Source organism: Myxine glutinosa, chromosome 5 (genome assembly GCF_964187855.1).
Source record: "Myxine glutinosa chromosome 5, kmMyxGlut1.1, whole genome shotgun sequence".
NCBI classification, from domain to species: Eukaryota; Metazoa; Chordata; class Myxini; order Myxiniformes; family Myxinidae; genus Myxine; species Myxine glutinosa.
Genome location: NC_136265.1, coordinates 8508210 through 8638315, shown reverse-complemented (window position 1 = coordinate 8638315; position 130106 = coordinate 8508210). Strand labels below are relative to the sequence as shown.

Sequence of the window (130106 nt, the reverse complement as noted above, 5' to 3'; positions counted from 1 at the left end):
TGTGTGTGTGTGTGTGTGTGTGTGTGTGTATATGTGTGTGGGTGTATATGTGTGTATATGTGTACGTGTGTGTGTGTGTGTGTGTGTGTATATGTGTGTGGGTGTGTGTGTGTGTGTGTGTGTGTGTGTGTGTGTGTGTGTGTGTGTGTGTGTGTGTGTGTGCATATATATGTGTGTGTGTGTGTGTGCGTGCATATATGTGTGTGTGTGTATATATATATTTGTCTGTGTGTGTGTGTATGTGTATATATGTGTGTGTGTATGTGTATATGTGTGTATTTGTATTATTTAATTATTTACCAAGAAGACAATATCTTTTTTTTTCTTCATTTTGCTTATAAAACTCAATAAGACATACTCGATATAATAGTACATTATTTCCAAAAACCCTATTTGTAATCATATTACCCTCAGTCATAAAATGATTTTGCCATGACAATATGTGATCTACCATTGCCTCGACTAAGAATTTTACTTTTCTCGAGCAAACGAACTTGGGGCACCACCTTATGGACCACTTGTTTGTGGCCGAGCACCACCATGGACCCCAATGTTTTGGGGCATGACCCCTTTGTTGGGAGGGGCCAAGGGCCTTGCTCACGGACCACGGTAACGTGGCACCTATGCCCAACAGGTGGACCACAATAGTCGGCCCCTGTTGGCCATAAATAACAAAACAAACACATATACATATACGTAACACATATACGCACAGCACATATACGTAACTCATAGATTTGGATTACTAAAGTAAAGTTAGGGTGTCTGAAGTGAAGGATCTCAGAAACTGTTTATTCAAATGAACTGGCTTTTGTCAGATCTTGTTGAAAATAATGTTCAAATGATGTGTACCAAATTCCAAGTCAATCCACGTATTCCTTTTTGAGTAAGGCTCAAATGAATTCTTGAAAATTTTCAGCTAAAATACTCCCATGGACATGTACAAATGAAATGGCATAGAAACTCACTGCTGATGAAACGCATGACGTGAGTGCACGTGTCTGTGCATGTACTGTACAAATTTCAATAGATGAGACTGGCCCATGGGCTTACCTAATTCGAGCAGAATCAAATTTGGAACGTTCTTAAATACTAAAGTCCTGAAGGGCAAGTTTATAGCCCCAGATCCTCACTGAGATATCGCATCAAACATGGCTTTTTCTGTTTTTCGTAATGACTGGACTAAAAAGATAACAAGAACAGATACATTCAAAGTACACCGCCCCATGCCAAATAATTAAATATCCTACAGCGCGGCATTGCCGGGGCGCCTCCGGCGCCCGGCAATACCGCAGTGCAGCTCATTGAGGCTGCATTGGGAGGGAGAGGTGTACACTAATTGATTGATTAATTATATAATTAAAATCAATAAAAGATTATCACAAAATATTTTCATAATCAATTGGCTAATCGCATAACTAAACCACTAGTGCTTCATCCGAAGATGTATCTTTTAGAAATTTAATTAAATAAGTCATTTATAAAAAATTAAATAATTAATTGATTACTCAATAAATAATTAATCGATTAATCAATAAATAATTAATAGATGAAATGATTAATCAATAAATCAAAAATATCCTTGATAGCCACATCACTTGGTCACTCATGTCCAAATATTAGCTTCCCAGCTCAAAAGGTGCCTGAGATATTGGCCAAATGAGAAAGAAAATAAATAAATGATTAATAATGAAAATAAATAAATAACAATCATTAAAAAATTAAATTATTAATCAATTTGGTCAGAGAACACATAAACTACCACTATTTCATCAGAATCTGTAACTTTAAAAAAAAAAAAAGTTTTTGTCATTAATCGAATAATTAAATAATTAATCGATTAATTGATTAATTAATAAATCAAAAATATCCTTTGCAGCCAAATCACCTGGTCATTGGCATGTCCAAATGTCAGCTTCCTAACTCAAAAGGTGCCTGAGTTAATGGTCAGAAGAGAAAGGAAATTTGATTAATTAAATAAGTACTTAATTAATCGCTAATAATTAAATAACTCCTCAATTTATTGATTAATCAAAAAAAAAAATACCGTTTTTGAGAAAGGACTTGCTCACTACTGTGCCGAAATTTCAGCTTCCTAGCTCAAAGGATGGCTGAGATATCGCCCGGACAAACAAGAAAGAAAACAAGAAAGAAAACAAGTACACATACATTCAAAGTACACCGCCCCATGCCAAATAATTAAATATGCTGCAGCGCGGCATTGCCGGGGCGCCTCCGGCGCCCGGCAATACCGCAGTGCAGCTCATTAAGGCTGCATTGGGAGGGAGAGGTGTACACTAATTGATTGATTAATTGTATAATTAAAATCAATAAAAGATTATCACAAAATATTTTCATAATCAATTGGCTAATCGCATAACTAAACCACTAGTGCTTCATCCGAAGATGTATCTTTTAGAAATTTAATTAAATAAGTCATTTATAAAAAATTAAATAATTAATTGATTACTCAATAAATAATTAATCGATTAATCAATAAATAATTAATAGATGAAATGATTAATCAATAAATCAAAAATATCCTTGATAGCCACATCACTTGGTCACTTATGTCCAAATATTAGCTTCCCAGCTCAAAAGGTGCCTGAGATATTGGCCAAATGAGAAAGAAAATAAATAAATGATTAATAATGAAAATAAATAAATAATAATCATAAAAAAATTAAATTGGTAATCAATTTGGTCAGAGAACACATAAACTACCACTATTTCATCAGAATCTGTAACTTAAAAAAAAAAATTTTTTGGGTCATTAATCGAATAATTAAATAATTAATCGATTAATTGATTAATTAATAAATCAAAAATATCCTTTGCAGCCAAATCACCTGGTCATTGGCATGTCCAAATATCAGCTTCCTAACTCAAAAGGTGCCTGAGTTAATAATGGTCAGAAGAGAAATGAAATTTAATTAATTAAATAAGTACTTAATTAAACGCTAATAATTAAATAACTCCTCAATTAATTGATTATTCAAAAAACAAAAAATACCGTATTTGACAAAGGACTTGCTCACGACTGTGCCGAAATTTCAGCTTCCTAGCTCAAAGGATGGCTGAGATATCGTCCGGACAACCAAGAAAGAAAACAAACAAGTACACATACATTCAAAGTACACCGCCCCATGCCAAATAATTAAATATGCTGCAGCGCGGCATTGCCGGGGCGCCTCCGGCGCCCGGCAATACCGCAGTGCAGCTCATTGAGGCTGCATTGGGAGGGAGAGGTGTACACTAATTGATTGATTAATTGTATAATTAAAATCAATAAAAGACAAGTACACATACATTCAAAGTACACCGCCCCATGCCAAATAATTAAATATGCTGCAGCGCGGCATTGCCGGGGCGCCTCTGGCGCCCGGCAATACCGCAGTGCAGCTCATTGAGGCTGCATTGGGAGGGAGAGGTGTACACTAATTGATTGATTAATTGTATAATTAAAATCAATAAAAGATTATCACAAAATATTTTCATAATCAATTGGCTAATCGCATAACTAAACCACTAGTGCTTCATCCGAAGATGTATCTTTTAGAAATTTAATTAAATAAGTCATTTATAAAAAATTAAATAATTAATTGATTACTCAATAAATAATTAATCGATTAATCAATAAATAATTAATAGATGAAATGATTAATCAATAAATCAAAAATATCCTTGATAGCCACATCACTTGGTCACTCATGTCCAAATATTAGCTTCCCAGCTCAAAAGGTGCCTGAGATATTGGCCAAATGAGAAAGAAAATAAATAAATGATTAATAATGAAAATAAATAAATAATAATCATAAAAAAATTAAATTATTAATCAATTTGGTCAGAGAACACATAAACTACCACTATTTCATCAGAATCTGTAACTTTAAAAAAAAAAATTTTTTTGTCATTAATCGAATAATTAAATAATTAATCGATTAATTGATTAATTAATAAATCAAAAATATCCTTTGCAGCCAAATCACCTGGTCATTGGCATGTCCAAATATCAGCTTCCTAACTCAAAAGGTGCCTGAGTTAATAATGGTCAGAAGAGAAATGAAATTTAATTAATTAAATAAGTACTTAATTAAACGCTAATAATTAAATAACTCCTCAATTAATTGATTATTCAAAAAACAAAAAATACCGTATTTGACAAAGGACTTGCTCACTACTGTGCCGAAATTTCAGCTTCCTAGCTCAAAGGATGGCTGAGATATCGCCCGGACAACCAAGAAAACAAGAAAGAAAACAAACAAGAAAACAAACAAGAAACCAGAGTGAAAACTGAGTACTCTCTTTCAGCGTGCGTCACTGCCGAGCCCCCTTCGGTGCCCGGCAATGACGATTTGCAATGCCTGGAGGTGGCATAGGAAAGGAGCGGTGTACAATTATCACAAAATATTTTCTTAATCAATTGGCTAATAGCATACCTAAAGCACTAGTGCTTCATCCGAAGATGTATCTTTTAGAAATTTAATTAAATAAGTCATTTATAAAAAATTAAATAATTAATTGATTACTCAATAAATAATTAATCGATTAATCAATAAATACTTAATAGATGAAATGATTAATCAATAAATCAAAAATATCCTTGATAGCCACATCACTTGGTCACTCATGTCCAAATATTAGCTTCCCAGCTCAAAAGGTGCCTGAGATATTGGCCAAATGAGAAAGAAAATAAATAAATGATTAATAATGAAAATAAATAAATAATAATCATAAAAAAATTAAATTATTAATCAATTTGGTCAGAGAACACATAAACTACCACTATTTCATCAGAATCTGTAACTTAAAAAAAAAAATTTTTTTTGTCATTAATCGAATAATTAAATAATTAATCGATTAATTGATTAATTAATAAATCAAAAATATCCTTTGCAGCCAAATCACCTGGTCATTGGCATGTCCAAATATCAGCTTCCTAACTCAAAAGGTGCCTGAGTTAATGGTCAGAAGAGAAATGAAATTTAATTAATTAAATAAGTACTTAATTAAACGCTAATAATTAAATAACTCCTCAATTAATTGATTATTCAAAAAACAAAAAATACCGTATTTGACAAAGGACTTGCTCACGACTGTGCCGAAATTTCAGCTTCCTAGCTCAAAGGATGGCTGAGATATCGTCCGGACAACCAAGAAAGAAAACAAACAAGTACAAATACATTCAAAGTACACCGCCCCATGCCAAATAATTAAATATGCTGCAGCGCGGCATTGCCGGGGCGCCTCTGGCGCCCGGCAATACCGCAGTGCAGCTCATTGAGGCTGCATTGGGAGGGAGAGGTGTACACTAATTGATTGATTAATTGTATAATTAAAATCAATAAAAGATTATCACAAAATATTTTCATAATCAATTGGCTAATCACATAACTAAACCACTAGTGCTTCATCCAAAGATGTATCTTTTAGAAATTTAATTAAATAAGTCATTTATAAAAAATTAAATAATTAATTGATAACTCAATAAATAATTAATCGATTAATCAATAAATAATTAATAGATGAAATGATTAATCAATAAATCAAAAATGTCCTTGATAGCCACATCACTTGGTCACTCATGTCCAAATATTAGCTTCCCAGCTCAAAAGGTGCCTGAGATATTGGCCAAATGAGAAAGAAAATAAATAAATGATTAATAATGAAAATAAATAAATAATAATCATAAAAAAATTAAATTATTAATCAATTTGGTCAGAGAACACATAAACTACCACTATTTCATCAGAATCTGTAACTTTAAAAAAAAAAAATTTTTTGTCATTAATCGAATAATTAAATAATTAATCGATTAATTGATTAATTAATAAATCAAAAATATCCTTTGCAGCCAAATCACCTGGTCATTGGCATGTCCAAATATCAGCTTCCTAACTCAAAAGGTGCCTGAGTTAATAATGGTCAGAAGAGAAATGAAATTTAATTAATTAAATAAGTACTTAATTAAACGCTAATAATTAAATAACTCCTCAATTAATTGATTATTCAAAAAACAAAAAATACCGTATTTGACAAAGGACTTGCTCACTACTGTGCCGAAATTTCAGCTTCCTAGCTCAAAGGATGGCTGAGATATCGTCCGGACAACCAAGAAAGAAAACAAACAAGTACACATACATTCAAAGTACACCGCCCCATGCCAAATAATTAAATATGCTGCAGCGCGGCATTGCCGGGGCGCCTCCGGCGCCCGGCAATACCGCAGTGCAGCTCATTGAGGCTGCATTGGGAGGGAGAGGTGTACACTAATTGATTGATTAATTGTATAATTAAAATCAATAAAAGATTATCACAAAATATTTTCATAATCAATTGGCTAATCGCATAACTAAACCAGTAGTGCTTCATCCGAAGATGTATCTTTTAGAAATTTAATTAAATAAGTCATTTATAAAAAATTAAATAATTAATTGATTACTCAATAAATAATTAATCGATTAATCAATAAATACTTAATAGATGAAATGATTAATCAATAAATCAAAAATATCCTTGATAGCCACATCACTTGGTCACTCATGTCCAAATATTAGCTTCCCAGCTCAAAAGGTGCCTGAGATATTGGCCAAATGAGAAAGAAAATAAATAAATGATTAATAATGAAAATAAATAAATAATAATCATAAAAAAATTAAATTATTAATCAATTTGGTCAGAGAACACATAAACTACCACTATTTCATCAGAATCTGTAACTTAAAAAAAAAAATTTTTTTTGTCATTAATCGAATAATTAAATAATTAATCGATTAATTGATTAATTAATAAATCAAAAATATCCTTTGCAGCCAAATCACCTGGTCATTGGCATGTCCAAATATCAGCTTCCTAACTCAAAAGGTGCCTGAGTTAATAATGGTCAGAAGATAAATGAAATTTAATTAATTAAATAAGTACTTAATTAAACGCTAATAATTAAATAACTCCTCAATTAATTGATTATTCAAAAAACAAAAAATACCGTATTTGACAAAGGACTTGCTCACTATTGTGCCGAAATTTCAGCTTCCTAGCTCAAAGGATGGCTGAGATATCGTCCGGACAACCAAGAAAACAAGAAAACAAACAAACAAACAAGAAAGAAAACAAGAAACCAGAGTGAAAACTGAGTACTCTCTTTCAGCGTGCGTCACTGCCGAGCCCCCTTCGGTGCCCGGCAATGACGATTTGCAATGCCTGGAGGTGGCATAGGAAAGGAGCGGTGTACAACAAACAACCAGAGTGAAAACTGAGTACTCTCTTTCAGCGTGCGTCACTGCCGAGCCCCCTTTGGTGCCCGGCAATGACGATTTGCAATGCCTGGAGATGGCATAGGAAAGGAGCGGTGTACAACAAACAAGAAACCAGAGTGACAACTGAGTACTCTCTTTCAGCGTGCGTCACTGCCGAGCCCCCTTTGGTGCCCGGCAATGACGATTTGCAATGCCTGGAGATGGCATAGGAAAGGAGCGGTGTACAACAAGAAAGAAAACAAGAAAGAAAACAAGAAAGAAAACAAGAAACCAGAGTGAAAACTGAGTACTCCCTTTCAGCGTGCGTCACTGCCGAGCCCCCTTCGGTGCCCGGCAATGACGATTTGCAATGCCTGGAGATGGCATAGGAAAGGAGCGGTGTACAAAAAGCCCCTAGCACCAAAAGGCCAATTCCCTATTCAAACTGACAACTGGATCACATTGTAAAATAAAGTTGAATATTGCTTATGTATTAAAAACTGTGTCCACTTTTGTGCCTCAGTCTAGGGCACAAACAGCCGACAGATTTGGCGAACCTTCCCACACCCTACTAAAGTCTTACTCTTATTAATTCTGAACGGTCAGACAATTTTCAATTTACAAAACAACTGACAAAAGTTTTACATTTTGAACATGCGTAACGGTAAGACGTCCTTACCTCAGAATGTCCAGCCACCAAATTATTATTTGCAAATACTTATTTCAATATTATGAAATCCCCACTAGAACTGTCTTGTTGCTAATGCACTTGTTCCATGATTGAATAATATTTTTTGTCCATGACATGTCATGAAATGACAGAAAATAATCAAGGTTTCATCAACATGCTGGTATGACAACAATTAAGTACAAATTAATTTGTCGACAGACATCGAGAATTATTTCCTTATAATTATTTATATTTTTATTCAAATTGCTTTTGTCTTTGTAACTTTTGCAGCCGAGGCTGACTTACATTACCAATTACAACTAAGTTGAAAACCTGCCAAAAAAAAATGTAAATCTAAGCAGAGTCACTTCACTGGCGGTGCGGCAAGCGCTCGCACCGCGCGCTGGCGAGTGAAACAAAATGGCGTCAATGCGGAAGTTGTCGCTACTCTTTTTATGTAGGTACTCCAGGGTGGAGGGGGTAGGGTGGAGGGGGAAGGGAAGGGGGGGTGGAGGGGGAAGGGAAGGGGGGACGGAGGGGGAAGGGAAGGGGGGACGGAGGGGGGAGGGGGAAGGGGGAGGGAAGGGGATGGCCAGTCAACAATGACGTTGCAGTTCTCATGGTCGGAGAGCAGCACAACAATCGGACATAGTCCTGCATATTCGCAACAGCACGAAGCGGATTTTGGAGACTCACCGATCCTGTGACGTCCTCCAGTACCGGCGTTGCCGGGCGGGGGAAGGGAGACCCGTACATTCCCAACCCGTACATTCACCCTCTCGACTCAAGCTCACTCGGACAAAAGCCTCGCACAAATTACACCGTGAAGGCCCAATGGTCATGTCTATGCCACAAATCACGGGCGCACTGAATTGAAAATATATAGAACGCTCATACTCCGTGAAAAGTGAAGCCGCCGTGTCGCCATCTTGGTCAGCACGACTCGACCAACTCGCTTCGTGGATCTCGTTTTGTGCGGCAATAAACTGCTCCAATCGGTTACGGAAGGGTTGTGGAAAGACGTTTCACAGCTGTTTCAAAGACATTTAATTCATATCGCACAAAATCGATACAAAACACGATCGCATAAAAGGTGAAAAAACGTGTGACGTGTGACGGGATGGAACATCACGTGATCGCTCTGAGCGAATCAGTCTGGCGGCGGTAATGGAACATCACGTGATCGCTCTGAGCGAATCAGCGAGCTGCTCTGGAACCGGCTGAGATTAGCGGGTACTTCGCTGAAATGCGCTGAGGTAAATATGAATAAAAAATATGGATCGTCAAATATTTTGAGTTCGGCCATGTTCGTCCCAGGCTCAATGGCCATGTCTATGTCAAATATCAAGCACGTAAGCCTCTCCGTTTAGGAGTCTATCGGTAACATTACACACACACACACACACACACACACACACACACAAACTGTGTTTTATATATATAGATTAAATTTGTTTTCTGTTTTCGCTTTTGGTGGTCACTGGAGTGAAAATTTGCGGGATATCGAGTTGTTAGGGTTTGCAACAATTTTATGAACACTCGACTACAACAAATTTGTTGAAATCCAATAAATTTTGACCAATTTACAACCTTTAAGAGAATTGTAGTTACTCCTGCCGTTTGCCCGTGCTTGTTTGGATTCTTCGCTAACCCAAAGCGAACACCTTGACTCGTTACTCCCGCCGTTTACCCGTGATTATATTCGTATATTCACTCATACCTTAAGAGAGTCATCGATGCACTTTTGCTTCAAGCGTCCTCACGGATTTGTTTTCAATTCAATTTGATTTCTGTTTTCGGTTTTGGTGCTCGCTGGAGTGAAAATTTGCCAGAAGTTGAAAAAATGTTATGAACACTCGACTACAACAAATTTGTGAAAATCTGATGAATTTTGACTAACTTACAACCTTTAATGACTTAATAATAATCATAATCGGTTTATTTCAAAAAGACTTTTTTTTTTCTTTCTTTTTTTTTGTATACAGAGTCGAGGCTCGTGAAAGAGCTAACATTTATCAAACAAACAAATCAAACAAACAAGCAAACAAAGTATATAAAAAGGGGAGCGGTCGACAAGATGGGGAGAGAAGGGGAGGAAGCACACAAACACAACATTTGAGAGCAGGGACATCGGGAGATGTGTGGGAGGGAGAGGGCCTGGGGGGAGGCAGGATAGGTATAAAACGCAAGGACAACAAGGACTTCCAGGAAAGAAGTCGGCACCTCAAAAAAGTGGATTTGGGGTGAAATTAGCGGGGGTAGAAAAGATCAAGGTTTTGGATTGGGGAAGATAAGAGATGGTGGTGAACAGCCGTTTTAAAGACCTGGAGGGAGGAGTGGGATTGAAGAGAGTGAGGGAGTTTGTTCCAGAGGCGGGAGAAAAGAGGATTGAAGGAGTGAAGGTGAGCAGAGAGTCTTGATTTTGGCAGTTTAACCATAAGAGGGTTGCAGGCAGATCTTGTGCGACCTGTAGGAATATTTGGGGGACAGAGCCCAGAGAGAGCTGGGGGAGCAAGGCCGGAGAGGAGTCGGTAGAAAACGGAAAGACCACCAACCTGCCTGCGGTGAGTAAGTGAAAGGCCCTCGGAGATAGCGTCATCGCGGGAGATTCCAATGATTCTGAACGCTTTGGTTTCAACAGCGTGAAGACGAGCTAGGTGTGAGGCAGGAGCACCAGCCCAGAGGGGAGAGTAGTATTCCATTGAGCTGCGGATGAAAGCCTTGTATGTGGTGAGGAGCTCAAGGGTGCCAAGGAAGGACTTCGCACGACGGAGGATGCCCAGTCGGCGACTGGCTTTGGAGGCCAGCTTGGAAATGTGGTTTTCCCAGGAAAGATCATGGCAGATAGTGAGACCCAAAAGCTTGAGTGACAGAACTTCTTGGAGAGGATTATTCAGAAAGTAGATGGGAGGGTTGTCCAGTCGGTCTTTTCGGAGAGACATCCTAAGAGTGTGAGATTTGTCAGGATTGAAGGACATGTTCCACTTGTTTGCCCAGTCTGTGATTTTGTCCAGGTCTGCAGAGAGTGAGGAGGCTGCAGACTGCCGATCTGAGGGATGAGGAATGGAGCGACAGAGAGTAGAGTCATCAGCAAAAAGATAGAGAGGATTTTCCATAGAGTCGGAGAGATCATTAATGAAGAGCAGAAAAAGCACAGGGCCCAGAACACTGCCTTGGGGAACTCCAGCCTGAACAGGAAGAGGAGATGAGAGAAACCCATTCAGGGCCACACGTTGACTACGACCAGAGTGGAAATCCGCCATCCATGCGTGGAGATTTCCATGGATACCAAAGGAGGAGATTTTGGTGAGCAGAGCTGGGTGCCAGACCGTATCGAAGGCACGTGATATGTCGAGGTAGACGGCTCTAATTTCCTGTTTGGCATTGAGGACATCCACCTCCATTGAGGACCTTTTGCAGCCATAGGCTGAATTGCAGTCAATTTGCAAATGTTACAAGAATAAATAAATACAAAATAAAACCGCCTCAAACATAAAATACAGAATAAATGGGATAAAATTGATGTCAAACCAAGAAAAAAAATCACAGATATATAGCAAACACAATCGATGTCAAACTCATATTGAACACAAGGACCTCATCCAACTCTTATTCAAAATGGAGGTGAAAAAAGGGATGGGGAGGCACTTGTAGTGAATGGTTCGACATCTAATAGTAGATAACATGTCAAAGTTCTTTAAGTTATTGTTTCTCGGCGAGAGACCCAATCGCTGTGTATGTTTGATTATATGAGTAAATTACCAAAATGTAGGGAGAGATGTTCGAAAGGGTCAAATTGCTGCTGCAGAAGACGAGTTTGTCCAGTGTCACAATAAGTTTGACAAATGGTCATGAAATCAACATAACTTCAGTATAACCGGAAACCAAGTCATTTATCATGGCTGAGGAAGCACCCGTAACACTTTTTGTGCCTTGAGGGACCCCAGCATTGGTTGTTTCCCGTGTGAAAACTTCCGTTGTCCAGTACAGCCTGACTCTGACTTCTATTAGATTAAAAAACTACGTTTTTAGGTATTCAAATGAACGTGAGGTATTCAGGTGAGGGATCCAGGTGAGGGATTCAGGTGAGTGATTCAGGAGCCGCATCATTATCTCATTTTGTCATTGTTATCGTGATGGCTCCAAATGTTCTTCAGGATCTCCCAGACTCATTTTAACTCAGATTCGATTTCTGTTTCATCATTCACTATCATAGATCGATAAAGGCCCTGGTAAAACAAATTTGACTACAGTAGAGCAGTATTAAGTACCAGCTTGCTGGGATGAATGATCCCGGTGTGTACCCTGGTTTAGAATAGGTACACCGTATCCCTGCGCATCGTAACAGGTGATTAAGGTTTGGCGTCAGGAAGGGCATCCGGCCATAAAAACATTGCCTCGAACAGGGAACCATGATTGTCATGGGGCCCGCAAGGCTAACCCCCGCTCTAGCGGGGAAAAATGGCCTTAAAACGATCATTCATTCATAGCGATATGTGGTGAGGCTTTGCACTCCCCTCCTCCTTCTCCCCCATCCCCCTCTGTCTCTCTCTCTCTAACTCCTCCCCACTCTACTTCCCCTCCCTCTCTCTCCCTCCCCCCTCGCACCACTCCTCCCTCCCAGAATGTAAATTAGAGCAACATGTGGTGAGGCTTAGCCTCCCACCATCCCCCTCCCCTCCCTCTCTCTCTCCTCTCTCTCCTCCACCTTCCCATCTCCTCCTCCCCTCTCTCTCTCCTCTCTCTCCTCCACCTTCCCATCTCATCCTCCACTCTCTCTCTCTCCTCTCTCTCCTCCACCTTCCCATCTCCTCCTCTCCTCTCTCTCTCTCTCTCTCTCTCTCTCTCCTCCCTCTTCTCCACCTTCCCATCTCCCCCCTCTCTCTCTCTCTCTCTGCTCTCTCTCCTCCACCTTCCCCTCTCTCTCTCCTCTCTCTCCTCTCTCTCCTCCACCTTCCCATCTCCCCCCTCCCCTCTCTCTCCTCTCTCTCCTCCACCTTCCCATCTCCTCCACCCCTCTCTCTCTCTCTCCTCTCTTCCACCTTCCCATCTCCTCCTCCCCTCTCTCGCTCCTCTCTCTCCTCCATCTTCCCTGCTTTCTCTCTCCCCCCCCTCTCTCTCTCCTCCACCTTCCCATCTCCCCCTCCCCTCTCTCTCCTCCACCTTCCCATCTCCCCCCTCCCCCTCTCTCTCTCTCCTCCACCTTCCCATCTCCTCCTCCTCTCTCTCGCTCCTCTCTCTCCTCCACCTTCCCTGCTTTCTCTCTCCCCCCCTCCCCCCTCCCCTCTCTCTCTCCTCCACCTTCCCATCTCCCCCTCCCCTCTCTCTCTACTCTCTCTCCTCCACCTTCCCATCTCTCTCTCCTGCACTCCTTTCCTTTCCCTGCCTCCTCCCTTTCCCCTCCTCCCTCCCATCTTCTCTCTCCCCTCCTCTCTCGCCCCCTCCTATGTATCCCCCTCCCCTTCCCTCCCATTGCCTCTCTCCCCCCTTCTCTTAATATTCCCGTCAACTGCGTTACCCGGCAATGCCAGGTACCTTTGCTAGTAAATAATATATTGTTGCGGATATGGGATTTGGCCTCCATCCATATCCGCTTGTAAATATTCCCCTATTTCCCCAATACTCCCCAACTATCCCCAATCCCCCATTCCCTAGTCCCATTGTCTGTAAACAACACTCTGTAGCCCCGACCTTCCCCTTTTTCCCCCATTAAATGTCGTGCCCAGGTTCACCGCATCTCACGTAGACAACTATAGGACATCTTGCTAGTTATTCTTAGTCTATGTCAGTTAAGGACTCGTTTCCATTAATTCTGACTCTTCGTTGCACCAGAATGTGATTGTATGGCACCATTAGTAAGTTTAGGACCTCCCAATACCTCCCCGCATCTCTTCCTCATGGAACAACAACACCAACAACAACAACAGCGGCGGCGGCGCGGGGAGTGTGCGTCCTCACTCCGGCTTGGTTAGCCGCCATTGACCATGTGCTCCGACGGGGTTACCACGCAGGGGCTCACTGTCAGCTCCTCGTCAAGGGCGGAGCCCGGTAACCCCCCCGCACCCAATAAGAAGCGGCGGACCGATTCCATCTGGGGCGGAGCTAACGAGCCGAGGGCGTGTCACTCCCCGCTGGACATGCGCAGGAAGACGGAGGTGACGTCAGATGCGCCTCAGCTTGGAGAGAAACGGACGCACCTCCAGCGCGACGATACCTCCCCGCCTCTCTGGACCGGACCGGGTCGATTCTGCCCCTGAGCCAAGGTGCACCTTGAGCTATCGACTGCCTGCCCTTCCTTGCCATCAATCCCTGTGTGAGTCAGTCTTGTCCCGTTTGTCTGTGGTCTGTCAGGGCTAAGATAAGACCGTGTCTAAGTGCCCATCTTTCTGTGCTTTACCTCTGTGCCGTGTAATCTAACCGTTCTGCATAACCAATATTATATCCTCCTCCGGAGGTCTTGAGAACTGTACCCCTGGTGTCGTGTCATTTAACCCAGCCGTTGTGTCCTTTCCTTCATTGATTTAGCATAGCGCGATTCGGCCAACGTTCGAGTGTAATCGGGTAACTTGTGCGAACACGGCGGCCATTCCGCTCGGTCAAGCAACATCTAAGTCGTGTCCGTAACAATTGGTGTCGAGGAGTGAGATCGGTCCCGGAGCGCGTTTCACGCGCTCGAAATTATAACGGCGAAATTTGATTGTGTTTTACAAAAATAAAAACCCGAATTTTGAAAGTCGCGCTATGGCAGATCAAGACGGCTGGGTTCCGGTAGAGGAGAGTGAGGCAGGTTCGATCCAGGACCAAATAGAGGGACAAGAGGAGAGCGAAGCAGTGAGGGTAGCAGGGTCGCAAAATGGCGTCCTTGCGCACGAGGTTGCGGGCGCGCAAAATGGCGCCTCGCACATAGCTACGGCGGCCGCACCCGCTGCACAAGTGGGAGGGATGGCCCAAATGCAGGCCCTCATGGAGCAATTTATGGCGCAAATGCAGGCGTCCCTCAAACTGCAGAGTGAGCAATTGGGGGTAATGGGAAACCAAATGGGGTAATGGGGAACCGGATGGATGCTCAGGGTGAGCGATTGGAGGGCCAAATGGGGGTAATGGGGAACCGGATGGAGGCTCAGAGTGAGCAAATGGGGGTAATGAGGGACGAAGCGAGGGGTACCGGTGAGGGGTTAGACAATAATTTTAAGGGATTAGACAAGAAATTTGGGAAGTTAGACGACAAATTTGAGGGGTTAGACAACGGGATAAAAGAGGTGAAAAATGGGTTAATGGGGGTAGAAAACAGAATGGCCGCTCAAGAGAATCAAATGGAAGGGATGCAAAAAGGGTTAGAGGGGTTAGAAAACAGTATGGAAGGCAAATTGAGGGACATGAGGGACCAAGCGGAAAGGGAAGTTAAACAAATGGGGCAGCAGATAGAGGGGGTCAGAATGGGGGTAGAAACTAAATTGGATGCTCACAGGGAGGAAATGGAGCAGATGAGGGTGGCATCTGGGCAGGAGATGCAAGTGATGGGAGAAGAGATCAGAAGAGGTGTGAGTGAGGAGGTCGGAGGAGTGCGCGAGGAGGTGAGGCACTGTAAGGAGCGCATGGAGAAGGAGGTGAGAAAGGGGACTGTAAAGTTACAAGGGGGCATAGAGGACCTGACGCAGGAGGTGGAGCAGCTGACGGTGGGACAGACGGAGTTAGTGGAGCAGGTACAAAGGAACACTGCGGTACTAGGAGGGTTAAAAGCGACACAGAAAGAACTAAAAGACGACTTGATAGCGACGAAGAGGCAATGTCAGATGGTACGTGAGGGACTGACAACGAGGTTGGACGAGGTGACAGAGGTAATGGAGACGAAGGACCGGCAGGTGAGGACGCACATGGAAACGGTCAAGGTAGCCTTGGAGGACGAGCTTGAGGAGACGTACCAGGGAATAAAAGAGGTGAAGCAGAAATTAGAAGAAGTGGAAGAAGGGGTGAGCGAAATTAAGAAGCGACGGAGAGGGGATAAGAAAGAGATAAAAGAGGAGATAAAAGAATTGGTCCGAAGTCTGTGTTCGGATCGTGATGATGTGCTCATTAACCGGATGAGGGATTCGCAGGTGATGGAGGAGAAGCGAAGAGGAAGAGGACCCGGTGTAAGTGGTGACCAATATGGTCGTGCGTATGATGCGCCAGGTGATTTAAGGAGCTTGGGGGTCGAGATGGACCCGGGTGTTCGTGAGAGGCCGTTGGTGAAGTGTGCGACAGGTCTGGTGTGCAAAAAAGGAGGTGTGCGAGAAAGTCCGACTCTGGGGTGTGTGAGGAAAAAGTGCGTGCCAAGGAGTGAGGGTGCTGGCGAGAGTGAGTCGGTCGTAGCGCGTGTGCGAGGGAGCACATGGAAGCGCGTAGTGAGGAGTGTTACAGAGGATGTAACGGGAGAGGGTGTGCGAGAAAGATGTGTGACGGACAGGTGCATGGGGAAAGAGTGCGCTGTCAAAGGCAAGGAAGAATGCACGCCTGTGGTGAGTGTTACAGAGGGTGTGACGGGAGAGTGTGCGCAAGAGTGTGCGCGAGAAAGGTGTGTAACGGACAGGTGCATGAGGAAAGAGTGCGCTGTCGGGAGTAAGGGTGAGTGCGCTGTCAAGAGTGGAGGTGAGAGTAGTAAGAGTGACACGGAGCGTGAGTTGGTTGTGACAGGTGAGAAAGGATGCACACCTGGAATGGTAGAGCGTGAGTGGGAATGCACGCTGGAATTGGTAGTGAGGCACGTGGTTGGGTGTGCAAATGAGAGCACACCTGTGATTGTCACAGAGGAGGTGACCGAGGAGGGGGTGCGAAGAGGTGTGTTGGTGAGGTGTGCGAGCGACGAATGTGTGCCAAGGTGTTCGGTGGTCAGGTGTGTGACCAAGTCGGTGAGCGGAATGAGTGTACCGAGGTGTGTAAGAAAAGGTACGACGAGGAGCATGGAAACGGCTGCATGTATGAGCAAGAAAGGGGTGGCGTATGCATGTAAGCGTGCAGGTGAATCATCGACGGTAACCGGGTTAGAGGTTAGAACGACTTATAGCCGAATCGGGCCCTCGGTGCGTGCCGGGCTTCGCGTGCCGCGAGGACCAGCGGGGATCCGAGCCACGGCGGGTTCGAAAGGACCGCCGTGCGCGATCCACGCTGGGCCTCGCGTGGAACGGCCGCGTCCGGGCTCCACTAGGCGGAGCGGGCAGCCCGATAGGAAGGGTCGTCATGGCGACCACCTTCTATTGAGACGTGCCGGCAGGTCGAGATCGGGACATTGGATGGCTCCACGCCAAGGTGGTGCGTGGGGTCTCGGGCCGGGTAAGCCCCCGTCCCAGCCCCGAGTGCGGGACGTATCCAGCCGCTGGCACAAAACAACCCGCGTTCATTGCTCGGCTGTACGAAGCCGGGCTGTAGACGTGAATTGGCGCACCGAGAGGCATTAGTAAGTCGACTGTAATGACGAGGATAGTGTTTTGGCCCCAAAATTAGAGAAAAACAAAATTTGATGATTGGCAAAGGATTGGCAGTAATGATTGGCAGATGATGGGTAGTGATTGGCAAATTTTTGATTTGTTGAAATTTGATGTGCCAAATTGGTAGTGGGAGATGCCCGATGTGGTGGGATGGCAAATCCACCATCCCTCACAGAAGTGGGGCAAATGCGCAATAGTTTATGGGGTGTATGGCAGTGAAAACTAGCCCGGGTGGGTTAGGTTATATTGATAGGGATCTAGTGAAGATGACATTAGGTGACGTTAAGGTTAGATAGTGACTGATACCTGTAGTGGGGACGCAGGTAGATTAGAGTGGATGATAATGACGAGGGAGCGCAATAGTTTAAAGGGACGACTGGGAAGCGCAAGTTTCAGAGGGGAGTAGTTAGATGAGATGATGCTGTGTGAGAACTGGACAGGTGTGTGGAGCAGTGTATGAGTAGTGAGTGTTGTGGATCAGCGCGAATGCGCTTGGGGAGAGAAGGGTGCAGGTGGCACCAGGTGTGAGAGCACAGGTGTGCAAGTACAGGTGTGTGGAATACATGGAGTATTGGAGTAAGTGGTACGGAGTGGTGTGCATGGTGCGAAGGTGTGGATGGGGGAAGAGTGGACCCCTTTCACGAGTACCCGGGGCGGGTAGTGTAAGTGTTAGGTAGAGGGTATAGGTAAATTGTGGTTGGATATTGGCATTTGTGGTGCGGTTGCAGAATGGTATTGTGGATGGGTGCATTAGTGTTGTGGAAATGGCTGGGCGTGTAGCCTGTTAGTGTGTGTAGTTGGTTTGGGCACTCCACCACTGTGAGGATGTCGGCCAGGTGAGGCCGCAGGTGGGCTCTGGGAGCCGTTAGTGTCAGTGGGTGCCTGAGGATCCCGGGTGTGGATCGGGCAGCCCGTGCCAGAGAGGGCACTGAGGGGGTGAGAGTGCGAGAGGGCCTTCCCCAGTTAGTTAGGTTAGGGTGAGGAGCAGGTAAGCTCGGGTGGCAACTACGGTGGTGGAGGTGTGCAGGTGGGTAGACCTGCTGGGAGAGCTACACGTCGCAGCCCAGAAATTGTGCGAGGGCACCGAGTGATGAATCGGGGGAGTGAGACCCCAAATTGAGAAGCACCACAGTTTGGTCAATGGGAATTGGTTTTTAGAACCCATAGTGTAAGTGGGCCAATGGTTTGGCAGGGAAAGACCCCGGGTAATGTAAAGTTGTTAAAGTCATTTAGGAAATAGTTAGGATTGATGAACCTGTCGCACCATACGCAGCCACTTACCTGAGGTGATGATGATGACTCCACACCTGTGTTCCTTTGTTCTGTGTTGCAGGAAATAAGAATTGCTGGTTGGATTGGTGAGACGCATCACGACGTGGATGAGACATTGGGGTGATTCCATCTCTCCCTCCTTAAGAGGGACTGATGATGAATTGGTGATGGCAAATTTTGATGTTGAATTGGAGATGGCAAATTTTGATGTTGAGTTGGAAATGGCAAATTTGATTGGTTAGGAGGGAGAGAAGACGAATTTGGTTTATGGGAGGAACGGGGAAGACAGTAGGGACGGTTGTTGATTTGTAAAGTAGATGTTTATGGGTAGTGTTGTGTTTTGTGGATACAGTAAGGGGTAAGGGAGGGGCCATGTAGGTTACCTGGTGGGGGGGGGGGGGCGTACGGTAGGAACGTACCTGTCTCACCTGGTTCCCATGTGCCCCCAGTGTGCATTACCTTATATTGCATGCACTTTTGCGCCCTTACCACCTTACTCACTTGTCTTCTTCTTTTGTCTCCCACCTCCGAGGATCTGGCTTTGGGGCAGAGAGAGAGGAGAGAGAGGTGCTGGCTCCGCAGTTGTGGGCCTGCACTTTCGCTGCTTGCTGCCTGGATCGATACACCATATGGACCGCAATCTTTGTGGCCGCCCACCATGGACCGCAGTCTTTGGCGGCCAAGCACCACCCGTTGATGGACCTATGGGTCAACGTGGCACCTATGCCATACAGGTGAACCACTTTTAGTTGGCCCCCTGATGGCCACAATACAGAAATGGACGCGGTTGGCGCCTTTCTTTATTTCTAGGGAAGCCAGAACACCAAGTGGGCTCCAAGGCAAGACCAGCGGCAGAACATCGGCCGGCTGCGACACCACCGGTGATTATCGAACACTTTATTGGTGCACCGGATGGTGCTGACTGTACATGATGGGGTGGTGCTTTTGGTGCTTGGATGGGGTGCTCTGCACATTATTAAAGGCCGTAGGGCCACAGAGCACTCGTGGGTTGGTGTATCGATGCTGGCATGCGTGCTCTCTCTCTATGCATAACATCTGCATGTGTTCCTCCAAAAACAGGTCCTGGATCGTAGTGTAAATATCAGTGTAGTCTTGTGTAAATAATGCTCCCTACCGGCTGTATGTTTAGTGTGAGGATTCTTTCCGCGATTCGGTTATCCTGTGGGTGTGTTTCTGTGAGGAGAAGGGTGCAACGTCGCAGGGGGACATATTTACTCATTTGTGAACATTTGTAAAACTGTCGCACTCAGGGTTGAGTTAATAGTAGAGGGAACTACATCTGAGTGCCACACTAAAGTAGGTAAAAATTTATCGGGTCGGGTCGCCCCGAGGTAGAGAAGGGTGCAATGTTGCGGATAGGGGATTTGGCCTCCATCCATATCCGCTTGTAAATATTCCCCTATTTCCCCAATACTCCCCAACTATCCCCAATCCCCCATTCCCTAGTCCCATTGTCTGTAAACAACACTCTGTAGCCCCGACCTTCCCCTTTTTCCCCCATTAAATGTCGTGCCCAGGTTCACCGCATCTCACGTAGACAACTATAGGACATCTTGCTAGTTATTCTTAGTCTATGTCAGTTAAGGACTCGTTTCCATTAATTCTGACTCTTCGTTGCACCAGAATGTGATTGTATGGCACCATTAGTAAGTTTAGGACCTCCCAATACCTCCCCGCATCTCTTCCTCATGGAACAACAACACCAACAACAACAACAGCGGCGGCGGCACGGGGAGTGTGCGTCCTCACTCCGGCTTGGTTAGCCGCCATTGACCATGTGCTCCGACGGGGTTACCACGCAGGGGCTCACTGTCAGCTCCTCGTCAAGGGTGGAGCCCGGTAACCCCCCCGCACCCAATAAGAAGCGGCGGACTGATTCCATCTGGGGCGGAGCTAACGAGCCGAGGGCGTGTCACTCCCCGCTGGACATGCGCAGGAAGACGGAGGTGACGTCAGATGCGCCTCAGCTTGGAGAGAAACGGACGCCACCTCCAGCGCGACGATACCTCCCCGCCTCTCTGGACCGGACCGGGTCGATTCTGCCCCTGAGCCAAGGTGCACCTTGAGCTATCGACTGCCTGCCCTTCCTTGCCATCAATCCCTGTGTGAGTCAGTCTTGTCCCGTTTGTCTGTGGTCTGTCGGGGCTAAGATAAGACCGTGTCTAAGTGCCCATCTTTCTGTGCTTTACCTCTGTGCCGTGTAATCTAACCGTTCTGCATAACCAATATTATATCCTCCTCCGGAGGTCTTGAGAACTGTACCCCTGGTGTCGTGTCATTTAACCCAGCCGTTGTGTCCTTTCCTTCATTGATTTAGCATAGCGCGATTCGGCCAACGTTCGAGTGTAATCGGGTAACTTGTGCGAACACGGCGGCCATTCCGCTCGGTCAAGCAACATCTAAGTCGTGTCCGTAACAATATACAGCATTTGGATAACAAGTGAGTTGGATGAAAATAGACGATTTATGAGTCCTTGACCTTTCACCCTTTGACATATTGACTTCAAAAAGAATCGGCAGCTACCTTGTGGCTCCCTCTACAGGTAACAATGTATCATGGACATGGTGGAGGTGCATGTAACAATTCATCATGGTGGTGGTGCAGGTAACAATATATCATGGACATGGTGGAGGTACATGTAACAATTCATCATGGTGGTGGTGCAGGTAACAATGTACCATGGACATGGTGGAGGTGCATGTAACAATTCATCATGGTGGTGGTGCAGGTAACAATATATCATGGACCTGGTGGAGGTACATGTAACAATTAATCATGGTGGTGGTGCAGGTAACAATATATCATGGACATGGTGGAGGTGCATGTAACAATATATCATGGTGGTGGCGCAGGTAACAATATGTCATGGTGGTGGCACAGGTAACAATACATAATGGTGGTGGCGCAGGTATGCATCATCTGCAGTGAAAATAACATGGAGTCACGGTCTTGATGGAAACCGCCCACGCGACATTCCTCATCGCTATGACGTCATGGCAGGTTTTAGCTCCCTGTCGGGCCGGTCTGGCAGGATCACGGCCGATTACACCCGAATAATTTGCAGGGTGGGGCCAACACTCAAAGGTGCTTTTGGGGACAGGTGACTTGCGAGGGCTCATCAGGGCTCCATCACCTAATCGGTTACCTGTACAAGGCCTGTGCTCTCTTTTCTTGCCTCTCCAATACTGCATGCTTACCTTTTAGGAAATGATCTTAAATGAGGTGTCTTCTGAAAGATCATAACGAGGAATCCCACATATCCTTGCATATCACAGGCTCATACAGGTACACTCACAGGTATTCAGATGTTCTCACGCAAAATGCTCCAAACAGGATGTTTAAAAGGTGATGTGAATCTTTGCATATCTTCACAAATCATCATGCATCCCAAAACAGATCATCATGAATCCCGAAAGATCCTCATGGATCCGGACAGATCATCCTGGACCCGGACAGATCATCCTGGATCCTAACAGATCATCATGGATCCTAACAGATCATTATGGATCCCGACAGATCATTATGGATCCCGACAGATCATAATGGATCCCGACAGATCATCATGGATCCTAACAGATCATCATGGATCCTAACAGATCATCATGGATCCTAACAGAACATCCTGGATCCCGACAGATCATCATGGATCCTAACAGATCATCATGGATCCTAACAGATCATCATGGATCCTAACAGATCATCATGGATCCTAACAGATCATCATGGATCCTAACAGAACATCCTGGATCCCGACAGATCATCATGGATCCTAACAGAACATCCTGGATCCCGACAGATCATCATGGACCCTAACATATTGTCGTGTGACTGCTCTCAGTTAAGACCGAGAGTAAGCCAAGGATGGAAAGGAGCGTTAATGAAGGCGTTCAGTTCAATTGATGTTGGATGATACGCGAGGAGGAAGAAGAATACCGACTTACCTGGACGGCCTTGATGATGGCTTCACCCTTCAAAAAATAACAAACGAACCGGATTTTATGTACAAAAAATAAACACAGCTTTATTGCCGGAACCCGAGAACAATGAATGCGAAGGTAACTAATTCTAAAACCCCATAATGAGCGCTCCTACACCAGATGTAGCAAACCGACAAGGGAATATATAATAATACAAGCGTTACGCCTAGGTCCCCCGTCGGGGAAGTGATGTGAGTTGACAAAGTGGAAGACGCAGAAAACATGCTATGATATGATATTTCGCTCTCAAGGTTCAGACATACATGGAGGCGGCCATCTTGGATTTTTGACGTGGTGACCCAATTTTCAATAGCGTTCTTCCTTATGCCTAGATACACCCACACACCAGATTAGAAGTTGGTACTTCGCTTATTTTTCAAGATATTCCGCTCACAAGGTTCAGATATATATATGGTGGCGGCCATCTTGGATTTTGACGTGGCGACCCAATTTTCAATAGCGTTCTTCCTTATGCCGAGATACACCCACACACCAATTAGAAGTTGGTACTTCACTTATTTTTCAAGATATTCCACTCACAAGGTTCAGACAGACATAGCGGCGGCCATCTTGGATTTTGACGTGGCGACCCAATTTTCAACAGCGTTCTTCCTTGTGCCGAGATACACCCACACACCAGATTAGAAGTTGGTACTTCGCTTCTTTTTCGAGATATTTCGCTCACAATTTTCAGACATATATATGGTGGCGGCCATCTTGGATTTTGACGTGGAGACCCAATGTTCAATCGCGTTCTTCCTTATGCCGAGATACACCCACCCACCAAATTAGAAGTTTGTACTTTGCTTATTTTTCAAGATATTCATCTCACAAGGTTCAGACATACATGGCGGCGGCCATCTTGGATTTTGACGTGGCGACCTAATTTTCAATAGCGTTCTTCCTTATGCCTAGATACACCCACACACCAGATTAGAAGTTGGTACTGTAGTGAAATCGTATTCGTACTGTTCCCGGGGTGATGCTCGCTGCTCGTTGACACCGCTAGGGGCGTGACTATAAGACCCGCTGCTGCGGACGGTGCTCCGAGACTTCTCCTGTGACACGTTACATCTGGTAGACTCGCTAACGGTACGCCAGCATAGAATATCCAGCTTGCTTGCATTGAATGTTATGAATGGTCCCATGTGATGCCACATCGTATACTTATTGCATTTCCTGCATTACAGGATGATGTCATGATCTAAATGGAATTAAACCACAAGTTGGACTAAAGTTGTGTGGACCTGATTGGTTTTCCACAACACTTAATTCCATTTATATCTACCGACATGGCTGGCAACAAGACGCTGGCGGTTGCCGTATTCTGCGCCGACCCGCAAGCCCCGGATGGTGGCTTGCAACTGAAGCACTGGCTCAGAACATTGGAGAATCATTTCGAGGAGCCTGAGACCGCGCCGACGGCTGCCGCGAAGCTAGCAACGCTTCATTCAAAAATCGACTACAAGGTGTACAATTCCATCGCTCAATTCGCGACGTATGACCTCTCGATCGCGGAGCTCAAACGGCTGTACATAAAGGAAAAAAGCCCGGTGTATGCACGATATTTGCTGCTAACGCGACGTCAGCAACCCAACGAGGCGATGGACCACTATGCCCAGGAGCTCCGGCAGCTCTTGCTGGACAGCATCAAGGAGCCACGGACTCCCGCGCAGTCTCAGGATGATCTTCTTTTAGATGCCTTCATTGCAGGGGTCTCCTCCCAGGAACTAAGGCTCAAGCTCCTAGAGAAGACCGACCTGACCTTCGCTACGGCACTCGAGCAAGGGAAAGTATACACCGAAGCGCGGATGCAATCGAACACCTATGATCGCACGCGCCTCTTGGCGGGCACTACACTACACGCCCGGCCGGAGAGTGCTACCGCCGAGGACGCGGATCTGCTCGCGGAACTCCGGGATGCTCCGGAGGAAGACCCAGTCCTGACGGCTGCCGCTACGGCCAGACCCAAGGCCTTACGCGGGGCCGCATGCTTTTTCTGTGGGGGGCCACGCCATGCCCGGCCCGTGTGTCCGGCACGAGACGCTATATGCCATTTGTGCTCGCAAAAGGGACATTACGCGAAAGTGTGCAGGAAAACGGCACGCGGCTCGCGGCTCATTGAATCGCGCGGTCGCGGCGACCTTGAATGGGCTCATTGCGGAGCCTGCGAGCCGAGCCCGAAACCCGGCGCCTTACCCGTCTTCGAAGGGGAGGGCCCCTCTCTGCGGGGCCCTGGGCGCTCAGACGTCCTTGGCGGGCGTCACCGGACAGCCACCACAGTCTCATCCTCAATCGGGCACGAAGTACGTGTCCTTGGCTTTGAAGCCTCGCCAAGCCCCAGCGGAACGTTCTCCTCGTGTCGTCCACGAGCTAACGGTGACCCTCACCCCGGAAAAGGCGATTTCGAATACTACGGAGGCCTTTTCCTGCCAAAAGTGTCAAAAGGCGTTTTCAAATACTACGGAGGCCTTTTCCCGTCAGAATTGTCAGATTTTGAATCGCGAAACACCGGAATGCTTGGGAAAGCCCTCTGATGGCATTAATGGATTCCCCATGTACAACGCATACTCCGGCCACGACCGCAAAACTGCTGCTGGCATAGGATCCACCCGCGAGGCTTGTCCGACCCATTCGGGGGGTTCAGTCCCACTCCCAGCAGCCTCGTCTGGCCTGGCTCAAGCCCTTATTCCCCTCATGGTCGAAGGCCATTGTGTTCGGGCCTTGGTGGATACAGGGTCTACGGATAGTTTTATCGACCAGCGACTTGTGCTCAGGCATGGATGGCGGATCTGGAGGTCTACGAGACGGATCTTCATGGCTTCCCAGGGGCTTCGACTCAGCACGAAGGGGGAATGCCGATTGAAACTCGTGCTAAAGGGACGGGTTTTTCCTGATGTTCACCTTATGGTTTTACCCGCTTTATGTGCTGATATTCTGTTAGGACACGATTTTCTTAAGCTGCATGGACGTCTGGTAATGGAGTTTGGTGGGCCTGACATGCTTGTTGTGGGGGCGGACGACGCGCTTGCGGTGTGCGCCCTAGCGCAAATGGACATCCAGCCGCTTTCGCTGTTCCCCAATCTAACCTCCGACTGCACCCCTGTCGCGGTGAAATCACGGCGCTACTCTCGCGCAGACATGCAATTCATTGCGGACGAAACGGCTCAGCTCTTGAAAGACGGCATCATAGAACCTAGCAGGTCGCCGTGGCGCGCCCAGGTCTTGGTGGTGCGCAGCGAGGCCCACCACAGACGCATGGTAATCGACTATTCCCAAACGATTAACCGCTTTACACAGCTGGATGCCTACCCCCTTCCGGGGATGGACGCGCTGGTGCAACAGGTGTCCCAGTATTCGGTCTATAGCACTCTCGATCTCCGTAGTGCATACCACCAGATCCCTATCTCTTGGGCGGATCGTATCTATACCGCTTTTGAGTCGGGGCAGCGGTTGTACCAATTTACGCGATTGCCTTTTGGGGTAACGAACGGGGTCGCTTGTTTCCAGAGGGCCATGGATGACCTCATTGCGTGGGAGCACTTAACCGATGTTTTTGTCTACCTCGATAATCTTACGGTTTGTGGATATGACCAAGGGCACCATGATGCTAATCTGAAGCGCTTCCTTGAGGTCGCGCAGAGGTATCACTTAACTATGAACGAGGATAAGTGCCAATACTCCCTACGCACGATAGATCTTCTGGGGTACACCGTGACCCATGGCTCTGTCGCTCCGGATAAGGAGCGTCTGCGACCTTTGCTCGACATGGCCCCTCCCTGTGATCGGACGTCCCTGAAGCGCGACCTCGGGCTATTCGCCCATTACTCCAAATGGGTGCAAAATTTCTCCGCGAAACTTCGCCCCCTCATGGCCTGCGACACCTTCCCACTGAGTCCGGCCGCATTGGCGGCCTTTGAAGGCCTTAAGGCCGACATCGCCCGAGCCGCCGTGGCAACAATCGACGAGAGCGGCTCTTTCGTCCTCGAAAGTGACGCCTCGGATCAGGCCATCGCGGCGACCCTCTCCCATGGGGGGCGTCCCGTGGCTTTCTTTTCACGGACTCTTACCACCGCTGAGCGGCGACACTCGTCCGTCGAAAAGGAAGCGTATGCGATCGTCGAGTCTATTCGGCGATGGCGCCCGTACTTACTCGGGCGGTGCTTCCAAATCATCACGGACCAGCAAAGCGTTGCGTTCATGTACGACACCTTACACGCCCAGCGCATTAAGAATGAGAAAATCACTCGCTGGCGTATCGAACTCGCCGACTTCTGTTACACCATCAAATATCGCCCGGGGAAGGATAACCGGGCTGCCGATGCCTTATCACGACCGGCTACATGCGCGGGTATCACCTCTTTGGAGGGCCTACGGGTGCTGCATGCCACTGCGGGCCATCCCGGCGTAACGCGTTTCGCTCATTTTGTGCGGCGTGGCAATCTCCCATACTCGATTGACGATATCCGCCGTATCTGTCGCGACTGCGCTATCTGCGCGGAAATCAAACCGCGTTTCTATAACCCTCCCATGGGGACTCTGGTTAAGGCTACGCGACCGTGGGAACGCTTGGCGATGGATTTCAAGGGCCCATTGCCAGTGTCGAGCGGCTCTCGCTATCTGCTCACTATCGTCGATGAGTACTCGCGATTCCCCTTTGCTTATACGTGCGTGGACATGACTGCTGCCACGGTGATGCGATGCTTACAGAACTTGTTCTCAATGTTCGGGTACCCGGCCTATGTCCATACCGACCGGGGTGTGGTCTTCTTGTCTCAGGAGGTGCGCGGCTATCTGCTCCAAAATAACATTGCTTCTAGTTACACCACGCCGTACAGACCCCAGGCTAATGAGCAGATCGAACGCTTCAACGGGATTATCTGGAGGGCCGTCATGCTCAACCTCCGGACCCTCGGCCGGGGCCTCGATAAATGGGCTTGGTCGCTACCTGCGGCGTTGAACTCGATCAGGGCTCTCCTGTGTACGGCAACCAACCAAACTCCCCACGAGCGACTTTTCCACCACCCCAGGAGCACGGGGTGTATATGGTCTTTGCCCAGTTGGCTCGCTGGGCCCGGGCCGGCCTACCTTAAACGGGCGGTTCGCGCGAGCAAGTACGACCCCCCTAGTGGACAAAGTGCAGATTCTCCAGGCTAATCCTGAGCATGCTCGTGTGATGACGACTGATGGCCATGAGACTACTGTCTCCGTCCGTCACCTTGCCCCTTGCGGGGTCGCCGACCTGAGTCGGGAATCGGACGGACCGACCGAACCCATCTATGAGACTATGGCCTCTCCCGACGCTCCCATCGCCGAAAGTCTACCGACTCTCCCCTCGCCGGGTCTACCTGGGCCCGACGACTTGGAGTTACCCCCTTCGTCACCCGACCCTGATGGCGCCTCCGACGCCGGGGACACAGGGATACGTGATGCCGTACCCGGGGAATTTCGGACGCGTGCTGGCAGAGAAATTCGCCGCCCGGCCCGATACGGTTGGGTCGACTGATGTTCCGCACCCTGTTCGTGCTGACGCTCGCTCGCTTCTAGCCGCACCGCCGTATATTTCTGACGGGGGGGAGAATGTAGTGAAATCGTATTCGTACTGAACCCGGGGTGATGCTCGCTGCTCGTTGACACCGCTAGGGGCGTGACTATAAGACCCGCTGCTGCGGACGGTGCTCCGAGACTTCTCCTGTGACACGTTACATCTGGTAGACTTGCTAACGGTATGCCAGCATAGAATATCCAGCTTGCTTGCATTGAATGTTATGAATGGTCCCATGTGATGCCACATCGTATACTTATTGCATTTCCTGCATTACAGGATGATGTCATGATCTAAATGGAATTAAACCACAAGTTGGACTAAAGTTGTGTGGACCTGATTGGTTTTCCACAACAGGTACTTCGCTTATTTTTCAAGATATTCATCTCACAAGGTTCAGACATACATGGCATCAGACATACATGGCGGCGGCCATCTTGGATTTTGACGTGGGTTGCACCCACATACCAAATTCGAATGCGGTCCTTCGCTTACGCACGCACGCACGCATGCACGCCCGCACGCAAACACGCACGCCCGCACGCACACATGCACGCACGGACACCCGGAAGGAGGGGAAAGCCATAGTCCCCCTTTCGCTACGCTGTGCGATGGGGGGACAAATAAAGGGGGTCTTGCATGTGTGGTGCGGACTTATCTCCAGTCGGCTGAGGTGTGCCAGGGATTGTCAGGCCCCAAGCGCAGTCCGGACGCGGCACCGGTGTTACTGGGAGGAAGGCCGACAGGTCGTTGGTGCGAACTAGGCCTCGACGCGCCCTTGCTCGCTCGCTGCTCGGCCAGCGCATGCTGCCGCGGCAAGCCTTGCATCCCCGTGCGATCGCTCGCGATGTCCGGAACCAAAGGAGAGAGGGTCGATGGCGGAGGAAGGTGTAAGGGGCAGCAGGAGAAGAAGGGAATAAAGTCCAAAGTGAGAAGAGGTCCGTCGCAAGAAGGCAGTCCAAAATGAGAGAACAAAATGGCGGCTAGTCAGTCCTTTTATCGCTCATCGCGTGACGTCACCGGCACTTTTCACCAATCAGCGCGTCGCTTCTTGCTCACCCCTCACGTCTTCCAATCCGAGGGAAGATTCTTGCCCCTCCCCTGGCCAATCACCAGTCCCTCCTTACTCTGCCAATCGGCGACCTTCGTCGTGCCTCGTGTCTTCCTTCCACCAATCAGTGGCCAGCTTCCTGCCCCTACTTTAACCAATCACGAGCTTCATCCTGCCTCGTCTCCCTATTTGTGGTGTCTTGTCCAATGGTGTGATCTCCCCATCAAACCCTTCGACCAATCTTTCACGAAGTGGGCGTGGCCTCAGCATGCCTGAGCAATGTGTGTCTGCCAAGTCGGGGCTGTCAGCCCAAGTGCATCATCTGAGTTCCGATTAGCTTTATTGTTATTGTGGGGGAGGGGGGGGGGCATCATCATGGCTCCGCAAAGATCATGGATCCTAACAGATCCTCACGGATCCCGACAGATCATCATGGATCCCAACAGATCATCATGGATCCTAACAGGTCACGGATCCTAACAGATCATCATGGATCCCAACAGATCATCATGCATCCTGACAGATCATCATGGATCCTGACAGATCATCATGGATCCCGACAGATCATCCTGGATCCCGACAGATCATCATGGATCCTGACAGATCCTCATGGATTCCAACAGATCATCATGGATCCTAACAGATCATCATGGATCCCAACAGATCATTCTGCATCCCAACAGATCATCATGGATCCCGACAGATCCTCTTGGATCCCAACAGATAATCATGCACCCTGACAGATCATCATAGATCCCGACAGATCCTCTTGGATCCCAACAGATAATCATGCATCCTGACAGATCATCATCATCCCGACAGATCCTCTTGGATCCCAACAGATCCTCATGGAATCCAACAGATCATCATGGACCCCGACAGATCATCCTGGATCCCGACAGATCATCATGGATCCTGACAGATCCTCATGGATTCCAACAGATCATCATGGATCCTAACAGATCATCATGGATCCCAACAGATCATTCTGCATCCCAACAGATCATCATGGATCCCGACAGATCCTCTTGGATCCCAACAGATAATCATGCACCCTGACAGATCATCATAGATCCCGACAGATCCTCTTGGATCCCAACAGATAATCATGCATCCTGACAGATCATCATCATCCCGACAGATCCTCTTGGATCCCAACAGATCCTCATGGAATCCAACAGATCATCATGGACCCTAACAGATCATCCTGGATCCCAACAGATCATTCTGGATCGCAACAGATCATCATGGATCCCAACAGATCATTCTGGATCCCAACAGATCATTCTGGATCCCAACAGATCATTTTGCGATCTTGCGTGGTTGACCTTGAGGGAATTTTTGGCCCATGTCTTTCACGAACTGGCTGTCCAGGATTGATGTTCGACTGAATGTGAGTTGGGCAAAAATTTGACTTGATTTGATTCATGGTGCCGGAGATAGCTCGCCTAATCTTGGCGAAGGACACCGTTGGATTTCTAACGTGCATCGGAGGGAGGGCGCACACACCGGTGAATCCACCTGCCTGCGAAACACCAGGATGGGAGTTTACAGCTGGGTCGGGATTCGAACCCACGCTAGACCGTAGAGACCAGTGTGCGGACCATGTCGTGATGACATTAGCTGCTCCATTGTTGCTGTTTGTCGTGGAACCGACGCCGCGCTGGTGACGCGTGTCACGTGACGTGGGAAGAATGAGGTGTGACTTTGATCATGGAGGGAGGCGACATTGAGAAGGGGGTGGGGACAGGAATTCACAATTTGATTCTCAGTCATTCACCCTGTTTGGTCACACTCTTTGCTTTACACCTCATTTGGCACTTTGTTGCTTTACCCCTCACCTTGCCTCACCTGTCGCTCCTCCACCTCTGAGCTCACTTTCATTGCGTGAGCTTTGAGGGGATTCCCAGCTAACCAGGTGAGCCTTCCTGTCTTTGTGCATGTCAATTGTGTTATTTTTATAGTGACGTTTATATCTGTTTAGTTTTCACCTTTGGACAGTCGTTGTATTTGCCCACCTGTGTAAGGTTCGAATGTCGACAAACATTCTCAAAGTTGTTCGACCAATTACTTACCTACATTAGCAGGTTGTTGATCTGCTTACATCAATAATAATAAAAGGGTTTGTGTTTGTATGTATATATATAAATATATGTGTGTGCCAGTGTGTGTGTGTGTGTGTGTCTGTGTGTATGTGTATGTGTGTATGTGTATGTGTATGTGTGTGTGTGCCAGTGTGTGTGTATGTGTGTGTGTGCGCTGTGCGCGCATGTCTGTGTGTCCGTGTGTGTGTGTGTCTGTGTGTATGTGTATGTGTGTATGTGTATGTGTGTGTGTGTCAGTGTGTATGTGTATGTGTGTGTGCGCATGTCTGTGTGTCCGTGTATGTGTGTGTGTGTGTGTGTGTGTGTGTGTGTGTGTGTGTGTGTGTGTGTGTGTGTGTGTGTGTGTGTGCGCGCGCATGTCTGTACGTCAGTGTGTGTGTGCCAGTGTGTGTACAAGTGTGTGTGTGCCAGTGTGTGTACAAGTGTGTGTGTGTGTGTTCCAGTGTGTGTGTGTGTGTGTGTGCACATGTTTGTACGTCAGTGTGTGTGTGTGTGTGTGTGTGCCAGTGTGTGTGTGTGTGTGTGTGTGTGTGTGTGTGTGTGCGCATGTCTGTACGTCAGTGTGTGTGTGTGTGTGTGTGTGTGCCAGTGTGTGTACAAGTGTGTGTGTGTGTGTGTGTGTGTGTGTGTGTGTGTGTGTGTGTGTGTGCCAGTGTGTGTACAAGTGTGTGTGTGTGTGTCAGTGTGTGTACGTGTGTGTGTGTGTGTGTGTGCGCATGTCTGTACGTCAGTGTGTGTGTGTGTGTGTGTGTGTGTGTGTGTGCCAGTGTGTGTACAAGTGTGTGTGTGTGTGTGTACGTGTGTGTGTGTGTGTGTGTCAGTGTGTGTACGTGTGTGTGTGTGTGTCAGTGTGTGTACATGTCTGTGTGTGTGTGTGTGTGTGTGTGTGTGTCAGTGTGTGTACAAGTGTGTGTACGTGTGTGTGTGTGTCAGTGTGTGTGTGTGCCAGTGTGTGTACAAGTGTGTGTGTGTGTACGTGTGTGTGTGTGTCAGTGTGTGTACGTGTGTGTGTGTGTCAGTGTGTGTACATGTCTGTGTGTGTATATGTGGGTGTGTGTGTATGTGTGTATGTGTCCTCCATAACTACAAAACCATGAAACCGAGTGGCCCCATATTTGCATGCACACTTATCTGGAATGAAAACTGGATATTTGGATGTGTTAAAACATCCTTGTTGAAGATGACAGGATGCTCATACCAAAAAAAAAAACAAGCCTTACCAAAATGGCGGTGCACCATCTTGGTCAGCCCGCTGTGACATCGCTGGATTCTTAAGCCATCATTTTGTTTTGGCCTAATGTAATACCTCATGTAATGTGCCTCGGCTTGGAAACAATATCTACTCTCACGGACTAAGTAAAGCATGTAATCGAAATCTGGATTTGGATGCGATGATCGGATCCCATACACTTAATAAGTATCGAAATCTGGAATGAAATCTGAAAAATTTACCAACAGTGATTCTTTTAAAGAGGTGTATTTATGTAAGCAAGGCTGTTCTCTTCATTCACACCTCCAAAAGGATACGCACAGTGTTTTTTCAAGTTCAAAATGCTTCAACGTTTTTCCCATTTGTCACAATTTCATTATCCTGATTATAAACAAGCAGGATATGGGGAAACAGCGTGAACAAAGAAATAGCCCTTCTTCTTCTTCTTCTTCAAAGTATGATGGAGAAACTCGGCTACTCGTGGCATTCCCAAAACATCAACATTAAAAAACAACATAAATTTTATAGTTCCCTGCAATTTTGGCAACATACACCACCTAGATCCTCTTCAAACTCATCAATAAATGTATTATTCAAACTCGGAAAATATTACAGAGCAGGTCTGCTTCTGAAAATTCTTCTTCTTCAAAATTCTGAAAGCATCAAAGAGAAACTCGCCACTAATAATTTTTCCTCTTCAATCTCGGCAAAGCATTACAAAGAAACTCAACTGCAGATTAGCTAAAAGCTCCTTCGTTCGTCGCTCTTATGTCTGGGCGCCTCACGGCTCTGGAAACACCATAAAACTTAAAAAGAAGATGAAGAAGATCCCTCCTTCTCCATATTCAGCGAAGCGACAGGTGGAATTTGCCGGCGACAGGCGGTATTTTGAGAGAGACCTGCGGTGCCGGCCCCATGGTGTTCACACACGTTGGATTAACAATGGTGCCTGAGGAGCACAGACCAGGGGTATGTTCTCCCTCACCCCTCAACTCCTGCTCCCTCATGCTCTCCCCTCACCATACTCTTCCCCTCCTCCCCTCCACTCTCTCTCACTCCCCCACCTCTGTCTCTCCACACCTCCCTTGTCTCCCCCCACTTCTCTCTGTCTCCCCACCCCTCTCTCTGTCTCCCCATCCCTCTCTCTGTCTCCCCACCCATCTCTCTGTCTCCCCACCCCTCTCTCTGTCCCTCCCCCAGTCCCCCACCCTTCTCTGTCCCGACCCCACCCTTCTCTGTCTCTCCCCCACCCTTCTCTGTCCCTCCCCCACCCTTCTCTGTCTCTCCCCCACCCTTCTCTGTCTCTCCCCCACCCTTCTCTGACTATCCCCCACCCTTCTCTGACTCTCCCCACCCCTTCTCTGTCCCTCCCCCACCCTTCTCTCTACCTACCCCACCCTTCTCTCTACCTACCCCACCCTTCTCTGTCCCGACCCCACCCTTCTCTGACTCTCCCCCACTCTTCTCTGTCTCTCCCCCACTCTTCTCTGTCTCTCCCCCACCCTTCTCTGTCCCTCCCCCACCCTTCTCTGTCCCTCCCCCACCCTTCTCTGTCCCTCCCCCACCCTTCTCTGTCCCTCCCCCACCCTTCTCTGTCCCTGTCCCACCCTTCTCTCTCCCTACCCCACCCTTCTCTGTCCCTCCCCCACCCTTCTCTGTCCCTCCCCCACCCTTCTCTCTCCCTACCCCACCCTTCTCTGTCTCTCCCCCCACCCTTCTCTGTCCCTCCCCCACCCTTCTCCAACTCTTCCCCTCTATCCCCCACACGTCTCTGTCTCCCCACCCCTCTTTCTCCCCCCACCCTCCGCCCACTTCTATCTCCCCTCCCCCTTCTCTACCCCCCCCCCCCACCCCACCATCTCTCTTTCCCTCACTCCCACTCCACTCCTCGCACCACCCTTCTCTCCTGGAGTGTACAGTATAGCGACATGTGCAAAGGCGTCACTCTCCCTCCTACTTTCTTCCTTCCTCCCATATCTCTCCCACTCTCCAACTCTCCAACTCTTCTCCCCACCCACCGTTCAACCCAAATCCTCAACTCCCCCTAAGCACATGTCCTCAATGCCTCCCCCCCTCCCCCTCCACCCAATAAACACTACCCCATCAACCCAAAGTCTTCACCTCTCCCTACCCCCAACCCCAATTTCTCAAACCCTCCAACCCCAATTTCTCAAACCCTCCCACCCAACCCAGGTCTTCAAATGTCCCCTCCCCACCCAAACCAAAGTCCTCAACCCGACCCAACCCAAGTCCTCAACTCCTCCCTACCCATAAGTCCTCACCTCCCCTTCACACAAACCCAAGTCCTCAACACTCCACCTGACCTCCAAGCCCCAATTCCTCAACACTTCCTGCCATCCCAAAGCCCATCTCCTCAACACTCTACCCTCCCCCCCCCCCACCCCAATCTTGAAATCCCCTCCCCCCCCCCCCACCCCAATCTTGAAATCCCCTCCCCATACAACCCCATGCACTCAACCCTCCCCCTCCCACCCAAACCAAATCCTCCACGCCCCACCCCCACCACAAAACTCAAGTCCTAAACTCCCCCTATTCCCAAGTACTCAAACACGCCCCACACCCGTATTCCCTCCAAGCTTTCCCACCCCTTCCCCCAACCCTCCATGGTGCAACCCAAATCCTCAATATATACTGTATATTGTATATATGACCACAAACTAGTCAATTCTGTCAACGTATAATTACCTTTCGGTCAATTTACTTCAATGAGAAACCACAACAGTCTTAACAGACAGTAACTATCATGCAGACTTTGACATTGGATGGCGGGAGGGGGGGGGGGGTGCACGACTTGAAGAAAAAAGGGGGAGCTGTGGACCTAGGGTTGCGAGGAGTATGGAGGTTGAGGACTTAGGGCTGATGGGGGTGGGAGGGTTGAGGGTTTGAAGAAGAAAATAGTTGAGGACTTGAAGTGCCATTTTACATTACATGGAATGTCCACGGGTCCCTGCCATTATTAGTCCCCTCCGGTGTACACCGGAGGGGACTACAGGTTTGCACGCCGTCCCTCCGTCCGTCAGTCCGTCAGTCCGTCAGTCCGTCAGTCCGTCACGCAAAGAACAGCTTTCGTTACTTTTTTTCTAAACGCTTAATGCTAATGATTTCAAACTTGGCACATGGTTTCCTCATGATAAGTTACAGGTCAAGTTCGACCTTCACGACGTTTCGATCATTTTTGACAAAGTTATGGCACTTTGAACTTTGGGAATTCTGATAATTCTGATGATCCTTAACTCGGTGCCATTTTAAGTTTTAATTTCCTTTAAAAACCATTTTCTCTGCAATAATAGGACCGATTGAGATAAAATTTTCACCATATGATGGACTCGGTCTGTAGAATATTTTAATGGTAATTATGACGTCACAGGTCTCGTGGTTCGGTCGCCATATTGTTTTTCGTGAAAACACGAAAACCCCTTTTTCTCTGCAACGGCTGAACAGATCGAGGCCAAACTTTGTAGGCAAAATCGCATACCCATGACGAACAAAAAAGTCAGCGAGCATGACGTCATGCGTCACATGGTTTCAGAGTTATGACGTTTTTAAGCATGAACCTTTAAAACCGAGCCCCTCCCTCATTTTTGATCCAATCGAGGGGAAACTTCACAGGTCTGTTCAGCATGTCAGTCTACTAAAATGTCCTTTAGGAATTTGCGATAGGGCACGTGGTTTGGCAGATATCGTTAATTAAACGAAAATATTTTTTTAAATGGATATCTCTTGAATCGCTAGTACCTCAGAACGTGAGTTGGAGCGACCTTGCGGGCTTATCAACGAGGCGAGGCATGACACGTGTGTCTCAGCTTACCTCAGATCAGGTTTGAAAACCAGCATCAACCGTGCATAAATGTGCATATTCGATCATTTTTGACAAAGTTATGGCACTTTGAACTTTGGTAGGGGACATGTATTGCAGCGCAATACTCAGAATGCTTGTTCTATCAAAGGACATTCCTAGTAAACTCCATAAATCCTCACCTAACACCAAGAATAACACCTAGCTCGTCTTCACGCTGTTGATACCAAAGCTTTCAGAATCAATGGAATCTCCTGCGATGAAGCTATCTCCGAGGGCCTTTCACTCACTCACCGCAGGCAGGTTGGTGGTCTTTCCGTCTTCTACCGACTCCTCTCCGGCCTTGCTCCCCCAGCCCTCTCTGGGCTCTGTCCCCCAAATATTCCTACAGGTCGCACAAGATCTGCCTGCAACCCTCTTATGGTTAAACTGCCGAAATCTCGGCTCTCTGCTCACCTTCACTCTTTCATTCCCCTTTTCTCCCGCCTCTGGAACAAACTCCCCCACTCCCTTCAATCCCTCTCCTCCCTCCAGGTCTTTAAAACAGCTGTTCACCACCATCTCTTATCTTCCCCCATCCAAAACCTTGATATTTTCTACCCCAGATCCACTTTTTTGAATTACCAACTTGTTTCCTGGAAGTCCTAGAAGTGTTTATTTGCTTTATACCGTGTACTCCTCCCCCAGCCCTCCCCTTCCACAGATCTACCAGCGTCCATGTTCTCTACTGTTGTTGTGCTTGTGTGCTTCCCTCTCTCTCCCCCTCTTAACTCCCGCTCCCTTCATTGTATGTTTTATGTGTCTGTGCATGTTTTCATGTTCAATGTGTTACCTCTTGCACGAGCCTCGATTCTGTATCCAAAAAAAAAAAAAAGTATTCTAAAAATTCCTTTACAACATTTTGGTGGAACCGGTTTATCTACTAAAGTGTGTTTTTTTTTTTTCTATATTGTAGAAGGCTCCAGGCACAGACTATGTCGTCCTCATCGAGGCAGGGCCAAATAAAAGAGCTGCATTGATAGAAAAGTAAAGAAGGAGTAATAGTCTAAGAGCTTTTGAGAAAGCAGAGAATGTGCTGTTTGAAAAGGGGAAGATCATAAGTGTTTGGAAAGACATGGGAAGGTAAAGAGTTCCAGAGTTTGGCAGTGGAGGGGAAGAAACAAACATCATAACGGCCCACCCTCGAGTTGCCAATGGCCACACAGTAATCATGAGATGTGAAGGGCTTGTCGAGTATTCCGTGGTCTCGCTAATGGCGGAGGTATACAGGCAGAAAGTTATTGGGAGCAGAAACCGAAGTAATATCTGTAGAAAAGAGAAAGAGCCAACTTTGTGCTGGAATTCGAGAGGGTCAAGTTTTGAGGTCAGATTGGGAGAGTTGACAAGTCGGATTATTTTGGATTCAATTCTGTCCAATAAGTTTGTGGAGCTAGAACCTCCCCAGATGTGAGAGCAGTTCTCTATACGAGGACGAATCAATCCTTTATATACGTAGTTGAAGCAACTGTTGAGAGAAGAAGAATCTTCGACATCTGAACAGGACTCCTAGTTTCTTCGAGGCAGATTTAGCTATTTGTGTAATGTGTGGATTCCTGGATAGATTTGAAGTTAAGGTAATACCTAGTAGGTTTATTGTATCACATGGTGTAATTGTGGAACTTTCAAAGGAGATTGGAGAGATGAGAGGAGTTTTGGAGAGAGATATGGGAAGAAATTGAGTTTTAGAAGCTTTAAACTTAACCTGGTTACATTTGCCCCACTGGGAAATCTTGTGCAAATCCGAATTTAAAGAGGTGGCTGTGATCAAATGAGATGTAGATCGATTGAGAGAAGATGGAGCAGATGGGGAAAACATGGAGGAATGCAACGTTGAGTCATCAGAATATGAGTGCATTTGGTTATTTGTAGAAGAAAGAAGGTCATTGATAAAAAGAAGGAAGAGTGTTGGAGACAGGACAGAACCCTGAGGGACACCGCTGTTGATAGGGAAGGAGGGAGAAGACATTCAAAGACTTTGGAAATAGTAGAAGTCAGAGCAATAGGACGGTAGTTGGAAGGGTTTGAACGATCACCCTTCTTTAAAATAGGCTGCACTAAGGCATGTTTCCAGGAAAGAGGAAAAGTTTGGGTTTTTAAACAAAAACGAAACAAACGAGTGTGTGTGTGTGTGTGTGTGTGTGTGTGTGTGTGTGTGTGTGTGTGTGTGTGTGTGTGTGTGTGTGTGTGTGTGTGTGTGTGTGTGGTGTGTGTGTATAGATACATACACACATACACGGCTGGTCAATCATCTGTCCATGTACCTTTGAATACATGATATTTCAAAAACCGCTGAATATGTCGCTTTCATATTGCAGATATCTATTCCTTGTGACATCACCTCAACCTGTTTAGATCACGGCTGTCATTGGCTGAATTATGTTGCCATGGCAACCACCTCGGTACCTTGGCTTGTGTATGTAATATTTCAAAACACGCTGAATATTTCGCTTTCATATTACACAGATCTATTCCTCATACCACCCAAAAGTTGGGGGGCTGGGGAAGTGGGGTGAAGGGGGGGGGGGGGGGAGTATCAGATCCTTTTTCTATCCTTATCTTTCCATCATGATAAGCACTAGAATTGGATGCACCCTCAAAGTGGTACGGAGTTTAAAGGGTCGCAACCCCTCCAGTAAAACAATTTCATGTAACGAGCAAATTCTTGCGTTTTCGGGTTGTCCGTCCGTGCATGCATTTGTTTGTTTGGGCGAAGGAGATTTTCGTTACCATGATAACTTGTGAACCACAGAAATAATTTTGGCCAAACCTGATACAGTATAAGTAAGTACAACGATGCAAAGATGAACTGGTTAAATTTTGGGTTCAAAAGGTCAAATATGTGACCTTTAAAAATAACAGATACTTCAAAAACTTTGAACTTTTCTACTTTGATCTTTCTTTGAACTTTTCTACCCCCGTTAATTCACCCCAGATCCACTTTTCTGAAATTCCGACTTCTTTCCTGGAAGTCCTAGCTGTGTCCATGTGTTTTTACCTCTCCTACCCCCACCCCTCCCCCTTCCCGTGCCTCCTCCCCCCAAGCCCTCTCCCTCCCACAGATCTCCCGATGTCCCTGCTCTCAAATGTTGCACTCGTGTGCTTCCCCCTCTCTCCCCATCTTGTCTCCCGCTCCCTTTATTTTGTCTGATGTGTCCGTTTTTTTTTTTGTCGTTGATGTTAGCTCTTACACGAGCCTCGATCTTGTATACAAAAAAAACCAATTATATATTTTCCCCAAGTCCCGACCTTCACCATCCCTTCTTGCAGACGGAATCACCGCTCGAGGATTGACCCAACAACCAAAATGCCCTCGGAAGCGAGCAGCACCATTTCTCCGATCGACTTTTACAAGGAATTGTTACCAGGTATGTAAAATTGGACTTAAGATGGTTGTGCCATGAGGCCTCGTTTCTGAGAAAAAGACGGGTCTCACTTGATAATGGTCTGCACAATAACGGCCAACACTGTACCCACGCTGCAGCATGGCTCTGGATCATAATAGCATGCGGCGTGGTCTTCCTGCTCGTGCTGCTACTCATCTGCTGCTACTGCTGTTGCCGGCGTCAGCGCCGTCAGAATATGAAGGCCGTGAAGATGAAGCAACCCAAGGCGAAACGGCCCGTCAAAAAGCAGGTGATGAACGGAGCTCGCGCTCACCGATATAATTCATCGAAAGACGGACACTTTTACATAGGTAGACATTAATTTGGAGCCATTTTATTTTACGTGGGCAGACAAAATTTTTATGTACACTTCAGAATTCATGTGGAGATATAGAGGTGCAACATTTTTCGGTTTTTCCAAGATGGCGCCTGTACCACAGTACCTATGACGTCATGATTATCATTAAAATATTCTACAGGAGGAGACGCTCATATGGTGAAAATTTCGTGCCCATCAGACCAGCAGTTGCTGAGAAAAAAAATTCACAATGATCGGATAAGTGTTGTACTTGTCGAATTATGACATCATAATTAAGGCACCATGACATCATCATTAACATATCTTATTCCCCAAGGGGAGTGCTTGACAATGAACCATGTTTCAATTTTTTCCATTGAGTGGTTTGGGAGATATAGAGGTGTAACGTTTTTCCAAGACAGCGTCCATTCCACGTGACCTATGACGTCATAATTATGAATAAAAATATTCTACAGGCAGAGGCGCTCCTATGGTAAAATTTCGTGTCCATCGGACCAACAGTTGCCAAGAAAATGAATTTTTTAAATGCAGACACGGCATACGGCACACGGCACACGTACGCAACCTAATGCTTAACCCCGCTTTTCGCTTTGCGAGCGCAGGGCAATAAAGATGAGTGAGCTAGTTCCAGTGGCAGCGATGCAAGCCCAAGCCATGACACTACCTCCACATGCTTCACAGTTGAGGTAGTGTGCTTTGAATCAAATGCAGTTCCTTCCTTTCTCCGTACTTTCCATTGCTTTGGTAATGGTTTATCTTGGTCTCATCTGTCCATATAAACTTTGTTGCAGAACTCTCCTGGATCATGTCTGTACTTCATGGAAAATTCTAATCTGGCCTTTCTATTTTTGGTACTGATTAGAGGTTTGCATCTTGCGGTGTAGCCTTTGTAATTCTGCTGTCAAAGTTTTCTGTGGATAGTAAATTGTGATACTTTCACCTTGCACTCTGATGGTTGTTAGTGATGTCACTGGCAGTTGGTTTAGGGTTTTTCTTCACAGCTCTGGTGATTTTTCTGTCATCACCTGCAGTTGTTTCCCTTGGCCGACCTGGCCGTTGTCTATTGCTAAGTACACGAGAGTGGTTTATTTCTCTTTCAAGATATTCCAAATTGTTGTATTTTCTGTGCCCAATTTTTGTGCTGTGATTCTCATTGAATTCTTCTGTTCCTTCAGCTTCCAAATTGCTTGTTTTTCTTTCATAGACACTTCTCTGGTCTTCATGTTGGTTGATGCCTACTAGTTCCAAAGACCAAGTCCAAAAGCAAAAGCAAGACGAGACATTCACAGCTCTTTGAATTATAATGTGAATAATAAATGCAACAAGGAACACCTGAACAACAAGAAACACCTGTCAGTCATTTGTTCCAATACTTATGCTTACCTAAAATGGAGGGACTGGACATATTAAGAAGTGCTATTGTCTGAAAACAACTTCTCCGTTTTTATCTGCAAACAGTTGTCCGATCCATGCGAAACTTTAAACACAGGAGGGACTCCCCATGAAGAATATTATAATGCTAATTCTAACGTCGTAGGTCACATGGTATGGCAGCCATATTGCATTGACATTTTTTTTCTGAAACCACTCAACAAAGAAAATTGAAACTTGGCAAATGTCATAAACTCCCCATGAGGTATATAGGGAGACAACAATGGCGTCATTGGTGAAGTGTATTCCAGCCATAATGGTTTCAATTGAAATCCTTATCCAAAAATCTGAAACTTCATATTTCTGATCTATGACCCAATGTGAGCGAATAATTAAATTCATGACGTTCATAACCCATGCCAAGAAACGATGTGATATACATAATAGGGTGCATGGACGATACGGGTCATGGGCCATAATGGCAGTGGGCCATATTAGTAGCGTGTTCAGTTAATGATGGAATTTTTTTCTCAGAATGAATGCGTCAGGTGAGACTATGTGCTCTACGAGTGCTGTTCAAGTCACATTTAAAACTATATCATGTATGCATCACACAGTCAATTAGAACGACAATTGGTAGGGCACACACTTCCGCCAGGCTGAACAATTTACATTTTGTACCCCACTGATAGGCCGGATCCGGATTCGGACCTTAACCAAAATCTAATCAGCTTGTTCTTGTCACCTAACCAACTCGTCCACGTAGTTTTTTCATAACTCGTCCACAACTTTTTGAGATATCCTGCTCACAAACAGACAGACAGATGTAAGGGATTTCATTCGAATCTCAGGTTAATGGGGGGCAATATGACCCATTTGGCTCCCTGGCTGACTGTCTGGTTTTGGGAAGCTGTTGACAAAATCTTTGTTTGACATTGCATCAACATTCTTTCCTCATGAGCAGCTCCCCGCCTGCCCTTGCCTTTCTCTGAAGCCTAGTTTGGGAAACTGGAGAAATGTTTTGAGTTCCTTGTCCTCTGAAGAAAAATATATGAAGCAGAATACAAATTGTGATTCTTTGAGATGTTGTTGGTTGCTGGCTGTGTGAGGACCAAAAGGTGCTACCAGCTTCTGGGCCCATATCTATTTCCCATGCATGTTATCCTTATCCCTCAAGAAACCCCTTGTACGGTGTCCGAGTTCAGGGGCGGATCCAGGGGGGGTGCAAGGGGTGCGCACCCCCCCCCCTTCGATCTAGGATGAGGGTGCAGGCAGTGCGAATCTGCTGAACTGTTGGACCAGGGAAGAACACAAGGAACTGCAGAAACTTCCAAGAACGCACGAAATGCCGTTTCTGACGATCAATTTTTTAAAATTCCCTGGGGAAGGACCCCCAGACCCTCCCTTTATTCCCTCCCTCCCCCCAGCGCTATAGTTTCATGCACCCCCCCCCCCCCCCCATCTTGAAATTCCTGGATCCGCCCCTGGAGTTGAGGTGCTTATTCCAGAACTGGAAGGGGTTAGGGAATCCACGACACAGACAGGGGCGAAACGTAACCTGTGTCCACCTTCGGTGGTGGAGGTGGCTACTGGGAGACTCCATACGTTGTGGTCATCACATGGTAAAGTTTTTGCACTACGTCATGCAATGCTTGATTCAGCTTTAACAACTCTACCGCGGCTTTTGGTTGTGGGGCATGTTAATAGAACTGAAGATTGGACTTGTGCACCTGTTGCCAAAGGCACCATTCTCTCATTTATTGAATTATGTCCAGGTGCATCTCCTTGTTGGGAATTATTGACATCTGATGCTGCAGTGTTGTGTTGCAATTGTACTGTATTTCCCATTTCTTTCCTGGTTTTGCCGGTGTTGCGCTGCAGAAAGTTCAACCCGACATTGACGACCTGGAAGGAGGACATGAAAAAAAGAAGAAGAAATATGTGGGGAAACTGCATTACTCAATGTCTCACTCGAACAACAAGGTATGTCTACACCATACTCTGTCTCATTCAATCAGGCGCACCTGGGTGTACATTAATCTGTCGTTTTCTATTTTCATTGAATAGACACCTACTCTTAATCACCTTTTCATGTAACATTACCTGTGCAGCCCCTGAGTCAAAGGTCAAAGTATAACACAGCGAATTGTATTAGATTTCCATCCTCGCCCTAGGCCGAAGCCTAACTCAAGCCTAACTCTGTGCAGCTGGAGGTGATCGTGCTGAAAGGTGAGGACTTGGCGAGCAACGATTTTGGTGGCTCTTCCGATCCTTACGTCAAGGTGATGCTGCTTCCCAATACCAAGCAGAAGTTCGAGACCAAGGTGTACCGCAAGTCTCGCAGTCCACAGTTCAATGAAACCTTCTACTTTGAGGTGCGGTCTGTACATGCACAAACACACCTGTGTAGGATAAGGTGCATACAAAGTGCCCTCTTTTTAACCTCATTAACTTGTTTACACCTGATAGTACGGATGTAGAAATGTTAACCTGATTAAAGGCCGACGCCTGACCTGGGCGCAACAGGTAGCCATTCTGTGTGCGGTGGACAGTTGAGAGCACATTGGAGTTCATCACTGACTCGGTTCTGTGACCGGGTAATCGAACTTTAGGAATGGTGTTCCGTTCTGTATGGTCACCATTGGGCCCTTGCCACTCCTCGCCGTGGTCTTTGAGTTGATTGACAAATGAACGTCCACAAAGCTTCGGTTGGACACATTGATTTGGACAAACACTTGTGCGTGGACGTCAGCGGAGATTTCGTGTGGATCGGTTCAACCACAGCTGCATACTTCCTATTTTGAACACTACCTTCACCCATTCCCACAGAACCCTAGGTGCAGTTGCTTTGCTGTCTTTCCAATACGTTGTCAAGTAGAGTGTGGAGACCTGAGATGTTCTGGTCGTGCCTCACTCGTCGTGCATCCACATGGGAGCTAACAATCTCTCCTAAATGCTGTATTGAAGCGCAATGCTGCGTGCGCTAATGCTTACGCAAGGAGCAAGCGGACAACGCGTTTCATAAAAGAGTCTTTATTGAAAGTACTCAAACTGCAGCACTGAGCTGCTCCGGGCTGCGTGCCCCGTGTATATCTTGAGGCCACGCCTCTCTCTCGGGCGTGGCCCCCGCCCACTTGGTGCACGGAATGATGTCACCACGCCAGTGGGCTTTCGTGTCCGCCACACGCGCCCCCCCAGAATTCCCGCGCACCTGGAGGGCCAGTTTGCGGGGCAAACGGATGACCCGGCCGAAGCGCCCCCTGGCGATCGGCGGCGTCCGGGGTGCAGGGATGCCAGGTGGGATGCCTCGGGCTGCCCCTGGGATGGGTGCAGGACCGGGGGGTGGCGGGGCTGGGCGGTGCCGGGGGTCCGCCCGCAGGGGGGCGGCCCCGACGCGGGGGTCGGGCCACTGGCGGTGGATGGTCCACGTCGAGGTGGGCCGGCTTGAGGCGGTCTACAGAAACGCGGTCAGGAGTACCGTCGATGTCCAGGGTGAAGTGCTTCGCCCCGGTCTCCAGCACGCGGAAAGGCCCGTCGTACGGGGGCCGCAGTGGTGTCCGGTGGGCATCGTGGCGGACGAAGACGTACTCCGCCGTGCGAAGCTCCGGGGCAACGTGCGTCGGTGGGTGCCTGTGGCATGCCGTTGGCACCGGGGCGAACCTCTGGGCGGTCTCTTGCAGAGCGGAGCGCTGCTGTGCCGCGGACCGTGGAGTCGGGGAGGAACTCGCCCGGCACCCGCAGCGGTTGCCCGAAGACCAACTCCGCCGCGGATGCGCGCAGGTCCTCCTTGGGCGCCGTCCGGAGGCCCAGCAGGACCCAGGGGAGCCTGTCGACCCAGCCGCCGTCGCGGAGGGTGGCCCGGAGCGCGGCCTTCAATGAGCGGTGAAATCGCTCACACAGGCCGTTAGCCTGGGGGTGGTAGGCCGTGGTTCGGTGCAGCCAGACCCCGAGCCCCTGCGCGACCGCCCCCCAGAGCTCCGAGGTGAACTGGGGGCCGCGGTCGGACAAGATGTCTGAGGGGGCGCCGAACCGGGCGACCCAGGTGGCGATGAAAGCCTGCGCGACGTCCGCCGCCGTCGTCGACGCCAAGGGCACGGCCTCCGGCCACCGGGTGGTGCGGTCCACCATGGTGAGGACGTGGGTGAAACCATGCGAGGGAGGCAGAGGTCCCACCAGGTCCACGTGGACGTGGTCAAACCGGCGTTCCGACACCGTAAACGGGGCCAACGGGGCCTGGGTGTGCCGGTGCACCTTGGCGCGCTGGCACGCGAGGCACGTCCTGGCCCAGCCGCGGACGGCCTTCCGGAGGCCATGCCAGACAAACTTGTCGGCGATCAACCTTTGGGAGGCCCTTGCGCCCGGGTGGGACAGGCCGTGGATGGCGTCAAACACCTGGCGCTGCCAGCCCGCGGGCACGATGGGGCGAGGCTGCCCGAGGGAGACGTCGCACAAGAGGGCTGCGCCCGCGCCGTCGAACGGCACCTCGGTGACGCGGAGGCCCATGACGGCGGTCCGCAAGGCCTGGACGTCGGGGTCAGCGGCCTGGTCCGCTGCCATCCGGGCATAGTCGATGCCGAGGTGGACTGCGTGGGCGACGGCCCGGGAAAGGCAATCCGCCACCGGGTTGTCCTTCCCCGCGACGTGCCGGATGTCCGTCGTGTACTCGGACACGGCCGAGAGGTGACGCTGCTGCCGGGCCGACCACGGCTCGGTGACCTTGCCCATCGCGGCTTGTGGTCGACGAAGGCAGTGAACGCACGGCCCTCGAGCAGATGGCGGAAGTGCCTGACCGCCAAGTGAAGCCTGAGCAACTCGCGGTCGAAGGTACTGTAACGGTGTTCGGGCGGGCGAAGCTGCCGGCTGAAGAACGCCAGCGGTTGCCAAGCTCCACGCACCCATTGCTCGTGCACCGCGCCCACCGCGTAGTCCGAGGCGTCGGTGGTGAGGGCGATCGGTGCATCGGGCGCCGGGTGCGCGAGCATGGTGGCATTAGCCAAGGCGAGCTTCGCGCCCGTGAACGCCGTGTCCATCTGCTCGGTCCAGGTAATGTCGCCTTTGCCCGGCTTACCTCGGAGAGCTTCGTGCAGGGGGCGCAGGAGCTGGGCGATACGGGGCAGGAACCGATGGTAAAAGTTCACCATGCCCAGGAACTCCTGCAGCCCTCTGATCGTGCGGGGGCGCGGAAACCCCTTCACCGCCTCCACCTTGGCCGGCAGGGGGACGGCTCCGTGCCTGGTGACACGGTGCCCCAGAAAATCGATTACGGTGACGCCGAACCGGCACTTTGCGGGGTTCACAATCAGGCCATGCTGGCCCAGGCGTTCGAAGAGCGTGCGGCAGTGGCGTAGGTGCTCTTCGTGGGACGAGCTGGCGATGAGGATATCGTCCAGGTAGATGTAGACAAAATCCAAGTCGCACAGGACGCTGTCCATCAGTCGCTGGAACGCCTGAGCCGCATTCTTCAGACCGAAGGGCATCCGCAGGAACTCGAAGAGTCCGAATGGCGTGATGACCGCCGTCTTCGGGACGTCCTCCGGCCTGACGGGGACCTGATGGTAGCCGCGTATGAGGTCCACCTTCGAGAAGAAGGACATGCCCGCCAAACGGGCGGAAAAGTCCTGAATGTGGGGGACGGGGTAGCGGTCGGGAGTGGTGGCGTCATTGAGACGGCGATAGTCCCCGCACGGTCGCCATCCCCCGCCGGGCTTCGGCACGATGTGCAGCGGCAACGCCCAAGCACTCTCCGAGCGCCGAACGATGCCGAGTCGCTCCAGGGTAGCGAACGCCGCTTTTGCCACCGCCAGCTTCGTCGGCTCGAGGCGGCGTGCCCGGGCGTAGACCGGTGGCCCGACGGTGGGGATGTGATGGGCCACCCCGTGCTTGACGGCCCCCGCCGAGAAGGTGGGCCGCGTGAGGGCCGGGAAGCCGGCGAGGAGGCGGGTGAATTCGTCCGCTGCCGGAAGCGTACAGATCAACGTGGCCGGAACCGAACCGTTCGGCAAGCCGCTTGGCAAGCCGCTCGGCGAGCCGCTCGTTGAGCTGCTCGACGAGCTGGGCAGCGCAAAAGCGAGCGAGCTGAACGTCTCGGCCTGGACAAGACGTCTGCGCTTTACGTCGACCAGGAGCCCATTAGCGCACAGGAAGTCCGCGCCAAGCAGTGCCATGGGCACGTCGGCGGTGACGAACGTCCATCGGAAAACCTGCCCTCCGAACCGCAGAGAGAGGCAGCGTTTTCCGTACGTACGGATGGGCGTCCCGTTCGCGGCAAGCAGCGCGGGGCCCCCGCCCGCAGCGTGCTTGTCTGACGTACCAGCGGGAACGACACTCACCTGCGCTCCCGTGTCGCACAGGTAACGGCGCCCGGATAAGGTGTCCGTTATGAACAGCAGGCTACTCGAACGGCCGGTGCTCATCGCCACTATTGAGCGCTGGCCCGGGCGTTTCCCGACCTGTTGAAGGAGCATGGTGGATGACACTGCCGAGCCTCGTGGCCGAACTTGGCGTGGAACCAGCACCAGGTGGTGGAGCTGGAGGAGTGCGGCTGGCTCCGCCAGGCCGGTGGAGTTGGCGGTTTTCCCCGCGGTGGCGGTTTTCGCCGCGGCGTTGGGCGGGGCGTGGCGGCGGTCACGAGGTGCGTATCAGCATGCTGCGTATGCTGTGTAAGCTGATGCTGTGGATCAGCATCATCAGCAGCATCAGCCTCGAGGTCCGTGACGGCCGCACCGACTCTCGTCCGCGTATCCGAAGCCGCGAAGTACCTGTCTGCCTCGGCTGCCAATGCTCGGGGTTCCGTTAGCACGGTCCCGGCCAACGCGAGGCGAACCTGCGCTGGAAGTTGGCGACGGAAAAGCGCCCGGAATAGAGAACCGGGGGCTTCGTCACCCAACAATGACAGCATATGGTCCATTCGGACCGACGGGCGCGTGTCGCCGAGCTCGGGGAGATCCAGGAGGCGGTCGGCCCGTGCGTCGTCCGTGAGGCCGAACGTGGCTAGGAGTAGCCGCTTGAGTGCCTCGTACTTGTGGCCGTCCGGTGGGTGGCGAAGGACGGACACAACTCGAGCGGCCGTGCCGGGCCCGAGGGAGGCGACGACGTGGCAGTAGCGCGTGTCGTCGCCGGTGAGGCACCGAAGCTGAAATTGGGCTTCGGCTTGGACGAACCAGACTTCGGCCTGGGCCTCCCAAAATTTGGGAAGTTTAATCGACATTGCGTTGTTGTTTGCCATTGCAATGGCGTCGTGTTCGGAAGGATCGCTACGGCAGATCCAACGTCAAGGTCACCATATGAAGCGCGATGCTGTGCGCACTAATGCTTACGCAAGGAGCAAGCGGACAACGCGGTTCATAAAAGAGTCTTTATTGAAAGTACTCAAACTGCAGCACTGAGCTGCTCCGGGCTGCGCGCCCCGTGTATATCTTGAGGCCACGCCTCTCTCTCGGGCGTGGCCGCCGCCCACTTGGTGCGCGGAATGATGTCACCACGCCAGTGGGCTTTCGTGTCCGCCACAGTATGATCTTTGGTCACTCGTCATTGATTGGCCGAAAGGAAAAGCAAACATTCTGGCCACCATTCACTAAACTGCAGCACAGCATTAACTTCCGGATGAAGGCCATTGGCACCGAAAGGGCCTAGGCAGCAGAGTAATCTCCATTTATCTTCAAATAAATCAGAATGTCAAGGAGTTAGATTTACATTTACATGACAATTTACACAACATCTCACCCCTACATACTGAGTTAGAATATGTATTGTCTTTCCCCTAAATATCTCCTCTCTTGCCTCATTGTACAACTACAACCACGACTAATCTGGATGACCAGCTAAGGGCAGAGCAACCCTCTTGGGGAGGAAAGGGGTTGACCCTGTTGCACTTCATGAGCTTCAGTCAGGGGGATTGCGAGATTAAGGCAGAATTTTTGTAATTAGTATTTGTACAGGATGCCAGAGATAGCTTGCCTACTCTTTGCGAAGGACACCCTGGGATCTTCAACGTCCAACAACGGATGGTAGCAGATGGGAAGACTGTTTAACGTCCATCCGAGGGACGGCACACACACACTGATGATTCACCATACCTATGAAACACCAGGATGACAGTTTATAGCTGGGACGGGATTCAAACCCGATAACAGTTTATAGCTGGGTCGGGATTCAAACCCGATAACAGTTTACAGCTGGGTCGGGATTCAAACCCGATAACAGTGTATAGCTGGGTCGGGATTCAAGCCCGATAACAGTGTATAGCTGGGTCGGGATTCAAACCCGATAACAGTTTATAGCTGGGACGGGATTCAAACCCGATAACAGTTTACAGCTGGGTCGGGATTCAAGCCCGATAACAGTGTATAGCTGGGTCGGGATTCAAACCCGATAACAGTTTATAGCTGGGTCGGGATTCAAACCCGATAACAGTTTACAGCTGGGTCGGGATTCAAGCCCGATAACAGTGTATAGCTGGGTCGGGATTCAAACCCGATAACAGTTTATAGCTGGGACGGGATTCAAACCCGATAACAGTTTACAGCTGGGTCGGGATTCAAACCCGATAACAGTTTACAGCTGGGTCGGGATTCAAACCCGATAACAGTTTATAGCTGGGACGGGATTCAAACCCGATAATAGTTTATAGCTGGGTCGGGATTCAAACCCGATAATAGTTTATAGCTGGGTCGGGATTTAAACCCGATAATAGTTTATAGCTGGGTCGGGATTCAACCCCTATAATAGTTTATAGCTGGGTCGGGATTTAAACCCGATAATAGTTTATAGCTGGGTCGGGATTTAAACCCGATAATAGTTTATAGCTGGGTCTGGATTTAAACCCGATAATAGTTTATAGCTGGGTCGGGATTTAAACCCGATAATAGTTTATAGCTGGGTCGGGATTCAAACCCGATAATAGTTTATAGCTGGGTTGGAATTTAAACCCGATAATAGTTTATAGCTGGGTCGGGATTTAAACCCGATAATAGTTTATAGCTGGGTCGGGATTCAAACCCGATAATAGTTTATACCTGGGTCGGGATTCAAACCCGATAATAGTTTATAGCTGGGTCGGGATTCAAACCCGATAATAGTTTATAGCTGGGTCGGGATTCAACCCCAACAACAGTTTATAACTGCTTCGTGATTCAAACCCAATAACAGTTTATAACCGGGTCGGGATATAAACCCGATAACAGTTTATAGCTGGGTCGGGATTCAAACCCGACAACAGTTTATAGCTGGGTCGGGATTCAAACCCGACAACAGTTTATAGCTGGGTCGGGATTTAAACCCGATAACAGTTTATAGCTGGGTCGGGATTCAACCCCGATAACAGTTTATAGCTGGGTCGGGATTTAAACCCGATAACAGTTTATAGCTGGGTCGGGATTCAAACCCGATAACAGTTCATAGCTGGGTCGGGATTCAAACCCGATAACAGTTTATGGCTGGGTCGGGATTTAAACCCGATAACAGTTTATAGCTGGGTCGGGATTCAAACCCGATAACAGTTTATAGCTGGGACGGGATTCAAACCCGATAACAGTTTATAGCTGGGTCGGGATTCAAACCCGATAACAGTTTACAGCTGGGTCGCGATTCAAGCCCGATAACAGTGTATAGCTGGGTCGCGATTCAAACCCGATAACAGTTTATAGCTGGGCGGGATTCAAACCCGATAACAGTTTATAGCTGGGCGGGATTCAAACCCGATAACAGTTTACAGCTGGGTCGGGATTCAAGCCCGATAACAGTGTATAGCTGGGTCGGGATTCAAACCCGATAACAGTTTATAGCTGGGTCGGGATTCAAACCCAATAACAGTTTACAGCTGGGTCGGGATTCAAGCCCGATAACAGTGTATAGCTGGGTCGGGATTCAAACCCGATAACAGTTTATAGCTGGGACGGGATTCAAACCCGATAACAGTTTACAGCTGGGTCGGGATTCAAGCCCGATAACAGTGTATAGCTGGGTCGGGATTCAAACCCGATAACAGTTTATAGCTGGGACGGGATTCAAACCCGATAACAGTTTACAGCTGGGTCGGGATTCAAACCCGATAACAGTTTACAGCTGGGTCGGGATTCAAACCCGATAATAGTTTATAGCTGGGTCGGGATTCAAACCCGATAATAGTTTATAGCTGGGTCGGGATTTAAACCCGATAATAGTTTATAGCTGGGTCGGGATTCAACCCCGATAATAGTTTATAGCTGGGTCGGGATTTAAACCCGATAATAGTTTATAGCTGGGTCGGGATTTAAACCCGATAATAGTTTATAGCTGGGTCGGGATTTAAACCCGATAATAGTTTATAACTGGGTCGGGATTTAAACCCGATAATAGTTTATAGCTGGGTCGGGATTCAAACCCGATAATAGTTTATAGCTGGGTTGGGATTTAAACCCGATAATAGTTTATAGCTGGGTCGGGATTTAAACCCGATAATAGTTTATAGCTGGGTCGGGATTCAAACCCGATAATAGTTTATAGCTGGGTCGGGATTCAAACCCGATAATAGTTTATAGCTGGGTCGGGATTCAAACCCGATAATAGTTTATAGCTGGGTCGGGATTCAACCCCAACAACAGTTTATAACTGCTTCGTGATTCAAACCCAATAACAGTTTATAACCGGGTCGGGATATAAACCCGATAACAGTTTATAACTGGGTCGGGATTCAAACCCGATAACAGTTTATAACTGGGTGAGGATTCAAACCCGATAACAGTTTATAGCTGGGTCGGGATTCAAACCCGACAACAGTTTATAGCTGGGTCGGGATTTAAACCCGATAGCAGTTTATAGCTGGGTCGGGATTCAACCCCGATAGCAGTTTATAGCTGGGTCGGGATTCAACCCCGATAACAGTTTATAGCTGGGTCGGGATTTAAACCCGATAACAGTTTATAGCTGGGTCGGGATTCAAACCCGATAACAGTTTATAGCTGGGTCAGGATTCAAACCCGATAACAGTTTATGGCTGGGTCGGGATTTAAACCTGATAACAGTTTATAGCTGGGTCGGGATTCAAACCCGATAACAGTTTATAGCTGGGTCGGGATTCAAACCCGATAACAGTTTATAGCTGGGTTGGGATTCAATCCCAATAACAGTTTATAACTGGGTCAGGATTCAAACCCGATAATAGTTTATAGCTGGGTCGGGATTCAAACCCGATAACAGTTTATAGCTGGGCCGGGATTCAAACCCGTAACAGTTTATAGCTGGGTCGGGATTCAAGCCCGATAACAGTTGATAGCTGGGTCGAGATTCAAACCCGATAACAGTTTATAGCTGGGTCGGGATTCAAACCCGATAACAGTTTATAGCTGGGTCGGGATTCAAACCCGATAACAGTTTATAGCTGGGTCGGGATTCAAACCCGATAACAGTTTATAGCTGAGTCGGGATTCAAGCCCGATAACAGTTTATAGCTGGGTCGGGATTCAAACCCGATAACAGTTTATAGCTGGGTCGGGATTCAAACCCGATAACAGTTTATAGCTGGGTCGGGATTCAAACCCGATAACAGTTTATAGCTGGGTCGGGATTCAAACCCGATAACAGTTTATAGCTGGGTCGGGATTCAAACCCGATAACAGTTTATAGCTGGGTCGGGATTCAAACCCGATAACAGTTTATAGCTGAGTCGGGATTCAAACCCGATAACAGTTTATAGCTGAGTCGGGATTCAAGCCCGATAACAGTTTATAGCTGGGTCGGGATTCAAACCCGATAACAGTTTATAGCTGGGTCGGGATTCAAACCCGATAACAGTTTATAGCTGGGTCGGGATTCAAACGCGATAACAGTTCATAGCTGGGCTGGGATTCAAACCCGATAACAGTTTATAGCTGGGACGGGATTCAAACCCGATAACAGTTTATAACTGGGTCGGCATTCAAAGCCGATAACAGTTTATAGCTGGGTCGTGATTCAAACCCGATAACAGTTTATAGCTGGGTCGGGATTCAAACCCGACAACAGTTTATAGCTGTGTCGGGATTCAAACCCGATAACAGTTTATAGCTGGGTCGGGATTCAAAGCCGATTACAGTTTATAACTGGGTCGGGATTCAACCCCAATAACAGTTTATAGCTGGGTCGGGATTCAAACCCGATAGCAGTTCATAGCTGGGACGGGATTCAAACCCGATAACAGTTTATAGTTGGGTCGGGATTCAAACCCGATAACAGTTTATCGCTGGGACGGGATTCAAACCCGATAACAGTTTATAACTGGGTCGGGATTCAAACCCGATAACAGTTTATAGCTGGGTTGGGATTCAATCCCAATAACAGTTTATAACTGGGTCAGGATTCAAACCCGATAATAGTTTATAGCTGGGTCGGGATTCAAACCCGATAACAGTTTATAGCTGGGTCGGGATTCAAACCCGATAACAGTTTATAGCTGGGCCGGGATTCAAACCCGTAACAGTTTATAGCTGGGTCGGGATTCAAGCCCGATAACAGTTGATAGCTGGGTCGGGATTCAAACCCGATAACAGTTTATAGCTGGGTCGGGATTCAAACCCGATAACAGTTTATAGCTGGGTCGGGATTCAAGCCCGATAACAGTTTATAGCTGGGTCGGGATTCAAACCCGATAACAGTTTATAGCTGGGCCGGGATTCAAACCCGATAACAGTTTATAGCTGGGTCGGGATTCAAACCCGATAACAGTTTATAGCTGGGTCGGGATTCAAACCCGATAACAGTTTATAGCTGGGTCGGGATTCAAACCCGATAACAGTTTATAGCTGAGTCGGGATTCAAGCCCGATAACAGTTTATAGCTGGGTCGGGATTCAAACCCGATAACAGTTTATAGCTGGGTCGGGATTCAAACCCGATAACAGTTTATAGCTGGGTCGGGATTCAAACCCGATAACAGTTTATAGCTGGGTCGGGATTCAAACCCGATAACAGTTTATAGCTGGGTCGGGATTCAAACCCGATAATAGTTTATAGCTGGGTCGGGATTCAAACCCGATAACAGTTTATAGCTGAGTCGGGATTCAAACCCGATAACAGTTTATAGCTGAGTCGGGATTCAAGCCCGATAACAGTTTATAGCTGGGTCGGGATTCAAACCCGATAACAGTTTATAGCTGGGTCGGGATTCAAACCCGATAACAGTTTATAGCTGGGTCGGGATTCAAACCCGATAACAGTTTATAGCTGGGCCGGGATTCAAACCCGATAACAGTTTATAGCTGGGTCGGGATTCAAACCCGATAACAGTTTATAGCTGGGTCGGGATTCAAACCCGATAACAGTTTATAACTGGGTCGGGATTCAAACCCGATAACAGTTTATAACTGGGTCGGGATTCAAATCTGATAACAGTTTATAACTGGGTCGGGATTCAAACCCCATAACAGTTTATAGCTGCGTCGGGATTCAAATCCGATAATAGTTTATTAGCTGCGTCGGGATTCAAACCCTATAACAGTTTATAGCTGGGTCGGGATTCAAGCCCGATAACAGTTTATAGCTGGGTCGGGATTCAAACCCGATAACAGTTTATAGCTGGGTCGGGATTCAAGCCCGATAACAGTGTATAGCTGGATCGGGATTCAAACCCTATAACAGTTTATAGCTGGGTCGGGATTCAAACCCTATAACAGTGTATAGCTGGGTCGGGATTCAAACCCTATAACAGTGTATAGCTGGGTCGGGATTCAAACCCGATAACAGTTTATAGCTGCGTCGGGATTCAAACTCGATAACAGTTTATAGCTGGGCCGGGATTCAAACCCTATAACAGTTTATAGCTGGGTCGGGATTCAAGCCCTATAACAGTTTATAGCTGGGTCGGGATTCAAGCCCGATAACAGTTTATAGCTGGGTCGGGATTCAAACCCGATAACAGTTTATAGCTGGGTCGGGATTCAAACCCTATAACAGTTTATAGCTGGGTCGGGATTCAAGCCCGATAACAGTTTATAGCTGGGTCGGGATTCAAACCCGATAACAGTTTATAGCTGGGTCGGGATTCAAGCCCGATAACAGTGTATAGCTGGGTCGGGATTCAAACCCTATAACAGTTTATAGCTGGGTCGGGATTCAAACCCTATAACAGTGTATAGCTGGGTCGGGATTCAAACCCGATAACAGTTTATAGCTGCATCGGGATTCAAACCCGATAACAGTTTATAGCTGCGTCGGGATTCAAACTCGATAACAGTTTATAGCTGCGTCGGGATTCAAACCCTATAACAGTTTATAGCTGGGTCGGGATTCAAACCCGGGCAGTAACAAATGCAGTTCTTTCGTCCCTCCACTTTCATTCTGCTGCCATTACGTTTTGATTCCCCTTCCTTGTGTTTTTATTTTGTACTAAGTGCAAGTACCCAGCATTGCCCAGGGAAATTGAATGAAATATGTATTTAAATATTTCCTGCATGACAATCAAAAACTAGAAAGCATTTGACTCTGCGAAGCCCGTCCATGTCCGTTTTTTATTTATTCAGACGCCTTCTTCTTCTTCCGTTAGCCCAAAATTACCAAAACAGTGAAAAAAAAAAAATACAAAATGAAAATTGACGATTTTACTCAACCTTGACCTAAAAACAATCAGCTTATAACTTTTGATTCGTGTATCAATTCTTTGACACGATATGAAAATTCTTAAAATTCCAGGTCAATCGGGTGAAAATTGGAAATTTTATGTGACGCTGACCTTTAGCCTTTTGACAATATTATTAATTTGTCTTCTCCATATTCGCATAATAAAGCTTTGTTGAAAATTTGATGGCAAAACTCAAATGGTAAATTTATTTTTCAGGTCAATTGGAAGAAAATGATTTTATGTGATGCTGACCTTTAACCTTTTGACAATATTATTAATTTTTCTTCTCCATATTTTCATGACAAAGATTTGTTGAAAATTTGATGACAATAATCCAATTCAAAGGTCAAAAGATCAGGTTGCATAAAATTACCAATTTTCATCTGATTGAACTGAAATTTTAAGAATTCGCATATTGGGTCACTGGATTGGTTCACTAATCAAAAGCTCGAGCCAATTTTTTTTCTAGATCAAAAGCTCAAAGGTCATGGCTGCATAAAATCCTCAATTTTTATTTTGCATTTATTTTTAGCTGTATTCATAATGTTTAGCATACGGAAAAAGAAGATGCGGACAAGCTTTGCATTTTCAGATGCTTTCTAGTTAAATTTATGTTGTTGACAACAAATCACTACAACTTCAACATATGATCTTCACAATACGTATAACTCGAACGCTACAAGGAAAAACCCAGACAGTGTATGAGCAACATACTCACTCGAGGCCTGAACACAGAGGTGTTATAAATATACCTGTGTAAGCAATGTTTTTAATGCCAGACACACATGTAAGTGCTATAGATAATAATTTACTTTGTGCTGTTGACAACAAATCACGACAACCTCAACATACGATCTTCACAATACGTATTACTCGATCGCTACCAGGAAAAACCCAGACAGTGTATGAGTAACCTACTCACTTGAGGCCTGAACACAGAGGTGTTATAAATAAACCTGTGTAAGCAATGTTTTTAATGCCAGACACGCATGTAAGCGCTATAGATAATAATTTAATTTGTGTTGTTGACAACAAATCACGACAACCTCAACATACGATCTTCACAATACGTATTACTCGATCGCTACCAGGGGTAAAAACACAGGCAGTGTATAAACACAAGATGCGATCAAGGCCTGGAGGCCAATTTTCTGGTTTTATCGGGGGTAAATTATTTTATCCGAATATAGGCCTCAACCTTCCTCTGGATGAAAGAGGAGGCCATGTAAAGTTTGGTTGCATTGGTTTCTGCGGAGTCGACATGCACAAACAAACCAACACATACACTTTCTTCTTTATATATTAGGCATTGTCTCGTGGTCGTGGCTTATAATACCAAGGTGCTTCCCAACTTGTTGGACATGGTTTGCATTGATCTTGTATCGATCATTGAGTCAATGTCAATGACTAATGAGGTTGACAATGCCTTTACACCATAGAATACCACAGGTGTCCTTTTTTCCACTACTCCCCAAAACCAGGATACACGTGAGACTAACTATACCATACTTATGTGAGGCTAGCCACACCACCCAGGTACGTGTACCTTTGTTGGCTAATCCTCATCTCATCCAGGTAAGCGCTGAAGAGCTGCCGGAGCGCACGCTCTTGCTTTCCCTCTATGACTTCAACCGATTCTCCAAGCACGAGTTGGTTGGCGAGGTTCGAGTACCGTTTGCCGAACTTGACTTCACCAACATGATTGAGGAATGTCGTTCTCTGCAACCTGCAGCCAACGAAGAGGTGAAAGTTTCCACCTATATTTTGACCTCCCAACCACCTATATTTTGACCTCCCAAACAAGAATGCTAACTCTTTACCTTGAGGGCTGGATGACTCACCAGACAACCTCACATAGTGATGATCGAGTCCTTACATACCTGTATAGTCACGTCCCCATGTCACCACCCCTCCCACCCTCCAACACCATGACTCCCCCTCCCCTTGTCGTCACTAGCCTGAGTTCCTTGGAGAGATCTGCTTCTCACTGCGTTATGTACCCAATACCAGCAAACTCTACGTTCTTGTCCTGGAGGCGAAAGAGCTAAAGGCCTGTGATGAGCAAGAGCTTTCAGGTAACAACAACAATAACTGTTTAACTCCGTCACAACTGTGTCTGTCTGTCTGTTTGCCTGTGAACAGTGTACCTGAAAAAGTTGTGGACGGATTATGAGAAAACGAGGTGGACAGGACGGGTGTGTACCAAGGATGAATTTAATACATTTTGGTGAAGATCCACAACAGGATCCGGATCAGATTAATTTTTTTAAAGTAATTCTTCACCATTGAGTGATGGGGATAAAAAAATATATTTAGCATGATATTAAAAAAATTGTGGACGAGTTGGGACAAAACTTGCTGGGTGAGTTGGTGTTACGGATTCGTAACTTCCGTTATTGTGGTTTTCACCCACTTGATGTAGTTCTGATGTTAGGTACTATTATTATCTTCAAAAGGTTTATTATTCAGGAACGATTATCTAAAGTTAAAAAGGCTAACTTTAAATGATACAGGAAACCGACCCGGAAGAGAGGAAGAGGAAGAAGCGGCACGAGCAAAGTCGGAGAGGAAGGCGTGACGTCAGCGCTCCGTAACGAGCAAGGTCTACCGACAGTGGCGAGGGAATTTTGATTTCCTTGAAGGGACATCCGGCGACAGGAATTATCGCTGGAGGGGAAAATCTGCGTAGTCTGATTCGGGCGCTGAGATTTCGACGAATCCGCGCCTGGTCGCATCGGCTCAAGTAAGGGCCGTCGGCCATTGTGAACCCCGCGCTTCGGACACCCACAGAGGTTTTGCCTCGTGTCATCTTCACCCCAACATCCAACCGTTTGTCGGGGATGTGTGTGTGCGACCGCTTTGTCTCCAATTACGTTGCGGTTCGCTGAGTGAGCGGTGAAGGTGCTCCTCTGAAGGGCGCCGTTGTACAGTTTCGGCGGGGCGATCCCCATTCTCAACTGTACGCGTTCGGATATCGACTGGAGAGCGAGATTCGGGCTTCGACCGGATTTCGTTCTATCGACCGCTGGAGTGAATCACATTCGCCTTGGGAAAAGTTATAGAGACATTGAGGAGTGTCCTCTCACTCGCGGGCCGCGCAGTGAGTTACCTGACTTCATATAAGATATGAAGATAAAACCCTGGTGTTGGGCTAGCGGCTAGGGTGCCAGCTTAGGATCCTAGGATCCTGGGTTCGAATCCCGGTCGATCGCTGAATTAACGCCAGGGGGGTTGACTCAGCCTGTCATCCTTCCGAGGTCGGCAAATTGAGTACCAGTTCACTGGTAATTCCCTGCTTGTCGTAAAAAGGCGACAAAAAGGGTTGGCGTCAGGAAGGGCATCCGGCCGTAAAACATTGCTTCAAAAAAAGGGGACCAAAAAAAAAAAAAACAACAACCACGGTCCCCGAAAAGGCCAACCCCCGCTTTGCGGGGAAAAAATGGACTCTAAACGGTGGTTTATATAAGATATATATATATATATAGTGCACTCTTAATGGCCATCTGTTATACCGTTATTCCTGTGTGTGATTTCTAATACAATTTTGTTCATTTATAATCATTGGTGTGGTTTCACTATTGATTTTCAACACAGGGTAATATATCTTTCTGCCGGGGCTCCTCTCGGTGTTCGGATGTTACCGAGACCAGGAGATTGTAGAGGACTCCGTAACAGTTGGCTAGGTGACAAGAACAAACCAATTCGACAAGAACAAACAAAACATAAACGGTTCAGCCTGGCGGAGGTATGCTCTCTACAAGCCTGGAGCCTGGAGGTATGCTCGCTACCGAGTGCCATTCAAATTAATATTTTCAAAATGGAAAACTTTTCAAGTACCGGTATAATGTTTGGTCGGGTGGGTTATTCTGTCTTTGTCTGCAAGTAAGAGATCCCGCGAGGTCACGGTTTTTCAAAGCTGTCCACGCTCTCACGCTTTCGAGGTTAAGTAATTATTCACAATTGTGTTTTTGTCGAAACTGTATTTATCTTTCGGTGTGTGTACCTATAGTGTGTCCCTAGGAGGATTCTCGGTGTTTATCTTTCATACCTGTATAAAAAATCATCGGTTAATTTGTGTCACGTCTTTTGAGGCCTTGTATCATGTCCTACCTTGAGGCTTTGTTTTTCTCTCAGCGGTCCGTCGATTGTGCTGGAATTACTTTTGTTCTCTCAGTTTTTCCCAATCTTTTCACCCCATACGTCCTTGTTTAAAATCTCAACAAAAAAAAAACAAAAAAAAAACATTTCCTTCTCTGTTCTTATTCGTTTATTCGTTGCTCTTATTCGTTGGTTCGTTCTTCGACCACTTGTTTCACCCTTATTTCCCCAGATAGTTTTCACTGTTAAATTTTGAAAATGTTTAAACTTTCCGCTGAAGTACTGTATTCTGTCGTATGTTATAACACCTTTTTATTCTTCTTCTTTAAAAGGGTGCTTTCGACTTGCTCACCAAATCTATTCATTCCAAAAAAAAATTCCATCTCGTACAGTTCCTTCTTTCATACATGCCCTAAACTCTCCTGCACTCCATCCTCCTCCAGCGTCCTTAAACGTATCTCTGACTCGAAGGTCACAAGAAACTCATTTTGCAATAAATGTTCCGTTTCCCATTAATCGTACACTTTCTAAAATCCAAACTCACCCCTCCCCTCCAAATCTTCCCCATCACCCCTCCCCTCCTAAACTTCCCCATCACACCTCCCCTCAAAATCTTCCCCATCACCCATCTCTTTCAAGTCTTCCCCCTTGCCCCTCCCCTCCTAAACTCCCCCCACACCCCTCCCCTCCTAGACTACCCCTCACCCCTCCCCTCCTAGACTCCCTCCTCATCCCTCCCCTCCAAATCTCCCCCATCTCCCATCCCTTTCAAATCCCCCCCTTGTCCCTTCCCTCCTAAACTCCCCCCAAACCCCTCCCCCCCTAAACTCCTCCCTCACCCATCCCCTTCAAATCTCCCCACCCTCATTTCTTCTCCATTTCCCCCCTCTCGCCCCTCCTCCTCAAAGCGTCCTCCCCACTTCTTCCCCCTTCCAACTCTCACCTCCATCTCCCCCAACCTTCTGCCTTGCTCTTCCCCCTCCTCAAATAACACCTCACTGTGCCTCACCCAATCACCATCAAACCTTTTATCCGCCCCATCCTTCCCTTTCTCCGAGCTATTCTGAAAAGTCTGACACACCTTCAACAGCTCTCCCGACCTCTTCCTCCTCTTCCACATCTTACGCTAGCCCTCCCCCCCCCCCCCCCCCGTTCTGTATCCGATGCTCCCCCTTCCTCTTCATTAACGGTATGGACCTCAAACATCCGGGGCCTTCGCTCAAACCTGACTGATCTCTCCATACAGGTTGCTTCTGACAAACCAGACGTGATCTGCTCAACAGAAACTTTCCTCATTCATGATGTCTCTGATTCCTTAGTATCTCTCTCGGGTTACTCCCTCCTCCGGTATAATAGACCTGAGCCTCATCCTGGAGGTGGGGTTGCTATCTTTATCAAAAACTCTCTTCCTCACTCGCCCTGCACTGCCCTCTCTCTACCTCACACCCAGGAATACCTCTGGCTTCGGCTTCCCCTACGCTCCCACCTTTTGTTCATATGTGTGTTGTACCGTCCACCAAACAGTGATGACTCCATCTACATCTCAACAACAACAACAACAACATGCATTTTAAGGCCATTTTCCCTGCTGAGCGGGGGTTAGCCTTGCGGTCCCCATGACTATCTTCTCAATTTTGCCCTATTTTCTGCATCTCCCCTTGTTAACCCCCTTGCCCGCATTTCTTCTTCCACCATCTTTAGCCAAGTCTTTCTCGGTCTTCCCCGTCCTCCACTTCCTTCCACATTCATTTCCATCACTCTTCACAACCAGTCATTTTCATCCTTCCTCAACACATGACCAAACCATCTCAACCTGTTTCTCTTCACAGCATCAATCACAGGCTCTATTCCAATCATCTTTCGCAATTCATCATTTGTCTTCCACTCTCTCAACGATACTCCACACATCCACCGAACCATTTGCATTTCCACCCTTTCCAGCCTTCGTTGCTGCTCTACGTTCATTACCCATGTCTCGCTCCCATAAATCATAACACTTCTCACACATGCAGCATACACCTTTCCCTTCAGCTTCAACGACACTCCCCTCCTCATCAGCATGCCACTCAGTTCCCGAAACTTCTTCCATGCACATCTCACTCCAGCAACCGTTGCCGAGTCTGATCCACCTTCTCCATTCAACACGTCTCAGAGGAAGCAAAATGTTTTTACACCTTCCAGCTCCACGCCGTCTCCAAGATCCAACTCAACATTTCCTCCATCTGCAGCTCCCTCTGTGCACACCATACATTTAAATGTAGCTGCCACACTGGTTAATGACCCTCTCAGACCACTACATTTTTGATGAACCCACTCAGCGCACATTGTACATTGAACATTGAATGGAGTTCACTCCGACACCCTTCCTGCACACAGCACACGGCCACTTCCCAGTTCTTTCCAACTCACCACATGCTTTACCACTTGCCATCACCTTCGTCTTTCCGATATTCACCTTCAGACCTTTTGTCTCCATACATTCCTTCCACTTGTTCATCTTTTCCTTCAGTCCATCCATACTTTCCGCAATCAACACCAGATCATCTCCATACAACAACTCCCACGGTAAACCCTCCTTTACATTCTGAGCCAGCACCTCCATCACAGCTACAAATAGCAGTGGACTTATTACCGCCCCTGATGCACACCCACCTTCACCTCAAACTCACCACTGTTCCCGTCCTTCGTCCTTACAGCTGTGCGCGCTCTTTTGTACATTGCCATCACTACTCTGATCAACCATTCCTCCACTCCTAACTTCCACAATGCCCATGTCACTACTTCACGTGGAACCCTATCGAATGCTTTCTCCAGATCAACAAACCCAAGAAACAACTTCTTCCTCTTCTCCATGTACTTCTCCTGCAACTGCCTGACAATAAAAAGCGCATCTGTCGTTCCTCTTCCTGGCATAAATCCAAACTGCATTTCGTCGATCTTCACTTTCTTCCTTATCCTCCTCTCCAACACCCTTTCCAATACCTTCATTCCATGCTCCAATAGGTTTATCGCTCGATACGAGCCACACTCTAGAGGGTCACCTTTCCCCTTGTATAGAGGGATGAGGGTACTCAGTTCCCAATCCACTGGAATGCGGCCTTCTTTCACCACCAGATTGCAGATGTGTCATTCTCTTCACACCCCAACTTCCTGCTGCTTTCAACATATCTCCCACAACTCCCGTCGGCCCTCCCGCGTTTCTACTCTTCATTGCTTTTATCGCTTCCTCAACTTCCTTCTCAGTTATCTTCTCTGCCGGTCCTAAAACTGGGTTACTCTCCATGTTGCCAACCCATTCATTCTCTGCATTCAACAGCATTTCCATATATCTCTTCCATCTTCCTTTAATTCTATCTGGGTCCACAACGATTTGTCCCACTTTATCCTTCAAGCAACTCACCTCCATCACATCACATCTCTCTTTCGTTATCTGATTTACAATCCTGAATACCGCTCTCTGACCCTCTTCCAAATCCAAGCGTTCTCCAAAAAATTTCCTTCATGCCTCCTGTGCCTTTGCTACCTCTTTCTTTGCAGCCTTCTTGGCTGACTTATAACTTTCATGCTCTGCTTTTTCTGCCCCCGTACCCTTTGCCTTCTGCCACTCCTTGAACTTCTTCCTCTTCTCGTCAATCCTCTTTCCAACTTCATCATCCCACCACCATGTTTCCGATTGCCTAGGTGGTCCTTTTGTCCATCCACATACCTCACCAACGGCTCCCAACAGACTATCTTTCATTGACATCCAACCACTTTCAAGCTCAACATCTCGCTACATCTTACATCATCAACTACATCTCGCTGTCTGACAATATGGACCAACTTCTATCTACTCATCCCAACTCTCTCTTCCTCATATGTGGTGATTTCAATTGTCACCATGCTCGTTGGCTGGGTGTGGGTACCTCTCTCACCAGCCATGGCTCCTCAGCAAAGGACTTCTGCGACTCACTGGGACTGACACAATCTCTCAATTTCCCGACCCGGATCTCAATCACTGGAGCATCTTCTCTTCTGGACTTGGTTATGACTAACTTCCCTGAAAATATCTGCTGCTCTTCTTCTGCTCCAATCGGCTCATCTGATCATGTGCTTGTTAAAGTGGACATCTCTCTGACCATTCTCAGAGAGCCTCCTCACTCTTTAGCGTCGACGAGTCTGGCATTTCACTCAGGCCAACTGGCACAGTCTTCAAGAAGCCATCAATCATCTGGACTGGTCTCCCATCTCTACCGCCTCTGACATCAACTCATCTTGGGAATTCTTTCCAAAGTAAATTGCTCTCTCTCATGCGCAGATTTATCCCATCTCGTCTTCAGTTGTCATACCCTTCCTCCCGTCCATGGTACACGGAATCTTGTGGTGAGGCTGTTGCCCAGAACCAACTTGCCTTCGTCTCCTGGAAAGCAAATCCAACGGAAGGAAATCTCATTTCCTTTCACAAAGCCCGAAACAAGTTTGTGTCCACCCTCAGGAGAGCCAGGAAGCAATATCTCTCCGTTCTCAAGACCGAACTCTCTTATCTGTCTCCCTCTTCCAAATTCTGGTGGCATCTGGTCAAATCTGTTTCTGGTGTTTGTTCCCCCTCCATCCCCTCCCTTACCTCAAACAGCGACGCAGCTGACTCAACACGTGAAAAAGCTGAATGCCTCAACTCTGTGTTTGCCTCTACATCTTGTGTCCCAAACCTATCCCACTCTGTACCCACCATACCCAGTCGTACCCAGCTGCTCCTGGACTCTGTGCCCTTTCCTCCTGACAAGGTGGAAAAGTTTCTGTCAACCCTCGACTCTGATTCTGCAACAGGACCTGGCGGCATCAGCCCACGGATCCTAAAATCCTGTTCTTCTGCTCTTTCACTCCCTCTCTCTGTTCTCTTCACCCTCACTTTTGCTCAAGGTCATCTGCCATCTGCTTGGAAATCAGCCAACATCACCGCTTTACACAAAAAGGTGCAAAAACAGATCATAGCAACTACAGACCAATCAGCCTTCTCCCAATTATCAGCAAAGTCATGGAATCCATCATTGCTTCGGATATGAAATCTTTCCTCTTTTCCAATGGCTTGAACACTGATCATCAATTTGGTTTCAGACCAGGTCACTCTACTCTGGACATGCTGCTTCTGCTGTCTCAACAATGGATGGAGGTCCTCAATGCCAAACAGGAAATTAGAGCTGTCTCCCTTGACATATCACATGCCTTCGATACGGTCTGGCACCCCGCTATGCTCACCAAACTCTCCTCTTTTGGTATCCATGGAAATCTCCACACATGGCTGGCGGACTTCCTCTCTTGTCGTAGTCATTGTGTGGCCCTGAATGGGTTTCTCTCATCTCCTCTTCCTGTTCAGGCTGGAGTTCCCCAAGGCAGTGTTCTGGGCCTTGTGCTTTTTCTGGTCTTCATCAATGATCTCTCTGACTCTCTTGAAAATCCTCTCTATCTCTTTGCTGATGACTCCACTCTCTGCCGCTCCATTCCTCATCCCTCAGATCGGCAGTCTGCAGCCTCCTCACTCTCTGCAGACCTGGACAAAATCACAGACTGGGCAAACAAGTGGACCATGTCTTTCAATCCTGACAAATCTCACACTCTTATGATGCCTCTCCGAAAAGACCGACTGGACAACCCTCCCATCCACTTTCTGAATAATCCTCTCCAAGAAGTTCTGTCAATCAAGCTTTTGGGTCTCACTATCTGCCATGACCTTTCCTGGGAAAACCACATTTCAAATCTGGCCTCCAAAGCCAGTCGCCGTCTGGGCATCCTCCGTCGTGCGAAGTCCTTCTTTGGCACACCTGAGCTCCTCACCACATACAAGGCTTTCATCCGCAGCTGAATGGAATACTGCTCTCCCCTCTGGGCTGGTGCTCCTGCCTCACACCTAGCTCGTCTTCACGCTGTTGAAACCAAAGCGTTCGGAATCATTGGAATCTCCCGCGATGAAGCTATCTCCGAGGGCCTTTCACTTACTCACCGCAGGCAGGTTGGTGGTCTTCCTTGCTCCCCCAGCTCTTTCTGGCCTCTGTCCCCCAAATATTCCTACAGGTTGCACAAGATCTGCCTGCAACCCTCTTATGGTTAAACTGCCAAAATCAAGACTCTCTGCTCACCTTCACTCCTTCATTCCTCTTTTCTCCCGCCTCTGGAACAAACTCCCTCACTCTCTTCAATCCCACTCCTCCCTCCAGGTCTTCTGTTCACCACCATCTCTTATCTTCCCCCATCCAAAACCTTGATCTTTTCTGCCCCCGCTAATTTCACCCCAGATACACTTTTTCGAAATTCCAACTTCTTTCCTGGAAATCCTTGCAGTGTCCATATATTTTATACCTGTCCCACCTCCCCCCAAGCCCTCTCCCTCCCACAGTTCTCTCGATATCCCTGCTCTCAAATGTTGTGTTTGTGTGCTTCCCCTTCTCTCCCCATCTTGTCTACCGCTCCCCTTTTTATATACTTTGTTTGTCTGTTTGATTTGCTTGTGTGATAAATGTTAGCTCTTTCACGAGCCTCGATTCTGTATACAAAAAAGAAAAAGAAAAAAGTCAATCGCCTGCAGGTCACAATCTGATCTTGAGGAAACCTCACCAAATGGTAGGTCGAGTTGGCCATAATTTAAGAAGCCTCTTGATTTTGAGGTCAAAGGTCATCTTGAAGTCAAATTTTTAAGATTGTCATTTTTCATCCAGTTGACTTGAACGTTGAACGGCATTTGCATATCGAGTCAATAAATTGCGAAACCAACTAGTTGAGGTCAAAATGTCAACTCAATGTCAAACTTCTAAAATCATCAATTCTCATCTGAAAAATCATCACTTTTCATCTGATTAACCTGAAAAATTAACGAGCAATTGCATAGTAAATCATGGAATTGGAAAACCAACTATTTGGGGGCTCAAAAGGTCAAAGGTCAACTCAAGGTCAAATATCTAAAATCATCAATTTTAATCTGAATAATAATCAATTTTGATCCAATTGAACAAGAGCTTTGATTAAGATCGTCAATTTAAATACATCATTAAGATCGATTAAGATCGTCAAATCAATTTAATTTATTCGGATAAAATAATTTACCCCAGATAAAACCAGAAAATTGGCCTCCAGGCCTTGATCGCATCTTGTGTTTTATACACTGCCTGTGTTTTTCCCCCTGGAAGTGATCGAGTAATATGTATTGTGAAGATTGTATGTTGAGGTTGATAAATTAAATACATACTATAGATCTAGCATATAGCAATAATGTGGCAATGTGAATACCTGAATAAATTAAATACATAGTTATGTCGGTAGGGTAGGGCAATATCTAGAGTCAGGTAGATCTGAATAGGTAACATGCTTCCTCTGTCGCGATCGGTAATCTACCTGTAATTTCTGTGTGTTTAGTCCGGTTTGTCGGGTAAGAGTATACCTGTGAACATACCAGGATGTTCGTGTGCTAGGTCGTGATGGGGATTAAAGATAACAGCCCTTGTGTGTCAAATCTGGTGATCAAACCTTTGTCCCTTATGGCAACGCACACCTGTAGACACTTAGATAGGCCCTTTATTGCACCCAGTAATTAAATTTCCTTCCCTGACAAGGACTTCGGAAGAAAACAGGCAGGAGGCCAGTTCGGGACGCCGCCGCATGGGCCGCAGCCAGCTACACCTCCGGCAGGCCTAGCAACATAGTGACACAAGCTATCACCACGCTACAGGGAACGAGTGATTGGTTGGCGCAGAAGGCGCGAACCTCCAGCCAATCAGGGCGAGCGGTGCCAGGTGGGAGGGGCTCGGCCAGTGAGAGGGCGCCAGCAAGAGGGAACATTGGAGGAGAGTGGACGCAAGGTGATAAAAGGGGCGGCACGACATCTTCAGCAGCTCTAGTTTTTGGGTTCTTCGCTGCCTCTTGTGCTGCACGTCCCTCTCTGGCTGTCTTGACGCTGCACGACGTCTTGGCTCTCTGCGCTTCCCTTCTTGGTCTTGAGAGGTCCTGGTGGTCGTTGGTTCACCATCTGCGTGGTGCTTGGAGCGGTGCTCGATGCTGTGAACGGGCGGGACCTCGTGTGTGAACGGAGAGGGCGTTGGCTCGGGCCTAGTAAAGCGTGCGAGGTGGACGGAGGGTTCCTCCACGCCGGAGTTTGGAGCCAAGTGGAGACAATACGACGGACAGATAAGACCGCACACCACATACACACCATAACGAATGGTTCTTTTCGTAATTCACTCCCTCGTCTCGTATCCGGAATCTGTCATGTGGGGACGTCCCGATTAGGATATTTATTACCGGTGCGTGCTTTTCCTGTCCCACCATCCTTGCAAATAAACCCTTATATTATTTTCTGTATATATATATATATATATATATATATATATATATATATATATATATATATATATATATATATATATATATATATATATATATATATATATATATATCTGAATGCAGTTTCCGTGTGATTAATGAAATAAGTAAGACTGCAGGGCTCTTGCGCCGCCCCCCTCCATCCCGCGCACTTTGGTGTCGCTTTTTGTTTTTGGAGTCCACCATTGAGTTTTCGCCTCGAGAGCTAAGGCCTTCGCAATCGGCTTCCGTGACCGTCTGATTTTCATCAAAGGCGGCAGCACGACAATACTATAGCTCCAGCATATATCAATAATGTGGCAAAATGAAAACCTGAATAAATTATATACATACTATAGCTCTAGCATATATCAATAATGTGGCAATATGAATACACAACAACAACATGCATTTTAAAGGCCATTTTCCCTGCTAGAGCGGGGGTTAGCCTTGCGGTCCCCATGACAATCTTCTCCATTTTGCCCTGTTTTCTGCATCTCTCCTTGTTAACCCCCTTGCCCGCATTTCTTCTTCCACCATCTTTAGCCAAGTCTTTCTCGGTCTTCCCCGTCTTCTACTTCCTTCTACATTCATTTCCATCACTCTTCTCAACCAGTCACTTTCATCCTTCCTCAACACATGACCAAACCATCTCAACCTGTTCCTCTTCACAGCATCAATCACAGGCTCTATTCCCATCATCTTTCGCAATTCATCATTTGTCTTCCTCTCTCTCAACGATACTCCGCACATCCGTCGAACCATTCGCATTTCCACCCTTTCCAACCTTCGTTGCTGCTCTACGTTCATTACCCATGTCTCGCTCCCATAAATCATAACACTTCTCACACATGCAGCATACACCTTTCCCTTCAGCTTCAACGACACTCCCCTCATCATCAGCACGCCACTCAATTCCCGAAACTTCTTCCATGCACATCTCACTCGAGCAACCGTTGCCGAGTCTGATCCACCTTCTCCATTCAGCATGTCTCCGAGGTAGCAAAATGTTTTCACACCTTCCAGCTTCACACCGTCTCCAAGATCCAACTCAACATTTCCTCCATCTGCAGCTCCCTCTGTGCACACCTTACATTTGAATGTAGCTGCCACACTGGTTAATGACCCTCTCAGACCACTACATTTTTGATGAACCCACTCAGCGCACATTGTACACTGAATGGAGTTCACTCCGACACCCTTCCTACACACAGCACAGGGCCACTTCCCAGTTCTTTCCACCTCACCACATGCTTTACCACTTGCCATCACCTTCGTCTTTCCGATATTCACCTTCAGACCTTTTGTCTCCATACATTCCTTCCACGTGTTCATCTTTTCCTTCAGTCCATCCATACTTTCCGCAATCAACACCAGATCATCTGCATACAACAACTCCCACAGTAAACCCTCCTTTACGTTCTGAGCCAGCACCTCCATCACAGCTACAAATAGTAGTGGACTTAGTACCGACCCCTGATGCACTCCCACCTTCACCTCAAACTCACCACTGTTCCCGTCCTTCGTCCTTACAGCTGTGCGCGCTCTGTTGTACATTGCCATCACTACTCTGATCAACCATTCCTCCACTCCTAACTTCCTCAATGCCCATGTCAATACTTTGCGTGGAACCCGATCGAATGCTTTCTCCAGATCAACAAACCCAAGAAACAACTTCTTCCTCTTTACCAGTGTACCCATGTGGCAATATGAATACAAGAATAAATTATATACAGACTATAGCTCCAGCATATACCAATAATGTGGCAATATGAATACAAGAATAAATTATATACATACTATAGCTCCAGCATATACCAATAATGTGGCAATATGAATACAAGAATAAATTATATACATACTATAGCTCCAGCATATACCAATAATGTGGCAATATGAATACAAGAATAAATTATATACATACTATAGCTCCAGCATATACCAATAATGTGGCAATATGAAAACCAGAATAAAATTGTCCACCATGATTTCTGTTATATTCGTGAGGCAGTGTCGCTATTGTTGTGACAGATGCATTTGTGAAGTTGCGGATGTATGAAAATGGAAACAAGATTGAGAGCAAGATAAAGAGGAAGATGAAGATCAACAAAGATAACACGTCCATCAAAAACAAAACTTTGAGTCCTTATTTCAACGAGACCTTTACCTTCGACCTCTCACCTAAAAAGTTGAAGGTAAGGCGTGAGAGTGAACCTTGTATTTTATTCACTAGGGTGTGGGATTCTCTACAAACATCATAGCTAGTGTACCCAATAGTGTACTGGCTAGCATACCCAATGGCATACTGACTAAAGTACCCAATCGCCAATCCTGTGCTGACTAGTGTACCTCCATAGGGAGCCAATTAGCGTACCCAATGGCGTGATCACCAGTGTACCCAATAGCATGCTGGCTGGCGCACCCAATGGCATGCCCTCACTTCTAAGCTGTCTTGCCTGGGTTCGAGTCTCGACCCAGCTGTAAGCGGTCATCCTGGTGTCAACGTGTGTGTCGAGTGTCGTTCTTCAGATGGACGCTAAACTGGGCGTCGTGTTTGCCAGCATTGGGTGGTCGATGTTAAACTGGGCATCCTGTCTGCCAGCATTAGGTGTTGGATGTTAAATGGGCTTAATGCCTGCCAGCATTAGGTGTTGGATGTTAAATGGGCTTAATGTCTGCCAATATTAGGGGTTGGATGTTAAATGGCTTAATGCCTGCCAGCATTAGGTTGTGGATGTTAAAGATTCTATGGTGTCCTCCGTGAAGACCAGGTTTCATTTTTTACACTGTTTATTCTTCATTTAACTCTACAATGTTTAATTATTTGTTTTTACACTGTTTATTCTTAATTTAACTCTACCATGTTTAATTATTTGTTTTTACACTGTTTATTCTTAATTTAACTCTACAATGTTTAATTATTTGTTTTTACACTGTTTATTCTTAATTTAACTCTACAATGTTTAATTATTTGTTTTTACACTGTTTATTCTTAATTTAACTCTACAATGTTTAATTATTTGTTTTTACACTGTTTATTCTTAATTTAACTCTACAATGTTTAATTATTTGTTTTTACACTGTTTATTCTTAATTTAACTCTACAATGTTTAATTATTTGTTTTTACACTGTTTATTCTTAATTTAACCCTACAATGTTTAATTATTTGTTTTTGCACTGTTTATTCTTAATTTAACTTTACAATGTTTAATTATTTGTTTTTACACTGTTTATTCTTAATTTAACTCTACAATGTTAAATTATTTGTTTTTACACTGTTTATTCTTAATTTAACTCTTCAATGTTTAATTATTTGTTTTTACACTGTTTATTCTTAATTTAACTCTACAATGTTTAATTATTTGTTTTTACACTGTTGATTCTTAATTTAACTCTACAATGTTTAATTATTTGTTTTTACACTGTTGATTCTTAATTTAACTCTACAATGTTTAATTATTTGTTTTACACTGTTCTTAATTTAACTCTACAATGTTCAATTTATATTTTTACACTGTTTATTCTTAATTTAACTCTACAATGTTTAATTATTTGTTTTTACACTGTATATTCTTAATTTAACTCTACAATGTTTAATTATTTGTTTTACACTGTTTATTCTTAATTTAAATCTACAATGTTTAATTATTTGTTTTACACTGTTTATTCTTAATTTAACTTAATATTTATTTAATGTTTAATTATTTGTTTTTACACTGTTGATTCTTAATTTAACTCTACAATGTTTAATTATTTGTTTTTACACTGTTGATTCTTAATTTAACTCTACAATGTTTAATTAATTTTAATTACAATTACAATTTAATTTAATAACTACAATTTCGGGTGACACCGTCACAATTTCGGTCTTCGAGGCCGGCCGATAGGCACAGTGTGACCGGAAGGGACGAGGTTCTCCTGACCACGTGGCCCTTGACTTGGTTTGTCCGCACAATGTGGGCGCTTTCAGGATGAACTTTAGCCGGGGAGCGTTTGGGCGCCCCGGTCTGATACTGCCGCCCACGCGCAGAACAACTTGTGAGTGCACGTGGGTCCCGGCGGTCCCACTGGCCTAGCGCTACCATGTTTAGACAGCGAACTCCGTCCCCGGGCACCACGTCTGACTCTCTTATTCAGGGAGCATGGCGACGTGGGCACGGTAGGACACCCGCGGAGCCCCGGCGGACCAGGGACGCGCGAGCCTACGCGTTTGCGTGCTACGGCAGAATCAACGGCGCATCCGGTGTTTAAGCGCATCCGGTGTTTAACCCTGGTGTTGGGCTAGCGGCTAGGGTGCCGGCTTAGGATCCTAGGATCCTGGGTTCGAATCCCGGTCAATCGCTGAATTAACGCCAGGGGGGTTGACTCAGCCTGTCATCCTTCCGAGGTCGGCAAATTGAGTACCAGTTCACTGGTAATTCCCTGCTTGTCGTTAAAGGCGGCAAAAAGGGTTGGCGTCAGGAAGGGCATCCGGCCGTAAAACATTGCTTCAAAAAGGGGACCGAAAAACAACAACAACCACAGTTCCCGAAAAAGGCCAACCCCCGCTTGCGGGGAAAAATGGCCTCTAAAGGTGGGTTTTTTTTTATTTATTTTTATTCTTAATTTAACTCTACAATGTTTAATTATTTGTTTTTACACTGTTTATTCTTAATTTAACTCTACAATGTTTAATTATTTGTTTTTACACTGTTTATTCTTAATTTAACTCTACAATGTTTAATTATTTGTTTTACACTGTTTATTCTTAATTTAACTCTACAATGTTCAATTTATATTTTTACACTGTTTATTCTTAATTTAACTCTACAATGTTCAATTTATATTTTTACACTGTTTATTCTTAATTTAACTCTACAATGTTTAATTATTTGTTTTTACACTCTTTATTCTTAATTTAACTCTACAAGGTTTAATTATTTGTTTTTACACTGTTTATTCTTAATTTAACTCTACAATGTTTAATTATTTGTTTTTACACTGTTTATTCTTAATTTAACTCAACAATGTTTAATTATTTGTTATACACTGTTTATTCTTAATTTAACTCGACAATGTTTAATTATTTGTTTTTGCACTGTTTATTCTTAATTTAACTCTACAATGTTTAATTATTTATTTTTACACTGTTTATTCTTCATTTAACCCCACAATGTTTAATTATTTATTTTTACACTGTTTATTCTAAATTTAACTCTACAATGTTTAATTATTTGTTTTTACACTGTTTATTCTTAATTTAACTCTACAATGTTTAATTACTTGTTTTTACACTGTTTATTCTTAATTTAACTCTACAATGTTTAATTATTTGTTTTTACACTCTTTATTCTTAATTTAACTCTACAATGTTTAATTATTTGTTTTTACACTCTTTATTCTTAATTTAACTCTACAATGTTAAATTTTTATTTTTTGCACTGTTTATTATTCATTTAACTCTACAATGTTCAATTTATATTTTTACACTGTTTATTCTTAATTTAACTCGACAATATTTACTTATTTGTTTTTACACTGTTTATTCTTAATTTAACTCTACAATGTTTAATTATTTGTTTTTACACTGTTTATTCTTAATTTAACTCTACAATGTTTAATTATTTGTTTTCACACTGTTTATTCTTAATTTAACTCTACAATGTTTAATTATTTGTTTTTACACTGTTTATTCTTAATTTAACTCTACAATGTTCAATTTATATTTTTACACTGTTTATTCTTAATTTAACTCTACAATGTTAAATTATTTGTTTTTACATTGTTTATTCTTAATTTAACTCTACAATGTTAAATTATTTGTTTTTACACTGTTTGTTCTTAATTTAACTCCACAATGTTCAATTTTTATTTTTACACTGTTTATTCTTAATTTAACTCTACAATGTTTAATTATTTGTTTTTACACTGTTTATTCTTAATTTAAATCTACAATGCTTCATTATTTGTTTTTACGGTTTATTCTTAATTTAAATCTACAATGTTTCATTATTTGTTTTTACACTGTTTATTCTTAATTTAACTCTACAAGGTTTAATTATTTGTTTTTACACTGTTTATTCTTAATTTAACTCTACAATGTTCAATTTTTATTTTTTACACTGTTTATTCTTAATTTAACTCTACAATGTTTAATTATTTGTTTTTACACTGTTTATTCTTAATTTAACTCTACAATGTTTAATTATTTGTTTTTACACTGTTTATTCTTAATTTAACTCTACAATGTTTAATTATTTGTTTTTACACTGTTTATTCTTAATTTAACTCTACAATGTTTACTTATTTGTTTTTACACTGTTTATTCTTAATTTAACTCTACAATGTTTAATTATTTGTTTTTACACTGTTTATTCTTAATTTAACTCTACAATGTTTACTTTTTTGTTTTTACACTGTTTATTCTTAATTTAACTACAATGTTTAATTATTTGTTTTTACACTCTTTATTCTTAATTTAACTCAACAATGTTTACTTATTTGTTTTTACACTGTTTATTCTTAATTTAACTCTACAATGTTTAATTATTTGTTTTTGCACTGTTTATTCTTAATTTAACTCTACAATGTTTAATTATTTGTTTTTACACTCTTTATTCTTAATTTAACTCTACAATGTTTAATTATTTGTTTTTACACTCTTTATTCTTAATTTAACTCTACAATGTTAAATTTTTATTTTTTGCACTGTTTATTATTCATTTAACTCTACAATGTTCAATTTATATTTTTACACTGTTTATTCTTAATTTAACTCGACAATATTTACTTATTTGTTTTTACACTTTATTCTTAATTTAACTCTACAATGTTTAATTATTTGTTTTTACACTGTTTATTCTTAATTTAACTCTACAATGTTTAATTATTTGTTTTCACACTGTTTATTCTTAATTTAACTCTACAATGTTTAATTATTTGTTTTTACACTGTTTATTCTTAATTTAACTCTACAATGTTCAATTTATATTTTTACACTGTTTATTCTTAATTTAACTCTACAATGTTTAATTATTCGTTTTTAAACTGTTTATTCTTAATTTAACTCTACAATGTTGAATTTATATTTTTACACTGTTTATTCTTAATTTAACTCTACAATGTTAAATTATTTGTTTTTACATTGTTTATTCTTAATTTAACTCTACAATGTTAAATTATTTGTTTTTACACTGTTTGTTCTTAATTTAACTCCACAATGTTCAATTTTTATTTTTACACTGTTTATTCTTAATTTAACTCTACAATGTTTAATTATTTGTTTTTACACTGTTTATTCTTAATTTAAATCTACAATGTTTCATTATTTGTTTTTACGGTTTATTCTTAATTTAAATCTACAATGTTTCATTATTTGTTTTTACACTGTTTATTCTTAATTTAACTCTACAAGGTTTAATTATTTGTTTTTACACTGTTTATTCTTAATTTAACTCTACAATGTTCAATTTTTATTTTTTACACTGTTTATTCTTAATTTAACTTTACAATGTTTAATTATTTGTTTTTACACTGTTTATTCTTAATTTAACTCTACAATGTTTAATTATTTGTTTTTACACTGTTTATTCTTAATTTAACTCTACAATGTTTAATTATTTGTTTTTACACTGTTTATTCTTAATTTAACTCTACAATGTTTACTTATTTGTTTTTACACTGTTTATTCTTAATTTAACTCTACAATGTTTAATTATTTGTTTTTACACTGTTTATTCTTAATTTAACTCTACAATGTTTACTTTTTTGTTTTTACACTGTTTATTCTTAATTTAACTACAATGTTTAATTATTTGTTTTTACACTCTTTATTCTTAATTTAACTCAACAATGTTTACTTATTTGTTTTTACACTGTTTATTCTTAATTTAACTCTACAATGTTTAATTATTTGTTTTTGCACTGTTTATTCTTAATTTAACTCTACAATGTTTACTTATTTGTTTTTACACTGTTTATTCTTAATTTAACTCTACAATGTTTACTTATTTGTTTTTACACTGTTTATTCTTAATTTAACTCTACAATGTTTAAATATTTGTTTTTGCACTGTTTATTCTTAATTTAACTCTACAATGTTTAATTATGTGTTTTTACACTGTTTATTCTTAATTTAACTCTACAATGTTTAATTATTTGTTTTTACACTTTATTCTTAATTTAACTCTACAATGTTTAATTATTTGTTTTTACACTGTTTATTCTTAATTTAACTCTTCAATGTTTAATTATTTGTTTTTACACTGTTTATTCTTAATTTAACTCTACAATGTTTAATTATTTGTTTTTACACTGTTTATTCTTAATTTAACTCGACAATGTTTAATTAATTGTTTTTACACTGTTTATTCTTAATTTAACTCTACAATGTTAAATTATTTGTTTTTACACTGTTTATTCTTAATTTAACTCTTCAATGTTTAATTATTTGTTTTTACACTCTTTATTCTTAATTTAACTCTACAATGTTTAATTATTTGTTTTTACACTGTTTATTCTTAATTTAACTCTACAATGTTTAATTATTTGTTTTTACACTGTTTATTCTTAATTTAACTCTACAATGTTTAATTAATTGTTTTTACACTGTTTATTCTTAAGTTAACTCTACAATGTTAAATTATTTGTTTTTACACTGTTTATTCTTAATTTAACTCTACAATGTTTAATTATTTGTTTTTGCACTGTTTATTCTTAATTTAACTCTACAATGTTTACTTATTTGTTTTTACACTGTTTATTCTTAATTTAACTCTACAATGTTTAATTGTTTGTTTTTGCACTGTTTATTCTTAATTTAACTCTACAATGTTTAATTACTTGTTTTTGCACTGTTTATTCTTAATTTAACTCTACAATGTTTAATTATTTGTTTTTGCACTGTTTATTCTTAATTTAACTCTACAATGTTTACTTATTTGTTTTTACACTGTTTATTCTTAATTTAACTCTACAATGTTTAATTATTTGTTTTTACACTGTTTATTCTTAATTTAACTCTACAATGTTTACTTATTTGTTTTTACACTGTTTATTCTTAATTTAACTCTACAATGTTTAATTATTTGTTTTTGCACTGTTTATTCTTAATTTAACTCTACAATGTTTGCTTATTTGTTTTTACACTGTTTATTCTTAATTTAACTCTACAATGTTTACTTATTTGTTTTTACACTGTTTATTCTTAATTTAACTTAACGGAGGCATTAAAAGAGAGGCTGAGTAGGGTAGCGGATGATGTGGTTGAGCTTGAAAGTGGTTGGATGTCAATGAAAGCTAGTCTGTTGGGAGCCGTTGGTGAGGTATGTGGATGGACAAAAGGACCACCGAGGCACTCGGAAACATGGTGGTGGGATGTTGAAGTTGGAAAGAGGCTTGGCGAGAAGAGGAAGAAGTTCAAGGAGTGGCAGAAGGCGAAGGGTACGGGAGCCGAAACAGCAGAGCATGAAAGTTATAAGGCAGCCAATAGTCTAGTCAAATTTCTGGGAAACGTGAATTCATGAGGCATTTTTGAGTAAAAGCAAGCAAACCACTTTTTCTGGGGTAGTTTTTCGTGCTGAATACGATTCTGTTGTTTGCCAAGCCCAAAAATGCGTAATTAGGTCACTAATCAAGGTCAAAGGTCAATGAGTGCAAAATTCAAAATTTTTGAAAAAATGTTTTATTTTACATCACCTATCTGTACATTTCAATTATTTTACAGTATTTTGTCTGGTAAGGTTACTACAGCTTTTCACAATTATGAAAGTAAAGGGAATTGTGAAGGGAAAAAATCAGATTTTTGTGAATATATCCGTAATGAAGCAACTTTTCGTTTTTTGACATACTGTTTTAATTCACTTGAATTGTTGCCTTAAATACCATCAGTGAAGTGGTTTACCTGAGTCCTATATAATAGCAAGATTGTTTTCTACACTAAATGTCAATATTTGACTAATTAGCCACTTAATTAAGGCTAACGGTCACAAGGCGCAAAGTGCACTTACATGGCACAAGGCGCAAAATGCACTTCATGGCAAACATGTTTGGAGTGCAGGCAGTTGATCATTATCACATGTATTCTTAATTAATCCTGAATCAATTGCAGTCTGTCAGACTGATTGGCTGGAAGGAGGAGCCATCCAGGGGAATGCCAATTAGCTTAACTGTGTAAGCTCTGACCCCCCCCCCCCCCCTACTTTGGCCTGTTTCGACATGGTGTTTCACTGGCATTGCACTTGCAGGCCTCAGTGCAGAACTGTTTCCCCCACTTCCGACAAGAGCAACTATCAGAACTGCAACCTTTCTTGCAACCACACTGAGTAAGTTCTCGGCATCCCTTTGGAATCGACGGTAAAGTTGTAAGAACCGGTGACAACTTGTCATCAACGAGTTTCCATCCACAATCAGTCGGCGGTGGCAGATCTGTCATTGGATTACTGGCCTCTCTCCAAATGAAACTTTGGTAGTTTGCACGCTCTATGTGGAACTTTGCTGCATCACTAGATGGAGGTAGGGTCTCCGTTGCATGGCATTTGTTGAACAGTTTAATGCGGGCTTGATTACAGTTCTCAGATGGTTCCTTGTAGATATGGCAAATGAACTTTTCAGCATCTTCTGTGACCTTCTTTGATGGTGTCGGAAACTGCTGTTGTTGGATCTTTTCAACTGCTGTTGGTATATCCAACGTTGACGTATTGGATGGTTTGATGTCTCCAAGACCGCTTTCAGCAGATGGCCCCCTCTGCCAGGCAGCTAACTGAGTAGCGTGAAATGTATTTTTGCCATCTAGGGTAGAGTCATTGATGTCAATATTGTCGCCAGAAAAATGCACAAATCGTCCCGAAACCAGGTTGCTGGTAACAACTGCCCCAGTTTCTTGATCAAGCGCTTTCAGAGTGTTTTCAGCCATGGCAGTGTCATACCTAAGAACCCGGTTATAGCTGATTATGTGCCCAGCATTATGGAATAGCTCAACTAATTTCTTTGATCGAGTTGACTGGTGCAGCGTCATACCCATTCCAACGTGTTTAGGCGGTGCCTTCTTGTCTCCACATACACCATAGACCATGTCTTGTCCAATGCTAAGGACCCTTGTCTTCTTCACCCAACCAGTTTCAGACATCTCACTTTCGTCAAACTCAGCATCGACACTACTTTGGCCTCCAAGCAAGATATTCACAAACATGAGTACAGATGGTGGTACACTTGCCAACTCTGCTTTTTCGCTTACATCGCAACCTTCGAATGCAGGATGTGACATGATATCACTGCGGAGTTGCAGAGCAACGTGCACTAAAGACAGAAAATGATCATCCTGTTGTCTAAATATGGGAATATAGTCTGCACTGTTCTGACCGCACACCATTTCTGAAAGAGGTATGTGACTGAAATGTCGTGGAAGAAGCAAAGTTTGTTTCTCTGAAGGCGCCAAATTTCTTAGCACAAGAAATTCATAAATGTCCCCAATGCAATTCGACAAAGTTTCTTTAAAAGTCCCCAGTCTACTAAGATACGATGTAGGAATTGTGCCGTCGCACTCACTGGCTAACTCTTTGTACCTCTCGAACACTGCAGATAGTTCAAATACGTGCCCTTTCTCAGCAGAGTGACGCAGCTCTTGACACAACCATGATATCGCCATGTCTGCTGATTTGCTTTCAGTTTCCGCCCTTTTGACATCCCTAAAGAATTTACTAAGACAGTTAACATGGTAACATGCCTCAGCTGAGATTAAATCATTCTCATTTGCAGTACGGACTAAGATGTTATGTACAAATTTAGCTTTTTCCGTAATTTCATTACTCATTTTGAAGGTTGTGACACGACTTGTCTTCTGCTTCTTGTCAAAGTTCTGGCAGAACATACACAATGTCCAGTTCATCTTAGTAGTACTACTGCGTAAAAACGGACATGCTTCAGCCGAAACACTCTTTCTTTCAGGATCTTTTTCGTTTTTCGATTGTTCCTTGGCTAGCTTAGCATTTATTTTCCCCTTGTGTGTGTATGCAGAGTAACATAGCTTATGCCATTTAAGTTTGGGGAGACTTTCTGGAGGCTCTGCAAAGAGAGTCGAAAGCCTGTCCACGGCTGATCGAAATTCATAGTGTCTAAGTTTGCATCGGAGCTCGGTCGCCTCTCTGATGGCAGCAATACCCTGGTTTGTCTGGTTGAAAATCGTATCTTTGACCTCGCTAGTTCCCTGACAAATGATACAAAGTTCAAACGACACATCCTCACGCTGTCGCTTGAGGCTGGCAATAGGTTCCATGGTTGGCCTGAGGGGAGAAACAGAAACCAAACTAAGCACCAGGCACGCATGTTCTGACCATGAAAACTACAACGTTGTATGATATACTGCAACAGCCCTTAAATGATCGAATAAGCGCAGGCAGTGTTGGCCCGGGTTTTAATCTTATTCTCAAAGACACAAAGTAAAGCTTCTTCAAGACAAAACATCTAACCGATATCACTAATTCATTAGTGGTAGATGCATTAGGCACTCATCGTCAATGCCCATGCCCTGCCTGTCTTTTTGCTACTGTTAGGTAAATGTACATGTATGTAGGCCTGCCTATGATGTGAGATGTCAAGCATACATTACACATTTGTATGTACATGTATCTCACCAAAGAAGAATGCATTCCTTTACTTTCATTTGATTTTATATTTCATTTTTTAACAATCTTAAAAAGACCCTTACCTGTACTCCTGAAATGTTTAATGCCTGATGCCTAGGGTACGAACTAGATGGCTTATGCTAGGCTATTAGATTCATTCTTCATCATTAAGGGTCTATTGAAGAACACCCTGCTCTGTCTGAATGGAAATGATTTGACAAACATGGCAAATGCATTGGGGTCAGAAAGATGAAGCCACTTTCACTGTTGAGTGAAAGGGATGGTTTCAAGTGCAAGTAACTGTTATGTCATTGCAAGACTTTCGCACTCATTGACCTTTGACCTATGTTGTTTACCGGTGACATTTAGATTCTGTCTTTATAAAATCTATCTCTAGACCATCAATAGGAGCATAAAAACTCTGCCCCATTGTGCATTTAGAGGTTAAACTGCAAGCAAATTACGCAAAAACTAATTGTCGCCCCTTACAGAGATAAAGGCAAATGAGCATAGATGTGTCCTCACGTTTTCCTTTAAAAATAAGATTTTGAAAAGCTTTAGCAACCTTACTAGACAAAATATTGTAAAATAATTGAAATGTACAGATAGGGGATGTAAAATAAAGCATTTTTTCAAAAAAATTGAATTTTGCACTCATTGACCTTTGACCTTGATTAGTGACCTAATTACGCATTTTTGGGCTTGGCAAACAACAGATTCATATTCAGCATGAAAAACTACCCCAGAAAAAGTGGGTTGTTTGCTTTTACTCAAAAATGCCTCAATCATTCTATAAAGGCACATTTTCAGATTTTTTGACTAGGCTAAAGAAGGCTGCAAAGAAAGAGGTAGCAAAGGTGCAGGAGGCATGTAGGAAAATGTTCGGAGAACGATCGGATTCAGAAGAGGGTCAGAGAGCGGTATTCAGGATTGCAAAGCAGATAGCAAAAGAGAGGTGTGATGTGATGGGGGTGAGTTGCTTTAAGGATGAAGTGGGACAAATCGTTGTGGACCCAGATGGAATTAAAGGAAGATGGAAAAGATATATGGAAATGCTGTTGAATACAGAGAATGAATGGGATGGCAACATAGAGAGTAACCCAGTTTTAGGACCGGCAGAGAAGATAACTGAGAAGGAGGTTGAGGAAGCGATAAAAGCAATGAAGAGTGGGAAAGCGGGAGGGCCGACGGGAGTTGTGGGAGATATGTTGAAGGCAGCAGGAAGTTGGGGTGTGAAGAGAATGGCAGAGATCTGTAATCTGGTGGTGAAAGAAGGCCGCATTCCAGTGGATTGGGAACCGAGTACCCTCGTCCCTCTATACAAGGGGAAAGGTGACCCTCTGGACTGTGGCTCGTACCGAGCGATAAAGTTATTGGAGCATGGAATGAAGGTATTGGAAAGGGTGTTGGAGAGGAGGATAAGGAAGAAGGTGAAGATCGACGAAATGCAGTTTGGATTCATGCCAGGCAGTGGAACGACAGATGCGCTTTTCATTGTGAGGCAGTTGCAGGAGAACTACATGGAGAAAAGGAAGAAGTTGTTTTTTGGGTTTGTTGATCTGGAGAAAGCATTCGATAGGGTTCCACGCAAAGTATTGACATGGGCATTGGAGGAAGTTAGGAGTGGAGGAATGGCCTTAAAATGCATGTTGTTGTTGTTGTTGTTGTTGTTGTATTCTTAATTTAACTCTACAATGTTTAATTATTTGTTTTTGCACTGTTTATTCTTAATTTAACTCTACAATGTTTACTTATTTGTTTTTACACTGTTTATTCTTAATTTAACTCTACAATGTTTAATTATTTGTTTTTACACTCTTTATTCTTAATTTAACTCTACAACAACACAACAGGCATTTTAAGGCCATTTTCCCTGCTAGAGTGGGGTTAGCCTTGCGGGCCCAATGACAATCTTAATTTAACTCTACAATGTTTAATTTTTTTGTTTACACTGAAGGGGATGTCCTCATCGTTTCATGGTAATTGTAAAAATTGCACACCAATGACGTCATCTCCCAATAATGCAACGTCTTGAGGGTTGTTACTCTTTACCTGTGCGTGAGTCAGATATGTATCTCAAATATTTATACATACATTGCGAGGAAACATGTGGCAGGTGCAAGTGATAGTAAACAAAATGGTGTGCAGTTACTGTAAGAGCACCTTCGGGTGTCCTTCATGTCGCCCTGTGTGTCCGTCCAACAGAAAGTCCAGCTTGTCCTGTCGGTGGTGCACAATGGCGGGTTAAAACCGAACACCTGCATCGGCAGGGTCATGGTGGGGAATGATGCCACGGGAGGCGGTCTGCAGCACTGGAACGACATGAGTTTGAACCCACGGAGGCCGGTGGCGCAATGGCATCCGCTACAACAGCCAGATGAAGTCAAAGCCTGTCTGAAACATTGAAAGGGGGGTGAAGGGGGGATTGTTGTGTACAAAATGTGGGTGTGAATAGTGGGACAATGGTCTGTGAAGGTAATGACCGTTGTGTGGGTGTGAGGACACAGGTGGAGAAAATCTACAATAATCCAAACGGGATTATGAGGGTTCGTGAGGATTGTAAAGGCCCCTGCAGGATTATAGGGGGTTCGATTGTGAGGATCTCCCTTGGGATTATAAAGGGTTATTGTAAATTGGAAGGATCTTCCTCAGGATTATAAGGGACGAGAAGAAGCTCGTGGTAAAAGTACCACGATATAAAAACAAATTAAAAAAGGAAACGTTTTATTCTTACACTGGTTGAAAGAGCTCAAATATTGGAGGTTATATACAGTATATATATATTTCTTAACAGGGACGCATAAAATAATTTTGAGGGAAGGTAAGGGGGGGGAGGGCAATCAAGCCAGCGATCTGGTGCCTATACACCTCCCGGGTTCAATTTTTTGTCTAGATGAAAAGATTACAATTTTCCCGTAGGTGTGGATTCGTTGAAGCAACTTTAACTTAATTTGTCTTTTCTCTGAATAACATTTCCGTCTTTCAGGGTGAGACAGACAGACAGCATTAATATATATATATATATATATATATATATAATCAACGACATAACAGCGTGACGAGCGCTGTCCCGATCTCCTGTGGACCGAAGTCCTAGACCAAAGCGTCACCTCCGACCCGGAGGCCTCAGCCCGGCCACTCTGTCAACAGACAGAGATTTATTAATTGGTCCCCATTGGCTAAACATCAAGCAGAGCCGCCATATATATATATATATATATATATATATACATACATACATACATACATACATACATACATGGTGAGTCAAAAGTAGCGCCCGATTTTTGTTTATATATATATATATATATATATATATATATATATATATATATATATATATGTATATATATATATATATATTTCTGTCAGTTGATTGTTTGTTTGACATTTGTATTACAGTGTACAAGAAGGTATAAATAAATGAATGACATGTTTATCTAACCATTTATTCGGGGGGAAATTATAACGGAAGTGTACCAAGCTGTTTTACTTGCAATTTTCAAAGTGCCCTCCCTCGTGATCGATGCACAATTGCAGCCGAGCAGGCACAGAGTGGCACACACGCTTGCAGAGTTCGATATCAATTTCCTCAAACTTTGCAGTGATTTGAGCCTTCAATTCCTGAATGGTACGAGGCTTTTCACGATAAACAAGGTCTTTCATGAGCCCCCAAAGAAAGAAATCTGGAGGTGTAAGGTCTGGGGAACGTGCCGGCCACTCGATCGGACCGCGGCGGCCGATCCACTTTCCGGGAAAGTTTTCATCAAGCCACTGACGAACATGACGTCCATAATGAGGTGGAGCTCCATCTTGCTGGAAATAACAGTCCTGATCTTGTACCCTGGGCCAAAAGAAGGTTTGCAGCATATCCAGGTAAATTTCTGCAGTGACAGATCCCTCAAAGAAAAAGGGTCCAATTATCTCTAATGGAGATATGGCTGCCCAAACTGTCACGCCAGGTAAATTTACCTCTTTCTCAACTGTCACTCTTGAGTTCTCCGCAGCCCAGTAGACACAATTGTGTCTGTTAATTGTGCCGTTAAGCTTAAAACATGTCTCATCTGACCACCAGATGTTGGCTAGCATTGTGTCCTCTTCATCAATTTTAGCTAAGAACTCTTCGCAAAATTGAAGACGCCGGTCGTCATCTCCATCATGAAGGGCATGCAGTAAACGTGGAATGTAAGGTTTCCAGTTTTTCTGGTGAAGGATACGGATAACACTTGATTGGCTCACTTTCAACTCTGCAGATAAACGGCGAGTTGACTTTTGCGGACTTTGTTCCAGTCTCCTGATGGCTTCTTCAGCCTTAGCTACATTCGTTGCCGTTTTCGGACGACCGGACTTCTTTGCAGTGGCTACCGACCCTGTTGCTTCAAATTTCCCGACAATAAATCGTATGTTTCTTCCCTGGGGTGGGTTAATATCGAATTCCTGTGCCAAACGGCGTGCCGCCATTGTTGGTTGTTCATTACATTTGTAGTAATGGTTCACGGCCGCAATGCGTTGATTCATTGAAAGGTAATTCATGGTTCAATTTGGTGCAACTTCAGTAACTTTCCAAACTCTCAGCAATAACCTGCAAAAAGAAAAATGAAGAAAATTAATAATGTGCAAGACAATTATTAACAACATGACATCCCAGAAAGAATCTGACAGCCAAAAAAACAGAAATCGGGCGCGGGCGCTACTTTTGATTCACCCTGTGTATATATATATATTGTTGCGGATCTCGGATTATGGCGCTCCCCTTACCGAGGGGGGTTTAATCTCCTCGTCTATTAAGCTGGCCGTCTCCGGTCCTAGAAATTATGACATCACTCCCGGTCGGTAGTAGCCAGGGTCATTAGTCAAAGAAGTCCCAAATACCTGCGTACTAAGACCAGCCGTGAGCGAGGAGATAATTTCCACCCGAGCCGCAGCGTTAATGGATACGCCGAGCAAAGCGAGCTGCGACTCGGGCCGTTAACAAAAGACTAACCCGATCCTGAGCGTTGGCCAAATCGTGCCACGTATATCAATGGAGAAATCACTAAAGCGACCGGATGAGAGGAAACCCAAAGAATAAGAGGGAAGAACACAGGTTTATTAATTATGTACAAAACCAAAACCAAGGAAGAAACGAAAGGTAAGACTGTCCAGGAAGAGGAAGAAGCAGATACACAGGGCAATCCTTACACTCTTATTTTATCACACGCCCAGGACAGTACAAACACACTTACACGAATGGGGAATAGCAGGTAGAAAGAGAAGGGTCAAGCAGATGGTTCCAGGCTCCGGGTCCGCTGCGAAGAATGGCAGGCAGCTCCACGTGTCGTTGGCGCGCGACCGGACCTTGTAATTATGCGAGGGACTGGGATGCCGTGTACATAATCTTTGTGCCAATTCTCTCTCGCCCAACGTTCGTCTCAGAGGGTACCCTCGCGCAGATCGCTCAATGCAGTGACAATCAATCGAGCGCTCCCCACGCAGTTCATTCACAATGACCTCCCCTCATGCAGTCCCTTACGATCAGCATCCCCCGGCGCAGTCCGCTACAATCAGCATCCCCCGGCGCAGTCCGTCAAAGGCTTCGCGCTTATATGATCGCGCGTCGAAATCAAGCCGCCTTCATAGGGCTACGCCCACTAACGAGCTCACCTCAGCCCTGGTTGGTCAGCGAGGGCTCACTGGCTCCACCCTCGACGGCTCGTGGACGAGGCCACACCTCTTCCCGTGGCTCCACCCCTTCTTTCCTCGAGCCGACCTCGTGTTCAATGGCGTTTGGAGCCAGCGCTAAGGCAGCGACGACGGCACAATGCAGCGAACGCTGCGAATAAGATCATGTGAGAGCATTGGGAAGGACAAGCCCCATCTGTAGGTGCTACTGGCACTTTGGAGAGAGAGAGAGAGAGAGAGAGAGAGAGAGAGATTGGGGGTAATTGAAGGGGCCTAGGTTATTTGATTAATGCAACGCAGATTCAACTATTTGGAACAGATCCTTAACGAGAACACATACTAATGAGATAACTAAAGAAGAAGCCTATGGTGTCCTACATGTTGCAATATGACCTAACTAGGGTGCGACCTTTGACCTTTACACCAAAAATGGGAATATTTACAGGGGATTATTTATAAGGGAATATTACAGATATTTACAAAGTGGAGGGTTCTAAAAACCGCAACACAGCACCCTCATTTCCTCCAGGGCCGTCCCGGCCCGACAGAACTTTAACTTAGTGTGACACTCAGGGGTGGTAACCCTCTACTATTAATTCACCCTGAGTGCGACATTTTTAAAACAACTAAGTATGTCCCGCCTGCTGCGTTGCATTCTATCTATCAGACTCACGCCCACAGAATAACCGAATTATGGAATTAATTCTCAAAGTACACATTGACGGTGGGGAGCATTATTTACAAAGGCACTACTTGGTATTTACAACGCGAACCCAGGACCTGTCATTTGGGAAACAAAAGAAGATGTTTTGAAAAGGGGAAAGGCATACACTGCACTGCACCGATACCACCAGCACCAATAAGCACCAAAGCACCAATATGCACAAAGCACCCAAAAGCACCATAGAGAGAATTGCACCACAAATGAAAATGCACAGTCAGCACCATCCAGTGCACAGTTCAACACAATAATCAATGTCAATGTCAATGGCGTCCGACTTCTTCTCTGGTGGGCCGATGGCTGCTGGGCCGATGGTTCTGGGTGACTTCTTTGCTTGCGGCCTATTTGAAATCTAAAAAAGGCACAAAACCGCGTCCACTTTTTAAATTAGGGCCAGCAGGGGCCAACTAAAGGTGGTTCACCTGCTTGGCATAGGTGCCACCGTGACCGTGGTCCGCAAGCAAGATTCCCAGCAGCGATGCCAGGCCCCAAAACGTGGGGTCCATAAATGTGGTGCTCGGCCACAGACCTGTGGTCCATACAGTGGTGCTCGGCCACACCAACGTGCGGTCCATAAGTGGGGTACCGGTCCAGGCAGGCAGCAGCGAGGGTGCGGGCACCTGCGCACTCCCCCCAGGCCCAAAAGAAACAAATCCGTGAGTGGGGGAAGGAGGACAAGCAAGCAGCGGGGCAAGATCGCAAGGGTACACAGCAAAACAAGGCAATGCAGAGTGAGGTGCGTTGGAGAGCGAGCGGAGAAAGCTCGTCCCTAGCGTACGCTCCCCCCCTGTCACCTAATCTACCCTTGCCCCTTACCCCGTATTTACACAATTTTACAAATTCGTCGCTACGTCTTATCTTCCCCATATCTCCCCTCTACACCAAATTCGTCATCAATCCCAATTTCTCATTAATCCCTCTATTCCGAATTTACCATCAATCCCTCATAAGGAGGAATAGATGGAACAATGAGCACAATGTCACCCCCACGTCATGATGCGTCTTACATACCAGACATTTGCAAAAACCGGTGGTGTGGAGTCCTGTCACCCTGGTGAGTGGATGCTGATGGTGCGAAGAGACTTCCAATCCTAACTACCTTCTAAATGACTTTAACACTCTTTACACTACCCAGGGTCTTTCCTTGCCAAACCATTGGCCATTTTTACTCTATGTGGTTCTAAGAACCGAACTCCCATTGAACATACTGTGGTGCTCACCAATTTGGGGTCTCACTCCCCTGATCCTACTCCCTGTGCCCTCGCACAATTTCCGGGCTGGGTCGTGTGGCACTCCCAGCAGGTCCGTTCACCTGCACACCTCCGCCACTGCAGTTGTCTCCGAGCTTACTTGCTCCTTACCCTAACCTATCTGGGGAAGGCCCTCTGGCGCTCTCACCCCCTATCGCCCTCTCTGGCGTCGGGCTACCCGGGTCCGTCCTCCGGATCCTCGGGCCCCATTGAACACTACTGGCTCCCAGAGCCTACCTGCGGCCTCACCTGACCGACCGACTAACAGTGGCAGAGTGCCCATTTAATCTTTCTCACTAACAGGCCACACGCCCAGCCAATTGACTCCACTAATGCACCCAACACAACACTCCTGTGCAACTACCCGCACCACAGATGCCAATATCCAACCACAATTTACCTCCTCCTTCTACCTACTTTTAAACTACCCTCCCCGGGTACTCGTGAAGGGGTCCATCCTTCCCCATCCACTCCTTTCGCACCAACCACTCCACTCCACGTATTCCACACTACCACTCCACACAATCCATTCCATACTCCATTTACTCCATGCCATCTATTCCATGCAGCCATTCCCCACGTGCATGCCATGCAAGTCAATCACTCAATGCACAATCACACCCATTCTCAATACTCTGCTCAATACACTTCCACTTCTCCACACACCTGTACTTCACTTGCACACCTGGTGCCCACACACCTGGTGGCACTTGCACCCTCCTTTCCTCCAGGACCATTCACTCAATACAATGCCAATCATCATGCTCACCACAAAGAACTTCCATACCAATTCCTCATTTCCATCATCCTCACTACAAACACACTGCATCATCTGATCTAACTACTCCCTTCTGAAACTTGTGCTCCCCGTCTTCCCTTATACTATGCACTCCCTCATCGTTATCATCCATCTAAGCTATTCTGCGTCCCCTACTACCTGTACAAAAGTCACTACTTAAATCTAAAGTTACCTATGGTCATTTCTAAACCCTAACATTATGCAAGCCCTCCCTGGCTAGGTTTTCACCGCCATACCCCATAAAACTATAGCTCCTTTGCCCCAGCATGAGGGATGGTAGGGATACCACCCCCCGACACTGGGTATCAATTTCCAACCATCACTATTCCGAATTTTGAATCACTAGTAATTTCAAGCCATTTCCCTATCACCAATTTCAAATCACTATTTCCAAATACTATTACCAATTCCAATTTCGAATCACCGGGTATCAATTCCAAACGAAAACACTATCATCATCACAGTCCGCTATATCTGAGCCTCCTCGGTACGTCCATGCATTCTTTACAGCTCGGCTTCGCAAAGCTGAGCAATGCATATGGGTGGTTTGGTCTCCTGCGGTTGGGTCCGTCCGGCACTCGATTCAGGGGAGGAGGTTTACTCAGGCCAAGGCTCAAGGCACCATCCCGGCACAAGGCCTTGCGCTGCCAAGCGCGATGGCCCAGCCTTGCCCGGGTGGAGCGCCACCACCACAAGGGGGCGCCGTTCCCACCCCTCCTCCTTCCTCTCGAACCGGGCCGCCCGCTTTGCCTGGCAAAGTGCGGACACGACCGTGCAGGGCGGGGCCCGGCCCGAATCGTGCATGGCGCCCCGAGCAGGAGCGACGCGACACCGATCCCCGCCGGCCCCCGCAGCACACAACGAACACCGAGTGCTCGCGTCAGCTATCCATCAGCCTAAACGCTGCCCCGGTCAACGTCGATGCCCTACTCGCATGCTCACACCACTCGTTCCGTTCTTTACTCACCAAACCCGGCGCTCCAACGCCTCTCGTACATCCCATGCATTCTATTCGCGCACATTCTTGCGCATCCATTCCACCATTCGCACACTCTGTTATCACACACTCCGTTCCACACCTTTCTCCCCCCGTTACGTCCTCCGTAACGCTCCCGGGTGTGCACCTCTGCACATACCGACTCACGCGCTCCGATGTGCCCTCCCGCACACACGCCACAACCAACTCAGGTGTGCGTTCTCGCACAACCGCCACAACCAACTCACCCTCTGTATCGCAATCACTCCCACTATCACACTCTGCCGTGCATTCTCCCTCGCACTCGGTAACACTTCCATACTCTGTAACACACTCACTCTCTGTGTCGCATTCATCACACCGACACTCCGACGTGCGTTCGCCCTCGCACTCGGTATCACCCTCGCGCTTCGGCGCCGTTCGCACACGTGCGCCATTGCCATTCACACAGCGCACCACAGACATTTTACGAGCGCCCGGGTTACGCCTGCATCCCAAGCACGCGAAAATTATTTTTGCACCAAACACAGCCCGACTCACCTGGGCGCTTCCTCTTCTTCGTTCCTCCACCACCTGCAAACTTTTCATCTGGTTAATAAGCACAGCATCACAATGCGAATCCAGACTTTGTGCATTTTCCATTTCTCCCCTCAATTCCTGGACTACCTGCGTCGTCTTTTCAATTTCAATTTCGACTATTTCCATTTCATTCTGGATTAATTCTTCTCCTCTGACAACCGCTGGCCCATATGAATTTGCCTTGTCCAATTCGGCGGCCGTCGGGTTTTTCACACCCCGAGTCGCGATTTCTATCCCGGTCCACCCGGCTTCGCTTTGCTCACCTTCGCTCACCCCGCGCTCCTCGAGCCGCGCTACCTCGTCGCGTACCCCCGCGACCTCTTCGCCCACTCTGCGGTTAACCTCCCTCTCACACTTTCTTGCTTCATACCGGACTTGCCCCCTCGCCAACCCCTCATTAATTTATTTGGCTTGGGCACTTATGCCCCCCAATCTGCTTCTGAATCCCTCCAATTTGCTTCCTAGCCCCCCAATTTTGCTGTCTAACTTCCCAATTTGGCTTCCCACTTGCTCTTCAAGTTTATTACTCTGAGCATCCATTTTATTGTCCATCTGCTTACTATTCTTTCCCATCTCCATTTGTATGACCACCTGTAGCTGCGCCATGAGGGCTTGCATGTCAAAGCCCGTTGGTACAGCGGGCTCGGCTACCACGGCCACGTGCGAGGCGCCGCCATCTTGTGCACCTGCAACCCCCGCTACCGCACCTTCTTTGCTTTCCTCCTGCATTACTCCCACCTCTTCGCTGGGGTCCTGGGTCGACTCCAACTCCTCATTTACCTCCTCATTCTCCCCTACCGGCATCCGATCGCCTTGACTATCCATGGCGCGACTCAATTTGGATGTTATACAAAATTTCGGCCGCTCGTAATTTTGACCAAATTTTTTCCGATGGATTAAAATTTGGTTCGGGCTTCAAATCCCACTCCCCGACACCAATTGTTGCGGATCTCGGATTACGGCGCTCCCCTTACCAAGGGGGGGTTAATCCCCTCGTCTATTAAGCTGGCCATCTCCGGTCCGAGAAATTATTACGTCACTCCCGGTCGGTAGTAGCCAGGGTCATTAGTCAATGAAGTCCCAAATACCTGCGTACTAAGACCGGCCATGAGCAAGGAGATAATTTCCACCCGAGCCGCAGCGTTAATGGATACGCCGAGCGAAGTGAGCTGCGACTCGGGCCGTTAACAAAAGACTAACCCGATCCTGAGCGTTCGCCAAATCGTGCCACATATATCAATGGAGAAATCACAAAAGCGACCGGATGAGAGGAAACCCAAAGAATAAGAAGGAAGAACACAGGTTTATTAATTATGTACAAAACCAAAACCAAGGAAGAAACGAAAGGGAAGACTGTCCAGGAAGAGGAAGTAGCAGATACACAGGGCAATCGTTAAACACTCTTATTTTATCACACGCCCAGGACAGTACAAACACACTTACACGAATGGGGAATAGCAGGTAGAAGGAGAAGGGTCAAGCAGATGGTTCCAGGCTCCGGGTCTGCCACAAAGAATGGCAGGCAGCTCCGCGTGTCGTTGGCGCGCGACCGGACCTTGTAATTATGCGAGGGACTGGGATGCCGCGTACATAATCTTCGTGCCAACTCTCTCTCGCCCAACGTTCGTCTCAGAGGGTACCCTCGCGCAGATCGCTCAATGCAGTGACAATCAATCGAGCGCTCCCCGCGCAGTACATTCACAATGACCTCCCCTCGCGCAGTCCCTTACGATCAGCATCCCCCGGCGCAGTCAAAGGCTTCGCGCTTATATGATCGCGCGTCGAAATCAAGCCGCCTTCATAGGGCTACGCCCACTAACGAGCTCACCTCAGTCCTGGTTGGTCAGCGAGGGCTCACTGGCTCCACCCTCGACGGCTCGTGGACGAGGCCACACCTCTTCCCATGGCTCCGCCCCTTCTTTCCTCGAGCCGACCTCGTGTTCAATGGCGTTTGGAGTCGGCGCTAAGGCAGCGACGATGGCACAATGCAGCGAACGCTGCGAATAAGATCATGTGAGAGCATTGGGAAGGACAAGCCCCGTCTGTAGGTGCTACCTGCACTTTGGAGAGAGAGAGAGAGATTGGGGGTAATTGAAGGGGCATAGGTTATTTGATTAATGCAACGCAGATTCAACTATTGGGAACAGATCCTTAACTAGAACACATACTAATGAGATAACTAAAGAAGAAGCCGATGGTGTCCTACGTGTTGCAATATGACCTAACTAGGGTGCGACCTTTGACCTTTACACCAAAAATGGGAATATTTACAGGGGATTATTTTAAGGGAATATTATAGATATTTACAAAGTGGAGGGTTCTAAAAACCGCAACAATATATATATATATATAGTAAGAAGCTATCTCAGGAATTCAAAGTTATAGAACACTGTGCAAAGTCATGAATTAAATTTAAAATAATATCCTCACTAGTTTACAATAAACAAGACATATTTGTATGAGTGCTCCCTTTATAATGAGAGTAACACTGTTACCAACAAAGCAATACACATGGCAACTTGATATCGTTTACATTCGTGTTTGTTTGAATGACGCTTAATAAACCTGAAAAATGATGAAACGATGAACAAACATATTTGATTTTTAAAAAACAAAACGAACTTCTGGGAGGTGTGAGAGTCTGATTGGTTGTGTCCAGGTGACCAAAAAACTGGCACATGTCAAATGGGGTAACTTTTATTTCAATTACGTAATTTGCGTTGGAAGATACAAAATGAAAGGTTACCCCGTGACACGATACGTTCTTCAGTGACTTGTGGATGTTGGGTAAATCGGTGTGTCTGGTTCAGGTACTTCCTCTCTCTTGTTCAGGTACGGCGGTGGCATGTTGGTGACGATGCCGGATTGGCATCCCGCAAGCCTGGCTGAAGGTAGCAGTTTTAGAGATTTGGATTCTAAGCTTCGAGAAGTCGAGTTCAGGAGAACTTATCATAAAAATCCAGCTTGCTCATTAACGACCCTTATTGGTGGGCCCAATCTTCCTGCACCACCTGGTGTGGTGCAAGTCCACTCATCGTGGTCGACCGATTATGGTCCCTTCCCTCGTCCACACAGGGTCATTTTTCATACGACGATAGACCTAACCTGTACTTTTGAGTTAAAAACAAAAGGTCCCAACAAACTCTAATGCATCACACAGCCCTCATTGTAAGATCTGAGTATTCCCTTGAAGAGGTAACTTGCTAATTTATTATCATTTGTTTTATTCCCCTCGGTGTCCTATGTAGTTACACACACACACACCCACACCCACAAGACTATAGCACTGCTTGACTGCAATGGTGATTGGTGACCCCAGCATTTTCTGCAAGGGTCCCTAATAAATCTACCCTGTTTAGGTACCCGTGAACAATTAATAACATGTTCAATAAAAGCCTTCCAGTCAGGGTTGAGGGAACAATGAACGGAGCAAAGTACAGAGATATCCTTCATGAAAACCTGAAACAGAGCGCTCAGGACCTCAGACTGGGCCGAAGGTTCACCTTCCAACAGGACAATGACCCTAAGCACACAGCCAAGACAACGCAGGAGTGGCTTAGGGACAACTCTGTGAAGGTCCTTGAGTGGCCCAGCCAGAGCCCTGACTTGAACCCAATCGAACATCTCTGGAGAGACCTGAAAATGGCTGACTACCGACGGTCCCCATCCAACCTGACAAAGCTTGAGAGGATCTGCAGAGAAGAATGGCAGAAAATCCCCAAATCCAGGTGTGCAAAGCTTGTCGCGTCACACCCAAGAAGACTCGAGGCTGTAATCGCTGCCAAAGGTGCTTCAACTAAGTACTGAGTTAAGGGTCTGAATACTTATGTAAATGTGATATTTCAGTTTTTTCTTTTTCATAAATTTGCAAAACTTTCTAAAATCCTGTTTTCTCTTTGTCATTATGGAGTATTGAGTGTAGATTGATGAGGGAAAAAACGAATCTAAACGATTTCAGCATAAGGCTGCAACATGACAAAATGTGAAAAAGTGAAGGGGTCTGAATACTTTCTGAATGCACTGTGTATATATATATATATATATGTAGTATATGTGCAGCATCTGTATTGTCCTGTGTTGTCATTGAACTACTCCCTCAAGATTTTTGTGAAATCGTATGAAACTTCCAGTATGTATGAACCTCGGCCAATGTCCGAAGACCTAAGGGTTTGTTAAAAAAAAATTTCAACTTAAATCTTCAACTTAAATTGTTCACAATTGTAAAATGACATATATTCCAAATACATTTGTACAAAATAAATGTTTGTATTATGATTGGTATAAATCATGACAACACAGCAACTCAGGCGCAGTCATTATGCTCAGTTAATACAAGCCCACTCCTCTGTAACGACGTGAGTCGTAGGAGAATGGGGTCCTGAAGCGCCAACCAACAGACATTCGCTGACGCTCATTCTCACTCACTTTGTTCGTTCGCTGTCGGTCGGCGCATTCATGACACCCCATTCTCCTAATACTTGTGGTGGAAGGGAAAATTGGGGAAGGGGAATTAGGGAGGGGAAGGGGAAATTGGGGAAGGGGAATTAGGGAGGGGAAGGGGAAATTGGGGAAGGGGAATTAGGGAGGGGAAGGGGAATTAGGGAGGGGAAGGGGAAATTGGGGAAGGGGAATTAGGGAGGGGAAGGGAAAATTGGGGAAGGGGAATTAGGGAGGGGAAGGGGAAATTGGAGAGGAGGACTCCATTTGATTATACTCACTGAGGGTGCCTTCACATACACGGATTATTCTTACAAGTCCTTACGGATCGCCAACTCGTAGTCAATCGCAAGCATCCGTAAATAACGGAAGATGATTTTTGACATGTCAAAAGTTGTTGCGAGTTGTGACGAGTTATCTACGGATACCAGCGAGTTATTTACGGATGCTTGTGATTGACTACGAGTTGGCGATCCGTAAGGACTCGTAAGAATAATCCGTGTATGTGAAGGTTGCATAAGTGGACCAACGAATTTTCTTTTCTTTTTTTGTATACAAGATCGAGGCTCGTGTAGGAGCTAACATCAATCACAAAAAAAAATAAAAAACGGACACACAATACATACAATAAAGGGAGCGGGAGACGAGATGGGGAGAGAGAGGGAAGCACACAAGTACAACAGCAGAGAGCAGGGACATCGGGAGATCTGTGGGAGGGAGAGGGCTTGGGGGGAGGGGGCAGGGGAAGGCGGGGGGGTGGGGGGGGGAGGTACAAAACACATGGACACTGCTAGAACTTCCAGGAAAGAAAGAAGTCGGTATTTCAAAAAAAGTGGATCTGGAGTGAATTAATGGGGGTAGAAAAGATCAAGGTTTTGGATGGGGGAAGATAAGAGATGGTGGTGAACAGGTGTTTTAAAGACCTGAAGGGAGGAGTGGGATTGAAGAGAGTGAGGGAGTTTGTTCTAGAGGCGGGAGTGAAGAGGAATGAAGGAGTGAAGGTGAGCAGAGAGTCTTGATTTTGGCAGTTTAACCATAAGAGGGTTGCAGGCAGATCATGTGCGATCTTGTTACTGGAAGATTCATATCGAGGAATGCCATCATTCGACCAACCCTCTGAAAAAAGTGGTCATAAAACGTTGTTGTTGTTGTCGTCGTCATCATACTATCCTCAAAATACATATATTTCTACACAAGATTAAGGCTCATGGAAGAGCGAGGTGACTTTATGAACCAACGGCAGGGCAGTCTGGCAACAGTTTGACATAATCGGTAAAGGAAGGAACGAACAGGAAAAGAGGAGAATGGGGAGAGGAGAAAACGCAGCAATCTGCAAGGATATCTGACGAGGTTCTATTTTAGGCAATAAATTAATGCTTTCCATGATATTATTCAACAAGCCTATGTGGCAATACAAAACCACAAAAACTGCTTTGACTGAAAATTTCCTTTAATCCAAGAGCATTTAATCTCCTCAAAAATGCAAGCTCTTTGTTTTTTTTTGGATATAAGATCGAGGCTCATGCAAGAGCGAACATTAACGACAAAAAAAAACGGACACATAAGACAAAATAAAGGGTGCAGGAGACAAGATGGGGAGAGAGGGGGAAGCACACAAGTACAACATTTGAGAGCAGGGACATCAGGAGATCTGTGGGAGATAGAGGGCTTGGGGGGAGGCGTGGGAAGAGGGGAGGGATTGGAGAGGTATAAAACACAAGGACACTGCGAGGATTTCCAGGAAAGAAGTCGGTATTTCAAAAAAGTGGATCTGGGGTGAATTAACGGGGGTAGAAAAGATCAAGGTTTTGGATGAGGGAAGATAAGAGATGGGGGTGAACAGCTGTTTTAAAGACCTGGGGGGAGGAGTGGGATTGAAGGGAGTGAGGGAGTTTGTTCCAGAGGCGGGAGAAAAGAAGAATGAAAGAGTGAAGGTGAGCAGAGAGTGTTGATTTTGGCAGTTTCACCAGAAGACGGTTGCAGGCAGATCTTGTGTGTCCTGTACAGATTTATGGGACAGAGCACAGACAGGGCTGGGAGGGCTAGGCCAGAGAGGAGTCGGTAGAAGACAGAAAGACCACCTACCTGCCTGCGGTGAGTGAGTGGAAGGCCCTCACAATCGACTTCATCGCAGGAGATTCCAATGATTCTGAAAGCTTTGGTTTGAACAGCGTGAAGCCGAGCTAGGTGTGAGGCAGGAGCACCAGCCCTGAGGGGAGAACAGTATTCCATTGAGCTGGGGATGAAAGCCTTGTATGTGGTGAGGAGCACAGGTGTGCCAAGGAAGGACTTCACACGACGGAGGATGCCCAGTCGGCGACTGGCTTTGGAGGCCAGCTTGGAAATGTGGTTTTTCCCAGGAAAGATCATGGCAGATTGTGAGACCCAAGAGATTGAGTGACATAACTTATTGGAGAGGACTGTTGAGAAAGTGGATGGGAGGGTTGTCCAGTCGGTCTTTTCGAAGAGACATCGTAAGAGTGTGAGATTTGTCAGGATTGAAAGACATGTTCCACTTGTTGCCCAGTCTGTGATTTTGTCCAGGTCTGCAGAAAGTGAGGAGGCTGCAGATTGCCGATCTGAGGGATGAGGAATGGAGCGGCAGAGAGTGGAGTCATCAGCAAAGAGATAGAGAGGATTTTCCAGAGAGTCGGAGAGATCATTGATGAAGACCAGAAATAGCACAGGGCCCAGAACACTGCCTTGGGGAACTCCAGCGAGAACAGGAAGGGGAGATGAGAGAAATCCATTCAGGGCCACACGTTGCCTACGACCCGAGAGGAAGTCCGCAAGCCATGAGTGGAGCTTTCCATGAATACCATAGGAGGTGAGTTTGGTGAGCAGAGCTGGGTGCCAGACCGTATCGAAGGCACGTGATATGTCAAGGGAGATAACTCTAATTTCCCGTTTGGCATTGAGGACCTCCATCCATTGTTGAGACAGCAGAAGCAGCATGTCCAGAGTAGAGTGACCAGGTCTGAATCCAAATTGATCATCAGAGATCAAGCCATTGGAGAAGAGGAAGGGTTGATATCCGAAGCAATGATGGATTCCATAACTTTGCTGATAATTGGGAGCAGGCTGATTGGTCTGTAGTTGCAAGGATCTGTTTTTACACCTTTTTTGTGTAAAGCGGTAATGTTGGCTGATTTCCAAGCTGAGAGCAGATGATAAATGACAAGGCAGAAAAAAATATATATACTCCTTACCCAACTTTTCTAATTTTAAGTTTTTTTTCTTCTTCACCTAAAACACTCATCTTAATCATTACATCTACCCTTGAAACCACTTCATCTAATTGCTCTATCCTTTCTAAAATTTCCTCTTAATACAATATTTTAACGTGTTCATTTTCTTCTGTCTCATCAACATCCCTTTCAACCCGTTAACCACTTTAACCCCATAGAATATCATACATACATTCATCTGGATTTCAGGATATTCCTGTATCCAAAATTATTTTTCTCACAACAGGAAACATGTGGCGGTTATCACACTTTATGTCTATAATCCTCAGATGTCACGAGACTTGTCTTGGTTTCAAAATCGTGTTTTTAATTAAAACTGAAAACGGAAAAACTGAAAAACTGAAAAGGATAAAAAAAGCCATTCAGTACATTTAGTTAACTAGGGCATGCCCGTACGTGGGTGCCCGTTCCTTGCCAAAAAAAAAAAAAAACGCTACCCGTACGCTCTACCCCGCCCGTACGCCCGTAAACAAAAAAAACAACGCTCTTCGCTTCCGCCCTTCGCTCTGACTGAATTGGGAGAAATAATGCGCATAAGAAATCGAGAAATTATTATTTTCTCCGGAAGAAATCGAATTACGAACCGTAATGGCGCACGCGCTCGGCTCGGCTCGCTCTCACATCGGCCACGCCTACGCAACAACGCGTTCTGTGATTGGCTGCCGGAAGTGCAGTCTTCACTGTCCGGAAGGTCGCAAATCGCAGTTACGATGAATCGCAAATTAGTTTTAATTAGTTTTAAAACATAGTTTAACGGCAACATAGTTTTCCAACGTGAAATAAATGAATACGCTCTCAAATGTGCCGTCCGAGGCAGAGTCTGTTCGCCACGTTCGGCACACGTGATAGCTCGCTGCTCTCTGATTGGTTGAATCGTTTTTTGGACATAGCTCGGTAACTACTTCTCCGATTAATATGAAACCTTGAAAAGGCACATCCTCGGGTCCCCAGCAATATACCTGGCAAGTTTAAAGTATATCGGACCCGTGGTTGTCGAGAAACAGCGGTCACAGACATACAGACATACAAACATACAAACATACAAACATACAAACATACAAACATACACACAGAGATTACTGGAATTATAGATAGATTATGGCGGCATAACGAACTTGCTGTATGATTTACACAAAACCTACTATGATACATTTTGCATCCACACAATACAATAATGTGCAGAAAGTTACTTCAAGAGAACCACAACAACAACAACTGTCTGCTGTCATAATTTGCATAAAGTTACTTCAAAAGGTTCAACAATAAATTGAGATTCAGCTTCCCTCTATCCAAGGGTCGATATTAACCACAAAACTTAACCATCAAAAATTCAACAATTCCAATAAACATTTGTACAACCCCAGTCTACAGACCGCATTCCCCGGGGATGCCACAAGACTCAACGTTACCTGCGGGGCCATCCCAATGCAACCCAAATTTCCACGGGCCCTGTCCTGGTGTTACAGGTGAGTGACATGGCTCGGTGGATTTCGCCCACATTCATTCAACACAAACCCATAACCACTCATACACATTTCAAAAGTCATCAAAACACAAAACCATTATGCACGTATTTCACCCCCCTGAAGGACCATGGCATAATGTCATACACATGTATGTGTGTTTCTCCTAGAGAGCGGGGAGGTATCGTACAAGCAACATGGTGGGGGCGCTTCAGGCTGTGGTGCCCGAAGTCCCAAAAACAAGTCGCCCGACTTCCGACTTCTTCACCCCCCCCCCCCCCCCCCTTTACCTCTTGGCCCCGTGACAGCCAAACAGCTCCTTACGCTGTCGTCCCGCTGGGGGGGGGGGGGGGGTCTCCACACACCAGGCTCCGTCGCCTCAGGCTTCCATGCAGACCCACACCACTGACGGGCTCCCAATGTCCAGAGACCACTGGCTGCCAAGGGCAATATTACCACAGAGGGGACCACAGTCACCACCGTCCTCCAGAGCTTGATCTGTACCTGCGGACACGCACACCTTCCCCACCCACAAAATCCACAAAAACATTTCCTCCCCCGCTGCCATTCAATTCTCGACCACATATTTCCAGAGAAGATGTCACAAAAAGGATTGCCATGGTCTGCCATTATGAGAAATCCCCGTTCACATTTTAAAACCATTTTTCCAAACATATTTCAAAACACGATTCCACTCATAATTAAATTTCCAACCTCACGACCACATGAAAACACAACACCTCTACAAATAAACAAATGCCACCCTCAAGACACTTTGTGGCTCACACACCAATCCCCTCACCGGCCATGCCATCACTCTCACCCGCCCCCCTGTACCAAATTCTCATGTCCCAATTTCCATAAGCAAGTCCTGAACCCCTGGGACAGTACACATCCAGGCACTTACCTCAAGTGCAGGTAGTTGCAGGTTGATCGGCTCCAAGAGTGTCATCCACCCTGCAAAATCCCAAAATTTTTCCCATAGGGCCAATCCTATTCACCAAATTTCCTTTTGTCCCACAGTACTGGCAAGTATGTGGATTCACCTCTTCCGGTGACCTTAACTAAACTACTACACTTGGCTACGACAGCTCCACACCTCTACCGTGCAAGGGCCATCAGGACAAGCTGAGCAGTCGAAACGCCAACATGGCCGATAAGGGTGTGACCCACCATCCATCCTTCGGCCCCCCTGCGAGGAACACTGCTGCACTAGCCCCAGCTGGCCAATGTGGTGAGCACCTGCTGCCAACTCTACCATTCCAAAAAACATCGGCCCTGGGGGGAATGGTCACAGTGCATGGCATCCTCATCACGTCCCCACAATTGCAGCCTCCAGTGCCCACCCACACTTGACCACGCCCAAGGTCTAGTCGGCAGCCATGCTCCCACAGGAGACTCCTCTGGAAAACATGGTCCACACACCTCGGACACCCACAGCACCACATTGACCTCCAGACTACCCATCTACATCCCCACAATCCCGCGTCCCAAATATCGGCGCCGTCGCCCCCGTAGCCAGTTGAAGTCTGTGTCCTGCCAACCTATCAATTTTTATCCCAGCCTCCAACACTTTGGTCAAACACACCTGGATCAATAATGGTGCCACTGTGCAATGTCCACCATGGCCACACAAAATTCACCCTTAAATTTGCATCTAAGCCTCAGATTACCCATTCCAAATATTTTTCACAATTCACTCATTTCACCAAAGAAGGATGCTTTTCCATACACATGCCAGCTGAGCATGGCCCATATGCTCGGCTCGTTACAACTTCCCGATTCAACAATCCCATGGCTCTCTTCCCAAGCCGAGAGTGCACAAATCACAGCGGAACATCTGTGGAAGATCATTCTCACACCATCATGTTCCACAGATGCCCCAATGGTTGTCCGGTGGGCTACACTTATTCCTGTCCAAGGGGTTTGACCCGCATCCATAGACCAGCATAGCATGGCATGCCACCACATGCTGGCTGTTCCAGAGTCTCAAGGAGAGGCTGTCATGCCGCATGCCCGGGCGGTCACCACATCATGCCCATGTTGGCCGTCCGTGGTGCCACCACCAAAGCGCGACCTACACCACCTCCCCCTGGTCTTCATAATACACCATCCTAGGTACCTGTGAGAAACCACCTCGGACCACCTGGAGGTCTTAGCCCCCACCAGGGTCCGGTGACCCTGCCAGCCCGAGACACTCGCTCGGGTAGTGGCCCGATGGACAAGGGACGCCACACTCCACCAGACCCCCCGTGGGGCCCAGGTCATACCATGACACTCATGGTCGGACCCCACGTCCAAATCATGCCAGCCCAGCCCCCCAGCTGGCTGGCATAATCCAATTTTGAAAGGGTCAACTTTTGCAAGAGGCCGACCCCACTGACCTCTCCTGGTCCATATTCCGCAGCCCGGGGACCAACTCCACCCATGGCTGTTCCAAATCAAACTCCCATTTAAATTTATATTTCCTTTTGAAAATTTCGACCTCGTGTACCCAATAACCACAGCTACGGGTGACAACCAGCTCATCCGCAGCTCAATGGAATACTGTTCTCCCCTATGGGCTGGTGCTCCTGCCTCACACCTGGCTCGGCTTCACGCTGTTGAATCCAAAGCTTTCAGAATCATTGGAATCTCCCGCGATGAAGCTATCTCTGAGGGCCTTTCACTCACTCACCGCAGGCAGGTAGGTGGTCTTTCTGTCTTCTACCGACTCCTCTCCGGCCTTGCTCCCCCAGCTCTCTCTGTGCTCTGTCCCCCAAATATTCCTACAGGTCGCACAAGATCTGCCAGCAACCCTCTGATGGTTAAACTGCCGAAATCTCGGCTCTCTGCTCACCTTCACTCTTTCATTCCTCTTTTCTCCCGCCTCTGGAACAAACTCCCACACTCACTTCAATCACACTCCTCCCTCCAGGTCTTTAAAACAGCTGTTCACCACCATCTCTTATCTTCCCCCATCCAAAACCTTGATCTTTTCTACCCCCACTAATTCACCCCAGATCCACCTTGTTTGAAATTCCAACTTCTTTCCTGGAAGTCCTGGCAGTGTCCATATGTTTTATACCTCTCCCACCCCCCACCCTTCCCATGCCTCCCCCCCAAAGCCCTCTCCCTCCCACAGTTCTCGCGATGTCTCCATGTCTCTCGGTCCCTGCTCTCAAATGTTGTGTTTGTGTCCTTCCCCCTCTCTCCCCATCTTGTCTACCGCTCCCGATGTTATTTGTTTTATGTGTCTGTTTGTCTTTCTGTGTGATTAATGTTCGCTCTTTCACGAGCCTCGATCTTGTATACAACAAAAAAAAAAAAAAAAAAAACTTCCTCGGGTTGTTCTGTCCCTCCCTGCAAGCTGTTCCACATTCTCTATGGGGACCAGTTCTGCTGAGGCTCTATCTCCCGACTCTTCCATGTCCAAATCCAGCGTGGAGCTAAAACACGCCCCCTGGCCCCTGGGTATGCAATTTCGGAGCCTCTTGTACCCAATCGTGGTTCGTGGTGAGGGTCCCCTCGGTCACTTTCATGTCGTCCTGGGGATATGGGACTGACCGACACCTCATCTGCCAGATTCTGTTGGACCTGAGCAACCTCCTCCTCGACAATACTGTCAGAGGTGTCCAGCCGCTGTGTCAAATCATACTCATTATTATTACCAATCACTTCTGGCCCCAACAGGTCTTCATTTATCCACACCCGGTCCAGTTCTGTGACACGGACCTCCAACATTTTTACCCCCTGTTGCTCCGCACCAATACCCTGGTGCTGCACAATTCCCAATTCCTTCCCCTGTTGTTGAATTATGACATCCATACCAGCCCGATAGCCTTCCAATTCTTTTCCAGGCAAACATTCCCCATTTAAATTTGAGTTTCTCCCATTTACCTCCAGACACTCCCCATTTACTTCCAAATCTTCCGTATTTAACTTTTCCCTCTCCTGCGCCAGAAGCGCATCAGCTTCGGTCTCACACACTTCCATTCCCACTGTTAATTCCCCCTGTTTGGATTCAAATTCTGCCACCCATGGCTTCTCCTGTGCCCCACTTGGGTCATTATTTTGTTCTTCCTTTAATTCATTCGTTTGTTCTCTATGGGCACTCAATCCATCCTACTTCCCCTCATTCCTCCGACCTCCATCCATAGTGGCCATCATTCGCTCCTTCTGAGCATCAATTTTCTCACACATTTCTCCCATCTGTTTCCCATTTTTATAACATCCTCTTTTATTTCTCTCATTTCGTTACTCATTCCCTTCATGTCTCTCCTCATTTCGTGCCTCATTCCAGTCAATCCCCTCATTTGTTCCATTATCATTTGTAGCGAGACCTGGTCGGGTATGGCGGCCGTTCCCATTGTTACCGGCTCCCCCATAGGGGAGGGGGTGGACTAACGGCTAACGCTCAGGATGGGGGACGTTTCACTCCTAACCTCATACCCCTCTATCCCCGACTCACTTACGGAGCCTTCAGCATCCCCTACCCGTCTTCCATAATCCATATTACTCACCCCCTCCATCCCCTGTGAGGATGCACGGCCTAGTTCTATGCACGGCCTAGTTCTATGCACGGCCTAGTTCTCCCGCGCGTATATTTTTTACCTCAGGAAAGAAATTTTAAATTTAGTGACGCGCTGTTTCGTTGCACCCTTCCCGACACCAATCGACGATTAAAATTTTTAACGCCTCGGTACTACGAACAATTTTGCTTCCAATCCTGCACTCTTGACACCATTTTGTTCCAGAGGGTTCAAATTCCACTCCTCAACAACATTTGCCATTTGATTCAACACCACAGAGATCACGAATAGCCAATAGCGAGCTTTACCTCCGACTCCGAGGCGATTCCCAAATGCGGATTTTAGTATACCCGCAACGGTACCCGCCCTATGGGCGGGGCTTCAATTGGGAAGCCCAAATGAAAAGGCAAAATATCAGGAATTGAAGGCTTTTGTTTTTATTTTAAACGATTCATATAAACATCCGTTGAATCATTTCACACGCAAATCATCAAAATCTAAACAGTACATGGCGCCCATTTTGAAAAAAGATTGAATTCTGCAAAACGGAAGCGGCTGCTACACGTCTTTCAGTCGCACGTTTATGTGTGAAGAGTGCGCGCCGAATCTGTAACACGGAAGCGGCCGCTACACGTCTTTCTCAGTCGCACGTTTATGTGTGAAGAGTGCGCGCCGAATCTGTAACACGGAAGCGGCCGCGACACCTGTTTCTCAGTCGCTTTGTACACGCTGCCGTGTTACTTCGGAGCCGCACGTTTATCGTATCGTTATTATCGTTCGTCAGGAGTCGATCTACTCTCTCCTGGTACGTAGAATAAACAGTATTTGTACAAATTCAACAAAAGCCGCATCACTATTCATATCGGTAAATATTATTCCATCGTGTTTGGAAAAACTGGAAAATTGGAAAATTTTATGTGCCTCAGAAATAAATTTAATGTGCCTCAGAACCCCATTTATCCCCTACAAACGCCCCCGATGACGATCCGAGTTGAAGGGAACGCCCCCCTATGACGATCCGAGGTGAAGGGAACGCCCCCCTATGACGATCCGAGGTGAAGGGAACGCCCCCCTATGACGATCCAAGGTGAAGGGAACGCCCCCCTATGACAATCCGAGGTGAAGGGAACGCCCCCTATTCTGGCCTCAGGACACGCTCGGACAGCTGATCGTCTGTCTGTTGCTATTGTCTGCCTGACTGTGTCTCAGGACGAGTATTGACCCCGGCACGTCGGATAGGTACCGCGAAATACCGTGTACAATGATAACGTTTACATTGTAACATGTACAATGTGATTATTCGTCACATGTCGAGATTATCGCATCATTATCGTTCCATAATAATTGGTGACGATGACGTGTTCAATGATCGTTCAATGGTTCCGCGTTTATTATTTCACTGGATGCATTCCCATCGCACTAACTCCTCTTTCTGTATACACCCCTCCATCTCCAGCATTTATTGTTTATTTCTTCTTTCACGTGACGTATGCAGCCCACGAGACCGCCCCTATGACGTCACGACTGCGGGGTCGCTGTCCGAGCCTGCGGTGCTGAAGTGCCGATCACGTGGTTAAATATTAAAACTCTCCGCTACGTTTCATGGTGTACCTTGAGCTCACCTTTTCTTTCTCCTCGTCTCCTTCGTTCCACCGAACGCCTCCCTCGCACCCCGACTACGTGACGCGTTCCACCACCTTGGCGTCCACGTTTTCCCGGAGCCCGCTCCGTCATGCTGTCTCGGCACTCCTTCATTTTCTCAAGACCTCTACCGTACCCCCAGGCACGAAGCCCCAAACCCACCCCGCAAATGCTGGGCCGACGAATCAGAAGGCCGCGATTCGTAGCCAAAGGAGGAGCCATAAAGGTGGCTCACAAGAACATCCAAGAAGAGGGTCGTTTTCTGATGGACGTGTTCACCACCCTGGTGGACATGAAGTGGTCACACACCCTGGTCATCTTCACGTCCGCCTTCCTCAGCTCGTGGCTCCTTTTTGCCCTCTTCTGGTGGCTCTTGGCCTTTGGTCACGGGGACCTCGAGGGTCGTGGCCGCTGGGGACGGCGTGGCGGGGTCGGAGGGCCGCGGGTCAGCTCTGCGGACGAGGACATGTGGCCGATGCCTTGCGTCACCGGTCTACATTCCTTTGCGTCTGCATTTCTCTTCTCGGTGGAGGTTCAGGTAAGGGTTATTACCTGCGCCACCAAAGGTGGGCGGAGGTTACCTTTTCACCCCTGTCTGTGAACAGTTCTCTCAAAAAGTTTGGACGAATCCCGACAAAACTTGGTGGAGATGTTGGGTGTGTGACAAGGACGAAATGATTCGATTTTGGTGAAGATCCGTATCCTGATCCGACCCATCAGTGGGATACAAGCCAGGTGTTGGCTTAACGATTAAGGTGGCTTTTGGGTACCAGGGTTCTGAGTTTGAGCACCTGTCGTACCGTTAAATGTACAATGATAACGTTTTGAGTACCTGTTTCAGCACAACGCTGAGAGTGGTGCGGCGGTGATGGTGCAGTGCCCCCTGTAGGTTAGGGCAGTAATTTGTCATTTGTTCAGGGTTCTGGTGCTTGCTCGGCTCCTCTCACGAGGATATTTGATCCATCGTCGGATATTCTGGCGTCTGTGTCTAAATCTGCATCCACGTCATGTTTTTTTTGTCCCTCATTCCATTTGTTTTTGTACCATGAAGCCCCACCTCGAGCTGAGGATCCTGTAATACAAACATCCAACCTTTAGGTGACCATCGGATTTGGTGGACGGATGCTGACCGAGCAGTGCCCCGCGGGCCTGGTCGTGCTCGTCCTGCAGAATATTTGTGGCCTGGCGACCAGCGCGGTTCTTCTCGGTTGCGTCTTCATGAAAACGGCGGAGGGCCGGCGGAGGGCCGGCACCATACTCTTCTCACGCAACGCGACCATAGCCCCTCGGGGTGACTGCCTAGCATTATCCTTCCGACTGGGAGACCTACGTCGTTCATTAATCCTGTCCGCCACGCTTCGCCTGATTCTTCTGAGATCTCCAGAAGGCTCAGGTTCCTGGGAACCTCAACACCTCAGGGTGAGTATAAGGTTTTGGACGTGAAGATAATTTCTACATTTGGCTGAATGAATGAATGAATGATCGTTTTAAGGCCATTTTTACCCGCGAGAGCAGGGGTTAGCCTTGCGGGCCCCATGATAATCATGGTTCCCTGTTTGAGGCAATGTTTTTATGGCTGGATGCCCTTCCTGACACCAACCCTTAATTGCCTCTTACGATGTGTAGAGATACGGTGTACCTATTCTAAATCGGGGTACACACCGGGATCATTCATCCGAGTAAGCTGGTACTCAATTTGCCGACCTCGGAAGGATGACTGGCTGAGTCAACCCCCTTGGCGTTAATTCAGCGATCGACCGGATTCGAACTCAGGATCCTAGGATCCAAAGCCGGCACCCTAACCGCTAAGCCAACGAACCCAGGATCCTAGGATCCCAAGCCGGCACCCTCACCGCTAAGCCAACGAACCCAGGATCCTAGGATTCCAAGCCAGCACCCTAACCGCTCAGCCAACGAACCCAGGATCCTAGGATCCCAAGCCTGCACCCTAACCGCTAAGCTAACGAACCCAGGATCCTAGGATCCCAAGCCTGCATCCTAGCCGCTAAGCCAACGAACCCAGGATCCTAGGATCCCAAGCCTGCACCCTAACCGCTAAGCCAACGAACCCAGGATCCTAGGATCCCAAGCCTGCACCCTAATCGCTAAGCCAACGAACCCAGGATCCTAGGCTCCCAAGCCGGCACCCTAACCGCTAAGCCAACGAACCCAGGATCCTAGGATCCCAAGCTGGCACCCCAGCCGCGAAGCCAACGAACCCAGGATCCTAGGATCCCAAGCCGGCACCCTCACCACTAAGCCAACGAACCCAGGATCCTAGGATCCCAAGCCGGCACCCTAACCGCTAAGCCAACGAACCCAGGATCCTAGGATCCCAAGCCAGCACCCTGACCGCTAAGCGAACGAACCCAGGATCGTAGGATCCCAAGCCAGCACCCTAACCGGTAAGCCAACGAACCCAGGATCCTAGGATCCCAAGCCAGCACCCTGACCGCTAAGCCAACGAACCCAGGATCCTAGGATCCCAAGCCGGCACCCTAACCGCTAAGCCAACGAACCCAGGATCCTAGGATTCCAAGCCAGCACCCTAACTGCTAAGCCAACGAACCCAGGATCCTAGGATCCCAAGCCAGCACCCTAACCGCTAAGCCAACGAACCCAGGATCCTAGGATCCCAAGCCGGCACCCTCACCGCTAAGCCAACGAACCCAGGATCCTAGGATTCCAAGCCAGCACCCTAACCGCTCAGCCAACGAACCCAGGATCCTAGGATCCCAAGCCTGCACCCTAACCGCTAAGCTAACGAACCCAGGATCCTAGGATCCCAAGCCTGCATCCTAGCCGCTAAGCCAACGAACCCAGGATCCTAGGATCCCAAGCCTGCACCCTAACCGCTAAGCCAACGAACCCAGGATCCTAGGATCCCAAGCCTGCACCCTAATCGCTAAGCCAACGAACCCAGGATCCTAGGCTCCCAAGCCGGCACCCTAACCGCTAAGCCAACGAACCCAGGATCCTAGGATCCCAAGCTGGCACCCCAGCCGCGAAGCCAACGAACCCAGGATCCTAGGATCCCAAGCCGGCACCCTCACCACTAAGCCAACGAACCCAGGATCCTAGGATCCCAAGCCGGCACCCTAACCGCTAAGCCAACGAACCCAGGATCCTAGGATCCCAAGCCAGCACCCTGACCGCTAAGCCAACGAACCCAGGATCGTAGGATCCCAAGCCGGCACCCTAACCGGTAAGCCAACGAACCCAGGATCCTAGGATCCCAAGCCAGCACCCTGACCGCTAAGCCAACGAACCCAGGATCCTAGGATCCCAAGCCGGCACCCTAACCGCTAAGCCAACGAACCCAGGATCCTAGGATTCCAAGCCAGCACCCTAACTGCTAAGCCAACGAACCCAGGATCCTAGGATCCCAAGCCAGCACCCTAACCGCTAAGCCAACGAACCCAGGATCCTAGGATCCCAAGCCAGCACCCTGACCGCTAAGCGAACGAACCCAGGATCGTAGGATCCCAAGCCGGCACCCTAACCGGTAAGCCAACGAACCCAGGATCCTAGGATCCCAAGCCGGCACCCTAACCGGTAAGCGAACGAACCCAGGATCGTAGGATCCCAAGCCGGCACCCTAACCGGTAAGCCAACGAACCCAGGATCCTAGGATCCCAAGCCAGCACCCTGACCGCTAAGCCAACGAACCCAGGATCCTAGGATCCCAAGCCGGCACCCTAACCGCTAAGCCAACGAACCCAGGATCCTAGGATTCCAAGCCAGCACCCTAACTGCTAAGCCAACGAACCCAGGATCCTAGGATCCCAAGCCAGCACCCTAACCGCTAAGCCAACGAACCCAGGATCCTAGGATCCCAAGCCAGCACCCTCACCGCTAAGCCAACGAACCCAGGATCCTAGGATCCCAAGCCGGCACCCTAACCGCTAAGCCAACGAACCCAGGATCCCAGGATCCTAAGCCGGCACCCTCACCGCTAAGCCAACGAACCCAGGATCCTAGGATCCCAAGCCGGCACCCTAACCGCTAAGCCAACGAACCCAGGATCCTAGGATCCCAAGCCGGCACCCTAACCGCGAAGCCAACGAACCCAGGATGCTAGGATCCCAAGCCTGCACCCTAACCGCTAAGCCAACGAACCCAGGATGCTAGGATCCCAAGCCGGCACCCTAACCGCTAAGCCTACGAACCCAGGATCCTAGGATTCCAAGCCAGCACCCTAACCGCTAAGCCTACGAACCCAGGATCCTAGGATCCCAAGCCTGCACCCTAACCGCTAAGCCAACGATCCCAGGATCCTGGGATCCCAAGCCTGCACCCTCACCGCTAAGCCAACGAACCCAGGATCCTAGGATCCCAAGCCGGCACCCTAACCGCTAAGCCTACGAACCCAGGATCCTAGGATCCCAAGCCTGCACCCTAACCGCTAAGCCAACGATCCCAGGATCCTGAGATCCCAAGCCGGCACCCTAACCGCAAAGCCAACACCAGGCTTTTGGCTCCTACCATTAATTTTGTGTAATCCTGTGCGCAGGTTGACCACCCACCTGGAGGCATGGGGATCTTTTTGGTTGCCCCTATTGTTGTCGTGCACATCATTGGGCCAGACAGTCCATTGTTTGACCTCGATCCTCACAACCTGTTGCAGCATAACGTGGAGGTATGAGGTTGGGTAGGTTGAGATGAAATGTGATGTGTTTTATGCTCCTCTCCCAAAGTCACATGTCCCGCTCAAGGAAGTGACCGTTTACCAGTGACACAGGTTGGAGAGTGTCGCATCTTCCGTTTCCCAAGCGCAAAGCGTAGCTCTCCGACTGTGTTCCGGCAATACTGAAGGCAAGGAGTTTGGGTGACAGGTGACTATTATTAACAGAACGTGCCCTAACCTATATGAGCACCTGCTGCTAGGGTCCTGGCCTACAGAGTGCCTGCCACACATCAACCCTGTTTACGTACGTACCCATTTCCAGATAATAAGAACTTCAAGTTGAATCCGCATGGGTAAATATCAACATTAAATGGGAAAGTCAAGCATCCTGCCAAAAGTACTGTTGTGGGACAGGTGTTCCAGGTCACCATTCAAGTAAAGCGGTGTTAGTCATGTATACTCCCTCATGGGGAGCCATGCCACCTCTTATCTTCTCGAGAATTCACTCCACGCAGTGGTCCTGATGATGCAGTTTGACTGATTATAAAGCTGATTATGTGGTTTGACTAAAACATTTTTAGACTGATCTTGTGGTGGATAAGGGGTTTTTAGACTGATCTTGTGGTGGATAAGGGGTTTTTTAACTGATCTTGTGGTGGAGAAGGGGTTTTTAGACTGATCTTGTGGTGGATAAGGGGGTTTTAGACTGATCTTGTGGTGGATAAGGGGTTTTTTAACTGATCTTGTGGTGGATAAGGGGTTTTTAGACTGATCTTGTGGTGGATAAGGGGGTTTTAGACTGATCTTGTGGTGGATAAGGGGTTTTTAAACTGATCTTGTGGTGGATAAGGGGTTTTTAGACTGATCTTGTGGTGGATAAGGGGTTTCTAGACTGATCTTGTGGTGGATAAGGGGTTTTTAGACTGATCCTGTGGTGGATAAGGGGTTTTTAGACTGATCCTGTGGTGGATAAGGGGTTTTTAGACTGATCTTGTGGTGGATAAGGGGTTTTTAGACTGATCCTGTGGTGGATAAGGGGTTTTTAGACTGATCCTGTGGTGGATAAGGGGTTTTTAGACTGATCTTGTGGTGGATAAGGGGTTTTTAGACTGATCTTGTAGTGGATAAGGGGTATTTAGACTGATCTTGTCGTGGATAAGGGGTATTTAGACTGATCTTGTGGTGGATAAGGGGTTTGTAGACTGATCTTGTGTTGGATAAGGGGTTTTTAGACTGATCTTGTCGTGGATAAGGGGTATTTAGACTGATCTTGTGGTGGATAAGGGGTTTTTAGACTGATCTTGTGGTGGATAAGGGGTTTTTAGACTGATCTTGTGGTGGATAAGGGGTTTTTAGACTGATCCTGTGGTGGATAAGGGGTTTTTAGACTGATCTTGTGGTGGATAAGGGGTTTTTAGACTGATCTTGTGGTGGATAGGGGGTATTTAGACTGATCTTGTGGTGGATAAGGGGTTTTTAGACTGATCTTGTGGTGGATAAGGGGTTTTTAGACTGATCTTGTGGTGGATAAGGGGTTTTTAGACTGATCCTGTGGTGGATAAGGGGTTTTTAGACTGATCTTGTGGTGGATAAGGGGTTTCTAGACTGATCTTGTGGTGGATAAGGGGTATTTAGACTGATCTTGTGGTGGATAAGGGGTTTTTAGACTGATCTTGTGGTGGATAAGGGGTTTTTAGACTGATCTTGTTTTGGATAAGGGGTATTTAGACTGATCTTGTGTTGGATAAGGGGTATTTAGACTGATCTTGTGGTGGATAAGGGGTTTTTAGACTGATCTTGTTTTGGATAAGGGGTATTTAGACTGATCTTGTGTTGGATAAGGGGTATTTAGACTGATATTGTTTTGGATAAGGGGTATTTAGACTGATCTTGTGGTGGATAAGGGGTTTTTAGACTGATCTTGTGGTGGATAAGGGGTTTTTAGACTGATCTTGTGGTGGATAAGGGGTTTCTAGACTGATCTTGTGGTGGATAAGGGGTATTTAGACTGATCTTGTGGTGGATAAGGGGTTTTTAGACTGATCTTGTGGTGGATAAGGGGTTTTTAGACTGATCTTGTTTTGGATAAGGGGTATTTAGACTGATCTTGTGTTGGATAAGGGGTATTTAGACTGATCTTGTGGTGGATAAGGGGTTTTTAGACTGATCTTGTTTTGGATAAGGGGTATTTAGACTGATCTTGTGTTGGATAAGGGGTATTTAGACTGATCTTGTGTTGGATAAGGGGTATTTAGACTGATCTTGTGGTGGATAAGGGGTTTTTAGACTGATCTTGTGGTGGATAAGGGGTATTTAGACTGATCTTGTTTTGGATAAGGGGTATTTAGACTGATCTTGTTTTGGATAAGGGGTATTTAGACTGATCTTGTGGTGGATAAGGGGTTTTTAGACTGATCTTGTGGTGGATAAGGGGTATTTAGACTGATCTTGTTTTGGATAAGGGGTATTTAGACTGATCTTGTTGTGGATAAGGGGTTTTTAGACTGATCTTGTGGTGGATAAGGGGTTTTTAGACTGATGTTGTGGTGGATAAGGGGTATTTAGACTGATCTTGTGGTGGATAAGGGGTTTTTAGACTGATCTTGTGGTGGATAAGGGGTTTTTAGACTGATGTTGTGGTGGATAAGGGGTATTTAGACTGATCTTGTTGTGGATAAGGGGTTTTTAGACTGATCTTGTGGTGGATAAGGGGTTTTTAGACTGATGTTGTGGTGGATAAGGGGTATTTAGACTGATCTTGTGGTGGATAAGGGGTTTTTAGACTGATCTTGTGGTGGATAAGGGGTTTTTAGACTGATGTTGTGGTGGATAAGGGGTATTTAGACTGATCTTGTGGTGGATAAGGGGTTTTTAGACTGATCTTGTGGTGGATAAGGGGTTTTTAGACTGATCTTGTGGTGGATAAGGGGTTTTTAGACTGATGTTGTGGTGGATAAGGGGTATTTAGACTGATCTTGTGGTGGATAAGGGGTATTTAGACTGATCTTGTGGTGGATAAGGGGTTTTTAGACTGATCTTGTGGTGGATAAGGGGTTTTTAGACTGATCTTGTGGTGGATAAGGGGTTTTTAGACTGATGTTGTGGTGGATAAGGGGTATTTAGACTGATCTTGTGGTGGATAAGGGGTATTTAGACTGATCTTGTGGTGGATAAGGGGTTTTTAGACTGATCTTGTGGTGGATAAGGGGTTTTTAGACTGATGTTGTGGTGGATAAGGGGTATTTAGACTGATCTTGTGGTGGATAAGGGGTTTTTAGACTGATCTTGTGGTGGATAAGGGGTATTTAGACTGATCTTGTGGTGGATAAGGGGTATTTAGACTGATCTTGTTTTGGATAAGGGGTATTTAGACTGATCTTGTGGTGGATAAGGGGTTTTTAGACTGATCTTGTGGTGGATAAGGGGTATTTAGACTGATCTTGTTTTGGATAAGGGGTATTTAGACTGATCTTGTGGTGGATAAGGGGTATTTAGACTGATCTTGTGTTGGATAAGGGGTATTTAGACTGATCTTGTTTTGGATAAGGGGTATTTAGACTGATCTTGTGGTGGATAAGGGGTTTTTAGACTGATCTTGTGTTGGATAAGGGGTATTTAGACTGATCTTGTGGTGGATAAGGGATTTTTAGACTGATGTTGTGGTTTGCTGACATGGGATAAGGTATTTTTAGACTGATGTTGTGGTTAGCTGACATGGGATAAGGTATTTTTAGACTGATGTTGTGGTTAGCTGACATGGGATAAGGTATTTTTAGACTGATGTTGTGGTTTGCTGACATGGGATAAGGTATTTTTAGACTGATGTTGTGGTTAGCTGACATGGGATAAGGTATTTTTAGACTGATGTTGTGGTTAGCTGACATGGGATAAGGTATTTTTAGACTGATGTTGTGGTTAGCTGACATGGGATAAGGTATTTTTAGACTGATGTTGTGGTTAGCTGACATGGGATAAGGTATTTTTAGACTGATGTTGTAGTTAGCTGACATGGGATAAGGTATTTTTAGACTGATGTTGTGGTTAGCTGACATGGGATAAGGTATTTTTAGACTGATGTTGTGGTTAGCTGACATGGGATAAGGTATTTTTAGACTGATGTTGTGGTTAGCTGACATGGGATAAGGTATTTTTAGACTGATGTTGTGGTTTGCTGACATGGGATAAGGTATTTTTAGACTGATGTTGTGGTTTGCTGACATGGGATAAGGTATTTATAGACTGATGTTGTGGTTAGCTGACATGGGATAAGGTATTTATAGACTGATGTTGTGGTTAGCTGACATGGGATAAGGTATTTTTAGACTGATGTTGTGGTTAGCTGACATGGGATAAGGTATTTTTAGACTGATGTTGTGGTTTGCTGACATGGGATAAGGTATTTATAGACTGATGTTGTGGTTTGCTGACATGGGATAAGGTATTTATAGACTGATGTTGTGGTTAGCTGACATGGGATAAGGTATTTTTAGACTGATGTTGTGGTTTGCTGACATGGGATAAGGTATTTATAGACTGATGTTGTGGTTTGCTGACATGGGATAAGGTATTTTAGACTGATGTTGTGGTTTGCTGACATGGGATAAGGTATTTATAGACTGATGTTGTGGTTAGCTGACATGGGATAAGGTATTTATAGACTGATGTTGTGGTTTGCTGACATGGGATAAGGTATTTTAGACTGATGTTGTGGTTAGCTGACATGGGATAAGGTATTTTTAGACTGATGTTGTGGTTAGCTGACATGGGATAAGGTATTTTTAGACTGATGTTGTGGTTTGCTGACATGGGATAAGGTATTTATAGACTGATGTTGTGGTTTGCTGACATGGGATAAGGTATTTATAGACTGATGTTGTGGTTTGCTGACATGGGATAAGGTATTTTAGACTGATGTTGTGGTTTGCTGACATGGGATAAGGTATTTATAGACTGATGTTGTGGTTAGCTGACATGGGATAAGGTATTTATAGACTGATGTTGTGGTTTGCTGACATGGGATAAGGTATTTATAGACTGATGTTGTGGTTAGCTGACATGGGATAAGGTATTTTTAGACTGATGTTGTGGTTTGCTGACATGGGATAAGGTATTTATAGACTGATGTTGTGGTTAGCTGACATGGGATAAGGTATTTTTAGACTGATGTTGTGGTTTGCTGACATGGGATAAGGTATTTTAGACTGATGTTGTGGTTAGCTGACATGGGATAAGGTATTTTTAGACTGATGTTGTGGTTAGCTGACATGGGATAAGGTATTTTTAGACTGATGTTGTGGTTTGCTGACATGGGATAAGGTATTTTTAGACTGATGTTGTGGTTAGCTGACATGGGATAAGGTATTTTTAGACTGATGTTGTGGTTTGCTGACATGGGATAAGGTATTTTTAGACTGATGTTGTGGTTTGCTGACATGGGATAAGGTATTTATAGACTGATGTTGTGGTTTGCTGACATGGGATAAGGTATTTTTAGACTGATGTTGTGGTTTGCTGACATGGGATAAGGTATTTTAGACTGATGTTGTGGTTAGCTGACATGGGATAAGGTATTTTTAGACTGATGTTGTGGTTTGCTGACATGGGATAAGGTATTTTTAGACTGATGTTGTGGTTTGCTGACATGGGATAAGGTATTTTTAGACTGATGTTGTGGTTAGCTGACATGGGATAAGGTATTTTTAGACTGATGTTGTGGTTTGCTGACATGGGATAAGGTATTTTTAGACTGATGTTGTGGTTAGCTGACATGGGATAAGGTATTTATAGACTGATGTTGTGGTTTGCTGACATGGGATAAGGTATTTTAGACTGATGTTGTGGTTTGCTGACATGGGATAAGGTATTTATAGACTGATGTTGTGGTTAGCTGATATGGGATAAGGTATTTTTAGACTGATGTTGTGGTTTGCTGACATGGGATAAGGTATTTTAGACTGATGTTGTGGTTAGCTGACATGGGATAAGGTATTTTTAGACTGATGTTGTGGTTTGCTGACATGGGATAAGGTATTTTAGACTGATGTTGTGGTTAGCTGACATGGGATAAGGTATTTTTAGACTGATGTTGTGGTTTGCTGACATGGGATAAGGTATTTTTAGACTGATGTTGTGGTTTGCTGACATGGGATAAGGTATTTTTAGACTGATGTTGTGGTTAGCTGACATGGGATAAGGTATTTTTAGACTGATGTTGTGGTTTGCTGACATGGGATAAGGTATTTTTAGACTGATGTTGTGGTTAGCTGACATGGGATAAGGTATTTATAGACTGATGTTGTGGTTTGCTGACATGGGATAAGGTATTTTAGACTGATGTTGTGGTTTGCTGACGTGGGATAAGGTATTTATAGACTGATGTTGTGGTTAGCTGATATGGGATAAGGTATTTTTAGACTGATGTTGTGGTTAGCTGACATGGGATAAGGTATTTATAGACTGATGTTGTGGTTTGCTGACATGGGATAAGGTATTTTTAGACTGATGTTGTGGTTAGCTGACATGGGATAAGGTATTTTTAGACTGATGTTGTGGTTAGCTGACATGGGATAAGGTATTTTTAGACTGATGTTGTGGTTTGCTGACATGGGATAAGGTATTTTTAGACTGATGTTGTGGTTTGCTGACATGGGATAAGGTATTTATAGACTGATGTTGTGGTTTGCTGACATGGGATAAGCTATTTTAGACTGATGTTGTGGTTTGCTGACATGGGATAAGGTATTTATAGACTGATGTTGTGGTTAGCTGACATGGGATAAGGTATTTATAGACTGATGTGGTGGTTAGCTGACATGGGATAAGGTATTTATAGACTGATGTGGTGGTTAGCTGACATGGGATAAGGTATTTTTAGACTGATGTTGTGGTTTGCTGACATGGGATAAGGTATTTTTAGACTGATGTTGTGGTTAGCTGACATGGGATAAGGTATTTTTAGACTGATGTTGTGGTTTGCTGACATGGGATAAGGTATTTATAGACTGATGTTGTGGTTTGCTGACATGGGATAAGGTATTTATAGACTGATGTTGTGGTTAGCTGACCCTGGATAAGGGACTCGGTATTTGTGAGCCTTTCACCTGACTGCAGCTGAGCCAGTTTGCCCATTCAATGCTGATAAATAAATAAATATAACCAAATTATATGGACATTTCACAATTCCGTTCGTTGTTACCATGCACGGTCGATCTGCGGGTGTTTATCTTCCAGTTGGTGGTTCTTCTGGAAGGTGTGGCGGAATCTACGGGCATCACCACGCAAGCCCGGACCTCGTATCTCCCCGAAGAGATCTTGTGGGGCCGACGATTCGTCTCACTGGTCACCCGTGAGGACCGGCGCTACGCCATCGACTACTACAAATTTGGGCACACGGTCTCGGTGCCGACGCCTCGGTGCTCGGCCAGAGAATTCAGCCTCGCGAGAAACCTCGGCCACGCCTCACCCGTTTGCTCGAGAGGGTTCGGAGCGCCGATGTCTGAACACGTTTCTACAAAGATGCGTAGGCCTCAGTTTGGGGGATATCAAGTAATTTGCGAGGATGATGAAAGTGAAGAGGAAGATGATTCCGAGGGCGACGGGGGCACATCGAGCGTCTGCGACTGCCGATGAGAGATGGCATCCCAGTGAGGGTTCGAGCATAAACGATCCGAAGATCCGTTCACTGCCCGCGTCACGAGACTCACAATGCAACGGTTGAGCTGCTGGGGGCGTTTAAGGGCAACTTGACGTCGAGTGTAAAGAGGATACTCGGTGGTTGTTGTTGCATTGAATCGTTTTGTGTTAAGAAAGCACGAGAGAGTAAGTGCAGACATTTTGCCTCATTTCACCCAATGCCCTCCACATAAACCCACACGTTCAGCTCTCCCATGATGATGTCATTGTCATAATTACAAAAACACCATTTTCCCTTCGCTCGTTCTTCACTTTCACCACATTTGCTATTGTAACCTCAATGTCCCCCTCTCCACTCCACCTTCCGGTCCGAAGGAGGGTGGGCTGAGGGGAGACTGGTGTTGGGGTCCCAAACCACTTTGTAAATTCCCGTTTACCTTATTTGGTAAAAAGTCACACAAACTGCTCCCATTACCTCTCAAATCCGCTTTCACATCTCTGTTGGTCTCGATGTCTCGGTGCTTGCCTTTCAGGTCCCATTTTAATCCTTTTGGTTTGTTCAGAGGGGATCGAGCGCGTGACCCCTTTGGGGCGGCCCCCTATCGCGAGGAGACCGCTCCGCCGACTCGGTCACAAAAAACGAGCGACACAGGGGTTAATTAAAAAGCAGTTCATTGTTTTAAAAAGAGACAAAAATACAGAAATAAAGCTCGTTTTGAACTTCACATCAGTTTTTCAAAGTTGGATTCACAAACAGATATTGATTCAGACATCTGTGGTAAGACCACCAGGAGAGGTTAAATTGCGGTTAATGAGGAAGCAAGTCGGTCATTTCGTTCGCACAGATTTGTCCAACTGGCTAAGTTTGTGAACTCTACATCTGGAGATGTCTCAATGGTTTATGGTCAATGTTACCTTTTTGGTGTGACCTCCACTACCTTTAAGGACGTTACGTCTACCCACTATATCATGCTGTGTTACACCGCACTAATTATACACTACCAAATGACAAAGTAAAAATTCAAAGTTCAACAAAAGCCAATTTTCCAAAAAAGTCACAATTACTAGATGAGATGTTGTCATTGGAGGTAATGCGTTTTTTTATTACATACGCAAATCTGGCAAAATAACTCAAACTACTTACGCTACTCATGCCCACCTTCCTCTCTCCGACAATCCCCTCTCTGTTTTATTTTCTTGTTTTCACCCCTAATGTGCATAAGTCATAAGTATATGCGCCATTGTCGAATTTTTCCATTAAAAATTTCCCATAAATTTTCCACAAACAACAAAAATGGATCATATTGAGGAGTGAACATGAGAACAACAGGCCTTGGCTTAATCACATGGCACGTTGCTCTCACTTTCTACCAATTGCAGGAGTTCAAATAATAAGATGGAAGAGCTTGAGGCCAAAGTAGATATAGCGAGGAGTACGATGTAGGTGAGATGACGTTTAATGAGGAGAGTAACTGGAGGACAGGATTAGAGGATACAAGGTGTATCGGTGTGATAGGAAGGAGGAAAAGGAGGTGAAACAGTCTGGGTAAAAGACATCATTGCATCGAGAGAAATCACCAAGAAGGGGGTGGGGGGGGGGGGTCATTGGATTAGGATTGACTGGGGTGGTGGGGAGAGTTTGGGGGTCATTGGATTAGGATTGACTGGGGTGGTGGGGAGAGTTTGGGGGTCATTGGATTAGGATTGACTGGGGTGGTGGGGAGAGTTTGGGGGTCATTGGATTAGGATTGACTGGGGTGGTGGGGAGAGTTTGGGGGTCATTGGATTAGGATTGACTGGGGTGGTGGGGAGAGTTTGGGGGTCATTGGATTAGGATTGACTCGATTAGTGGGGAGAGTTTGGGGGCCATTGGATTAGGATTGACTGGGTTAGTGGCGAGAGTTTGGGGGCCAATGGATTAGGATTGACTGGGGTGGTGGGGAGAGTTTGGGGGTCATTGGATTAGGATTGACTGGGGTGGTGGGGAGAGTTTGGGGGTCATTGGATTAGGATTGACTGGGGTGGTGGGGAGAGTTTGGGGGTCATTGGATTAGGATTGACTGGGGTGGTGGGGAGAGTTTGGGGGTCATTGGATTAGGATTGACTGGGGTGGTGGGGAGAGTTTGGGGGTCATTGGATTAGGATTGACTGGGGTGGTGGGGAGAGTTTGGGGGTCATTGGATTAGGATTGACTGGGGTGGTGGGGAGAGTTTGGGGGTCATTGGATTAGGATTGACTGGGGTGGTGGGGAGAGTTTGGGGGTCATTGGATTAGGATTGACTCGGTTAGTGGGGAGAGTTTGGGGGCCATTGGATTAGGATTGACTGGGTTAGTGGCGAGAGTTTGGGGGCCAATGGATTAGGATTGACTGGGTTGGTGGGGAGAGTTTGGGGGTCATTGGATTAGGATTGACTGGGGTGGTGGGGAGAGTTTGGGGGTCATTGGATTAGGATTGACTGGGGTGGTGGGGAGAGTTTGGGGGTCATTGGATTAGGATTGACTGGGTTGGTGGGGAGAGTTTGGGGGTCATTGGATTAGGATTGACTGGGGTGGTGGGGAGCGTTTGGGGGTCATTGGATTAGGATTGACTGGGGTGGTGGGGAGAGTTTGGGGGTCATTGGATTAGGATTGACTGGGGTGGTGGGGAGAGTTTGGGGGTCATTGGATTAGGATTGACTGGGGTGGTGGGGAGAGTTTGGGGGTCATTGGATTAGGATTGACTGGGGTGGTGGTGAGATTTTGGGGGTCATTGGATTAGGATTGACTGGGGTGGGGGGAGATTTTAGGGGTCATTGGATTAGGATTGACTGGGTTGGTGGGGAGAGTTTGGGGGTCATTGGATTAGGATTGACTGGGGTGGTGGGGAGATTTTGGGGGTCATTGGATTAGGATTGACTGGGTTGGGGGGAGATTTTGGGGGTCATTGGATTAGGATTGACTGGGTTGGGGGGAGATTTTGGGGGTCATTGGATTAGGATTGACTGGGGTGGTGGGGAGAGTTTGGGGGTCATTGGATTAGGATTGACTGGGTTGGGGGGAGATTTTGGGGGCCATTGGATTAGGATTGACTGGGGTGGTGGGGAGAGTTTGGGGGTCATTGGATTAGGATTGACTGGGGTGGTGGGGAGATTTTGGGGGCCATTGGATTAGGATCGACTGGGGTGGTGGGGAGAGTTTGGGGGTCATTGGATTAGGATTGACTGGGTTGGGGGGAGATTTTGGGGGCCATTGGATTAGGATTGACTGGGGTGGTGGGGAGAGCTTGGGGGTCATTGGATTAGGATTGACTGGGTTGGGGGGAGATTTTGGGGGTCATTGGATTAGGATTGACTGGGTTGGTGGGGTGATTTTAGGCGTCATTGGATTAGGATTGACTGGGGTGGTGCGGAGGGTTTAACGACTCCCCATCCATGAAATCCCCCATATATTCAGAGTCGTTATATCCTCTCCTATCCAAACTCATACCGCCTAGATTCTCGGGTTGATCCCATTTCCAACAGATGACAAAGGTGTTCAAGGTGGGTTTCTGGCGCCTTAAAACCAGATTGCTCCGCACGGGTGGGGTTCGCCAGCCTTGGATGGCAGCTCACCTAGGAGAAGAACAAGTCCCATTTAAAATCCCCAGCTAAGGGTTAAATAACCTGGCACCGGGCAGCAGCAGTGCCTTGAGCCTCTCATTGGCGGATGAATGCCTTTCGGGATCAACGGCAATGTCTGACATAGATGGAGGCACATTACTCAACTTCATGAAGAACTGGCTCCATCTACCGTGCTTCCCGTGACCCCTGCCCCAAAGGAACGAAGTATTAAGGGTCAACTCTCCACACTGTATTCAGAAGACCAACAGTTATGGGGGTCCCTTAGTTGGGCATGGGGATTCGTAGTAGTATCAAGAGAAAAGGGGCGATATCAAGGAAGGCATTAATGTGGAGGATTGCGTATGGGTAGAGATTAGAGATTGTAAAAACAGTAAGATACCGGTTGGATGTTTTTATATAGCTCCAGGTGTGAGGGAAGAGGACGAGGGAGTAGCTCCAGGTGTGAGGGAAGAGGACGAGGGAGTAGCTCCAGGTGTGAGGGAAGAGGACGAGGGAGGAGAACATGAAGAATTCAGAAGGGCATGTGATAAGGGAAGAGTATTGATTATGGGGGATTTTAACTTGCCAGGGGTAGATTTGGTCCAGGAACAGGAAGGGGCAGAAGAGATGAGGATTTCCTCGATCTAGCCGAGGATTGCTTTTAACCCAGTTTGTATATGGGCCCACGAGGAGGAGTGCAGGGTTAGACCTCCTTTTAAGTAACGATCCCAATATGGTGGAGGAGGTGGATGTAGGGGAGCATTTAGGATAAAGTGACCATAACGTCGTGTGTGTAAGGATTCTGTTGAGAGTTAGAGTTCGGGATAGTAGAGTAAGGTTGTTAGATTTCAGGAAGGTAAACCTTGCGGGTACGAGGAGGGATCTGGATGATGGAGATTGGGAAAGGTTAACAAGACGACAATCGTCATCAGAGAAATGGGAAATCTTCATGGAGTGAATGTGTGGAGTGTAGAGAAGGTACTTCTCAGATGACAATTTCATTACGTACGCAATTTTCAGATGATTGGTGGTGAGGTAGTTAACAGAGGGGGAGGTGATCAGATTCAGGAAAGTATTGGCACCTGTATAGATTAGGTTAAAGATTGGTAGATGCAGTTTAACCTGAACAAGTCTAAGGTGCTGGGGATGGGTAAGAATAATGAAAATAAAGATCACGTGATGCAAGGAGCAATCTTCGAGCATGTCACATGGGAGAAGGATCTGGGGTGGTAATATATATGTGGGGGTGGGGGGGGGGGTAAGCAGACAGGACATTGCCAGGTAGCTACAGGTATAGCAAACAGGGCTTTAGGTTGTATTCATAGGGGGTTTAATTATAAATCAAAAGAGGAGGTTTTAACACTGCATTGTAGTTTAGTGAGGACCTCATCTAGAATACTGTGCAGTTTTGGTCACCACAACTCAGGAAGGACAAATGGCTGCCAAATACAGGTTCAGCGCAGGGGGACGAGTTTGATTCCGGGCCTAGCTAGTCTAAGCTATGAGGAGCGGCTGAAGGAGACAGGGCTTTATACATATAAAGGAGGTGGTTACGAGGGGATATAATGGAGATGTTTCAGATAATGAAGGGTAATGTCAAAATGAACCCAGAATAAAAAATTTGTGCGCAGAAAGGAGATGACAGGACTGGGCAAGGTGTGGTGGTGAAAGGTGGGAGTGGATACGCTCATCAAAAAGTAGATGTGCTCTCAGTTTTCCCCTTCCTTGCCCTACACCTGTCTTCGGACCGCCCCGTCCCTGCAATATTTTAATAGTAACAATAATAATAATAATAAATCAATGAAATAAAATAACACCCTGATGATGTTCCTGTTTCTGCCGCATTATTCTCCCACCTTGTCCAGTGATATCAGGTATATAAATCTCTATTTCATTATTGTGACGTTGGTAGGACTAGGCATAATGGCCGGTGGCCTATCTTTTTCCCCCTTTCCTCCGGTTTAGCCACCTGTGCTCTCACTCAGTCCTCTGATCCTCATCAGATCCTCCAGGACACCTGTGTTGTTCCAGAACTGCCTTCCTGAGACTATCCAATCGCTCTCGACCCACGAGGCCTTCAAGCAGGTGGTGCACCGTCATCTCACGTCATCCTCCATCCCTATCCACAGCCTTCTTTACCCCCATCGACCCTATCTAACCTAACACTCGTACTTGCAGGTAACTGTTTCTTCCCCTCCTTCGTTCCTGTCCGTTCATTCCCTTTCAGGTTGTGTCCACCTGTACCTGTCCACCTGTGCAACGCCGCACCATCAGTTCACTACCTCTTTACCCTCCGTCTCCTCACCTTTCCATGAGCCACAAACAAAAGAAGACTCTCCTATCAATTCCTGTGGAGACGTCTGTGTCTCGCTCCCGATTGGTCAACAACCCCAGAAAACTCTCAAAAAGCGGTGTCCCGTGTTTGTTTCGGAGGGAATCACGGTCAAGGCAATGATGGGTCCACAGGAAGTAACCCTGACGCCATTACAGGAAGTAACCCTGACGCCATTACAGGAAGTAACCCTGACGCCATTACAGGAAGTAATGGCCGATCGGTTGCTGCTGGGTGGTGTATTATTTCATAAGCAAAGATTCCATCCTGATCCCATCTTGTATCCAATTCTCATTCTGTTTTTTGGAATTCGACTTTTGTTTCACTTTATATCGAATGGTCTTGTCATTTCAAAAGGGAGGTTTCACTTCTATCCTACTGGTCCTTCCCTTTATCAAGCTGACCGAAGCCCAAAGGTGTCATTTAACATGGTTTTTGACACCACTCTGACCCTCATTTCCGGCATTTTTCTTCCTTTGGAATAAAGATTTGGAAACGCTCTTTGAACCTCGAATATTATGTTTCCCGGGTTGGGACGAGGGTTTGAAAAATTCCCTCCACGGTCCAGGATGACCCTTTGGCAGTTGTAATCCTGAATTGTTTTCCCGAGATCTTCGACCTTTCAACTTCCTCAACAACAGAGTTTCCTGTTCCTTCATCTCTTCAATGAAACCCCCCAGTAGTTTACGAGGCTTTTCTGACATTTCTGTCTCTTTGTTGATGAGAGTTCCCAAGATCATTTGTGCTAAAGGAGATTTTTTAATTTCATTTGAAGGACGAAGAAACCGACGAAACATGGATCCACTTAAGGATTTCTGAGATGCAAGACCAGGAAGCAGTGATCGATTTGAAAGTTCCTCCGAACTTCCGACGAGATGACCTCCTTGAGGAGCGGTTTGAAGAACTCTGAGATGTGCAAACGATTCTTGGGTTCCCTTCGAAATTCCAAGAAAGGAAGACCCATCCGCAGTAGCCTTTCGCATCGTCGTCGGAGGTCGCGGCCCGACGGTGTGGATCTTGAGCAATGTTGCAGACTTCGATCTCCTTGAAGAGCGGCGCTGACGATTCGGAGTGGATGAGGTGTTCACATGTGGTTTATCTCTCAAATACTCAAAACCATCAGCCTCAGAACCTGCGGAAACACAAGGAAGGGCACAGAATGGAGGGATGTAATGAATGGATGAGAAAGTGATCTTTTACCAACCTTTGGTGTAAACTTCAAAATATCCATCACAACGCAGAAGCATAATGCGCTGCACTGTATTGTGCATGGTCGTGAGACAGCCATACGGTCACTTTGCATGTTGTTAGCATGACATGATATCTATAGGGATATAAAATTGTATACTGGCCTTCATGGCGACAACTGGGACAGCATTCAATGAGGCTCTGGTCACATGGTGCATCACATGACACTGGTTCGCATGATACTTCGCCCAGCTGCAGAGTCATGGCAACAACATGGTATAGCACCGTAATAACCAGGAAGGACACCGTAATAACCAGGTGCAGTGTAACCTAAGTTACCCAGATGGACACTACTGTGCTAGAATGGCAACAACATTGTATAGCACAACTAGAACGTCACTCGGTAGAGCGCATACCTCCACCAGGCTGAACAGTTTATGGTTTCTATCCCACTGATAGGCCGGATCTGGATTCGGACCTGAACCAAAATCAAATCGGCTTGTTCTTGTCACCAAACCAACTCATCCACCAACTTTTGTCCAAATCTGTGCACACCCTTTTGAGATAGCCTGCTATATATCGTTTTTGGCCACATCACTCAATGGTGAAGAATCGCTTTTAAAAATCCATACGAGCCGGATCCGGATCTTCACCAAAATTGAACCAATTCGTTCTTGTCACACACCCAACCTGTTCACCAAGTTTTGTCCAAATCTGTGCACACCCTTTTGAGATAGCCTGCTATATATCGTTTTTGGCCACATCACTCAATGGTGAAGAATCGCTTTAAAAAATCTATACTAGCCGGATCCAGATCTTCACCAAAATTGAACCAATTCGTTCTTGTCACACACCCAACCTGTTCACCAAGTTTTGTCCAAATCCGTGCACACCTTTTTGAGATATCCTGCTAGATATCGTTTTTGGCCACATCACTCAATGGTGAAGAATCGCTTAAAAAATCTATACTAGCCGGATCCAGATCTTCAAAATTGAACCAATTCGTTCTCGTCACACACCCAACCTCTCCAGCAAGTTTTGTCCAAATCCGTGCACACCTTTTTCAGATATCCTGCTATATATCGTTTTTGGCCACATCACTCAATGGTGAAGAATCGCTTAAAAAATCTATACTAGCCCGATCCGGATCTTCAAAATTGAACCAATTCGTTCTCGTCACACACCCAACCTCTCCAGCAAGTTTTGTCCAAATCCGTGCACACCTTTTTCAGATATCCTGCTATATATCGTTTTTGGCCACATCACTCAATGGTGAAGAATCGCTTTAAAAATCTATACGAGCCGGATCCGGATCTTCACCAAAATTGAACCAATTCGTTCTCGTCACACACCCAACCTCTCCACCAAGTTTTGTCCAAATCCGTGCACACCTTTTTGAGATAGCCTGCTATATATCGTTTTTGGCCACATCACTCAATGGTGAAGCATCGCTTTAAAAATCCATACGAGCCGGATCCGGATCTTCACCAAAATTGAACCAATTCGTTCTCGTCACACACCCAACCTGTTCACCAAGTTTTGTCCAAATCCGTGCACACCTTTTTGAGATATCCTGCTATCAGGGGTGAAAACATAACCTCCATCATGCACCTTCGGTGGCGGAGGTAATAATAACCAGGAACAACACTGCAGCGTGGTACCGTGTAGTGTAAGTGTAACACAAGTTACCCAGATGGAAACTTCCGTGCTAAAAACGCAACTTGAAGGTTCCACATAATCTAACGTCGGAGATTAAAGGGATACTGTGACGTCATTCTTTAAGAATTCTCCATCCCAATTCTAGAGGAAACAGTTTGATTCGATTCAGGGATTTGTCCCACCCTCGGTGTCATCAGAAATACGAATCACATCGCACAACTCACCATGCAGGTGCACAGGTGGCATGGCCGGGCGGCTGGGTGGAACTGCTGTCCGTTTAGAACTTTCCGACCGAGGTAGTTGCAATCTGCGAGTCAGGTGATGCACAGAGAGACAGTAGGTGCATGCACTTCCGGGGTCAGTTGGAATGTTTGGGGTTGTGAACTCGCTTGCCTTGAATTTCACCGTTATTCAACCGATTCTCAGGTGTACATCAACATTCTTACATTTCGACAGGAGGTGTATTTCCTCCACAATATGTGCTACTTCACCTTCCCACTTTTAATAGATCTTGATGCAGCAAAATGCTGGAAATGCAAACTTTCTACAAAGTCATTCATACAATTGGACAGAATGATCAAGACATTATTTATATATTTATAGCCTCAGCAGTGACTCCACCACCAAGGTAGGAGAACAAAGGAGGAGGTAATAGGTGGTGACGCTGCTCATTCATATTTTACTATGTGACGTTGTTGTTACCATGACACACGGGACAGCAAGCTCCGTTACGGTGAAACGGGTACGGGCAGGAGACCTTGCACCTTGCAGCCGCACACGCCACTGAACCAGCCTGCAATGCAACAGAGAAACAGTTTCTCACCCTCATCCTACTCACCACACCGTGTCATACCAACATCACTTCTTCCTCATCCACCATAATGTGGTATTTCTCTTCTTCAACCCTTCCTAAAAGACACGGTGGTATCGATGGTGCTGGACCACACTTTGTGGTTCACGCATAAATGCCATCCTGAGTTGGGCAAATTTGGATGGGCACCAAAATGCCACGTATGAAAAGGCAGAGCTGCCCTAACTCCAAGATTGATATAAACAAGTTATCAAGTGACTCGTGATCTTCTTCGGATCCTTGGAGCTATTGATTCATCATCTCGCACCGGCTCATAATCCTGCACTAACCCATGGAGTTATTGACTCATCATCTTGCACTGACTCATCATCTTATACTGACCCATGGAGTTATTGACTCATCATCTTGCACTAAGCCATGGATTTTGACTCATCATATTGCACTGACTGAGCCTGGTGTTGGCTTAGCGGTTAGGGTGTCGGCTTGGGATCCTAGGATCCTGGGTTCGATTCCTGGTCGATCGCTGAATTAACACCAGGGTGGTTGACTCGGCCTGTCATCCTTCCGAGGTCGGCAAATTGAGCACCAGTTCCCTGGTAATTCCCTGTGTGTCGCAAAAGGCGACCAACAGGGTTGGCGGCAGGAAGGACATCCGGCCAGAAAACATTGCTCCAAAAAAGGACCACGGTGCCCAAAAAACGCCAACCCCTGCTCTGCGGGGAAAAATGGCCTCAAAAGGTGGTTCTTATTCTTCATATTTCACTGACTCATGGAGTTATTGGCTCATCATATTGTACTTACTCACAGAGTTATTGACTCGTCATCTTGTACTGACCCACAGAGTTATTGACTCATCTTGCACCGACTCATCATATACTGACCCATGGAGTTATTGACTCGTCATCCTGCACTAAGCCATGGAGTTATTGACTCATCATCTTGCACCGACTCATCATCTTATACTGACCCAATTATTGACTCATCTTGCACTGACATCATCTTATACTGACCCATGGAGTTATTGACTCATCGTCCTGCACGAAGCCATGGAGTTATTGACTCATAATATTGCACTGACTCAACATCTTATAATGACCCATGGAGTTATTGACTCATCATCTTGCACTGACCCATAGAGTTGACTTATCGCCATGCACTGACTCATCACCTTGTACTGACCCACAGAGCTATTGACTCATCTTACACTGACCTATCATCTTATACTGACCTATGGATTTGACTCATGGAGTTATTGGCTCATCATCTTGTACTGGCCCACAGAGTTATTCATCCATCATCTTGTGCTGACCATGGAGTTATTGACTCATCATCTTGTACTGACCCATGGAGTTATTGACTCATCGTCCTGCACTGAACCATGGAGTTATTGACTCATCATCTCATACTGAACCATGGAGTTATTGGCTCATCATCTTGTACTGAACCATGGAGTTATTGGCTCATCATCTTGCGCTAACCCATGGGGTCATTGACTCATCATCTTTTACTGGCTCATCATCTTGCACTGACTCATCATCGTGTACTGACCCATGGAGTTATTGACATCAACTTGCACCGACACATGGTGGAGTTTATAATGTGTTAGTACAATTAGATTTCCATCACACACAGTTAAAAGCCCTCATCATTGGAAGCCGTGGATTGTCCTCACCAAGCAGACACAGACGCTACAAGGGTCAGACGTAGGGGTGAAGGACATGTTGTTTCCTCGTACCTCGTCATCGTAGAGACAACCTGCAGACAGGTAAATAGCTGGTGAGCGAAACTTATGGGGGCTGGGAGTGTTAAACAAACTCTGGACATGCAGACAGGTAATACAGTAGACATTTTGACTTTTAATATGGACAGACATAAATAAATAGAAACAAATATAATTAAAACTGCGAGGAGTGATGCACCCG

The 130106-nt window shown here is 46.0% G+C and overlaps 3 protein-coding genes across 5 annotated transcripts in view; 2 read left to right on the top strand and 1 right to left on the bottom strand.

Moving 5' to 3' along the window:
- Positions 1-30994: 30994 nt before the first annotated feature.
- Positions 30995-83802, top strand: LOC137427976 (synaptotagmin-1). 2 transcript variants are annotated; one of them, XM_068117850.2, is made up of 9 exons: positions 30995-31154; positions 39675-39772; positions 39889-40040; positions 43362-43463; positions 43688-43855; positions 57624-57791; positions 58006-58123; positions 70503-70666; positions 83277-83802. In XM_068117850.2, exons 2-9 carry the CDS (start codon positions 39712-39714, stop codon positions 83475-83477), a joined length of 1134 nt encoding a protein of 377 aa, XP_067973951.2. In that variant the 5' UTR covers positions 30995-31154; positions 39675-39711; the 3' UTR covers positions 83478-83802. The 2 variants fall into 2 exon arrangements, with proteins under 2 accessions (XP_067973951.2, XP_078633678.1); XM_078777552.1 differs by having other exon boundaries at positions 31017-31154; positions 39647-39772; positions 83277-83769.
- Positions 83803-105846: 22044 nt separating this feature from the next.
- The window catches only part of LOC137427982 (ATP-sensitive inward rectifier potassium channel 11-like), a 54108-nt gene continuing 29848 nt past the window's right edge, over positions 105847-130106 (top strand). The window contains exons 1-5 of one of the 2 annotated variants that reach the window (XM_068117861.2): positions 105847-105955; positions 106212-106895; positions 107456-107776; positions 110871-110996; positions 118215-119341. In XM_068117861.2, the coding sequence (XP_067973962.2) occupies positions 106449-106895; positions 107456-107776; positions 110871-110996; positions 118215-118613 (1293 nt within the window). In that variant the 5' untranslated portion in view covers positions 105847-105955; positions 106212-106448 and the 3' untranslated portion in view covers positions 118614-119341. Of the gene's footprint in view, positions 105956-106211; positions 106896-107455; positions 107777-110870; positions 110997-118214; positions 119342-130106 lie in introns of those variants that run through there. The other variant, XM_078777551.1, reaches the window with a different exon arrangement.
- Positions 124689-130102, bottom strand: LOC137427980 (uncharacterized). Its single transcript, XM_068117858.2, has 5 exons — positions 129857-130102; positions 128076-128166; positions 127598-127680; positions 125879-125966; positions 124689-125658 (listed from the first exon to the last, which is right to left on the bottom strand). The coding sequence occupies exons 1-5, from the start codon at positions 130055-130057 to the stop codon at positions 124946-124948; spliced, it is 1176 nt and encodes a 391-aa protein (XP_067973959.2). The 5' UTR covers positions 130058-130102; the 3' UTR covers positions 124689-124945.

Coding starts and splice junctions, on each gene's coding strand:
- LOC137427976 (XM_068117850.2), top strand. CDS start 39,712: ATGCCCTCGGAAGCGAGCAGCACCATTTCTCCGATCGACTTTTACAAG. Junction 39,773..39,888: donor TTACAAGGAATTGTTACCAG/GTATGTAAAATT, acceptor CCCACGCTGCAG/CATGGCTCTGGATCATAATA. Junction 70,667..83,276: donor TCTCACCTAAAAAGTTGAAG/GTAAGGCGTGAG, acceptor TCCGTCCAACAG/AAAGTCCAGCTTGTCCTGTC.
- LOC137427980 (XM_068117858.2), bottom strand. CDS start 130,057: ATGTCTGTCCATATTAAAAGTCAAAATGTCTACTGTATTACCTGTCTG. Junction 128,167..129,856: donor GTAGCGTCTGTGTCTGCTTG/GTGAGGACAATC, acceptor GTTGCATTGCAG/GCTGGTTCAGTGGCGTGTGC. Junction 125,659..125,878: donor TCCCAGTTGTCGCCATGAAG/GCCAGTATACAA, acceptor GTGTTTCCGCAG/GTTCTGAGGCTGATGGTTTT.